We start from the raw sequence: 144179 nt of genomic DNA, 5'->3' as shown, positions 1-144179 counted from the left end.
GCTGCTGTGCTGTTTAAGGTTTGGTGGGTCAGACAATAACAAGCTCATGATAGGGAACTCCGGTCTCATGGTAACTTGATGGCCCGTGGTTAAGCTCTCAGCCTCTACTAAGACCCAGTAGCAGTGAAGTAGGAAGATGCTGGATTCCTCTAGATTCTTGGTTATGTTGCAAAAAGAATGTAAGTCCATCCCAGTTTAATTAGGCCAGTAAAAAGATTTTATTGAGAAATGAGAGACATGGACGCAGGCTACCTCCAGACAAAGAGGGGTGCCTGGGGTAGGGGTGGGGGGTTGCCTTCATTAAAGCTGCTCATACTCCTCCCCTTTCCTAATCTTGGGGGGGGCCCAGCTGTTTGCACTTCTATTTGGTTGCCTTACAATCCCTGCCTGTTAACTCTCAGGGGACCAGTGATGAGACATTTTGTTCAGAGTTATCCAGGACCAATGGGGAGGTCTGTCGGGAGTTATCTGGGTCTTCCTCTTAACCCTGGGGATTTCCAAATGGTTCCTCACGGCCAGGGTCTTGGTGGGGTCTTTCCAGCTTTGTTGTTTTGTTTTTTTTTTAAGATGTATTCATTTATTTCTCCCCACCCCCTGCTATCTGCTCTCTGTGTCCATTCATTGTGTATTCTTCTGTATCTGCTTTTATTCTCATTGGACGGCTCTGGGAACCAATCCTGGGACCTTCTGGAGTGGGAGAGAGGTGATCATTCTCTCATGCCACCTCAGCTCCCTGGTCTGCTGCATCTCTTATTGTCTCTCCTCTGAGTCTCTTTCTGTTGTATTATCTTGCTGTGCCAGCTCTCCACATGGGCCAGCACTCCTGTGTGGGGCAGCACTCCTGCATGGGGCCGTACTCCACACAGGCCAGCTCTCCACTCAGGCCAGCTTGCCACACGGGACAGCTTGCCTTCACCAGGAGGTCCCAGTTATCAAACCCTGGACCTCCTATATGGTAGATGGGAGTCCAAGCACTTGAGCCACATCTGCTTCCCTAGCTTTGTTTTTAGTAGCTGCTTTCCTTAGGGGGTTTCTGGGTGAGGTCTCAGAGCCATGTTCTCTACTGGGTCCCAGCTGTGACTTGTCTCACCTCTTTCCCTATACTAACCCGCCTCAGCAGGCCAAAAGCTGTTTCTCAAAAAGAGAGCAGTTATCTGCACAGGATGGCCGGGCTTTGCTCCAAAATCCTAAGGATTTGTGTTGTAATTCTCCTATAGGGGCCTGCCAAAGTCTCCAGATGGCTTCTCTATTTGCCACTGACACTTTTAGCACCACTGGATCATATGGCCCAAGTGGTAGTGCAGTTTGCACAGCAGCCTGGACCTGTCACAGAGCCTCCACTTGTTCTGGTTCCCACTCAAAACTAGCAGCTTTTCCAGTCACTTGGTAAATGGACTGGAGTAGCACACCCAAATGAGGAATGTGTTCGGGGACCCACTAGACCCACAGTGAGGCAGACCTGAGCTAAAACTCCATCATCACCTGACCTCCATAAGCCCTTACTCTGACTGGTGGACCATAGTGATGTTTTGTTTTGTTTTGTTTTGTTAAAGATTTATTTTATTTTATTTCTTCCCCGCCTCCCCACCCCAATTGTCTGTTCTCTGTGTCTATTTGCTGTGTGTTCTTCTTTGTCTGCTTCTGTTGTTATCAGCGGCACGGGAATCTGTGTTTTCTTTTTGTTGAGTCATCTTGTTGTGTCAGCTCTTTGTGTAGGCGGTGGCGCCATTCTTGGGCAGGCTGCACTTTCTTCCATGATGGGCGGCTTTCCTTACGGGGCGCACTCCTTGCGCGTGGGGCTCCCCTATGCTGGGGACACCCCTGTGTGGCACGGCACTCCTTGCGCGCATCAGCACTGCGCATGGGCCAGCTCCACACGGGTCAAGGAGACCCGGGGGTTTGAACTGTGGACCTCCCATGTGGTAGACGGACGCCCTACCCACCAGGCCAAGTCCACTTCCCCATCATGACGTTTTGAGTCCCCTGGAATTAAGGTCACTTTTTTTTTTTTCTTGGTTGCAAGCTTGGGTTTTTTGTTTTTTGGTTGGTTGGATTTGGGGGCTTTTGTTTGTTTGTTTGTTTGTTTTTGCTGTTCTTGAATAATTTTTTTAAAGATACATAGATCACAAAATATGTTACATTAAAAAATATGAGGTTCCCATATACCCCACACCACACCACACTCTTCCCACATCAACAACCTCCCTCATCATTGTAGCACATTCATTGCATTTGGTGAATACATTTTGGACCACTGCCACACCACATGGACTAAAGTTTACATTGTAGTTTATACTCTCCCCCAGTCCATTCAGTGGGCCATGGCAGGACATACAATGTCTAGCATCTGTCCCTGCAATATTACTCAGTACAACGCCAAGTCCTGAAAATGCTGCCACATCAGATCTCTTCTTCCCTCTCTCTGCCCTCAGCAAATACTATGGCCACTGTCTCCACATCAATGATACAATTTCTTCCATTGCTAGAGTCACAATAGTTCTAGAGTAGAAAACAGGAAGTTCACTCTAATTGTATTTTATTCCTCCTTCCTGTGGACCCTGGGATGGTGATGTCCACTCCATCTAAATTGAGAGGGGCTTAGATCCCACAGGCTGATGGATGCAATTCTCCTGCTTGCAGTTATCGGCACTCTTGGTTCCCTGGTGTGGTGGTTGTAAGGTCACTTTTGAGCCAGTGTCTAAAAAACCCCTAAATGTCTAATCCATTTCCTTTTCCCCAATGCACTGATACCCTGGTAAAAGGTCATAGGTTTCTTTGGGGAAAGCTGGCAGGAAGATAAATTTTTGACAATGTAACAGAATCCTTCCCCAAGGGGACCTGGGGACCTCATTCAAGGGTCTCTGAGTCTGTAAACTGTCTCAAGTCTGGGAATTAAGGGACTGTGATTCTCTGTTTCTGTAATTCAAGTAAGAATTTTGTTCACTCGACCTAGAACTCTTCTGCTTATACAGATCAAGTAGGAATTTAGTAGATTGCTTTACTTCTAGGTATCCCATGATCTATTAGCCAATGTCTAATAGCCAATTTCTCTTTTTTTTTTTTTGTCTTTATTTTTTTAATATTACATTCAAAAAATATGAGGTCCCCATATACCCCCCACTCCCCTTCCCCCACTCCTCCCCCCATGGCAACAATCTCCTCCATCATCATGAGACATTCATTGCATTTGGTGAATACATCTCTGAGCACTGCTGCACCTCATGGTCAATGGTCCACATCATAGCCCACACTCTCCCACGTTCCATCCAGTGGGCCATGGGAGGACATACAATGTCCAGTAACTGTCCCTGCAGCATCACCCAGGACAACTCCAAGTCCGAAAATGCCTCCACATCTCATCTTTTCCTCCCATTCCCCACACCCAGCAGCCACCATGGCCACTTTATCCACACCAATGCCACATTTTCTTCGATTACTAATCACAATAGTTCATGAATAGAATATCAGTAAGTCCACTCTAATCCATATTCTATTCCTCCATCCTGTGGACCTTGAAATGGTTGTGTCCACTCCACATCTATATCAAGAGGGGGCTTAGATTCCACATGGATGCTGGATGCAATCCTCCTGCTTTCAGTTGTAAGCACTCTTGGCTCCATGGTGTGGTGGTTGACCTTCTTCAACTCCATGTTAGCTGAGTGGGGTAAGTCCAATAAACCAGAGTGTAGGAGCTGAAGTCTGTTGAGGCTCAGGTCCTGGCTCTAATAGCCAATTTCTATGTCTATGTCTATGCAGCTCAGACTTTTTTTTTTCCTTTAGGAGGTACCAGGGATTGAACCTGGGACCTTGTACATGAGAAGTAGGTACTCAGCCACTGAGTGCACATGGTCCCCAACTCAGACTCTTTTGATCCCTGCTTTGAGTCTGCCTTTCATTTTGGTAATCATATCCACCTTATCTTTGGCAATTAAGTGTTGCTACTTGGCTTCTGCCAGCCTGGAATCCAATCATCCCCACTGTGTTTAAGGATTCTAGTTCCATAACAGCAGTTCCCATGGTAATATCTGACCTTCAGAGAAGAGCAACCACAGAGCTCTTCAGGGAAGACAGAGTTAATCTCACAAATATATTCCTCACAGTCCTTGTTAAAGGTATGTCTTCTGGACATTCCTAGGATGGATGGGCAGGTCTTAAATGGTGAATCCATTCTAGCATCCCATTCTGTCTAAGTCTTTGGACCCCTGCACTTACAGTATACCAGGGTAAATCAGGTATCTTAACCTGATGGCATTGTAGGCCATCTCTTGGTCCATGTTTCAGCTAGCCACCCAGACAAACTCTTAGAGCCCTTTCTAACCCATCAAGCAAAAGCACTGAATCCAGAATCTCTGGTTAGTGGACCCATAACAATAAATTCAGCCTGATCCAACTTTATATTCCTTCTACCATTATCCTATTTTAAAGATTCTCTTTCTCAAGAATTACTGCCAGTGCCAAGCTGTATTAGTCAGGGTTCTCTGGAGAAGCAGAACTGACAGGAGATATCTGTGAACAGTATGAGACTTTATAAATTGTCTCACATGACCATGGGGATGCACAAGTCCAAATGCCTTAGGACAAACTGCAAACCTGGGGCTCCAGTGAAGGTCCTTGTTGAGTTCCCTAGGAGACTCTGGCTGTCTGAAATAGAGATCAGAATTATCTCCCTGAATGCTAAAATCACTTCCCCTTTTAAGGCCCTCAACTGATTGGACAAAATGTCCCTCATTGCTGATGACAATTCTCAGTTGTCATCCATCCATCTATGCAATCAACTCACTGATGATTAAAGTCCATGAAATGCTCCAGTATTACAATTAGCCCAGTGCTTGCTTTACTAAATAATTGGGCACAATTACTTGGCCAGGTTGAAACATTGGCCTAACCATTACAGTGTTCTTTTGCATCTGACTCATTTCACTTAAGAATAATATAAATGTTTTCAAGATTCATCCATTTCATAGCCTGTATCAGAATTTCATTGCTTTTTATGACAAATATTCCATTGTACGGATATACCATATTTTGTTTATCCATTCATCTGTTGATGGACATATAGGTTACTTCCACTTTGATTATTGTGATTAAGGTTACTATAATCAATAATGTACATGTATCTGTTCAAGTGCCTGTTTCTAATTCTTTTGCCTATATACCTAGGAGTGAGATTGCCAAATTGTGACCAAGGGTTAAGAAGTAACAAATAATTATGATTACTAAACCATTCTGTAGATGCCTTTATATTATAAAATAGCAAAAGTTTAATATCTGAAGTTACTGAAGCTAGCTGGAGAGATCTCACCTCCATTTATGGTTACTCTGGACTTAACTTCACTCTTTTTTTTTTTAAGATTTATTTATTAATTGCTCCCTGCCCTCCCTACCCCGTCTGCTCTCTGTGTCCATTCACTGTGTGTTCTTCTGTGTCTGCTTGTATTCTCATTAGGTGGCTCCCAGAACTGATCCTGGGATCTTCCAGAGAGGGAGAGAGGCAATCACTCTCTTGTACCACCTCAGCTCCCTGTTCTGCTATGTCTTCTTATTTTGTCTCCTCTGTGTCTCTCATTGCGTCATCTTGCTGCTCCAGATCTCTGTGTTGGCTGGCACTCCTGCACAGGATGGCATTCCTGTGTGGGTCAGCATTCTGCGTGGGCCAGCTCACTACACGGGCCAGCTTGTCTTCACCAGGAGGCCCTGGGTATTGAACCCTGGACCTCCTATATGGTAGACAGGAGCCCAGTTGCTTGAATCACATCTGTTTCCCTTAACCTCACTCTTGTATAGCTTATCTTTGTGAAGGTAAGTCTAGATTAACCTTACCCTTGTTTATAGATTAGGCTCGCCTTTGTGTATACTTACTATTTGATAATTCTAGATTGAGCTCACACTGTGTATGATAATTTTAGATTGAATTCACCTTTGTGTATACTTACTATTGGGATGGTAACTACTCCACCCATCTCTGTTTAATATCCATATGAAAAATCTTGTAACTGACCTTTTTTTAAAATTTCTTCCCCCTCCCTGCTCCCTGCTGTCTGCTCTCTGTGTCTCTTTGCTGTGTGTTCTTCTGTGTCTATTGTATTCTCATTAGGTGCCTCCAGGAACCCATCCTGGGATCTTCCAGCATGGGAGAGAAGCAAAGAGACACAGAGAGCAGACTGTGAGAAGCTATCATTCTCTTGAGTCACCTCAGCTCCCTAGTTCGTTGCTTCTCGTATTGTCTCTCTGTGTCTCTTTTTGATGCATCATCTTGCTGCATCAGCTCTCTCTGTGGGTGGCACCACTCCTGGGCAGGCTGCACTCCTGCACAGGGCGGCACTCCTTGCGCATGGCAGCACTCCATGTGGGCCAGCTCGCCCCATGGGCCATGAGGTCCTGGGTATCAGACCCTGGACCTCTTATATGGTAAGCGAAAGCTCTATCCATTGAGCCAAATCCGCTTCCCTGACCTTTGTTCTGTATAACCCTATTCCAAATCCTTGTGACTGATCCTAGTTTGCTGAGGCAAGTTAGTACTGGGTAATGGAGAAGATGACCCCCAACATGGCTGACAGACAACATAGTCAGCAAACAACATGGCTGCAAGACCTCACTGGGACCTTTAGTTTAACCTTGAGGTCCCAGTTTCTCTTTCAGGACCTCCACTTGGCCCTGGATATTCCAAAAAAGGCCTCATCATTGGCCCCCACCATAGGTGGGGTAACCAATAACCCCTGAGGCCCCTCCCCTTATCATTAGCAAGGGGGTGGAATAATTAACATTTTAAAAGGTAATCACAAGAAGCAGAGCCCATTCTCTCCCTAGAGGATCCCTGCACCAAATCTCAGTGCATATTTACATCTTTCTCTCCCATTTCTTAGCAAGCTCTGTTCTTTCCCCCATTTCAGAAATAAATCCTTTTTACTGGCCTAACTAAACTGGCATGTTCATAAATTCTTTTATGCATCATAGCCAAGAACCTAGAGGAATCCAATGCTTCTCCATCTTCACTACTGTAGCCCAGTCTGTCTGCCTCAGCCCTTTAATGTTTTTTAATGAAGGAACCTGTGTCCAGCTCCATCCCAATTATTCATTAGTGCCCCAATATTATAAAATATTAGAATTTCTGCCAATCAAAAGGGCAGATTTGGGCCAGGAGGCCACCATGCTCCATTGCTTGCACAACAAATAAAACTCTGTCTTTGGAAATCCTGTGTTTCAGTGAGGCAGGTTAGTTTCAGGAAAGGGAAAATGAGACCTGGCAGTAAGCATGGCCATAGACACACGACCATGAAACCTCAGGGCAAACTCCCTGAGGGAAAGACCACTGCCAAGAAGGCTGCCGGAAGGACCCTGCGAGATCCTGGCCATGAGGACCCCATTTGGAATGAGACTGGGACGAGATCCTGTTAGGGGTCAAGGGAAAGTTCCAGATACCCTTAAAAGGTCTCATCATTGCCCCCTGAGAACTGAAGGGTGGAGCAACCAATTAGAACAGCAAACAGCTTTTATTCAAGGGGATAGGTGAAAGTCTTAAAAGGCGTAACCTGGGGCCCCCACATGGGCATCTCTCATTCTGCAGCATATCAACATTCCATGAATCAGATCACGTACTTTTCTCGTTTGCTTGCTTCTTAATAAACTCTTTACTCACTTGCCTATCCTATGCCTTGTCCTTAAATTCTTTTATGCAGCATAGCCAAGAACATAGAAGCCCAGAACCTGGAGCCATCTGGTAACATTAAGAATTGGCTTGAAAGATGCATTGGGGGGAAACGGACTTTGGCCCAGTGGTTAGGGCGTCCGTCTACCACATGGGAGGCCCACGGTTCAAGGCCCGGGCCTCCTTCACCCATGTGGAGCTGGCCCATGCACAGTGCTGATGCGCGCAAGGAGTGCCGCGTCACGCAAGGGTGTCCCCCGCTTAGGGGAGCCCCACGCGCAAGGAGTGCACCCATGAGGAAAGCCGCCCAGCGCGAAGGAGGGAGCAGCCTGCCGAGGAATGGCGCCGCCCACACTTCCCGTGCCGCTCAGTGGACAAAGAAACAAGAAACAAGACGCAGCAAAAAGACACGGAAAACAGACAACCGGGGGAGGGGAGGGGAATTAAAATAAAAAAAAATAAAAAATAAAAAATAAAAAAAGATGCATTGGGAGAAAAGGACCCACTTTTGCTCTGTACCAAGGTCATATGGTAATACTATGCTTAACTTTTTGAGAAACCACCAAACCGTTCCATAGAGGCTCTACCATTTTACATTCCCATCAACAATATACAAGGTTCCAATTTTTCCACGTCTTCTCCAGTGCTTATTTCCTGTTCTTTTAAAAAGTCACCCTAGTGAGTATGAAGTCATATTTCAATGTGGTTTTGATTTGCATTCCTGACATCTGTTTTTAAAAAGCTTTTCATTTTTTCTCCTTCATACACTTCATGCTCAAGTCAATCAAGAAGCTCATTCAGTTCACTCCCAAAACACATCTGTGGTGGACCTAGGTAAGTACCTGACACAGTTGCTAGGGGATGCAAATCTGGCCAAACTTCTTTGCAATGATGAGTGAGAACAGACTAATGCTGAATCCGAAAGGGGTGGGAAAACCAGTGACTTCCTCACAGAGAGTGACTGGAACACCCAAAGCCAGAGACTGGTAACTCACAGCACTTCCATATAGACACCCAGGGAGAAGCCTCAGCATATGGACAAACATTTGATCCACAATAAGTCACTGGAGGCTCAGTGTTACTAACCTTTCCTTTTCTTTCCTTTTTCACTATTTTTAAGAGGATAATCGTTTATGGGCAAAAGGGAAAAAGAGAAAAGAGTGAGATAAAGAAAGAGAGACACACCCCACTGAGAGGCCTGACAACAAACAAGCAGGGGCAGCATGAGAAATTTCTTTCCAACCAAAAGAATACACACACACAAACATACACATACATTGAATGAGTATTTGTTTCCATCAAACATGTATTTCTCAATTGTGTTATGAAGAAATTGAAAGCAGGATGTAAAATAGAGGTTTTTTAAAAGATATATTTTATTCATTTATTTCTCCACACCCCTTCATTGTTTGTACTCTCTGCCTGTTCATCTTCCTTTTAGGAGGTACCAGGAACTGAACCCGGGGTCTCCCATGTGGGAGGGAGATGCTTATATTGCTTGAGCCACTCCTCCTCCCTAAAATAGAGTTTAAGATTCACATTTCATTTTCAGTTTGAGGAACTCACTGGGCCTGTGAAACTGTGAGATGTACTACTTCTCTATGCTTATTCATGTCTCCATTTACATTTCTGATTTTTATTGCATACATATTTTCCTTATGAATATCATAATTTTAATATGGCAAAATATCAATGTTTAGTTCTCCCTCAAGTATCAATCGTTTATCCTAATTATTGAAAAACAATCTTTATCAGAAAAAAATTATTATTTTTGCTTATTGGCTGAGAAAATCTGATTTTCAAGTGAAAAATGAATTATAGGATGAAAATAGGTATTTGGAAAAATAGAGTTATCTAGTCTAGATTGAGTAACATATCTTCTACTACCTTAATGCTAAGAGAGGTATGAAATATGCAATGATATTACACTAAATATTCTCTAAGAAAATATTTCCTACTCAGAAAGAATTTTGAAAAAGGCATTTTGAATCACTTTAATTTGCCATTTTTGCAGCTCAAAAGCAACTAAATATTCACAATTTCATAAGGTTCAGTCTAATACAAGAGACCTGAGAAAAGTATCATTACCTTTCTTCTTAGTTATGATAAAAATTTTACTACAGTGGTACACTTAAAATGGGTGAATTTTATGGTATGTAAATTATATCTCAATAAAACTTAAAAATACCTACTGAAGTTACTTAATAATATTATTATTATTATTGAAACACTAATCTATAATTTACAGGTGGGATATTTTACTAAGTTTCAATGAAGCTAAATTATTTATCTAACTTATCCAGAGAAAAGGGAGAAAACCAGATCACACATGAAAATGCCAGACTTTGTTCTATTTGGCTCAATCCCCTAGTTCATGAGACTTGGTTATAAAAGGGCTAAATTTATTCCCAGTGCCTGTAGTTCTTCAAGATGGGAAGATAATTAAGTCAAGGCCCCAGAAACTAAAGTCCACAGTCTCAACTGCCTCTCTCATTACAGGGTGTTAACCATTAACTTGAGCGCGCAAACAAGGACTTTGTCTTTCTCTCTGATGATTTCCTTTTCTACTACCGCACACCAACCTCCCCACCCCACCTCCTCCAGACAGGCTGTGTTATCAAACAATAGCCTCTCTTGGGAAGTTCAACTCAACCCAAACAGTCCATACTTGGGAAAAAGAAAAAAATGGGATCAGCAGCAACATTATGGAAAAATGTTTGCACATTGTTTAGCATGCTGTGGCCATGGGAGCTGTGTGCACTAGATTGCACTCCTGGTTGCAGATGCATCTGCTAAACTGACAGGAGGTCTTCTACACAGGTGCTTCTCAAAGTTGAATGCCCACCTCAGTCCCCCTGGAGATCTGGTTAAAATGCAGATTCTGATTCTTTAGGTCTAGCCTGGGTTCTGAGTGTCTGCCTGTCTAACATGATCCCAGGAAATGCTAATGTTGCTAGTCCGGGGGCCACACTAGAGCAGCACTGTTCAATATAAATATAAGTTAAAAATTCAAACCATGTAAATAATTTTAAACAGAAAAAATAAACAGGTGAAGTTCATTTCAATAATGTTTTCTTTAACCCAATACATTCAAATGTTATTTCAACTCACAATCTAATATAATCTTGTCATTATAGCTGTGTAACAAATTACTTCAAGAATTCATAGCTAAAATAATAACAGTAAACTAAAATTAAAATACAAAAAAACCCCATAGAAACAAATTAATTTTTATTTTTTCAAGGAGGTTCTGGGGATTGAACCTGAGACCTCATACAAGCAAAGCAGGCGTTCAACCACTGAGCTACACCCTCTCCATGGAAAAAACATTTTTTTAATTTAAAAAAATACTGGCTAAATAGGAATGTAAGACAGTTCAGTGGCTCCTCAAAATGTTAAATATAAAATTACCATATGACCCGGCAATTCCACTTCTAAGTATATACCCAAAGAAATTGTAAAAAGGGACTCAAACAGGGATGTGTGCACCAATGATCATAGCAGCATTATTTACAATAGCTAAAAGGTAGAAACAACCCAAGTGTCCATCAACAGAAAAATGGATAAACAAAGTGAGATATATACATGCAATGGAATATTATTCAGTGGTAAAAAGGAACGAGGTACTGATGTATGCTACAACATGGATGAACCTTGAAAACATTATGCTAAGTGAAATAAACCAGACACAAAAATATATGTTATATGATTCCACATATATGCAGTAGATGTAATAAGCAAATTCATAGAGATAGGAACTAGATTAGAGGTTAGCTGAGAAGTTATTGCCTAATAGGTACACAGTTTCTGTTTGGGGTAAGGAAAAATCTATGTAGTGGATGGTGATAATGGTAGCACAACACGTGAATGTAATTAATGTTACTGAAGTCTACACCTAAAATGGTTATAATGACAAATTTTATACTAGATATATTTTAACTCAATATTTTTATTAATTGAAAAAAGACTTAGTCCAAAAAATGTTAATGAGGTGCTTTACTTTTTTTTTCCAGATTAAGTCTTGGAAATTTGGTGTGTATTTTAGCCTTACAACATATCTCAATTCCAGTTGCCCATGTGACAAGCCCTGAATAGCCCCATGAGGCCGCAGCTACCATACAGGACAGCCCAACTCTAGGGACCTCCTCAGGTGGTTTTCTAATGGCTAACCAGACACATCATAAGCAGCCGACCGTAAAGGGAATTATTCTCCTCATTCTATTCTATTTCTCCAACTGAAAGGTCTGCTAAGAGGTCATGGAAACTCATACAGGCTTAATAAGTAATGTCAAGTATTTTGAGGGTCTAGTGTTAGAAATATGGAGGGCATGATCCCAAGAGGGGAAGGAAGGTATTTGCAGTTGGGCATCTTCTAGTACAGAATGTAGCAAGCATATCTGCAAGTGAGGGTGGCAAAGTCTGGTGGGCAACATGTGGGCAAGGAAGAGTCCCTAGTGCTCCCCTGCTCCTTCCTGGTCTCTGACTATGCCTCACCCTCCTTCCCTGACTGATTGCTGCTTAGATCTGTGGACTGAACATAGTACCAAAATATGAAGTCAAAGTGGGAAAGAAAAAATTAAAGAAACGGGGAAATGGGGAAACGGACTTTGGCCCAGTGGTTAGGGCGTCCGTCTACCATATGGGAGGTCCGCGGTTCAAACCCCGGGCCTCCTCGACCCGTGTGGAGCTGGCCATGCGCAGTGCTGATGCGCGCAAGGAGTGCCGTGCCACGCAGGGTGTCCCCCGCGTGGGGAAGCCCCACGCGCAAGGAGTGCGCCCGTGAGGAAAGCCGCCCAGCGTGAAAAGAAAGTGCAGCCTGCCCAGGAATGGCGCCGCCCACACTTCCTGTGCCATGCCGCTGACGACAACAGAAGCGGACAAAGAAACAAAAGCAGACAAAGAAACAAGACGCAACAAATAGACACCAAGAACAGACAACCAGGGGAGGGGGGGAAATTAAAATAAATAAATAAATCTAAAAAAAAAAAAAAAAAAAAAAAGAAACGGGGAAATGATGAGGAAAAAAAGGAAAATGAGAGAAAGGAGATAAAAGAATCCCAGGAAAAGAAAAATCCTTCTAGACACTTAACCACTATGTAATATACTTTCGCATTTCCTCACCTCCCCCTGGGTTCCCAGGCTCTACACAAGAAGATTAATCTTTGGGACTTGTCTTAGTTTGCTAAACGCTGCCCCAGCATTACACCTGAAATGTGTTGACATCTGTATTAGTCAGGGTTCTCTAGGGAAACAGAATCAACAAGAAATATCTGTCAATAGTAAGAGATTTTATCAGAATCTCTCAAGTGACCATGGGGATGCACAAGTCCAGGTTCTGCAGGCAGGCTGCAACCAGGGGCTCCAATGAAAGTCCAGTGAAGGTCCTTGACGAGTTCTGGGAGACATTGGCTATCCAAAGACGTGCTGGGAAATTCTCACTAGTGCTGGAATCACCTCAGCAATCACTCACTGCTGATGGCAATCTCCCTGATTGATGCCATTGTAATCAGCTATCTATGATTTACCACTGCCATAAAGTCAATCATGACAAAAGTCCATAAATGCCCTTGTATTACAATTAGCCCAGTGCTTGCTTGACCAAACAACTGAGCACAATTACCAGGCCAAGTTAACACATTAGCCTAACCATCACAGTCCACCCCTTGTCAACTCAGCAACCACACACATTACCTTAAGCCATACTTAGTCTCTAAGTAAAAACAATAGCAGACATGCATCTATATATGTTTCTCCTAACAATGTTCAACTCTCCTGCATACAACCAGAAACATATTAATTCCTTGCAGAATAGGGTGCAAGTTCTTGGGTAATATTCACTTTTAAACTTGACATCCTCAAATATTATGACATGAAACCAATACAACTTGTTATATGATAAGAGAAAAGGTTGGGGAAGAAGATAAAGAAATTAGTTTTGTGTACATATACAATTATAATCCTAATGAAACATGGAAGAAAGATTCATGACCATTATAGTCCTCATTTCTGTAACTGGTCACATGGTCAAAGTTCATATTTATCACTACCTTCTTCCACTACCCATTCCATGTCTCCATTACACTCAGCAAGCACTTCAGCTGGCCATGGTTCTTTACCTGGTGGGGTGACCCAAACTTTCATTCCTGAAGATTCTGGGCCATTGTTAGTCCTGCTTGGATTGGGTTGTTGCAATTTTCCATTGACTTTAATAGGACATGGTAGTACTAGGAGATGCCCTAAAGAATCTCCTGTATTCCAGGCAAACTCTTCTTTACCCCCATTATGTAGATGCAGTCCTATTTCACTTGATAGTCAGGATCAACCCCAGCCAGTACAGTAATTCCCTTCTTTGCCTATTGATTCAGGGGTAAGAGGGGCCCAAAGTGGCCAGGTGGCAGTTTTAATTTCCAGTTCAATGGAGTCATTGTTGTCTTCCCTGGTGGCAGCACTCCTCCTTTCAGGACTAAAAGCTGTAGACCAACAGAGTTTGAGGTTGCAGGGACAGGAAGCAAAAATTTTCCTACTGGGTCATTAGGGGTAATAGTGAATGGTGCTATTCCCATTTCCACCCCTTGATTCCTGAACCCATGAACCCTAGTTATGGGAGAAACAGCACCATAGAGTGGATGCTAATTTAGAGCAGACACAGCCTCCTGGAGAACATTGCCCCAGCCCTGCAAGGTATTGCCACCTAGTTGGAACTGTAATTGAGTCTTTAAGAGGCCATTCCATCATTCTATCAATTCAGCTGCTTCAGGGTGATGGGGAACATGGCAATACCAGTGAATTCCATGGGCATGTGCCCATTCCTGCACATCATTTGCTGTGAAATGGGTTCCTTGATCCGAAGCAATGCTGCATGGAATGCCATGGTGGTAGATAAGACATTCAGTAAGTCCATGAATGGTAGTTTTGGGAGAAGTATTGTGTGTAGGAAATACAAACCCAAATCCAGAGTATGTGTCTATTCCAGTTAAAACAAATCACTGCCCCTTCCATGGTGAAAATGGTCCAATGTAGTCAACCTGCCACCAGGTAGCAGGCTGGTCACCTCAAGCGGTAGTGCCACATCTGGGGCTGACTGTGGGTCTCTGCTGCTGGCAGATTAGGCACTCAGCAGTGCCTGTAGCCAAGTCAGCCTTGGTGAGGGGAAGTCCATATTGCTGAGCCCATGCATAACCTCCATCCCTACCTCTGTGACCACTTTGTTCATGAACCCATTGGATAATGACAGGAGTCACTGGGGAAAGAGGCTGAGCATTAGCCACAGAGTGGGTCATCTTATCTACTTGGTTATTAAAATCTTCCTCTGCTTAAGTCACCCTCTGGTAAGCATTCATGTGGGACACAAATACCTTCATGTTTTTGGTCACTCAAAAAGTTCTATCCACATACCTCTTCCCCAGACCTCTTTGTCACCAATTTTCCAAGCATGTTCCTTCCAATTCCCTGACCATCCAGTCAAACCATTGGCAACAGCCCATGAATCAGTGTACAAACGCACCTCTGACCATGTGTACAAACGCACCTCTGACCATTTCTTCTTCCAAGCAAAATGAACAACCAGGTGCACTGCTCAAAGTTCTGCCCACTGGGAGGATTTGTCCTCATCAGTATCCTTCAGGGATGTCCTAGAAAGGGGCTGTAGTGCTGCAGGTGTCCACTTTCAATTGCTACCAGCATATCATTCAGAACCATCTGTAAACCAGGCCTGAGTTTTCTCATCCTCAGTCAACTGATCGTAAGGGACTCCCCAAGAGGCCAAAGCTGTGGGCTGGGAAAGAGAAGGTAACACAGCAGGGGTGGTGATGATGGGCATTTGGTCTACTTCCTCATGTAACTTACTTGTGCCTTCAGGACCTGCTTGAGTATATGTCGTATATACCACTTCCACTTGATTATGGAGTGCTGCTGTGCACACCCAACTTTATGGTTGGGTCAGACAATATCCTGCTCATTATAGGCAACTCAGGCCTCAAAGTAACTTGATGGCCCATGGTTAAGTGTTCAGTCTCTACTAAGGCCCAGTAGCATTCAAAAGCTGTTTCTCAAAAGGAGAGCAGTTATCTGCACAGGATGGCAGGGTTTTGCTCCAAAATCCTAAGGGTCTGCATTGTGATTCTCCTATACAGGCCTGCAAAAGACTCCAGACAGCTTCTCTATTTGCCACTGACACTTCTAGCACCACTGGATCTGCTGGATCATATGGCCCAAGGGGTAGTGCAGCTTGCACAGCAGCTTGGACCTGTCACACAGCCTCCTCTTATTCTGGTCCCCACTCAAAACTAGCAGCTTTTTTGGTTACTTGATAAATGGTCCAGAGTAGCACACCCAAATGAGGAATGTATTGTCTCCAAAATCTGAAGAGACCAGCTAAACATTGTGCCTCTTTTTTTATTGTGGGAGGGGTGAGATGCAACAGCTTATCCTTCACTTTAGAAAGGCTATCTTGACATGCCCCACACCACTTGACACTTAGAAATTTCACTGAGGTGGAAGGACCCTGAATTTTAGTTGGATTTATCTCCCATTCTCTTTCATGCAAATGCCTTACTAACAAGTCTAGAGTCTTTGTTACTTCTTGCTCACTAGGTCCTATCAACATGATATCATCAATATAATGGACCAGTGTGATGTCCGGGAGGGAGAGATGATCAAGATCCCTGCGGATAATATTATGACGTAGGACTGGAGAGTTGAAATACCCCCCTGAGGCAGGACAGTGAAGGTATAATACTGGCCTTGACAGCTGAAAGAAAACTGTTTCTGGTGGTCCTTAACAATAGCAATTGAGAAAAAAGCATTTGCTAAATCAACAGCTGCATACCAGGTACCAAGGGGGATGCTGATTTGCTCAAGCAATGATAACACATCTCAGACAGCAGCTGCAATTGGAGTCACCACCTGGTAAAGTTTATGATAACCTACTGTCATCCGCCAAGATCCATCTTTTCTGTACAGGTCAAATAGGAGAGTTGAAAGGGGATGTGGTGGGAATCACCACCCCTGCATCCTTCAAATCCTTGATGGTGGCACTAATTTCTGCAATCCCTCCAGGAATGTGGTATCGCTTTTGGTTTACTATTTTGCTAGGTAGGGGCAGTTCTAGTGGCTTCCACTTGGCCTTTCCAACCATGATAGCCCTCACTCCACAAGTCAGGGATCCAATGTGAGGATTCTGCCAGTTACTGAGTATGTCTATTCCAATCATGCATTCTGGAACTAGGGAAATAACCACAGAATGTGGTCCCCAGACCCACTGCACCAACTGTGAGATGGACCTGAGCTAAAACTCCATTAATCACCTGAAATCCACAAGTCCTTACTCTGACTGGTGGACCACAGTGATGTTTTGAGTCTCCTGGAATTAATGTCACTTCTGAGCCAGTGTCTAATAATCCCCCAAATGTCTGATCATTTCCTTTTCCCCAATGCAGTTACTCTGGAAAATGCCGCAGATCTCCTTAGGGAAAGGTGAGAGGAAGATTAACAGTATGTTTTTGGCAGTTTAACAGGATCCTTTCCCAAGGGGACCTGGCCTTCTCCTCATTAAAGGGACTCTGGTCTGTAAAATGTCTCAAGTCTGGGAATTGATTAAGGGGCCATGATTCTCTGTGTCTATAATTTGAATTAGGATTTTTTCACTTGACCTAGAACTCTTCTGTTCATACAGATCCAGAAGAAATTTAGTAGACTGCCCATCTATTTCACTTCTAAGTACCCCATGATGTATTAACCAACACTATAACTCTATGTGACTTAGACTATTTTGAGTGCTTTTTGAATCTGCCTTTCATTGTGGTAGCCACACCTACATTGTCTTTGGCAATTCACTACCAGTACTTGACTTTTACCGGTCCGAGTTCCAATCATCCCCATAATGTTTAAGGATTCTTATTCCATTACAGCCCTCTCTACAGTAATGACTGGACTACAGAAGAGAACAACCACAAAGCTCTTCAGGGAAGACAGAGTTAGTCTTACACATTTATTTATTTAGTCCTGGTTAAAGGTGTGTCCTCTGGACATTCCTGGGGTGAGTGGGCAGGTCTGAAATGGTAGAACCATTCTAGCATTCCAATCTCTCTAAGCCTTTGAATTCCCTCTTCTACTGTATACCAAGACAAATCATGCATCTCAACCTCAGACATGCTAGGCCATCTTTTGCTCCATGTTTCAGTCAGCCACCCAAACAGTTAGGCCCTTTCTAACCCTTCAAGCTACAGTGTTGAATCCAGAATTTCTGCTTAGTGGGCCCATATCAATACATTCAGTCTGATCCAACTTTATATTCCTTCCACCATTATCCCATACCCAGAGGATCCATTCTGACACATGTTCCCCTGATTTCTGTTCACTTAAGTTAGAAAACTCATGCAGTTCTTTCAGAGTATACCTTCCTTCCTCATGGGTCACACTTCGTATTTCACCTTTGGGGGCCTATTGTGATTTTAGTCTAGTAATAGGTCTCAAAGACCAGAGAGGTGGAGGGGGTGGGTAAGGAGAAGGATTAGAAATGTTTAGTAAACTACTGACCTCAGGGCATTCCCTTGCATTTTCTTCCGGTAAGACAGGATTAATCTCTTCGGGCAGGGGTTGGAAGGCAGTTTCCTCAGGGCAGACGGGCAGCTCTGCAGTGCATGCTGGAGTTTGGCTGGTACCTGCCTCTGGGCTGGGAGCAGGTCCAGACTCCCTGGGGCAGGCCAGAGGCTGGGTGATACAAGGTTGGCAAGGCGTGGTCTCCACGGGACAGGCCATCGCAGGCTTATCGGGTCTCAGCAGAATTTAGGGTTCCAATGTCCCCACCAATTTTATCATCATCCCACATTTCTCCATCCCAGTTCTCTGGGTTTCACTCTTTTCCAATCAATGTCTTCACTTTAACTGCAGAAACCCTGCAGGGTTGAGATTTTAGTTTCCTTTGTAACTCCCCTACTTGTACAATGAAAGTTTGAGTTTGGTTTTCAGATATTTCAAACCTGTGGCTACAGGAGACAAGATTTTCTTTTAGAGCACACATAGAAATGTTTCCATCATTCCTGCAGTGTTTCAGTTTCAGATTTGAAGACTTTAACTCATCTCTTTCTTTTGCAACAGTATCCAGAGTATCTAGGAGGAGACCGCCAACATCATTATATCTTTTTTTTAAAAAAAGATTTATTTATTTATTCCTCCCTCTCCCACATGCCCCACCGTTGTCTGCTCTCTGTGTCCATTCACTGTGTGTTCTTCTGTGTATGCTTGTATTCTCATTAGTCGACTCCAGTAACTGATCCTGGGATCTTCTGGAGGGGAGAGAGGTGATCATTCTCTTGTGCCACTCAACTCCCTGTTCTGCTATGTCTCTTATTGTCTCTCCTCCGTGTCTCTTTTTGTTGTGTCTTCTTACTGCATCAGCCGGCACTCCCGCGCTGAGCAGCACTCCCTCGCCAGGCGGCAGTCCCACATGGACCAGCACTTCACATGGCCCAGCTCACTGCGCAAGCCAGCTTGCCTTCATCAGGTGGAGGGAGTCCCTGGGTATAGAACCCTGGACCTCCTGTATGATAGACAGGAGCCCAGCCACTTGAGCCACATCCATTGCCCTCATTATACTTTTTGACTCCACAAAACTCTGTTAAGATGTTAAAAACCCTCTCACCCAGACCCTTGCTTCTTTTTTTTTTTTTTTAATTTATGTTTTTCTTCTCCTCCCCCTCCACCACCCTGCTGTTTTTGCTGTCTGTGCCCATTCACTGTGTGATCTTCTGTATCTATTTCTCTTTTTGCCCTCTCTTCTCATCTTTCTCCTCTAGGATTCACCGGGATTCGATCCTGGCGACCTCTGGTGTGGAGAGAGGTTCCCTGTCAATTGCGCCACCTCAGTTCCTGGTCTCTGCAGTGCTTCACCTTGACTCTCCCCTTTGACTCTCTTTTGTTGTATCATCTTGCTGCGTGACTCACTTGTGTGGGCACTGGCTCACCACATGGGCACTGGCTTACCACGTGGGCACTCATGCCGGCACTCAGCTCACCATGCAGGCACTTGGCTCGCCATGTGGGCACTCAGCTCACCCCACAGACACCCACATGGGCATTCAGCTCACCATGCAGGCACTTGGTTCACCATGTAGACATGCTTTCTCTTCTTCTTTTTTCACCAGGAAGTCCCAGGATTGAACCCAGCTTCTCCCATATGGTAGGCAGAGACCTTATCACTTGAGCCATATCTGCTTTCCCATTACTTCTTATAAGTATGGAATTAAGAAAACCCAGTGATGATATTTTGCGTATCTTGATTGCCAACTCATGCCATGGACTGTTAGCAGTCTCTTCATTGTTGGAAAGAGAGTCATTAGTACCCTTGAGGCCAATTAGAGTAGAAAATCAGTTGCAAGACTTCCAGAACCATCCCATGTTTAAGACTCTGTTCCTCAAGAACCACTCCTGGTACCAAGCTGTATTAGTCAGGGTTTTTAGGGAATCACTCCCCTTTTAAGGCATTCAACTAATTGGATAAAGAGTCACTCATTGCTGATGGCAATCTCCCTGAATGATGTAATTATAACTAGCTATCTATGATTTACCACTGCAGTAAAGTCAATGGTGACTAAAGTCCATAAATGACCCTGTATTACAGTTAGCCCAGAGCTTGCTTGATCAAACACTAGGCACAATTACCTGGCCGAGTTGACACAATAGCCTAACCATCACAGCATTTACAATAGGAACTTATTAGGTTAAACTCTTACAGTTCTGCAAAAACATCCAAATCAAGGCATCATCAGAGATGCTGTCTCACCAAAGATTGGCTGTGGGTGACCAGGCACACGGCAGGGCATCCTGGCAGCTCTGCTCTGGACTAGCAGGCAAACGGCTAGTCTCGCCCCTCTCCTCCAGGCCTCTTGCCCTCTCGGAGTTTCTCTGTCTCTGCTCCCTTTCTCCTTGTGTCTGTTTTCAGTTCTCAGTTTATAAAGGACTCTAGCAAGAGGATCAAGACCCACCCTGGATCTCACAAGCCAATCAAAGGCCCTCTACTGAAGACATCCAATCAAAAGAGTCCCACACAGACATGACACCCGGGGATGAGCCTCCCTGGCAACGAGGGACCACTATCAAATACCAACTGATGATGCAACTGGAAAAGGACCTTATATGGAAGGTTCAATGCGGATCAACAGAATATCCATGTCTACATAAAACAACATGACTTTAAAATGCTGTTTGACCTAAAGTAAGGGGGAAATGGAAAGGAGAAATGAGTTTATATGGCTACGAGTTTCTAAAAAAGAGTCTGGAGGCTGGCAGAAGGATTGCCCTCATGCACAACTGAGCAGAGTCAGAGAGACAGATAAAGCAGATACAACCCCCAGATATTGGTTCCTATGAAGGCTAAAGAGACCCATGAGAGTTATGGTCCTGGCCGATGGGGTTTACTACCAGGGCAGATGGCCCCTCTCTGGAAATGGTGTTTATGTGTGATGAATCTGGACTCAGATGGGATCTCCCTTCATAAGACTTTCATACTAATCTGCTGGAGGTGCAGTTAACGTTGGGGTTTAAGATATAGTTAGGGGATTTGAATCTCTGGACTGATAATGTGATAGCCAGGTCCTGAGCCTCAACAGACTCCAGCACCTACAATCTGATTTATTGGACTTACCACACTCAGCTAAGATGGAGTTGAAGAAGGACAATCACCACACCATGGAGCCTAGAGTGATTACAACTGAAAATGGGAGGATGGCAGCCAGCATCCATGTGGAATCTGAGCCTCCTCTCGACATAGAGGTGCAATGGACACAACCAATCCAATGTCCACATAGAAGAGGTGGCATTGGATTGGGAAAAGTGGACATGGTGGACGATGGGTATGGGGAAGGACAGGAAGAGATGAGAGGTGGGGGCGTATTTGGGACGTGGAGCTGCCCTGGATGGCGCCTCGGGGGTGATCACCGGACATCGTGGATCCTCACAGGGCCCACTGGATGGAATGGAGGAGAGTATGGGCCATGATGTGGACCATTGTCTATGAGGTGCAGAGGTGCCCAAAGATGTACTTACCAAATCCAATGGATGTGTCATGATGATGGGAACGAGTGTTGTTGGGGGGGGAGAGGGGGGGTGGGGGGGTGGGGTTGAATGGGACCTCACACATATATTTTTAATGTAATATTATTACAAAGTCAATAAATAAAAAAAAAAAAAAAAAGAGTCCCACACATACAGGAATGTGTTAACTTCAAGAACATGATCTTAAAAGAAAGAAAAAAAGGAAAAAAAAGAAGAACATGATCTTTTTTGGGTCCACAAGAAGCTTCAAACTGTCACAGGGACATAGTCTCTAGCCATAGCCTAGAGACAGGAAGAGACTTGAAGCACAAGAATCTAGCCACATAAAACCAGCATGAGACGATCCCTCCAGACTACTCTACAGCATTTACTTACAGAAATCATAAAACTGTACAGCTACAGCGCCATTAGTTCATCTTCCCATCAAAGCAGGAATTCCTTCTGAAGCATTCCTAGAAAGATGAAAATCAGTCTTTCCTTGAAAACTTCCAGAAAGAAGTTTTCTGGAAACTACCCCCAATAAGGCATCTTTTTTCTTTTTTTTAATTTTTTTAAAATTTTTTTTAGGAGGTACTGGGATTGAACCTGGGACTCATACATGCAAAGCAAGCGCTGCTCAACCCCTGAGCTACACCCACTCCCCTTTTTCCAATTTTAAAAGAAATATTATTGGGAAATGGACTTGGCTCAACCGATCGAGTGTCCATCTACCATATGGAGGGTCCAGGGTTTGATCCCCAGGGCCTCCTGACCCATGTGGTAAGCTGGCCCATGTGCAGTGCTGCCGTGTGCAAGGAGTGCCGTGCCATGCAGGGGTACCCCTGCATAGGGGTGTCCATGCGCAAGGAATGCACCCCACAAGGAGGGCTGCCCCACGTGAAAAAAGCACAGCCCACCCAGGAGTGGTCCTGCAGACACGGAGAGCTAACGCAGCAAGATGATGTAACAAAAAGAGATGCAGTTTCCCAGTGCTGCCAGATAATGCAAGTGGACCCAGAAGAACACACAGCGAATGGACACAGAGAGCAGACAGACGGGGTGGGGGGGGGAGGGATTAGGAGAGAAATAAATAAAACAAAAAATTAAAAAATAGAAGAAATATTTTTTTCTAGCAAGTTGAAATTTATCTCCATTCAATGTTTAACCACTAATCCAAGTCCTATTTTCCTGAACTACAAGAAATACAGGCCATTCCTATTCTTTAATTAATTGGAAACAGCTACTCTGGCATGCTTGTCCTAGATCTCTTCCTGTTCAAATCTGCCAGCACTTTTACATCAATGTGAAAACCAATGTATATAGAATTATAATTGTCCAGAAAGAGTATTACTTAAATAAATTATATAACATGCATACATTAGATTATTATGCATTTAAAAATGATGATAGAGATATAGATTTATTGACACTGAGATTTTCACCGCATGCTAGAAAACCACATGTATAGTAGGATTCCAGTTTTTAAAACTCATAAGCATAAAATCAAAAAGGAAGTAAAAAATAAAATTAATAAGTATAGATATACAGAGAGAAAATTCTAGAATACATACGAAAATGCAACAGAGGTGATCTATGGGTGAATGCGTTATAGGTATTTTTGTCTTTTTGCTGAACTGCATTTTTTAATTCTTCTATAAGAAAATGGGGTGATGGTATAAAACAGTTAAATAATATTTTATACAAATAAATATAATTTACAGCCAAAGTCCATGGTGGGCAAGGACCATTGACAAATCATTCATACATTACTTATTCATTCATTCATTTTATTCAATGAATGGGCACCCTATATGCCAGATACTGTTCTAGGTGCTAGGACAGAGCAGTTAACAATACAGAAAAAGTCCCTACTCTTCTGGAATATGCTTACATTACAGTAAGGAGATAGATATTAAAAAAATAAATTATATAATATTTTAATAGTGTCAAGTGGTAAGGAGAAAATATAAAGTAGGGAATGGAGTAGCAAGTGTTAGAGAAGGTGGAAATTTTAGATTAGATTATCAGGGAAAGCTTCACTAAGAAGGAATACCTTTGAATAAAGCCATAATTAGACAGGGAAACAAGCCAAAACTAGATATGTGAAGGAGTGTTCCAAGTCTCAGAGGATAATTACAAAAGCCCTGAGGCAGGAGCACATCACACCTTCAAGAAAAACCAAAGAGCCTAGCAGAGTTGAAGTGGAGTGAGTGAGCTGAGGGAGAAAACAAGGTCAGAGAGGAAACAGGAGCCAGGTCAATAGGGACTTGCCACACTGGGAAGCCAATGCAAGTTCTGGGCTAAGGATTCACTTGATTGAACTTCTGCTTGAACAGCATCACTCTGAATGCTGCATTGAGAGTAGACTGGAGTGGGCAATAGCAAAGGTAGGGTAGCCAGGTAGAAACTGAAATAATACAAGCAAGAGAGAACTTGGCTCAGACCAGTACGGTAACGAGTGGCGGTGGTGAGAAGTGAACGTAATGTTTTTTGAGGATAGAGTCAACAAGATTTCCTTATGAACTAGATGTGGGGTGTGAATTGCAGAAAAGAGTAAAAGAGACATCAAGGGTTCAGCTCGAACACCTGGAAAGATGTCATCACTTTAACTGAGATGGGGAAGCCTGTGGAAAATTCAGGTAAGGGTGTTGGATATCAGGAGTTCAGCCTTAAACATTAAATTTGAAAACCTCTAAGACAACCAAGTGGAGATGTCAAGAAGACAGATATTTGTGTCAGATATGTGTGTCTGGAGGTAAGAGGAAAGATACCAGATAGTGATATAAATCAGAAGTTGCCAAACAGATGGTATCGGAAGCCATGAGACGAGAGGAGATCACTAGACAGCACAGAGAAGAGCTGAAAGGTTTGAGTCCTGGACACTCAATCTTATAAGATCAGGTTGAAAATGAAAATCCAGAAATAGAGACTGAGAAGAAGCCGGTGAGGTAAGAGGGAAAAAAAAACAAGAGAATCCAGTATCCTAAAAAAAGGAGAGCTCTTTTTCGTGGCTTCTTGGAGGTGATAATCTGTGTCAGCATGAAGCTGAACATCTCCTTCCCAGACATTGGCTGCCAGAAGCTCTTTGAAGTGGATGATGAATGCAAACTTCATACCTTTTATGAAAACCCTATGGCCACAGAAGTTGCTGCTGACGCTCAGGGAGAAGAGAGGAAGGGTTATATTGCCCGAATCAGCAGTGGAAATGACAAACAGGAAATTGGGTGTCTTGACCCATGACCGTGTCCACCTCTAACTGAGTAAGGGGCATTCAGTTATAGACCAAGGAGGACTGGAGAAAGAAAGTGTCACTGGGCACCCCAAAGAGCTAGCAGAATCTGCAAACTTTTCAATCTCTCTGAAGACGTCCACCAGTACATTGTGAGAAAATCCCTGAACAAAGAAGTAAGAAACCCAGGAGCAAAGCACCCAAGTTTCAAGTCTTGTTAGTCCCCAAGTCCTGCAACATAAATGTCAGCATATTGCCTTGAAGAAACAGTGTACCAAGAAAAGTAAGGAAAAGGCTGCAGAAGATGCTAAAGGCCAAGAGAATGAAGGAGGCCAAAGAAAAACGCCAGGAACAGATTGCCAAAGGACAGAGGCTGTCCTCTCTGAGAGCTTCTACCTCAAAGTTTGAGTCCAGTCAAAAATAAGACTTTCTAAGAGTAACAAATAAATAAGAATTAAATCTTAAAAAAATAAATAAGGAGAAAAAAGAGTTTTGAGATGGAGGGAATGGTTAAGTGTCTCAAGCGTGGTAGGCTAAATAAAGTGAGGACTAAGAGCTGATCTTTGTCTTTAGAAACTCAGAGGTGTAGGTGACCTTAACTAGAGCAGTTCTGGTGGAGCAGTGGGGGAGAGGGACAGAGAGAGCCTCAAAGGTGTGGGTTCAAGACAAAACGGGAGGGGGAAGTGGATTTGGCTCAACTGATAGAGCGTTTACCTACCATATGGGAGGTCCAGGGTTAAAACCCAGGGCTACCTGACCAGTGTTGTGAGCCGCTCCTGCGGGCAAGGAGTGTCATGCCACACAAGGGTGTCCCCTGCATAGGGGAGCCCCATGTGCAAGGAGTGCGCCCTGCAAGGAGAGTCGCCCCATGTGAAAAAAACGCAGCCTGCCCAGGAGCGGTGCCGCACACACAGAGAGGAGCTGATGCAGCAAGATGAGGCGGCAAAGAGACAGATTCCTGGTGCCACTGACAAGAATGCAAGTGGACACAGAAGAACGCAGAGCGAATGGACACAGAGAGCAGACAACGGGGGAAAGGGAGAGAAATAAATTTGAAAAATAAGTAAATAAATAAATAAAGACAGAATGGGAGGAACTCCTCAAGAGTGAGGCCTGAACAAAAATAAGGGTGGAGTGTAACCACGGACCAAAGCAGATTTATTGTTATTGTAGTTATTTTGTGTTAATAGAGTAACTTGTAACATTGATATAAAAAATAAAAAGAATGAGGGAGGAATGATCAGTGATCAATTTAGGTAGGAAATGAGCATGTACATTAGTAAACTCTGGAAATCAGTGGAAATAATTTCAGTGCAATGATGAATCAGGAAACTAAACTGAAGAGTGGTTTGAAGACAAAAAGAAGAAAATAATAGCAACAACTAGGAGAGGTTTACCTGTGAAGGGGAGGAGTGGACTAGGGGAGGAGTGGACTAGGACAGCAGCTGTCATGTATAGTAAAGTACATAAAACTGATAGAAGGACATGTGGAAATAAGCAAGAACTTTCAACTAATTTATTTGTAAAATAAAGGAGATTTACGAATAATTGGGGGAAGCCGGCTTGGTTCAATGGATAGGGCATACACCTACTACATGGGAGGTCCATGGTTCAAAAGTCAGGCCTTCTTGACCCGTGTGGAGCTGGCCCATGCACAGTGCTGATGCGCGTAAGGAGTGCCCTGCCATGCAGGGGTGTCCCCCGCATAGGGGAGCCCCACGCACAAGGAGTGCACCCCATAAGGAGAGCCGCCCAGGGTGAAAGAAAATGCAGCCTGCCCGAGAATGGCGCCACACACAGGGAGAGCTGACACAACAAGATGACACAACCTGGTACCACTGATAAGGATAGAAGCAGTCACCAGAAGAACACACAGTGAATGAACACAGAGAGCAGACAACTGGGGGTGCAAGGGAGGGGAGAGAAAAAAAAAGAATAATTGGGGGCTGATTGGGGAAATCCAATTGAGAAGTTGAATATGCATGAAGACAGACTGATTGTACAAGATTCCAGAGAAATCAGGAGAGGAATTTACTTTATACAGGAAGGGAGAAGACCTTCTAACTTGTCAATGGTGAAAGAAATTTTTACTACTGTAATAGAAGAGAAGCACAATGGGTGGAAAAGTGCAAGTTCAGGAAGTCTGCATCCTTGCCACTAAAAGAAGAGCATTCTAGTCTAATGGTTCTATATTCCATAAAATAGGACAAACATATAATTTTTCATTCAAACTGGAGTACTCTAGGGGATGAAAATAGATGCTTATTAATGATTAAGCTGATTTGGGGAACTCTATTTTCTGCAATGATTATTTTATAAACCTACAATTTCTCTAAAAAATTTAAACTGGGCAATTTTGGCAAACTGGAAAAAAAGAGAGAATGGAAGAGAAATTGTAGATGGGAAATACAATTATTTAAGGAGCCTTGCTCTAAAAAGAAGAAGAAAAATTGTATAGTACTCTAGAAGGGAAAAATGGGATCAAGAGAGGATTCCTTTTTTTCTTCTTCAAGAAGTGAAATATATCAGAATGCTTATATGCAAATGGAAATCACCAGTAGATAAGGAAAACTTTATTATAGAGGAGACAAAGGAGAATCACTGGAGCAGTGTCTGGGTAAATAAAAGGGTATGGGACCCAAGCATAAGTGGAGGGATTGAGCCTTGCTAGGAGCACATCAATGGTAACAAGATGAGAAGACATCACAAGATGGCAAAGTGATATGCTCCAGGATTCCATACCCCCAGAGAAGTTTTAAACAACAAGTAAAATCTGGCAGAACTATCTTTCTCAGAGCTGAAAAACAGTTAAAATGTTGTAGTATCTGGCAAGTGCTAAATCAAGGAAAAGGCAACTAAAACCAGCTGGAAAGCCTCCTGGTGGCTTTGCTGACTCTTCCCCCACCCCTTCCCTGGTTCGGTGCAGAGCTGGCCTGCTATCCCAGTGTGGGTCCTGGTCCCAGTTACAGAGGGAGCAGAGTAGACCTCGTGCACATACTACGGTGAATGTTTGTGACAGTCTGTCTGGTGGCAGCCTGAAGGACTGTACCAGGACATTCATTGCAATCTTGCTGTCCCAGAACTTGCCCTACTTGTAGCCAGCTAGAATGCTGGGCAGCTAGAACACTGTAGAAGAACAATCAAACCAAAAATGCATGGGGCAAAAAATTTCTGTCTGTGGGAACTTACAATGTAGCACCCAGATCCAGGAGGAAAACATTATTTCCTAGTGGAAAAAATTTTCAAATCCACGTAAAGAGGGAAATCCAAGAACAAAATACATAATCACAAAAGATCAGAGAGGCTCAGGGCTTTTCTTTAAACTCATTATTAGGCTTGCACAAGCCAATCTACAAAGAATAGGAAAGGTGTTTTATTTTCTTTTTTTTTTAAGATTTATTTTTATTTAATTCCCTCCCCTCCCCTGGTTGTCTGTTTCCTTGTGTCTTTTTGCTGCGTCTTGTTTCTTTGTCCGCTTCTGGTGTCGTCAGCGGCACAGGAAGTGTGGGTGGCGCCATTCCTGGGTAGGCTGCACTTTCTTTCACGCTGGGCGCCTCTCCTTACGGGGCGCACTCCTTGCACGTGGGGCTCCCCTACGCAGGGGACACCCCTGTGTGGCCCGGCACTCCTTGCGTGCATCAGCACTGTGCATGGGCCAAGCTCCACACGGGTTAAGGAGACCCAGGGTTTGAACTGCGGACCTCCCATGTGGTAGACGGACGCCCTAACCACTGGGCCAAAGTCCGTTTCCCCTGTTTTATTTTCTTAGTCTCTCTCTCTGTTCTCTCTGTCACTCGCGCTCTGTCTCTGTCTCTCTGTCTCTGTCTCTGTCTCTCTCTCTCTCTCATCTTTCTGGTAGCTCCTGGTATTCACGGAAATTTCTGACATAACACTAGCTGGGTACAGCTTTAAGGAACAGATGCCTCAGTGATTAAATTCAAGAGATAACATATTATAATGTCAAAACATTCGCAGTAGTGCAACAAAAGATTACAAGACATGCAAAGAAACAGGAAATGATGGCCCATGCAAAGGAGCAAGAGAAGCATTAGAAACCTTCAATTAGGAGGAACCAACCTTGGACACTAGCAGACAAAGATTTTTTAAAACTGCCCTAAATATGCTCAAAAAACTAAAGGAAAACAAAGATCTACAGGAAATAAGGAAAATGATAGATGAGCATAGAATATCAATAAGAGAGACAGGAATCATATAAAGGGGACCGAACTGAGCTGAAGACCACAGTAATAGAAAGTTAAAAATTATTTAGAGGGGTTCAACAGAAGATTGGAGCCGGCAGAAGAAACAAATCAGTGAGTCTTCAAAAGACTGTTTGAACCATTCTGCCAATTCAGCTGCTTCACGATGATGGAGAATATGGTAAGACCAGTAAATTCCATGACCATGGCCCATTCCCACACTTCATTTGCTGTGAAGTAGCTCCTTGATCAGAAGCAATGCTGTGTGGAATACCAACACAGAGGATAAGGCGTTCTTTAAGTCCATGGATGGTGGTTTTGCAGAAGCATTACATTCAGGAAGGAAAATCTGTAATCAGAATATGTGTCTATTCCACTAAGAACAAAACTCTGCCCCTTCCATGATGAAGAAGTCCCAATATAATTAACCTGTCACCAGGTAGCAGGTTGATCACCTCAGGGTATGGTGTCAAATTAGGGCCTGAGTATTGGTCTCTGCTGTTGGCAGATGGGCACTCAGAGGTGCCTGTAGCCAGGTTGGCCTAGTTGAGTAGAAGTCCAAGTTGCTGAGCCCATGCATACCTCCATCTCTACCCCCATGGCCACTTTTTTATGAGCTCATTGGGTAATGACAGAGGTGGCTAGAAAAGAGACAAAATCATATCCGTAGAATAGGTTATCCTATCTATTTTAACTATTAAAATTCTCCTCTGCTGAAGTTACCCTATGATGAGCATTCATATGGGACACAAATATCTTCTATTTTTTGCCCATCAGAAATGTCCTATCCAGGGAAGCAGATTTGGCCAATAGACAGAGCAACTGCATACCACATGGAAGTTCCAAGGTTAATTTTGGGGCCTGTCTGACCCATGTGATGAAGCTGGCCCATGCTCAGTGCTGATGTGTGCGAGGAGTGCCATGTCATACAGGGGTATCCACCATGTAGGGGAGCCCCACATGCAAGGATTGCACCCCATAAGGAGAGCTGCCCCCAGGCAAAAAAAGTACAGCCTGCTCAGGAGTGAGGCCACACACAAGGAGAGCTGACACAGCAAGATGATGCAACAAAAAGAGACACAGATTCCCAGTGCCACTGATAAGAATACAAGTGGGACACAGAAGAACACACAGCGAATGGACACAGAGAGCAGACAACTGGGCGGGGGGGGGGGGGAGGGGGGGAGAGGAAGGAAGAAGAAAATAAATGAAAAATAAATCTTTAAAAAAATAGAAATGTCTATCCATATACCTCTCCCCTAGACCTTCTTTGTCACCAATTTCTAAATGATGCTCTTCCAAGTCCCTGATCATTCAGCCAAACCATTGGTCACAGCCCACGTGTCAGTATACCAATGCACCCTCTAACCATTTCTCCTTCTAGGTAAAATGAACATCCAGGCACACTGCTTGAAGTTCCCTTTACCACTGTCCTTCAGAGATGTCCCAGAAAAGGGCTGTCTACTTTCGGGTAGGTACCTGCATATTATGCAGAACTCTTGCTAAACCAGGACCTAGTTTTCTCTTCCTTGGTCAACTGGTCATAGGGAAGTCCCTAAGAGGTTATAGTTGTGGGTTGGGAGAAAGACAGTACTGTGGCAGGAGTTGGGGCCATGGACATTTGGGCTGCTTCCTCACATAACTTACTTATGCCTTCAGGGCCTGCTCAAGCTCAGTCTCATATAAAACCATTTCCATTTGATGATGGAGTGCTGCTGTGCACACCCAACTTTATGATATGGTAAACAGGCAATACCCAGTTCATGAAAGCCAACTCAGGTTTTGTTTTAGTTTTCTAGGGGGCTTAAAGCAGATACCATGAAATGGGATGACTTAACAGGTGGTGGACTTTATTAGCTTACAGTTTTCAGACTAAAGAAAAATATCCAAAGTCTGACTACAAGTAATCCTTAAGTCCTATGGCACATGGCATATGGTAGCCATGTGCACATAGTAGCGTCTACTGATCTCTCCCTTCTCTCTCAGATTTCATTGCTTTCAACTTCTTGCTTTCATGGCTTTCTCTCTCTTTTGTCTAAATTTTATTCTCTTATTATGGACTTCAATAAGAGGGGTAAAGACCCACAGCTGGGCCACACTTTAACTGAAGTAACCTCATCAAAAGGCCCTACTTAAAATAGATTTATACACACAGGAATGGATTAGCTTTAAGAACATGATTTTCTGGGGTACATATAATTCAAAATCACCACACAATCTCATTATAACTTGGTGGCCAATGATTAAGTGTTCAATTTCTATGAAGGTCATTAGTAGGCCAAAAGCTATTTCTCAAAAGGAGAATAGTTGGAAGTGGATATGGCTCAAGTGATTGGGCTCCCACCTACCACATGGGAGGCCTCATGGTTCCATTCCCAGTGTCTCCTAAAGAAGACCGCGAGCTGGCACAGAGGGCAGGCGCAGCAAGCTGACACAAGATAATGCAAAAAGAGGACACAAGAGGAAAAACACAACGAGAGACACAAAAAAACAAGGAGCAGAGGTTCCAGTGCCTCTTAAAGAGGACGAGCAGGACAGAGAGCTGGCATGACAGGCAGGTGTGGTAAGCTGATGCCGACAAGATGACATAACAAGAGACACAAGATGAAAAACATAACGAGAAACACATCAAAGCAGGAAATGGATGTGGCTTAAGTGATTAGGTGCCTTCCTCCAACATTGGAGGTCCTGGGTTTGGCTTCTGGTGCCCTTAAAGAAACAAAGAAGATAAACAGACATAAGCAAGTGCAGACAACAAGGGAGTTGGGAGAGCTAAATAAATAATAAATAAACCTTAAAAAACAAACAAAAACAAAAAACTTTCTCTCTTTCTCAAAAATAAAAAGGGAAATAGTTATCTGCAGAGGATGGCAGGGCTTTGCTCCAAACTCCCTAGGGTCTGTACTGTGATTCTCCTATAGGGGCCTGCCAAAGGCTTCAGACAGCATCACTATTTGCCACTGACAAATAGTGTCAATCCATATGCCTCTTACACTGTCTAAGCACCATTGGATCTGCTGGATCATGTCGCCCAAGTGGTAGAGCAACTTGCATGGCAGCCTGGACCTGTCACAGAGTCTCTTCTTGTTCTGGGTCCCCACTCAAAACTAGCAGCTTTTCAGGGCCGACTCAGTAAATGGGCTGAAGTAGCACACCGAAATGAGGATATATGTTATGTCCCGAAATCCAAAGAGGCCACCTAGGCAGGGTTTCTTTTTTTTGGTTGTAGGAGGTGGCCAGATGTAACAGCTTATCATTTATCTTAGAAGGACATATCTTTACATGTCCCATATCATCTCAGGTAGTGGACCACAGTGATGTTTTGGGTCTCCTAGAAATGTCACTAAGGTGGAAGCCTTGTGAATTTTTGTTAGATTATCTCCCACCCTATGAGGTGCAAATGCCTTAAAAATAAGTCTAAAGTTTTTGCTACTTCTTGCCTCACTGGGTTCAATCATCGTAATGTCATCAATATAATGGACCAGTGTGAAGTCTTGTGGAAGGGAAAGGTGATCAAGGTCCCTGTGGACTAGACTATGACATAAGATTGGAGAATTGATATATCCCTGAGGTAGGACAGTGAAAGTGTATTGCTGGCCTTGTCAGCTGAAAGCAAACTGTTTCTAATGTTCCTTATTGACAAGTATCAGGAAAAAAGTAGGTAAGTGGATGTGGCTCCAGCAATTGGGCTTCTGACTATCATATGGGAGGTCCAGGATTTGATTTCTGGGGCCTCCGGGTGAAGGCAAACTGGCCCTCAGAGCAAGCTGGCCTGAGTGGAGAGTTCGCCCAAGTGGAGAGCTGGTGCAGCAAGATAATGCAACAAAAGAAACACAGAGAGACAATAAGAAACACAGCCCAGACCAGGGAGCTGAGGTGGCACAGGAGACTGAGCACCTCTCTCCCACTCCAGAAGGGTCCCCAGGATCATTTGGGAGAAGACAAGCAGACACAGAAGAATACATTGAGAACAGACAATGAGGGGGGGGTGGAGTGATAAATAAATAAGTAAATCTTTAAAAAAAATTATTTGCCAGAACAATAGTTGCATACAAAGATAACAGGGGATATGTTGATTTGCTCAAGCAATGATAACACATCTGTAACAGCAGTTGCAATTGGAGTCATTACTTGGTTAAGTTTATGAATAATCCACTGTCATCCTCTAAGATTCATTTGTTTCTGCATAGGTCAAAGAGGAGAGATGTAGTGGGACTCACCACCCCTATATTCTTCAAGTTCTTGATGGTGGCACTAATCTTTGCAGTCCCTCCAGGAATGTGGTATTACTTGGATTTGCTATTTTGCTGGGTAGGACCAGTTCTAGTGATTTCTGCTTCACCTTTCCAACCATAAAAACCCTCACTCCACAAATCAGGAAACCAATATGGAGATTCTGCCAGTTGCTGGTTGTGTCTATTCCAATTATGCATTCCAGAACTGGGAAAATAACTACAGAATAGGTTTGGGGACACACTAGACCTACAATGAGATGTACCTCAGCTAAAATTCCATTGATCTTCTGACCCCCCATAAGCCCCTCCTCTCAGTAGTGGACCTCAGTCATGTTTTAGGGTATCCTAGAACTAATGTCAGTTCGGAGTGTGTGTCTAGTAACCCCCCCAAATGTCTGATCATTTCTCTTTCCCCAAAGCACAGTCACCTGGTCATAGGTGCCTTTAGGGAAGACTGGGAGGAAGATTAACAGTATAAATGTCTGGCATTGTAGCAAGGTCCTTCCCCAAGGGGACCCTGGCCTTCTTCTCATTTAAGGGGTCTGAAGCAGGTTGGGATAATTTTATGAATCCAAAAAAAGAGAAAGATAATGTTTGTAACTTATCTATTCCTCTGAGCATGATACCCTATTTGATTATATTAAATTCCTTGAGGGGACCTTGATTAGATTACCTGTTAAGATTTCTTTGAGGGCTTTTTGATTCAACCACATTAGTGTTGTGGATCTGATGTAAATGGATGCTCACAGGGACAGACACGCAGGAATAGGAAGAGAGATCTTTGTCATTTTTCATCCTGCCATGTGACAGAAAGGAGAAAGCTCAAAGAGCTGAAGCCCCAGGGAGAGATGAACTATTTTGCCTGATAGTTTATAGCTGAGATTTGGAAGAAAGCAGAACATCTGAGACTGATACAGGAGGACTGAAAAAAAGAAGCCCTGTGCCTTTTTGAGGACTTCACTTAAGCACAAAGCCTCAAGAGCCCAACGAGCCTCAAGAGGAAGAGGAAGCCCAGAGGGGAAGGCAGAGACCCGCCAGGGATCGGCGACCATCTTGCTACAACATTTGGAAACTGACTTTGGTGAGAAATCATCCCTGAGTTGGACTTTTTGGCAGCCTTGTAACTCAAATAAATACGCTTTATAAAAGCCAACAGATTTCTGGTAGTTTTGCATCGGCAGCCCTTTGGCTGACTAATGCAGGGTACTAGGTGTGTAAACTGTCTCAAGTCTGGGAAGTGATTGAGGGACAGTGAATCTCTGTTAGATGTGATTCAAGTTAAACTCTTGTTAAACTTGACCTGCAACTCTTCTGCTTATACAGATCAGGTAAGAACTTAGCAGACTGCCCACCTATTTTACTTCTAGGGACCCAATAATCTACCAGCCAGTGCAATATGTCTCTACAAGTTAGATTATTCTGATTGTTGCCTTTGAATTTGCTCTCCATTTTATTGGTTTGTCTATGGTGAATAACTGCTGCCAGCTTGACTCCTACCAACTGGGATCCCATGTGTTTAAGAATCCAAGCTCAGTGGCAGCAGTTCCCTCAGTAATATCTGGCCTAAAGGAAATAGAGTGACTACAGAGCTCTTCAGGGATGATGGAGTTAGTCTCACAAATCCATTCCTCAAAATCTCGGTGAAAAGTGTGTCCCTGTGGACATTCCTGTGGGGTGGGTGAGCAGGTCTTACATTATTGTCAGATTTTCTCTAGGTTCTTGGCTAAGCTACAAGAAATGAATTTCAAGAGCAAGCCAGTTCAGTTGGCCAGTAATTTAATAAGGAATGGAGAGAAGAGAAATGGGAGAGAAATAATAGATTAAGGGTCCCAAGTAGAGGGGAAGGGGGCTGCAAAGTCAATAAAGAGATCTGATTTACAGACTACAGTTCCCCATTACAGATTACAAGTGCCCAGGTTTACTTGCATGCTGACCCAGGCAGGAAAAAGAAGGCAAGAACAGGGCAGGTTTTGGCTTTTGCTCTTGCCTTTTAAACCATTAATTATTCCGCCCCTTTGATAATGATAGGGGAGGAGTCCCAGCTGTTTGCGGTTTTGATTGATTACCTTACCCATCAATCCCTCAGGAGGACCACAATGATAAGGCCCCTGGAGATTATCTAGGCTCCTCCTGGCTTCCACGAGGAAATCTTGTCCTGAATGGGGGTTCTCACAGGCTCTTCCAGCAGCCGTCTTTTTAAAAAGATTTATTTATTTACATACACACACACACACCCATTGTCTCTCTCTCTGTCCATTTGCTGTGCGTTCTTGTGTCTGCTTGTCTTCTCTTTAGACAGCACCAGGAACCAACCCCAGGACCCTCTGGAGTAGAGGAGGGTGCTCAATCTCCTGTGCCACCTCAATTCTCTGGTCTGCTGTGTTTCTTATTGTCTCTCCTCTGTGTCTTTTCGTTGCATCATCTCTGCAGCACCAGATCTCTGCTCGGCCCAGTTTGCTAAGGGGGCAGCACTTCCCATGCGGGCCAGCAGTCCCCTCAGGCCAGCTTGCTTCACCAGGAAGCCCTGGGAATCAAACCCTGGGCCATCCATATGGTAGACAGGAGCCACATCTGCTTCCCCAGCATCCATCTTGTGGGGTATTTACAGCCACACTGGCTTCCTGCCAGGTGGAAGGAATTGATTCCCGAATTTACTAGCTTGTCTGAATATGATAAATCTATTCTAACATTCCAATTTTTCTAAGCCTTTGGATTCCTTCATCCACATTATACAGTTGTAGAATTTGAGAGAGGTTCAATTATTTGTGTATAGAGAGGCCAGGACTCAGGAATGATTTTGAGAAGGAAAAATGGTTTATTGATGGCCGGCAGGACTCGGGAGCTTTCTGTTTGAATCCGGAGCCCCGAACAAGATTTTTGAATCCCTTTTATACAGAGAGGAAAGGCCAAATGGTCCCTTTGTTTCAGTTCTCAATAGGCTTCAATTAGCATATATATCTTCCACATCTTAGGTAAGCTTTTAGCATGGACTTCAGACATTCTAGGTAAGCTTTTAGCATATTTAGTTTGCATTTCCCCTAAATACTTAAAGTTTATAGACCTTGCATTGTTAAACTGTTTCCTGGGACTGGAGTCCTTGCCATTGTTACCAAGGGCAGGACTGCAGCCTCTTACCATCACACCCACAAGTCAGAGAGCTTACGTTATCTCTGAAGAGACAAAGAGCCTCCCACCCATAGCCCACATCATTTCCCCCCTTTGCCAAAGTTTAACTTGTTAAGCTTTGGCATAATTATTGTTAGAGCTATGAGGTAGAAGGCTGTTTGTTGTTTTGATTGATTATTTATCAATCTTTAGTGTAGCATCCAGGACTGTTTTTAGAAGTTTAGAACTTTTCATTCTGGACAGCAAAATCTTGGGGCAGGGGCCTCCTGCAGTCATTCTGCGGCCACCGGCACTCACATGGATTTCCAGTCAGGTTCCAGATCCATCTATTAATTTTATTTTACCCTTGAAGAGTTTACACCTTTAATTTAAAAGGGGTGCTGAAGGGAGACGATCTCTTTTCTGTAACTGCTTCCTGCTGGCCATGGGCTGTGTCATTGCCTAATAAGGTATAAAACTCTTAATTTATTTTAACTGGAGGAAGAAGGATCTGGCATTCTGTACGAAGTTGGATGAAGTTTTCATATGGTTAATAAAATGTTCACTCTGAAAGAAATAAACGTAATTAAAAATTTGGAATACCCGTTTTTAAAAGAGGACATTGGATTACAGAGGTAGACAAGGTTAGGTGCCTATAAAAATGGCACTCCTTAAAAGCTGGTGGGAACAGCCTATATATTCTTTTTTTAAGTTATTCATCTTTAGAGAGAAATTGCAACAGACACTTGGCTTTGTCTGAAGACACATTCCAAGCTGTTCAATGATTGGCACTCATTCGCTCTGTCAGATGCTCCTGGTCAACTGGCACTCCTTGGGCAACTGGCTTCATTCAGGATTAGAACACTAAGTTGGAAATTCTTTTCCACTGTGGGAGTGATCAGAACTACAGAATAAAGGTTTTTTATACCTTGGTTTTAAATGTACAATTTCTAGCAATTTTGACTTGTTCAATAGGTGACTCACCATCAGCAAGCAAGCCTCACCTTTGCTACAAAGCAGAGTACAGTAGAATATAGTAAGTTGACTGAGACTGGCTGAGACTGCCACCTTATTCTATAGACATGTTTATTAACTGTTTAGAAAATGATTTTACTAGGAATTTAACATGTTTAATATACTTCTGCACTTGATCCAAAATAGAAAAGATAACGTTATAATTATTAGGCATATATTTAGTACAGGATAAAAGTACAACACTTAATATTAACTAATGTATTACTTAATGCATAAGGATTCAGAGTTGCAATTATTAGTTTTGAGTTTCAGGTTTGTAATACTTTACATGTTATCTCTCCATGAGAGCAGGCCATAATGCCAATTGTGTTTAAGTTTCACTTACAGTATCCTGGTATCATGGCTCCACTTAGCATGTTCTTCAACGCAGTGAGCAAGTTGCAGCATCCTTGGATCTTAGAGAGTTTTTCCAATATTCTACTAGCCTGGTGCATGGTGCTCTCTGGCACTATGGAACAGTGCCAGTCTGGAGGCGATATCCATTGTACACTTGGCTGTACTGAGTCATTATTGGCTGCTGCAGGAGCCTGAAACTGCAACGTAGTTCCCATCGACTTCAGAAGCAGAACCAGAGGCTGATATAGCAAATAGTTTTAATTGAGGGGTCAGTGACCAGCCTAGCCAGTAACTCACATGGAGAGGCAAAATGCAATGTATACAAGGCCTGGTTTGAATGCACAAGAGTTTGATAATGTTAAAGTTTATTCCTTGTTTTTATATATATACTTTAAACAATTTAATGCAACATATCATATATTAAATGACTGTTTACTTACACAATTTTACCATGAAGATAACAGTAGGTACTTTACTTTAGTAATAGAGGAGGAAAAAAAATTATTTTTCATTGTTGAAATGAAAACAGAATATTTCCAATAGAATCAAGATAACTTTTTATTACCATTTACTTAAATGTGTACTTTGCAGTGGCCTTCAGACAGGTTTTATTATCACGAAGTTATTTCTGCTACTAATACCAATCTAAGTTTTTTAGTTAACAATGACTTCCAGAACTAGAACTATTTAAGCATTTTCAGTTTGGAAGATGTCTTACAAACTCTTTATAATTGACTATAACCACATTGACTAGCCACCTCATGTTTAAATAAACTTACTAAATTACAATTACCAATGAAAGAAATTTACTCTATTTATTTAAGAGAGCATATCTACAATCTTTTTCCTTTAGACTAATTTCACCAATGTGAACTTACAATTTTCATTACTCTAAAGATTTTGTACATATAATGTTAATTTAGTTTATAAATTAACTATGGGAGATTACACTCAAGTTAAATAAAATTGAAACCATAATAGTTTATGCAAGGAATGTTCTCTTTTTCCCTTACAGGAAGCTAAAAACTTCTTTTCTTTGTTTAAGTTATGAAAATTAATAATTTAAAAGCATACTGACTACCAGGTTTTAAAACACATTGCACAATTACTTAATTTGTTTAATTATAACCCAGGAAAGATCTTTCCATAGTTTTTATGGACTTTACTTACTGAAATTTGTCAAGAGAGCCACTAATTACCTTCATTTTATGGCTGAAAAAATGTTTAAACTGGGAAATTACAGGGCAAACTGATTCTTAATTCCCCAGCCTAATAGATAAGTTTAATCTGCCACATCTAGTCTTGCCCTCAAAGCTCTTGCAAAGAGGAGGCCCTTTCCAAATAGTTCCTATAATTAGATTTCTATGACTTTTTTATCCTGCTTAGTTTAATTTGGGCTTTAAGAATATTTATTTACACATATAACTGCATGTTTAATTAACAATTTGAATAGAGCTCTTTTAAGAATTTTCATTTGTTAATTTGATATTATTATCCTGATGTATGAAATGACATACACTGAGCAAATGGGCAGACACAAAGAGTTAGACACAGAAACAAAACTCATTGATATTACTTGTAATTTGCATTATTTTATATACTGTTTAGCTTAATTTGGGGTCCCAAAATATATATTACTTATAACTGCATATTTAACCTCAACAATTTGAGCAAATACGCAGACATGAATAGTTTGACACAAAAACATAACTTTAGTTACTTTAAACTTCTAATTCTTACAAGTGTGACTGCAAAACATTTCAAAGACTCCTGAAAATTTTCTTAATTTGCACTATGATTGTGCAGTTTCATACTATGACTATGCAGTTTTACACAAGAATTTTCTTTCTTAATTAATGGATTGTAACCAAAATGTTCCCAATGCTTTAGCACAATTTTTTTGTTTCAGAACTTTATATTTTACTTTGAATGTAGCAGAATTTCGGATAAGCAACAAGATTAATTTTATATATATTTATTGAGGCTATTTGAAGCCTCAGGGAGACAGACTGGTTTCTCTCATGAATTGCCACTCTTAGGAACACTGACTGTCAAGGCAGGAGACTTCTCCCCCTCCACCCTCCTTTTGATTTTGGAGATAATAGAACTCCAGTGGTCATTTAACCTTAGTCCATCAGGCAGCAATTTATTTAGTTTACACTTGAATTCATGAGAGAAAGGGTTACTAATACCAGGACAGGAGACAGTGATGTCCCAGCTCTTCTCAATTATGAAATAACCATAGGCAAAGGCAAGGGGCGAGGTTAGGCTCGAAGTAACCATAAACAAAAGAAAGGTTAGTTTAGAATTTATACTTAAATAATAGTTTCAGGCTAAATTCACTCAGCTATAATTTCAGTTATTATCTTTTCACTGTTTTATAATATAAATGCATTTATAAATGATTTTAACTCTTAGTTACAGTTTTTATTAATTTTTTAAGAACCTGTTAATTTTATAACACCTTTAAATACCTTTCATTCGACTTATAATATATTAAATGAATTTAACCATTAATTTTTTCTTTAAAGTAAAAGAATAAATCTCTTGCAGTTAGTTTGAAATAAAAAGCTACTTTTCAGGATTTGATTTCTAGAACATTATGTTCTTTTAAAAGAGGTAAGACTCTTCTTCAAACACTGAGGAAGTGATGAGGTTAAAGCACAAGAAGCTATTTTGATAAAACAGATTTTCTTTGTATATTGATCTTACTCAATTTTAATCATAAAAATTTTCCTTCCACAAACTTTCTACACTTTCAGTATTCATTCAGGTTTTGTCCCACACTCTATTCTTTCCAATAATCAATCATTTTATCTTAGGACAAAATCATCTTCTGTTTCCTTAACAATAAAAACACATTCCATATATCCTACATACTAAGTTACCAGGCAAACTTCTTACAACATATAATTGCCATTAACATTAAACAAGCTTGTTAAAATAATGAACTTTTCTTCACTTTAAATACTTAGTAGCATGTAATACTAGAAACAGTTTCTTTGGAAGCAAGTTGGCAGGGGAGGCGGCGGCGGAATAAGTTTGTTATAAAATTACTTTTTATTATTATTATTATCAATTCAGTTTTTGTTTAATAAAATTAAATACCTTAATTTAAACAATGCTTTGTAAAACTTTTATAATTATTTATACCCTTAAGACAAATTTTACCTTCACAGAACACATTCTCTTACTTAAAGTTACTACAATACCTTCTAAGAACCTGGGCAGAATGCAAACGTATTTTGGCTTTGACACCCTACGGAGGGAACTTTACTGCATTTATTCTGATTCTGCTTTTCACCCCCTTCACTTCCTCCCCTTCCAGGCAGTCAGGTGCACAACAATCAAACAGGAATGCGGCTTATGAATAGAAGGTGTGGACTCACTGGAAAGGGGCAAGCAGCTCCCCCCTTTCCAGCTTTCAGCCAAAATGGGCAGACAGAACCTACTCAAACTTGGCAACTCTCCCAGGGACTCAGCCACCCTGACTGGGACATCCCCAACAAACTTGGGTGCGTGGCGCAGACACAGATGGCCTCCAAGCCTTGGCAAAGGGCCAGACCAGAGACAAGAGAGCAGAGCACGCACAAACATCTAGACTCCGCAAACATCCAGACTCCTCAGTTTTGCCCCATAATCATTTCACCCCCTTGCCAATGGCAAGGAAGGGCTTCAGCTCAGCTGTAATTCTACTTTACATAAGGACACAACTCCAACACTAGCATTGAGCTGACACAGACAGAAGCACAAAGGTCACTAATCTGACCCACAAGTTTATATATATATTTTCAGCATGGCTGCCCCCACAGCCATCACAAACCTTAGAACACTTAACATTTGGTATGAAGCGAATTCATTCACAATTTAGCACCATAATAAAAGATTTCAGCTAGACTTTTTCCACTGTTTAAACTTTACACCCAGACCAAGCTCCACCAGAAAAGCCGATCCATTTTCTTGTCTTTTTTTTTTTTTAATCTAGACCAATTTCCCGGACGTTAGGACTTGAACCTATAAACATCCCTTTTTATTAAAATCAAGCCTCCACTCCTTTAGTGGATATAAGACTAGTACCAGATTCTAACATGCAGTTAAACAAACCCAAAACACCAGGGCTTTTTCCCGGTTTTTCTCCAGGACATTAGGACTTGAGCCTATAAACAGCCCTTCCTATTAAAATCAAGACTCTACTCCTTTAGTGGATGTGAGACCAGTACCAGATTCTAACATGCAGTTAGACAAACCTAAAACACCAGGGCTTTTCCCCTTTTCCCAGGCCTAGAGAGAACGGCTTCCCCCCAATTTTCTGGGGCTACTAGGGTTCTCTCGGGAGGTGATCAGCCTCCCTTTCCTAGCAATTAAAGCTTTCCAGACTTTGCTCACCTGGGGAGTCTTACCTTCTTCCATGTTTGGAGTTCTTTTTCGTTCCCAGAATCTTTCTTTTCAGACCTTCCATTGCCCTTGATTTTTGTCAGGAAGATTCTGGTGGAGCCCACATCTTTTCTGGATTAAATTTAATCCAGGGGCACCCAGATTTGGGGTTCACCCGAGTCCTCCCGGCTTCCTCAGGGATTTGGAAGGGGCAGCAAAACGCTACCATCTCTGGCCTTCATTTGTTATCCCTTCATGGTCGCCAAAAATGTTGTAGAATTTGAGAGAGGTTCAATTATTTGCGTATGGAGAGGCCAGGACTCAGGAATGATTTTGAGAAGGAAAAATGGTTTATTGATGGCCAGCAGGACTCGGGAGCTTTCTGTTTGAATCCGGAGCCTGGAACAAGATTTTTGAATCCCTTTTATACAGAGAGGAAAAGCCAAATGGTCCCTTTGTTTCAGTTCTCAATAGGCTTCAATTAGCATATATATCTTCCACATCTTAGGTAAGCTTTTAGCATGGACTTCAGACATTCTAGGTAAGCTTTTAGCATATTTAGTTTGCATTTCCCCTAAATACTTAAAGTTTATAGACCTTGCATTGTTAAACTGTTTCCTGGGACTGGAGTCCTTGCCATTGTTACCAAGGGCAGGACTGCAACCTCTTACCGTCACACCCACTAGTCAGAGAGCTTACGTTATCTCTGAAGAGACAAAGAGCCTCCCACCCATAGCCCACCTCAATACCAGGTAGGTCCTGCATTAAACTTCAGGCAATGTAGGCCAGCTTTTAGTCCATGCTCAGTTAACCACCCAAACAAACTATTAGAGTGTTTTCTAACCACTCGAGCTATAACACTGAATCCCAAATCTCTGCTTGGTGGACTCGTATCAACATAATCAGCCTGATCCAACTTTATGTTCCTTCCAATTATCCATACCTTTAATACCCATTCCCACATATATCCTCAATTTCTATCTATATAAATTGGAAAAATCATGCAGTTCTTTTGCAGTATAGAGCACCATCTCATAGGTCACACTTTGTACCTCACCTTTTGGGGCCTGTTGGGATTTAGGTCTAGTTATAAGTCTGGAAGAAAAGAGTGGAGGTAGGGGTGGGTCATGAGAGGAATTAGCATTGTCTTAACAACCAACTACCTCAGGGCATTCCATTACAGTTTCATCTGGTGAAAGAGTTAATCTCTTCAGGAGGCGTGAGGGCTCTTTCCTCAGGAGAAGCAGTTACAGGTTTGTCAGGAACAAGAGGGTTAATCTCTTCAAATGGAGGCTGATTCCTCAGGGCAGACTGGAGGTTGGGCAAGAAGTCTATTATAGGTTTATGAGGCAAAGAAGACTCAGGAGAACTTAAGGGTCTCAATGTCTCCATTATCAGCCCAAACTGGCCCCCAACCCCCCATCCCCAGCCCAATTTTCAGGATACCATTCCTTCCCAATCAACACATGAGATGCTTGAGCTGGGAATTTAAAGCCCTAAGCTTGCCCTTTTCTTTTTTTTTTTTTTTTAATCTTTTTTTTTTTAAGATACATAGATCACACAAAATGTTACTACCCTTTTCTTTAACAGTCATTTCCAGTATGTTCAGGAACAACCAGCCATCACTATACTAAACTCCACAAAACTCTGTTATCAAATACACTGTCACCCAGAAGCCCTTGCATTTTCTAAGCATTTGAGTCACTGTATCCAATGGTGATGTTTTATGTATCTCTATTGCAAATTCATACCTTGACATATCAGAACCCTCTTGATCACTGGTCATAGAGTCATTAGTGCTTTTTCAGATAATCAGTTAGAAAACCACTTCCCCAAACTCCAGAACCAACTCAGAAATCTCATCTTTAAGATTTTGTTTCTCAAGAACCACTCTAGGGAAGCGGATCTGGCTCAACCGATAGAGTGTCCACCTACCACATGGGAGGTCCAGGGTTCAAACCCAGGGCCTCCTGACCCGTGTGGTGAGCTGGCCCATGCGCAGTGCTGATGAGTGCAAGGAGTGCCATGCCACGCAGGGGTGTCCCCCATGTAGGGGAGCCCCACGCGCAAGGAGTGCACCCCGTATGGAGAGCCGCCCTGCACAAAAAAAGTACAGCCTGCCCAGGAGTGGTGCTGCACACACGGAGAGCTGACGCAACAAAAAGAGACACAGATTCCCAGGGCCACTAACAAGAATACAAGCAGACACAGAAGAACACACAGCGAATGGACCCATCGAGCAGACAATTTGGGGGGGGGGCTGGGGGAAGGAGAGAGAAAGAAATAAAATAAATAAATCTTAAAAAAAAAAAAAAGAACCACTCTAGGTACCAAAATCAGTATTAGTCAGGGTTCTCCAGAGAAACAGAACAGGCAGGACTATGCATATATGTAAATACTAGGAGACTTATTATAGGAATTGGCTTATGCAACCATGAGGGTCGTTAAGTCCAAATTCCACAGGGCATTGAATTCCCCAGAGAAGCTGGCTGGTTGAAACAGAGATAGAAATTCATCTTTCTGGCTGCTGAAATCATCAGTTCTCTCTTTAAATGTTTCAAGTGATTGGATGACACTTCTCTCATTGATGGAGGCAATCTCCTTTGTTGATTATAGCAATAATCAGCCACAGATGCAATCAACTGATTTAAATCCAAAACATGCCCTCACAGTAAAAATCAGGCCCGTGCTTGCTTGATCAAACAACCGGACACCATAACCTAGCCAAGTTGACAAATTAACCACCACATACAGCATGAAATGTCTATAAAACAAGAAGCCAAAAGAAGAGTTAGGGGATGTAGGAGCTTGGATAATAACAGAACAGATAATTAGTCCTTGAATAATTGATGAACTTAAGCGCCAAGGATATTATTACAACAAGCATTCTTAATGGTACTAAAACTAATCCAAACATTTTCCCAATGCCAATCAGTGACTGGATTATAAATTTTCTCCAAAAGAAACACTGTACAGAAATGATGAGCGAGTTGATATTCCAATAAATAGGAATGGCTAATAGAGAAGGTACCTTTAAGGTTCAGTGTGGAAACTTATTCCCTAATCTAATTTGCTCCATAGCATGTTTGTACTTTTCTGATTTTTCTACACTTTTGGAAGAGAATAGGGGAAAAGGCAAGGACAGATGTAACATGTCCACTGGTAATTGCCCTGTGTGAAGCAAGATTGACAGATTCAGTTGGTAAGGAAACAATAAGCCCTTGTTAGATTCAGGTAATCTATTACTTATATAGATTGCAAAAAGAAAGATGAACACAGGTGCCAGCTCCCTGCGTCCTTTGTCCCACAGCAAAACACCAAAACAAAAGGAACCAAATGACTGCAACATAGATGTGAGGTCCCTCAGTTGCTGAGTGGCCGGTGCCAGGCTGCAACTAAGCAGCTTTCTAGCCTTCAGCTACTCTTTATGAGGACAAGGCCTCAGGTCTCATCAGAAGCTGGAAAGCAGTGAGAATGTATCTCCTGACAGCCTCTCAGGAAGATCCCAGGGAGGTGGGCAGGAATGGCCCTGTAGCAGCTCCTCACAAGAACTGCACATTCCAAGAGGCTCAAAGGGCATTCTGCTGAGACAGATGAGCTACGGATAAGCCTGGCCTCTGTGGAGACTTAAGTACAAGGTCACAGCGTACCATGCTGGGGCCGTTCCCCTACACAACGGTGAACTTAAGGAGTAGGTCTCTTTGGAAAGATTATGATAGAGAGGGAGAAATGACATGCAGAAGTCAGTAAAAATAGCCAAAAGGGCTCTGATTAGGAAATGGAGTCACTGATTTGTAGAGTATTGACCCACAGGAGTGGGAATTCACCTAGACAAAGAATTTGACGCGAAGCCCATTAGATACAACGGAACAGAACATATGGGTCAGAAACACTAATTTAGATCAACACAACTACAAACGGAAAGGTTTAAGACTTTCAGAACAAAAAAATTTAAAAACCAACAAACTGGGAAGCAGACTTGGTCCCGTGGTTAGGGCGTTCGTCTACCACATGGGAGGTCCAAGGTTCAAACCCCGGGCCTCCTTGACCCGTGTGGAGCCGGCCCATGCGCAGTGCTGATACACGCAAGGAGTGCCCTGCCACGCAGGGGTGTCCCCCGCGTAGGGGAGCCCCATACGCAAGGAGTGCACCGGGTAAGGAGAGCCGCCCAGCGCGAAAGAAAGTGCAGGCTGCCCAGGAATGGCGCCGCACACACGGAGAGCTGACACAAGATGATGCAACAAAGAGACACAGATTCCCATGCCGCTGACAACAACAGAAGTGGACAAAGAAAAACATTCAGCAAATAGACATAGAGAACAGACAAACTACAAACGGGGGAGGGGGGGAGAGAGAAATAAAAATAAATAAAAAAAAAACCCAACCAAGTACACACTCCTAAAAATTTACTAGTTATGTGAATGAATGTTGAAGAGACTTGTTGTAGCCTGATGCTTCCTGATTACTATGCTTAACTGACCTGTTTGGAATTTAGATTTTACTAATCTAACCTCCAAGACTGTAGAAAGCTAGAAGTTGGTGGGAAGGGATGGGAGCCAGGGGAATGATTTTTTTAAAAAGTGGGTCCAAAACAATTGTTGCTTAGCAGTTGACACTTCAAAGGAAAGAGACTATTTTAAAAATTAAAGTTGGTAGAATCAGAATTTTAGATTTGGAAGGAATCTTAGAGATCATGTAATCTGGTGATTTTAAAATATTTTTAATTTTTTCTCCAGCACTCATCGTTCAAACAAAAGTCCATGGGGACAGTGAGGGCTGGGGAAGGGGCAGGGGAGCCTGGGGCCTGAGAGGTCATTCTACCCCACTATATTTCTTTTTTTTTTTTTGAAGATTTATTTTTATTTATTTAATTCCCCTCCCCTCCCCCGGTTGTCTGTTTTCTGTGTCTTTTTGCTGCAACTTGTTTCTTTGTCCGCTTCTGTTGTCAGCGGCAAGGGAAGTGTGGGCGGCGCCAGTCCTCGGCAGGCTGCTCCCTCCCTCGCGCTGGGCGGCTCTCCTTCTGGGTGCACTCCTTGCGCGTGGGGCTCCCCTACGCGGGGACACCCTTGCGTGGCACGGCACTCCTTGCGGTGCATCAGCACTGCGCATGGGCCAGCTTCACATGGGTCAAGGAGGCCCGGGGCTTGAACCGTGGGCCTCCCATGTGGTAGACAGACGCCCTAACCACTGGGCCAAAGTCGGTTTCCCCCCACTATATTTCTAACCCCACCTATTACTCTTGGGGGCCTTAAGGTAGATTCACAGTGCAAAGTTTAGAAATCAATAGTCTAATTCCCTGAGTTACAGAGGAGGAAACTAAGGCCCCCAAAATGAGGTTATTTTCTCTTTTAACTACTTTAGAGAACAGCTTGGACTCCTGAGCATTTCCTCAAAGTTCAGGGCTGTCTGTAGTAGGCTACTCATTCTTAAATTGCTACTCTAGTTTTGGTTTACCAGTATGACACCAACCAGTCAGAAATCATGCCAAAGCAAAACAGAGACTTCTAGAATTCTACTGCATTTATACTAGAATTATGCATTTAAAATCACTTTTTTCTCCAGCCATAGTAGTTCAATGGTAATCAACAATAGCTTCCATCCATTTTTAGTATAATTTATTAATTTTAGTAATTTATTTTTAAACATTAGATTTTAAAATTTTAAATATTGATTTTAATGTTTCTTCATATTTTCTAGCAATTTTTTTTGTTTTTTTTAGGAGGTACTGGAAGTTGAACCTGCAGACACTTAACTACTGAGCTATACCCGCTCCACTTGTAGTAATGTTTGTATTTATTCCTAGACCCAAAACACTCTCCTAAGGAGAGCTGCTCCAATTTGGTAATTTATGTCAATAAGAAAATATGACTAATTAATATAAATCAGATTTACTGCCAACTTTTTAGGAATAATATATTTTTTTTTCAAGTAGCCTCTTAAACAGGAAAATAAATAAAACAAGTGATAGTGGGATATGTAGCTCAGTTGAGCTCCTGCATCAAAAAAAAAAAAGTGATAGTGTATTAATACAAGTATAACCCCAACCTACATATTATTTTCAGAGAGAAATATTGTAGGTGACAGCCACAAACAAAAACATGTCAGGGGAAGCGCATGTGGCTCAACTGATAGTGTCTGCCTACCATATGGGAGGTTCCAGGGTTCGATACCCAGGGCCTCCTGTACCGTGTGGTGAGCTGGCCCACACGCAAGGAGTGGACCCCACAAGGAGAGCCACCCCGCATGAAAAAAAGTGCAGCCCACCCAGGAGTGATGCCGGACACATGGAGAGCTGACACAGCAAGATGACGCAATAAAAAAAGAGACACATTTCCTAGTGTCGCTGAGGGTGCAAGCAGACACAAAAGAACACACAGCAAATAGAGAGAGAGAGCAGACAATGGGGGTGGGGGGGAAGGAAGGGGAGAGAAATAAATAAAATAAATCTTAATAAAAAACATGTTAGGAAGATGTGGCTCAAGCAGTTGGACACCTGCCTCCCACATGGGGGTCCTGGGTTTGGTTCCCGGAGCCTCCTAAAGAAGACTGCAGACACAGCGAGCAGACAGACAAGGGAGCCATCCTGGGTGGATAGGTGGGGTAATAAATAAATAAATCTTTAAAAAAAAAGTTATACTTTAATACAAAAATTCGAATACAATTTGCCACTGTTATTCTATCAGTATCCAAATATTAAAAAAGACACTGGATGCACATTCTTAATGATGCATATTCTCCTTTAAGGGGAGATGTGAGATGGATAACTGAAATGCTGACAATCTAGGATAAATTATCACAAATGAGTGTCATAGACAAGATCACCAATTTTGAGTATCAAGATATACCTGAAGGGTCTTTGTCCCCCTCACCCCAGGAAATAAGATATACTATTGGGCTTCTGCTATCATAATAATGATCAAAACTTTACCCAAGTTCTGCTACATGCATTAGGCCACCATCCCAAACAATAAGGATTACAAAAAGACTTGCCTTTATCCTAATGTGGTTTGATCTTTTTGAGGAGGCACAGAACAATGATAAATCAAACTCCAGGTAGCATATGAACTGCATTAGATTAGTGCTCTAGGCAATGAATGCTGACAGGGGAATATGATTAAGGATTTTTCAGGGAAGGAAAGTATTCTTGAGTGTAGGGTGACTTGAAAGTAGGCTTGAAAGGAGGTAATTCTTAGATAAGCAAAGGGAGGTTTGTTCTAGTATGCACACGTCCAGACAAAAATATGGGAGCATGCACAAAAGCACGGTGTGTGGACACGTTTGGTTGGAATAGAGGGGCTGTGAAGGGAAGATGATGATCACATAAAGGAAAAGTGGTTGGAAATGGTTAAAGAGAGACATTATAGCAGGGGTTCTTAACCTTTTGTTCCAGGGACCCTTTGCCAGTCAGGTGAAAACCACAGACACTTTACTAAGTCCACACTATACTGCATATTATTTAATAAATATATCACACCTGCTCCAACACATCCCCACAAGAATGTTCTTTTGAATTTCAATTCAAGTGCATGGACCCCTTGTTAAGAACCCCTGCATTGTAGGGAACCTTAAAAATTAAACTACATTTGAACCTTCCTATGTGGGAGTGGAAGGAGATAGTGTATGAAGGAGGTTCAGATCAGAAATCATAAAATATTTTTGCCCAATTTTGGAGTGTTTTGGGAAAACCAACCTGGCATGAGTGTGTACAAAGGACTGATTTGAGGGAGGAGAGATTTGAGGCAGGGATAATAGTCTGCTCTTACTAGTTTACTCGCCAAGTGATAAAAACCTGGATTAGCGAAGATTGAGGATTAGGTATGATTACACAAGTGAGAAGTCAAAATGATGGAAGATACTACTGTGAGCAAGTGGGAGGATGATGGATATAGTAGGTCTTTGTATTTGTTGAGTGAATGAATGAATGAGTGAACAAATGAGCAAACAAACAAGGGGAAATGTGCAGAGTGAGAACTGATTTAAAAAAGGGGGGGGGGGACAGTAAATTTGTAGTAATGGCAGAATTTGGAGGTAAAGGTCATTGAGAAGCAGTAGGAGATCTGAGACTAAAATGTCTGAGAGCAATCAGACCTGTAGAAACAGATTTGGAGATATTTCCCAGGGGCATCAACCTTTAATGAAGAAAGAATGGACTTTTGATTAAATGAAATAGAAATTGGCTTGTAAGACCTCCATTATTGCACATAACAATTTCAGATGCAAATTCTAGTTGGCTACCATATCAAAGTTCACTTTGGGCATCATTTAATTACAAAAACTAATCACTACTAGTCTAAACATTTACAATGGAGTTAATAATTAGAATACAGGTCGCCAGAAAATGGAAGGAGGGTAGAGAATGGAAAACTGAGGGTTAATCTGTACAGACTTGGTAAAAAGGTTATAAATCTTTGGAAATGAATAGAAAATGTTAGGTGTTTGTAACTAAGAGAGTTATTGTATGGTTATGACTGGTTGAAAGGGAAAGTCTAAGGTCATGTATATTACTAGAAGGAAAGCTAAAAACTGTAATATTGGGCTGTATATGGTGGTAAAACCTCATGTAAAACAAATATGCATGATGTTGCATATGTAAGACTGTTTTTTACAAAATATAAATGCAAATATACGAGAGAGAAGGAAACAGAAAAACAGTTATGTATGGCAGGGGAAGCATAGAGAGATTGAAAGGTGATGAGTTTTGTTTTTTGTTTATTATTATTATTATTGGGTAATGAAAGGGCTCTAAGAATGCAAAAATATGTGATTACACTGAATACCATTGACTGTACATTTTGGATGGATTTATGCTTTATTGATATGTATCAATAAAATTGATTTGTTAAAAACAAACAAACAAGATGGTATCTCCCTAGAGTTCTTGATAAAATACTAGACATTTAAAAAAATGTTTACTATATCCAAATAAGAAAGGAAAAAAATGCCTACCCTGGATTAGCAGCTTTCATCAATATGCAGGTGAAAGAAATTATACTAAAAACAAGGCTACTTCACAGCAAGATTTATTAATACATCCAAAAGAAAAAAAGAAAAATCATTTTGTCACACTATATACAGATAATACATACAGTGTTTTATACACATATTACATCAATTTTTACACAAGAAAAATATACATAAAAATGTAAACTTTTGTATACAAAAACCCTTAAACAAATTAAACAAAGACCAGATAACAAAAGGAGACCAATCCATTATTATTTCATCAAATTTTTAAAACAGTAATACAGTACATTCATTGAGATATATATGGAAAATGTGAGTCATCTCTTCTTCTTTAAAGGGAAATTACAAACTAAAAGGCTGTCATCTCTTAAAATGTGGTCTCCCTCAGCAATACTGAACTGGATGCCATAGCTGTGCCATTCCACCAGAACTGGAGGTTCCTACCAAAATCTGCCCATCTCCTCATTTTGCTCCTACAGTCTGTACAGAAAACAAGTAGTTCCTAGCATTTGTGCATACAACTAAGCTTCCAGCCATTATTACACAAATACAGAGGAGAAAAATCTCAGTTTGTAAGTTCCCTTTAAGCAGCTTTTTTTCCCCATAAATATTTTTAATGTATGGCCTGTTAAAAATACTTGTGTGCCAAGGTGAATGAGGACACTAAAAAGAAAGGATTTGAAAACTGCTAGTCCTTGCTACCATGCAGTTACTTTGTTACAAGAAATTTTAAAACTGCAGCCTGTCATTTACTGGTTTCAAATAAGATACCTCACCTTTGATTTCCCACTGCAACTTGGTTTCAACTTACACTTCTGTACTCTAGTTAGTACCATACAAGTGCCAAGAGGTTTTTGGTTAAAGGCCGTGTCTGATATCAAGTTCCAGCTAAAATGCTCTGTAAAATCAAATCTCAACCTCTCTGTTCTTCAAAGGTCCTCTTACTCTACTGTTTCATTTCTAAGAACTTACAATTTAGGATTGTCCATCTAGCTTCCTCTCTCTGTAAAGTTTTGAGATGTAATCTGCTGCCAACTCTTCACAAAGATTTAAGCTTTTTCTTAATATTCTTGCAATCAGTATGTCAAATGGATATACCAATGAAAAATACCTGACATTATGGGGAATAAGAATTAAACCTATGTCAAGTACATGCAGACTCAGAGTTCTTAAAAAAAAAAAAAAAGTTTGGTGAAGACCTTTAGCTAAATAAATGCAAAAAGCGTAAGACAGCTTCATGAGGGATCTGTCTTCTCTCAAAGATGAATTTTGGGCAAGGCAGAATAACAATTAGCTGATATATTTCCCTGCAGCAAGAGAGGCTAGTTAACTTTCCCGAGTCAAAATGATCTCAATGATCATTATTTTTTAAAGAAAGGAAGAGGCAAATTGGTGAACTAAGTTGATCTTGAAGATGGTAGATGATATACACTAATGTAAATATTAGGATCACTTTATAACTGAAATAAACAGGCTAGTTTATGGTATATCTCCATTTCAAAGAGAGGGAAAATGCACAAGATTCTTAAAATACCCTCCAGCTCTTTTACTCTTATGGGACAGATGACATTTTTTAAAATGACAGTCTCCCTTTCAGTTAAAAAACACAACAATACATAGAAAAGGAAGATAAATAAATAATGTGTGGATGTCTTTAGATGAGACTTTTAAAATGTTCTTTAAATAATTTTTGATAATGTATTTAAAATCATTACATACAACTGCCATTGCAGTGACAATATTCCAGTAGGGGTAGCATTTTGCTAAATGTAAAAGATTGCCATTTAAAACTCATACATATACATGTGTATATACAGTATATGAACATTATTTATATACATATATATCTAGAGAGCAACATTTCATTGCCGTGGAATATCTATATATCCACTCCCACAATATATACTAGAGACATACTGTGTGAGCATATACGAAAGTATATGTACACATGCTCCAACATGTATATATACACTTTTGTCTGTGTGTGCATAAGAGCTTTAAAGGCACAATATATAGGGATGCACGTTTTCTAGAGAGCTGCAGCAAAGTTAAAAACAGAATGTTACAATTGTGAGAAAAGTGAAAAGAAAATATAGAATATTCATTACATAAGAATTCATTAAAATAGTTTCATTATGAATAAAACGACTTAGTTACAGAATTCAAGAGGCTTACATGTGACTTCATAGTCTTTCCATTAAAATGAAAATGGTAACTTTATGAATAAACCACAAAATAAACAAAAATTTTTAAATGACAATAAACGAGGGAATAAACCTAGCACTAATATCAGTCATAAAATCATAATTATTATTATTTTTAATCTAAGGAAAATGTCCCCAAATTATCTAGGTAGAACTTTCAAATTAGTTTTGTTGGAATGTTGGCTTTTTGTTATTTTTTTTTAAATGCCCAATTCTCAAATTTAGTATTAAAAATATTACCAAAACGTACATCATCTAGGAAATTTCAGGGATAAAGGTCTTAACAACTGAGCTGTTAAAGAAAGAACATGCTTCAGCTAAATGTGTCTGGCTAGAAAGAACATAATGAAGGAGAAAGAAGACAAGGAAGTGAAATTTTTAAATGATGAGACTGATCAGTAGAAGGTAGTGAAGATGAGAAAGAATATTGGAATTGGCAAGTAAGATTAGTTCTGACAGGTATCCACTTACAATAACCATAAACAAGACTATATTCCAAGAATTCCATCTTAGTATGCTCTAATGAAGTGCTCTAGATTATCACCTTCTCTGGCTTACAGAAAAATCTAGAATTTTCCATAGACATATAATCTTGTTTAATAAAGGCTGTTTACCTATTATACACACACAACTTTTTAGGGAAATATATGTATATAGCTTTATCTATACACACACATATACATACGTGTATATATAGATTTATACAAATGTATAAATAAACATAATACTTTTCAGTCTTTCCATTGACAAGGCAAGTTCACATTCAGCAAAGTGCCACCACATCCCATATACACATCTCTGTACAGATATACACAAAAGGGTCTATTTTCACCCTTCAATCAGGGGGGAATTTATTCTAGCAAATCCCATTAACCAGCAACTGAAGGGAGAAATGGCACCAATACAAACTCCCTTCTTTCATTTGCATGCATATGTACAGGAAATATGCAGATTTTTTTTTAATCCACAAGACAAGAGTGAATGAAACTGGGAGATGCTGCAAAAACACAACTGTAAAAAAGAACAACATATAAAGCTTTCCTAGGTCTTGACTATATTTAAGATGAAGCAAATGAGGTTTCAAAGAAAACTACAAATTCATGTGTATTATCAGAAGTTTTTGACATATTTCAAAGTACATAATTTTTTTTATACTAAAAAGAAATGTGATTGGAGCACTGAATAACAACTCTAGTTTTGACTATTTTAGAACACTGAATGCATCAGTAATGAATGTATAGAAAAATGATAAAACTCGAAATATAGGAATGTATTTTCAAAAATCAGTATGATTCAGGTAAAAGTCAAGGATAGCACAATTATTCTTATAGCCACAATTTGGGGGAGGAACACTAAAACTTCATAAATAATAATAGTACAACTGAGTGATTTTTTTAAAAACATTTTTGGAAAAAACTGAAATCACCCACTTTGAAATATGCACAGTGAAATGATTCCACCGATTTTTAAAACAAAGCAGTCCCTTCAAAAAATGTCATTCTTTATAAAATTAAAAGCCTATTATTTTTCTTAAATTCACCAAGAAAAGATGATCAACAATATTTTCTAACTCATAGTATGAAGAAATCTATTAACATAAAAGAAGTTCAACAGATCTCTGGTCCCACCACCCCAACAGATAAAAACAGCTCATGTCTGTTTCTCTTTCTCTCTCTGTCTCTCATATTTTCACACTCAAAAGTTAGAGACTGATCTTAGAACCTGCTGTTTCTCGTGCCATTCTAAAAACATAGCATAATATAAGTTAATCAAAGGTTAAAATGAAATTTACATGATATCAGAGCTAGCCTTTTAATATAACATAATGAAGAATTTGGTGTATTTATACAACAGAGACAATGAGAAAGTAACTCCAATACTCTCAACTAAATAAATCATATTTCTATTATACATTCTGTTACCTTTCTCTATTTTTTACCTAAACACACATTCAGATCTCTCACACACGTGCCCCCAATGTATATTTTTGCATGTGTGTAAAAACACAGACATATACATGCACACAAGTAATTTAATTCTATTTTTAAGTCACAGTGGGAATTCCTTAGTGAGGGATAAAAAGTTCCTGAATAAGACACTGAGGACATCTAGATTTATTATTTTCTCTCTATTTTACTTCTCAACTTACAGAATAAACTGTAAATTAAAGAATAAATCCATAGGAAATAAAGAGGTCTTAAAAACTTAGTTTCAAATTCCAGCTACAGTAGTTGGAGTTTTACTTGATCTATTTCTATTTACCCTGTAACTAAGCTTCTAGCCATCTTAAGTGTAAACCACAGATCATTTACCAAAGAACATGATGCTCAACAGTTCTATGAGTAGTAATAAATGGTCTAAAGGTGTTCTACATTTTGAGGCCCCCAGGATACCATTTTATTTTATATATCTGCAAGGTAGCAAAGGATAGCTATACACCTTGACACGGCAGAGATCCAGTGTAAAAAGGTGCTTCACTAGTTTTTGTCCAAAGGAAAAAAAAAAAGCTCATATATAGTTTTTTAAGCTATTAAACACATAGGCAACATAATTCATTATACTCAATACAGCTTTAGTATAAAACTTATAATTTATGAGGTGATGTTAATAGCATAAATTAATATACCTTTTCTCTTAAAATCTACAATAAGTATTCTGAAAGCTCATTGGGGAAGGAAATTTTTAAATAAAAGTTTTAAAGCTGTGCATGATGGGAAAGGATTCTGTATGCTGAAGCTGAGATTAGAGCCTGAAGGAGACAGAAAAAAAAGTCCTAGGCAAGACACTGTGGACTATGACACCAAATATTTTCTCTTTCTTGCGCTCTCTTCAATGATGAGTTACCTTTAGTTTCTTTTAAAACTATTTTCTTTTTTAAAAACTGCCCTAATTTCCACAAGGAATCCCTGAGACATACTCAATACTATACATTGAAAAGAACTATCACTGTTGAGAGGAACTAATTTGATCCTTCCAAACAGATGAAGATAATGTCAACAAATATCAAACTTTCCATCATTTCAGCACTAATCCATTGGAACCAACTGTACCTTAATGATGCAGGTTGGAGTCATTTCAGAGCAAATCAGTCTATTCCCCAAGTAAAAGCAATGGTGTGGCATTTAGCTGCATTGGAGCCTTCTGCACTGCATGTTGAAAATTTTTCCAGGGGGAACTTTGGGTGCATAGAGCTTACTTCAGTGGTCCCCAGCTTTAAAAAAAAAAAAAGAAAGAAAGAAAGAAAAGAAAAGAAACAAACAAACAAAAAAAAAAAAAAAACAAGTGAAAGAAGAGGATTCTATTACTCTTAGGTCCGGATCAGTATAGATCATGTGTGTGTATGTGCATACTCAGTAAGCAGGAAGAAGGAAGAAGGAAAGCTGTGCTGCCCTACAACACTTACTAAGAGTTAGATAGGTTTTTAATCTTACAAGATTGTTTTTCGGTCTAAATTTTAGATCATCAAAAATTTTGCCATTCAACCTAGCCAAACGTTTCCAATATTAAGCAACCCAGAGTAAAAAAAGACACCAAATCTGCACTCTCACTCTCCCTGAATTGCCACAGTTCTTTTATTAGCTCTGTATCACAGTGTGGAGAGAAGAAAACTAACAAATAGGAGATGGAGTGAAAAAAGTTTTTTGCAATTTTGAAATAAGGCTCCCTAAGTTTGACCCACAATTTTAGCATTAATGATGCTGGTTATAAAAAGAGACATAACTTAACTATTCATCTATGTTTTATTATCTTTCCTAACTGATTATGGGAAAATGCTTAACAGATATCCAAATAAGTTCTTCACTGGTATCTCATTACAAATTTCTGGAAAGATAGCACTTAAAAATGTTACTTTAATCTATTAAACATGGATTTTAGTTCCTTCCAAAAATCATTGAACTGTTTTACTTTTCTATAGAAGGAGAGTCAAAGTTCAATTATTTCTAATATGGTAAGAGAAAAAATCTACTTCTCATATATCTCCCAAGAAATATTTTTGCTCCAGAAACAAAGTCCTTGGAGAACAATACAGGTGTTGGTGATAGAACAGACACAAAACAAATGAAGATTGTTCAGTATGCGCACATTTTCTTTCAAGGAATCCTTTAAATTGCCTCATCAAACTGAAGAGTTCTGTTGACCATTTAGAAAAGCACTATATTAGAATATTCTGTATACCAGATTAAGAATTTTTAATAGAATTTTTAAAGACCACTAAAGAGAAAGAGCATGGAGAAACTTAAAAGGTAGGCACCTAAACTATTGAAATGAATCTCAAATAGACCGAAGGATTAGTGTTATTAAAATCACCACCTTTTTGGAATACCATTCCACAACAACCTTTTGCTTCACATAAACCTTCCTGACCACATCTACCAACAGTCACCACCACTCACATTATGCTCAAAGGTGTAGGGAGGATTGCAGGCCATGATATTTACGTACATATACTAATTTAAAAAAAACAACAAAACCAAATGGTACAAGTCAATAGAAATAGAAATTGTTTTACTTTATAAGAAGAAAATTGCTCAGATACCATTTCCTTCCTCATCAAAAATCTGTCTTTGCCTCTGTGGGTCCTGATCATGGAATTGAAAATGAACTCTGATCAGGAAGAGTTTTAGTATTAGTCACAAAAAAAATGACTATTTTTAACTTTTAGTTGAGAAATTGAGCTTTTCTTTATCTAGCCAGCTATTTAAGAAATAAATCTTATAAATAATTATTTGGAGAAGATAAAGTCTTAGCTTTCTTTAGCCTTAAGCCACTGAAGAGAATAACACCAATTGTAACAAAAAGAAAAAGGAAAAAAAAAAAACAATTGTTATCTCCATACTTACTACTTGTTTCTCTTAAATTATAATCTTCTCACAGAGGGACATGCCAATATTGCTTGCAACATGAAATTGCTCAGGAAGTCACTTATAAAGCAGTTATATCACACATGGTAGGTAGGTTACTGGAGAAAATAATCCTTCAGCAGATAAACTACATAATGATAATTAGAAAATCTTTGCATTGCATAGTCTGTCACTTGGTGGGTTAAGTGTAATTGCTATTAACTACTGTGAATTGCTTATTATTACATAACCTACCCTGATGTGCAAATTGCTATGCCATTTTTATAGAGAAAAAAAACAATGTCTCAAGTACTTTAAAATAACGTTAACAATTACGTAGAGAGTGAAGGAGAGAAAACATCTTTTCTTCATATGCTACAGATCACAGCCAATGAATATCATACATTAGAATGGAATTCAGATTAATAGAGCACAGAATGTATCCATTCATTGCAACAACTTTGTAAATTAAATCACATTAATGGAACTAACTGGCCTTTATAAATGGTCCCAAAGAACTGCAGAAACAGCGAATCTTTTTTGCCACTCTTTCTTAAGTGTTTAACACTTGAACAAAAGCTAATTTCCACATTAGTAGGACCATATTGCTTAGATAAGATTTGTTTCTGATTCCAGTATTGCCTTATGATAGCACAAGCTGCTATTTTAAAAGATGTTAAATTTTATATTTCTGGAATAAAAGACACTTCATTCCTCTCTTTACATATTAATAGCAAAACTACCTACAACTAATAGAATAGATTGTTCCATTAGATAGAAGAAAAGCATACAGATATATCTGGATTTATAGATGTTCTTTTCTCTTCAAAAAGGGACTCAACAAATGGCAAGAGCAAAGCAAATTGCAAGCTTGGATATTCCTTTTAAAGTAGATGAAATGAGAGGAAGTTTGTTTTTCTAATTCCTCAACCCTACACTACTATCTTCTAGGGGTGATCTTTTCTCAGTTATCATTGTGGGCATCTAAATAAATATGAATTTCCTCAAAGTTTTTGGTGTGAAGCTGTAACTGGCAACATTCCTGATCATTTCATGCCTTCTTACTAGAAAGCAGAGAAGGGCTTTTAAATGCACTGTAAAATAGAAAACAGCAAACAACAAAATGTGCAACTTACTGCAAACTCAGTCTTGATAAATGAATTTTAAGCAGCTAACGAGGGACAATAGCCAGACAAGTTCAAATCTACTACTTATGACTTTCCCTTTGCTGTCAAAGAAGGGCTGATAAGGAAGTCAATGTGCTGCTCTGCACAGTTAGTGTACAGTGGAGACTAAACCGAATCGCTGGGGATGGACAGTTGTCTAGTAATGATTATAATGGGATCTGAAAATAGTTTAGCAAGTTGAATGACACTTCTGAGCAGAGGTAACTGCTCATAATCTTTCCATTACAGTACATTAAAATAAAAAAGCTAACTACCATAAGATTCACAGGTGAGGAGTAGTCAAATTATCTGTTCTCACCATTCTGAATAGAAATTTATGGTGATAAGAAATATAACTTTGCTTTGTGACATCATTTATTATTTAGAAATTTCTCAATCTGCAAAAAAGACAAAGCTATTAAAAATAAATTTTCCAATTTTCATGATTAAAAAAACCTAAATATATTACAAACATATTTTTTGGCCCACAAAAAAAAAAACTTCAATAAATACAAAATAGGGCATATAATGATTTCATATAGTCATGTGATATTCCCCATCCATAATCTCAGGCACAAAGTATCTGCATAATGCCTGCTGATCACCAACATTCCTTTAAAAAGCAAAATAAGAAAAGCTTTCAAAAGAAGGGAGTGGTTAGAACTAGCATGGCATAAGATGAATATTTATAGGGAGTAGGAAAATACAACCAAATCATTACCTATTAGAAAGGAATTAAACTTAAACATTCCCTGACAAATGAATTACTGCACCATATCATTAGCAGATACAGTTTCCCTACTCATCTTTTAAAATATACATGTGAAATTTAGACTAGACTCAGGTATAAATAGCTGATGATATCTCAGGGACAGTGAAACTTCTCAGCAAAAAGGACAGTACAGATGCCTTTAAAATCTAGTTCCACCCTTCTCTGGGGAAAAACAAAAGCAAAAACAGGCAAGAAACCTCACATATTCATTTCATAGGTATCAACTTACTAAACCTCCTAAAATGACTGACTTTTAATCTTAAAATCCAGGTACTTTTAAGAAATTCCCAAAACTATTTCCAAATTTACTTAAACCTAAGTACTTAAATTATTTTAAAAGTACCAAAGGGTGGGTAAAATTTATGTCTAATTTCCATATTCTGCTTTGAAAAAAAAACAAAAAAAAATGTGTATCCTTCAGATATTACACATCACTTCACAACTGGTACATTGATTCTACAAGTGTCTTCCACATATTACAAATCTTAGCAAAGAATCACTACTGTAAACATGAAGAATTCAAAAGCAAATGATGGATCAAGGAGTTCACAGATCCTGTCTTTCCAAATCTATCTCATCTATTCTGCTTTTCACATCAAAATATTTTCTTTAATTACATCTTGCAAATATATTATTCCACGAGAGGGATTTAGAAAGAAATGCATGTCTGAAAAGGCAACATGACCACCGGTCCTCAGCATCTCGGCAGCCTTGCAGTTTCTCCAGGTAAGCTTTTTATGACATCTCCATGTCACTGACATGAATTCAGCTTTTTGGGTTCCACTTCTCCTTGGGCTAACTTTTAGCAGAAAAGGGTTGTGGTACTCACGCAACTAGGTCACCACCCTCTCTACTTAGGAAACTTGAGTTAACTCAATGGGAAGGGATGATCAACCTCATTAAGGCTGTGAGATGTAGAAGAAAATAGGAGCCTTAAATCCTCTAGCGAAAAACAAACAATGGGACAGCTGCTTCCTGTCCTGCACAAAAACACAGGCGTGGGTGCACACATACACATGGGCAGTCAAAAGACTACCTTTCTTCTTTTTAGTCGAACGAGATCACAATAGGAATGGAATCCTGGCCTCACTATGGTGTTTAGTAGTTGGTGCTAAGTCAAAGCCTTGATCTGCCTCTATACACCATTTGCTATCTTTCTTACACAGGAACTCAATAGGATCATTCTACCTCGAACCACCTATTTAAAAGCCTGGCAATCAAATGGAAAAGCATTGATCTGAATACTAGGAAATAGTAAAGGGCACTGGTAATCTGAGGTATCTTCCACTTCTAGGACTCACTGCTAAAAATCAATTCTATCCAGTCACTGTGCTGTAGCACTAAGGAAACCACTGGGATACAGTGAACCTGCCAGGAGGGAATGAGCACCAGTGCAAAGGAGCACATGTGAGCACTGAAGCAAGGTCCACTGCAGGGAACTTGTTTAACTGGAAAAGAGGGTTCCCCCCTAATCCCCTTCTGTTAGTTTTTAAATCTCCTTTAGGAAAAGGGGCAAGGGGTGTTAAAGAGGAAACAAAGATAGAAAACACAGGGTTCCCCACCTGCCTGCACACACAGACACACTCAGTTAGGGGAGGTAAAGGGAGAAGATGCATTATTGGTACTTGTAGCTGTGGCACCTGTTACTGTGAAGCCTGTCGGAGGGGCTATGGAGCTGTGGCTGGGCTGCAGGTCCTTAGGAATGCCACTGTGAGAACTCAGCTGGTGGCCAAAGGCTGCGCTGAACTGAGGGAGCTGCTGCTTGGGAGAGGTGGAGGCCATTAGTTCAGCAGAAGGCCCCATGCCACTGAAGCTGGTCTGCGGTAACCCCGGAAGCACACTGGAGCTGCTGGGAGTCACGGTGGCGAAGGCAGGCTGTGTGGTCTCTGAGTTCGAGGTGGTGGGTGGCGTGGATAAGGAAGTGGAAAGAAGATGTCCATCTGCGCCAAGAATGTTGCTAAATGGAGAAGGATCTCCAAGGTTGACAGGGAGATTACCCCAGTGAGTTCTGGGGTTTACCACTCCTCCAAGTGGCACCTCAAGTTGAGTTGGGAGCAAGTGCTGCGCCATGATGGGCATCTCTGCCGAAAAAGTAGCTGCCATATTATCACCAGAGTAAGATGTTGTGTGGGGAGAGGTGATATGGTCACTGTAGGGAGACGGCACGTGCTCACTATCATAATGGCTTCCTTGGGGTGAGGAGTGTGAATGATCACTGCTGTATTGCTGTCGTGAGGTGATTAGGTCATCTGCCTTGCTCAGCAGCTGGGCAGGATGTGGCCTCTGGGAGGCATGGCTGCCATCGTGAAGTCCATGAAACTGTCCTGGGAAGGCTCTCTCCCCAAGTGCACTCTGGCTGATCAGAGTGGCAGAAGTAAGGCCAACATTGGCTGGGGTAGAGAACTGCCCCTGGATCTGCCCTGCCAGGGGTGTAGGTGGGTTAGACAAGGTAGCAGAACGGAGTAGGTTCTCGTCCAGCTCTAGACTAGAAAAATTATCATGTACTATACGCCCATTTAATAGCTCCCCTAGGTCCGTGTTTACTTCTCGGCTCAAGGACTGAATTCCTGAAGCTCCAGTACCTGTGGAGAACACCCCTATTCCTCTATCTGACAACTCCTGGACTGGCACACCATCTGACTGAGTAAGTACCCCAATGGTACTCAGGCACTCAAGAGAAGTTACAGCCTGCAAGGCCCGTTCAAGTTCCTCGGCCTCTTCGGTAGTCGGGAGGAGATCTCCATTCTTTCCTGAGTAAACAGAAGCCATCAAGAATCAGTACAACTTCTATCTAACCTATATCACAAAAGTCGTACTTTTGAGTTATTTTAAGATTATTTTATTGAAAGAGAGACCTTGTTGAAAAGAGCAGTTTCAAGGGGAGCCTTGGAAGGAAAAAGTGAGCTCTTAATCTGCAGGATAAGTCTGGAATGTCAAGTTGTTCTGGAACTTGAATCATAATCTTCAGTTTATTTTAAATACAGAAAACAATCTATCAAAATGTTAAATTCTTAGTAATTCTTGGGATTACCAATTTTAAACTCATGGTGACAATTAGATAAAGGTTTTTTAATCTAAAATTATATTAAAGTAATTAAGTTAGAGAATATATCAGGTTGATTCAGATTTGAGACAAAAGGTTGCACCTGGTTCTTCTATTCCTAGACCCTTCCAGCTGGAAGGGTAGCTGTGGAAAACCAGAACACAGACATCCATTCATGTATTTTAGCATGATATTAAGAACTCGGTTCATTTTGTGGGTTACCTCTCAAATGTTTTTGCTTTATTCTCTAATCCTCCCCTCTTATTATTCTTGACGTGTAACAAATTTTCATAAATTGGAAGCCCATGGATCTACTTTGATTTCATTTACAATATAAAAAAAATCTACTGTTAAGAACTTGTCGTTAACACAAAAGTAGACAGTTTTTTAACAGTAAATGAAACATTTCAAGAGTATATAAAAGATTTCTCTTAAAAGGATTTTTAATTGGGAAATTGGTAGGATTAAGCAAATTTTGCTTTGAAAAAAGTGCTCTTTTAATCGAAGTAGAGGGCAGAGTCTTAAAATGAGAAGAAGTTCTAAAGGTTTCAAAAAACTCATGTTTAAAAGTTCTTTGTTCAAAAAAATTAAAAAATAAAAAAATAAAAGTTCTTTGTTCAAAAATAAAGTAAAACTTCTCATTTTAAAGGAAAAAAGTTACAAACCTAGCTATCAAACTATAAATACCCAAAGCTCTTAATATCATTAGGCAAATGGCACATTCCTTACCTTTTAAAAAGGGTAAAAGAGGTTTAGCTGTATTATATTTTCTATTTACAATGAAAGACATTACATGTGAGGAGAAACACTTCAAACACACTGTAAAAACTATTTTCCTTCTTATAAACTCATTTTTAAAGTCAGTATCTTTGAATCAAAATACTGGGAAGCTGGTGTCTCAGTGGTTGAGCTTCTCAGAAACAAGATCCCAGGTTCAATCCCTGGCCCTATACCTCAAAAAAAATAATACAACATAAAAAATACTGACCATACCTTCAAAAAAATCAAAATCTTGTAAGTCATCAGGTAGCCGTGGTAGGACATCTGAAAAGTCCTCCTGGTTCAATTCCAAGTCATGTGGAATGTCAGTGATTTCATTGGCAATGTCATCCGGCAACTCATCAGCACTCAGCTCTGGCGTGGATGGGCTCCTAGGGAAGATGACACAGTCATCCCACTATTCCTCTATGGCTTTCACATCAACACAACCAAGACAAGCTCCTTAAATATTACAGAAAGCTAATGCCTTTTACATTAATTAACGCAGACATGGGAAACTTTGTAGTAGACTTTCAAATCTGGCTGAAATAATAATTTTAAAAAATGAAAATAAACCTAAAACTGATGCTCAGCTGAAAGAGAAGCTTTATTCATCTGGTAAAAAATGCTTATCCCTGCCAAAATCAATAACGCATCAGATTTCTGAAAGAATGTTTCTGTCAGAACACATGTGGGATCCCATATATATTTCTGTAACATTCTGTGTAATCTAAATACCTTTTGGGGGGTGGGGAGGTATATGGGGACCTCATATTTTTTTAATGTAACAGTAAAAATTAATTAATTAATTAATTAAAAAATAAATATCTTTTTAAAAACTAAAACATATATTAAAAAAGAAAACAAAACACATGTGGGGTTCCTATTAAAATAGGAAAATCTGAGAGTATACAATTAAGTTCTCAGTACCAGCACTTCTTTTCTTTAATCAAAAGCTTTATTCCAGAACTAACTCAGTCAGATATTTAGTAAAATTTGTACCCAAAACTATAAAAAGTCTAGACTGCTACATCAAGTGGCTTCTGCACCCTAGTTCCAACTCTAGGATGATAAAGGAAACTAGATACTCTGAGAACAATCAGAATATGATGTAAAAAGGCAAAGCCAACACGGGTGCTGTTGCTGACCGGATCTGGGTGGTCTCCACTGGCAGTGAGATGCTGGTGGGCATGCTGAGGTTCCCTTGGGGCACTGCAGGGGGAATGGGTTTTTGGGGTCGACGAGGTCCACGCCTTCGCTTCTTCTTGTGTTTTTTGGTAAGTGCAGGAGGCTTGGTTTTTTTCCTGGGTTTCCTCTGCTGCTGGTGCTGAACTTTACGGGAGCTATCTCCTCTCAAGAAATTATCCTTTGGAATGAATAAATGGGTATTTTAAAACTGAGATTATCTGGGGAAAACCTATCAAGTATCTGAATCATACTTACATCTTTTAAATATTCTCTATATGCCTAAAACATTCTGTATGCCTCAAAATATGTATAACAATAATTAAAAAGGGAACAAGTCATTTAATTCAACATATATTTATATATATTAAGTTCATCCCATATATAAAGACATTGTGATAGGTCCTGTAGAATTAAAAAAAAAAAAAAGTAAAATTTCATCTGTGCTTTAAAAAAATGAAAAGACAAGTATACATAAATACAGTACAGAGAAAATGGGGGCACCTCCTGTGGGCACACAGAAGGAAAATCAACTACTTTTAGTTTAGTGGAATTGAAGGATAAGTAGGATATTCAGGGGTTGGGTGCAAGAGGGAAGGTCATTCTAGGCTAAAAGGAAATGACATAAAGAAGAGAAAAGGAATAGCAAATAATTGGGATGTCTGGCACTTAGAGTTATAACAGGAGATGAAATAGAGGCAAGTGAATAGAGGCATAGGTGAAATCTGATGGTTATTTCAAAAGTTGATACAGGCTAAAGACCATAGGCATAGCAATGGAAAAGCAAGGACCTGTCATGATAGAATGCTCAAGATTTGACAGCTCCTTAGATATAGGGAGAATAAAAGGAAAATAAAATTGTAAAATGACTCCAAAGTTCCTAGTTTGGGTGATGGTTAGATGATGATATCATGAAAGAGAACACAGCAGAAGAAGATTCAGAAGAAAAATTAAGGAGTTCTACTTGACTCACATAGAGTTTTAGGTATGAAAATGTCTAGGAAGGCAGCAGAAAATTGTATTTGGTGTACAGGAATAAAAGAAAGGGATGGAGATGTTGGCTTGGAAATCAATTACATGGTAAAAGTCCTTCAAGTATTTATATGGGCCAAGAAGATAAGGTAAAGGGAGAAACAATGAGGATGAAGACTTGTAAAACTGCAGCAATGAAATGAGTAGGCAAAGGAAGAACCAGTGAAGAACATGTAAAGATGTACATTCAAAAGGCTTGCTCTCAAGAAAATGACAACTAGCTTTCTTCAGCTAATACTGTACTCTAAAATCCCCACCTTAAATTTCACCAATTCCAAGATGTATATTTTAATATCTCTACATTAGGTAAGCACCTTATATTATGGCATCTTACATTTGCTGACAGCCAGGTGATGACATCAGTTATACATGGGCTCACACTTAGTCACAGCTCTTTGTACTAGTTATTTGAACTGAGGTATGTGCACTGCTTGCACTACACATGTGGAGGGAGAACTTGGGTATACAGAAAGGCACACAGAGTTACAACGGATAACACTGATATTACTGAAGCAAATATTCATGATCAAGGAACTGACAACAATTCCATATATATATATGCGCAAACCAACAACCAAGCAAGAATAGAAAACACCTACAAAGCTATGTTATATTTCTGAAGCTTTGTTATAGCTTAAGTATGTGGAAAATATTGCCTTTCACATACCAAGTAATACAGCTAAAACCAGGAGTGATACATAAGATATAAATCTATATCTAAGTAAGTATAAAAGAACTAAATTTTGATAAGCATAAAACAATTCTAAATTATAAGAAAGTGCTTTATTATTGGGGGCAATTTTTCTTTTTTGGTGGTGTATAAAACAAAAGTGTTTTTGAAAATGGATGTCACCTTTGATTTGATGAATTGCAGAAGTAAGTCTTATAAATAAATACATATAAAGGTTGTAGATAATAGTATGTGAAGACTAACAACTATTGTCAGGATCAAACAAAATTCAAAACGAGGTTAAATTAAGGCACATATTCAGCAAATCTGAAAGAAGCTTAATTCTGGCCAAATACCTGAATCCAAAGGTACAAATACACACATTTATAAAGAAAAAGAGAAAGATATCAGCACAGACTCCTTTCTAGTGTCTATAGTTTTGTGGCTTAACATGTGAGGTCTACTTTTATTATATCCATTTTTAAAATTTTGCTTTTTGAAAATTAATTAATTTTTAAAATTATACCTATTTTTTTTAAAGATTTTTTATTTATTTCCCTCCCCTTCCCTGCCCCCCACAGTTGTCTGCTCTCTGTGTCCATTTGCTGTGTGTTCTTCTGTGTCCGCTTGTATTCTTGTCAGTGGCACCAGGAATCTGTGTCTCTTTTTGTTCAACAAATAGTGAATGAAGAACAACCACTACTGAACACTGGCAGGCACCTATTTCGGGCTTTTCCTCTAGGACAACTGCTGATCCTCAGCAAAAGAAAGTTAGAGAGCTTTGGCCCAATCCACAGCAAGTCCTACTTGGAAGACTCCAAATGGTCACCTGGCTCTGGTTTTAGGCCCATGCCTTTTTCTCCAAGCTTATGCCTGGGAGCCTTATGCTTGGTGACATACCAGGTACTCCATGCAAAACTGCCCCTTCATAGCCTTACTCTTCACAGCCTGTCACTTAGCACCTCCAGAGTGCTAGAGAGGATGTCAGGGGCAGATCATGAAGTGCCTCATAAGCCATGGTAAGAACCATGGATTTGATTTAGATGTAATGGGGATTAGACTGTAGATATAATTGATTAGAGGACTAAAATAGTCAGATGTACATTTTTTAAAAGGCCTGCTCTAAAGGCTATATAGTGTCTGATTCCATTTATAAGACATTCTGGAAAATGCAAAATTATAGGGACAGAAAACAGATAATGGGGGTGGGAACAGGTTAACTACAAAGGGGCAGCACAAGAGAATTTGGGAGGATGATGGAACTGTACTGTATCTTGATTTTGTGGTGGTTATGTAACCGTATTATTTGTCAAAACTCACAGAACTGTATACCAAAAAGAGAAAATTTTATCATATGTAAATTCAAAGAAAGTGGAACATTCACACATGCACATGTCACACACACAACCTACTCTGGCTGCCATGTGAACATTACACTGGGGGAAAAGGTGCATGTAGTAGGAACACCAGTTAGGATAGTACCGCAACAATCTAGGCAAAGATGATAGTAGTTTAGGCTAGGATGGTAGTGGTGGAGATGGTAAAACATGTTTAGATTCAAGATATTATATGAAAATAAAGCTAAGAGATTTGCAGACTGTTTCTGGCACCTTGTGACAGTGTCTCACCCTAGTAGGCTGAAAGGGTATGAGTTTTTAATATAGGCTCTTTTGTAAATGTTAACTTAGACCTGTGTCAGATTCTATAACTGCCTGCAGAGAGAAAAGCACTTTCAAACTTTCCTATTATATTTTGTATTTTAAGTATCTTTTAATAAAAAACTTTTTAAGTCATTAAAGCAGATCCTGAAGCACAGCATCCCTATTTACCTCATCTTATTAGAGGTATGATGGAATCGTAGAACTTTAAATCCAAAATACGCATTTGGGATGATATACTTCAGTAAATGATGTCTGTGCCTACATCCCCAAGGGTCTGTGCAATCATCAATGAAGATCCACAAAAGTGACCCATAAAACATATAGGAATCGTTCCTTAACCAGGATAAAGTGTGCAAAAACTAACACAAATGCCCATACTTTAAATGTTTTTAATTTTTTTTTTTTTTTTAATTTAAGGTACCAGGGCCGGGGAGTAAACCCAGGACCTTGTGTGTACGAAGCCAGTGCTACACTACTGAGCCACTTTGGCTCCCCTGTTTTTAAATTAAACTGGGAAAATAAATAATTTTTTAACATTTGTGTATGTAGTTCAGCATATAGATTTTTTTTCAAAACATGAAGTCCATAAAAGAAATCTAAAAAATAAAGGAAGTTCTTGGTGAAGAAGTTGGTCAACTATACATCATTAGTCAAGAGTTACACATGTAGCTAGTGAAAATGCCAGGATAATAACCTTAAACTGTTAAATCCTGGTTCAACGCCTATTCGGTCACACTGATGCACACCTGAAAACTATTAAATGCTTAAAGAGGGCAAGAAGTATCTTATTCAACTTTTTAGGACTATTTAGCAAAATATCTTGCAGGTAGCAGAAGAAATAAGTATCTGATGGCTGAAAACAATAAAAATGTATTGATTTAAAAAGATTATATAATCCATATATTTCACTAATTCAGACTTATCTCTCCTCCAGATTATTCTTAATTAATTAGGGCCTGTGATGCTAGCATTAATTAAAGCAATAATTTACATCAATAGGATATAGAAAGCTTCTGGCTGAAATTTCATCAAATACCTAAGGCATTTGCAGAACATTTTGTAAGAAAACAAAAACCTAAAGGAATGGGGGGAAAGAAAGAGCCCTGGGCAATCTGCTATGTATTCAAAAATTTATCTTAATGGGAAGAGAGGAGTGGAATAGAGAAAGACACTGAACAAATGATCATATCTAAGTAACTACTAAATAACTTCTATAAAAAGCAGTTTGTTTTTTTTTAATGAGGGTCTGATATTAATTCAGTGGGTCATGACCAGAATCTTTTTTTCTTTTTTTTTAAGTGAAACTGAACAGACCAGAAAGCATCAGTGTACATTACAGACAGTAAAGGTACAGCTTGTTTCATAAAACTTTTGTTCCCATGATATATATACACATATATTTTGTACTGAGTTGCAAAGTATTTCTTACTTTGGATAGATATCAAAAGTTTAAAAGCTGCTGCTGTGGAACTCACCATTTTTTTGGCATGTTCTTCACACAGAGGAGTCTGGTGTGTAATGTCAAAAACTGGCACAGAGCACTGTTGTCCATCTGCAAACTTGGCTGTGCAACTTGTGAAGAGCTGCTGAGAGCGGTTCAAAAGGATATCTGGTTTTGTTAAGTTAGGAATAAAATACTCTGAAACTTTGTTTAAGCTTTCAATCTCCACAAAAAATTCACTATTTCCTTACTTATGTTAAATAAGTGTAAATTTTTTTATTGATAAAAGCTAAAGCTCCTAACTTTATGGCAAAATGATAGTAGTTGAATTTATCAACATTATTTATCAAGAGAGATACTTCTGAAGGAGTCTATTTTGCTAATGGGCTCCTAATATAAGTCTCCTTTATGACCATGCAGAATAAAACTCTGTTACTTGAAGAAGCAGAATTATTATAGTGGTTTAAAAGAAAAAAAATCTTTCCAAAAGGAAAATTCCCTGTATATTATGCTCATCAAGAATAAAAATTGAATGATAAAATTATAAAAAAATGCATCTGTCCAAATATTAATTTTCAATCCATACTTCTAATCCCAATTCAAAACTCATAAAAATTACTTTAAAATCAAAACTTAAAACTTTTTAAAACCATTTTCTCTGTATGAACTTTTTCACAGTTCTTTCCAGACATAGCAAAGGTTTCAATGAGACTGAAAGGTAAGAGCAACTAAGTACTACAAGCACTATCAAATGTGGACTAACAAGTTTCTATTATCAACATTTTTAAGCATTTATACTTTTAGCCACTAACTACATTTCCACAGATTTAATTTACATTATATTTTTTTCTTACTTTATATTATTAAGGAAGTACTTTTCTCTTTTTCATGCTTCTACAGTTAAGGCTATTTATAAAGCCTTTACTGTATAGAAAGTGCTGCTGAGAAAGCTGTGAAAACACAACTCTGGGAAAAAAAAGGAGGGCAAAAATTTCAGACAGATAATGAAGAAAAATAAGTTACTGCTACCATATAAATTTAAAAACATCCTATCCAGTTTTAAATGTTCAATGAAAGAATATAAGATTTCATCAGTAGTCTTAAGCCACCTAATATAGGTTTTCTCAAGGATATTCGTCTTAAGATATGTACTTTCTTAGTCGGTGATGTTTGTTAGCTATCACTTTCATTTATTTGAAGGCAGCGCTGTACGCATTACAAACAGAAATTAATCCTACAGCAAATGGCACACTGTAAAACTGTATAACTTTCCCAGAAGAATAAAAACAGTTTTTGGATAATGTGATTTGATTTTTCCATCAATGAGTGCAGTAACTGCCTCTTATATGCTACATGGAATTATTGTGGGACCAAAGCTTTGTTAACAAATTTGATTTGACAGCTACTGAAACAAACTGCTAAGTGCTCATTTTGATCTGATTCTTAAACAAAGCATTATAATGACATAAGCACAAAAAACTATCCAGAGAACTTAATAAAAATTAAAAGTTAAAAATGATCAATTTGAAGCATTAAATAAATTCAAGTCATTCACTTGACTTTTATGAATGAACTATGTGTAGCCCCAAATCAGTTGTTACTTTTTCAGGGCACAGGCAATTGTGTTAAGAGGATACGTTGGAAACAATGTCTGGTGAATGGAAGGGCTTTGTTAGTACACTGTTCCCCCTTCACAGTTCCACTACATGCTGCTGGTTCCACCTCCCTCAACTTGGTCCGGCTTATGCTAAGGAAGTAAAAAAACAAAATTAATTTTTAAAAAAGCTTTAAGAATCCAAGGCAAATTTTCAACATTGTCACCGTTTCGTTACATCCACATTTTAACTATATATAATACATATATTCATTACTTAAAATACAAATATGAGTTAAAGAAATTAGGTGCAACAATTATCTGTTCTTTATTTCCCTGATCAACTGACAAAGCAAATTATTACATCAGAATAGATTTCAATTATGTTTATTTCCATTTTTTTCTTTTAAGTAACATTTTGGTCCCGTTTACTTCCCAAAGAGGCAGTAGAGAAAAGTAATGAAGAACAAGAGACTTGAACAGATCCGATTTTGAATCTCAGCTCTACATCTTACTAGCTGTGTGACCTTGGGCAAGTTATTTAGCCTCACTTAACCTCAATTTCCTCACTGTAAAGTGGAGATAAGTGTACCTTTAGCTGACAGGGTTGTTTTGAGTACCCAAAGACATCGTCCAGTTAAAATACTTATCATACATAGTAAAGAACATAGTAAACAGTCAATGGTTCCTATTTACTAACCACTGTTATTATTATCATCATTATGATTTATCTCATGCTGCTAAACAGTAAACCTGCAAAAAAAACTTGACCTAATATATGGGGAAGGAGGTACTGATATGCAGATATAATAACTGATTCACTCTCATCCTCCAAAATGTACTCGTTTTGGGCATTTTTTAAAACTCTATTATAGGAATAATTCCATATTCCATTATTTAAATGCTATCTCCATCATATACACAACATTTAAATATATCTTATTTTTAAATTTTATTCACATGGTTAAAAAAAAAAATTAAAGAATGAAAAGCTAGGCAGTGAAAAATCGCACCTTTGTCCCCTGATTTCTTCTCTACAATAACTATTCATTTTATTAGTTTGTGTATCTTTCCACAGTTTTCTTTATACAAGTATAAAAAATGCAAATATATAATATTTAAATTCTTAGAAGTAAAAAAAATTCTTACCAATGTGACATAGAGCATCACAAGTTACTAGGCATTTAAACATATCTGCATTTGGAAAAAGAATCTACTTAATGCACTGAGTCAAAAGTCAGGTATCAAAAAAGTTTTTTTGAGTTGTTTTGTTTTTAGTACCTTTCTAAGGGCTTCTATGGAATGATTCACACTAAGAAAGGTCGAAATTACATATGAATGTATATAAAATCTAAATAAAACAATACTTCCATTACAATGATTATTTTAATATAAACAGTAAACACAAAAAGCAACCAGAGTTGCCACAAAACTTGCTTTAATTAAGAATTCTACAATATTTGTCAAGATCTCAAGAGTAGGGAAGCGGGTCCTTATGGAACTAAAAAGTTTTCTTTTTAACAGTTTTGTATATTGTTCCTAAAAAAAGTGTTTACATTATTAATTTAGCATTTGTAAAAAAGATAGGCAATTTCAAATAAATAAAGCTTTACCATTTGGGCAACAAAGTCCAAATTCTCTTGGAGAAGATTTAAATAGAAGATAGCTCTCTATACTAAAGGGATAATTTTCATTGTTTGTTTCACCGTCTAAGAAGCCTAGTGTGCAATTATTCCCTCATTTTATTAATTCTAAATATCCAAAGAAGCCTGTTTCATTTTATTAAAATTGCAAACATTCCAACTCACCAATCTGCCTCTTAACCTCAAATTAGAATTTCAGTATTCCTATGGATAAATAAGGTTAAAAATGCCTGACATGATGTTAGACAGACTTTTTTAAAAAAGATTTATTATTTTTTAATTTCTCTCCCTTTCCCCAGGCCCCATTGTCTGCTCTCTGTGTCCATTTGCTGTGTGTTCTTTGTGTCCGCTTGCATTCTTGTTAGTGGCACCGGGAATCTCTGTCTCTTTTTGTTGCGTCTTCTTGCTGCGTCAGCTCTCTGTGTATGCAGCGCCACTCCTGGGCAGGCTGTGCTTTTTCATTCGGGGTGGTTCTCCTTATGGGACATACTCCTTGCGTGTGGGGCTCCCCTAAGCCAGGGACACCCCTGCGTGGCATGGCACTCCTTGCGCATGGCAGCACTGCGCGTGGGCCAGCTCATCACATGGGTCAGGAGACCCTGGGTTTGAACCCTGGACCTCCCATATGGTAGGTGGATGCTCTTATCTGTTGAGCCAAATCTACTTCCCTAGAAAGACTTTTTATTGAAGTATCCCAAACAAAACATGGGGAGAATTACTAAAACTTTATATATTATGTATAAGATAGATTTGTATATATGTGAACATATTTAACAGCACTGAAATATACATATGAATGTAGTTAAAAAGGGAAATGTTAGGTTGTATATATGGGACTAGAATAAAATATTTTTTAAAAAATCCATGGAACTGCACAACAAACAGTGAACCCAAAGTTAAACTGTGAACTACAATTAATAGTACAATTATAAAAATGTTCTTCCATCAATTATAATAAACTTACCACACCAAGATGTTAATAATAGGGTGGTACATGGGAATCCTATATTTTATTCATGATTATTCTGTAAACCCACAACTTCTCTAACAATTTTTTAAAAGTTAACAGTAAGAAAAAAATTACTATGGGTTTCCCTTTTGTATGCTGTAACATATCATACAAACAATGAAGTTTTGGGAAGCGGACTTGGCCCAATGGTTAGGGCATCCGTCTACCGCATGGGAGGTTCGCGGTTCAAACCCCCCGCCTCCTTGACCTGTGTGGAGCTGGCCCATGCGCAGTGCTGATGCGTGCAAGGAGTGCCACACCACGCAGGGGTGTCCCCTGAGTAAGGGAGCCCCACGCACAAGGAGTATGCTCCATAAGGAGAGCCGTCCAGCGCGAAAGAAAGTGCAGCCTGCCCAGGAATGGCGCCGCACACACGGAGAGCTGACACAAGATGACGCAACAAAAAAGAAACACAGATTCCTGTGCCGCTGACAACAACAGAAGCGGACAAAGCAGAAGATGCAGCAAATAGACACAGAGAACAGACAACCAGGGCCGGGGTGGGGAGGGGAGAGATATAAGTAAATAAATCTTTAAAAAGAAAAAACAAAAAAACCAATGAAGTTTCCACACAAACAACATATGAAGGATACAACACACAAATAATACTAGTCACAGGAGAATTTCTAGCTATACAGTACTTAAATTTGTGTTTACATACTTAAAGCTATTTCAGTGGCTTGTTCCACTGAAATAAGAATGCCTTAACATTAATCCACTTGTATCTAAACTACATTTTAAGGGATACATATTAAAAGGTGGCCATTAAAGATTTAATTTCGAAAATATTTACTGGTGTTTTTTTAAATGTTTTTGTGGAACTAGGGTTTTGATTTAACCTGTGTCGAAGTGAAGTCTTTAAACAAATCAGGAACAGACCTTCACTGTTCTTTTCATTCATTCAACACTGGAGATTTAAGAACAAAATTGAGACTGTTCCTACCTTCATAGAAATTACTGTCTAGTATGGGAGACAGACAGTAATATAAGTATAAAATTCTAAAATGAACCAGAGTATAGAGTACTATAAACATATATAACAGGAAGACCCAACATAGTCAAGGGATTCAGGGGATGTTTCTCTGTGAAAGATGTATGTAAGCTGAGACCTAAAGGATGTTCTAGAACAGACACTGCCTTTCCCAAAGAGGACTGGAGCTTGGAGCAAGGGAAGATCCAGAGGCTGCAGCCATTCTGAACAATATATTAGACATGCAAGCATTTTTTAAACAACTTTAAATATGCCAAGAAGTAGGAAACTCTTAAAGGCATAGTATTTTTATAAGATTCACAACCGAAAATTAGGATACTTAGCGAACATACTGAAAAACTAAATATACAAAACTAAATTAAAAAAAAAAATTGTAGCCATGTATGAAAAATAATAGTACAAAGTAAAATGATATTTTAGTTATTTAATTTTAACACTTCTCCCCCAAGTGACTCATGATCATTATAGAAAAATCAGAATATACAGCCTAAGAATTTTTTCTTAACTTTATCAATAATCCCAACATCTAGAGATAACTACCACTAATATTTTGATATACAAAACTGGTAACATTTTTTCCCTAGTCTCATATAATTAGGATTGTCCTCTGAAAAAATAACAAATAAAAAAGTAAGTTCAATAAAGAACCAAGCCTTTTAAATTCAAAAATTATTTCCTAAGTTAAGAAAACTCCAGGAAAATTTCGTTTTAATTTACTATCAGTTTATGGCAGTATTATCTTTCCATCTGTGCAGAACTTTATCTAAGCAGCAAAACCAAAATACAATGCTTAAACTTTCAGGATTAGATTCTTATCTCCCATTGTTCAACTCTCCTCTCAAAAAATACAGAAAACAATCTGAGGCAAGTTCCTCAGGAATAGGTGCCTCTGTATGGCCCTCACCTGGTTCGACTGCATGCAGCTTTCCGCAGTTCTTGTATTAACTGACCAGTACATTCCGGTTCTCTACTGGCCGCCTGCAGCAGGGCTCTCCTAAATGTATGCCGGCATTTCTTTTGACGGGATTCTGCCCGCTCCAGGCGGCAGAGGTGCTTATATTTCTGCTGAAAGTAAGTGCAAAGTTGGGTCACCCTTGAGCTCCTACTCTCCAAATCATCGTCATCAGACCTGGAGAGAGCAGGGAGAAATGAAAACCTGATTACACTCTAGGCTCATTTTAGAAAAGGGATAAAAGGATGAGGAAGGGTGGCTGACTGCACAGGTTCAAAACTTCTGTGGGCTGTGAACATGTACTTAACAAAATTAGAGTAAGGAAACTCCAAATGAGCTGAAAATAAGTATGACAGACAATAAGCCAGGCAGTGGAGACAACCCAATGCTTATGAAACTTAACCTTCTTAGCATGCCACAATTAATGCATCAGTGCCTTCCAAATTTTAAGTGACTAAGGACTCTTGGGGGGAAAAAGAATTTATCTTTATTTACTAAAAAGTCTGAGTAAACGGCATGGTAGTTATGAGAAAACATTTAGCATATCTTCACAGAATACAAGTCATACCAGAAAGAGTGCCATGAATTCTAACAGTGTATTACCAACAGCTGTCCTTTTAGATGTACTGGTTTTTAACTACTCTTTCATTGCTAAGCACTTAAGAATTGTGATTGTGGGGATCACAATCATTCTACTGTAAAATGATTTTTTTTTTTTTTTAACTACAGGATATCCTAGACAGCATTTCATAGATCAGTGATTTCACATAGAAATTTTTCTCTCAGATACAAATATCTAGTGATTGGTGGTCCTTGCTGGAGTGTTGTATTGAAAGGATGCTGAGGGGACACCCAGGCTCAACAAGAAAGAATGCTGTCATTAGATAGCAATACCTACCACCAGGAGATTAAAAAGGTCACTTTTCTATGGAACAAATGCGATCTCACTTTCTACTGTTCAGAATAATGCACACTAGACTGAAAAACTGACCTGTCTTACTTTCTCTTCTATCACAACTACCACATATTTGACACTACCAACTATATATCATCTTATAAACTTCTGTAAATCATTGGTTGGTTTCTCTTCTCAAACAGCCCATAATAGGCTACTCTGTAAACCTCTATTTAATATTTCTCCTAAGAATAATGTTCTCCTCAGTATAGTTGCTACTACAGATATGTAAATAGAAGGATCTTACCTCAATCTTTTCTTTTAGTCAACATTCAACATTTATGTGTGTCTACAATTATACTAGGCATTATGCAGGGAGACAAAATGTTGGAGTTTGCAGTGCAATTTCACGGATCCAAAAAGTTAGACAATTCAAAAGAGGATAGCATCAGTAACTAAAACTGTGGGATAGTAGACCAATGATACAAAAATCAGGCCACAAATTAGAAAATCCTATGAACTTTAAAAAAAAGATACAGGTGAAATCACAATATAAATACAAATATTATTTAAGTGCTACTAATGACCCTAGAGATAGTTTGATATTGTTTATGAATTCCAAAGATAGATACTGGATTATGTTTATAAACTGGTTTGTTCCTCTGGGCATATTAGATTATATTGGAGGTTTTACTTTTACTTGATTAAATAATGATTAAGGCTTTGATTGGGCCACGTCAGTAGGCATTGGGTCCCAATGGGCAGGAACTCACAGAGAACCTACACTGTAGAGAAGGGAGTTGAGAGTTTCAATCCTGGAGCCTGGGAAGTAAACATTCAGAGAAGTAGATATGTGAGGAAGGAGAGAAGGCTCCATTAGATCCAGCAAAGGATCTGGGAAGAGAGACGAGCTGTTCACCTCAGAGTCTATAGCTGACCTTATGCAAAGAACAAAGCAGCTGAGCCCAGAGAAGAACCAGTCCCGGAAGAGAGAGATGAGATTTATCCCAGCCTATAGCTGATATCGGAAGAAGCTGGGACCATGGAACCACGAGAGGAAGAGGAAGGCTGGACCCCTGCAGACACAAGCAGCCATCTTGCTCCAACACGTGGCAACAGACTTTGGTGAGGAAGTAACATGTGCTTTATGGCTTGGTAACTGTAAACTTCTACCCCAAATAAATACCCTTTATAAAATCCAACAGATTTCTGTTATTTTGCATCAGTGCTCCATTGGCTCACTAATAAAGATCCCAAAAATAGAGCAGTACATTCCAAAGCTGATTTTTTAAAATTCCAGGATTTTCTGTAGTCTCAAAGCATGGCATGTGTGACATTTTGAATACTGTGAATCCCAAAAAGCAAAAGATTTTTTAAAACTAATCCATTCCTTTGAGTGTGAGGCCCATCTGACTGGGTTACATCAGTGAGGCATGATTCATGTTGAGTCCCTGCCCCCTCTAGCTGGGTCTGATATAAACGAACTCACTCAGACAGAGGGAAAAAGGGGAGCTGGTATATTTGATTCTGCAATGTGAGTGGAAAGATTGCTTAAGCACAAAGCCCCCAAGAGGCTGGGCCCATGGAGCAGTTTAAGAGAAGATGAACCTTACTGCTGACAGTTTACAGCTAAAATCTAGAATAAAGTAGAGCAGCTGAGCCTGAGAGAAGACGCCAGGAGGAAGGCAGAGACCAGGCAGAGATCACCTTCCATCTTGTTGCCAACAAGTGGCAGCTCACTTTGGTGAGAAAGCACCTCTTATGGTGCCTTGAGTTGGATTTTTCATGGCCTTGGAACTGTAAGCTTTTACCCTAAATAAATCTCTATTATAAAAGCCAGCAGATTTCTGGTACTTTCCATCAGTAGCCTTTTGGCAAACTAAAATAACATGAAATTCTCCAAATAAAATTCATTTTATTTTATTATAACAGCAGCAGCAAATAGGTAATACCTCTGACAAAATTACAGAAATCAAAGAGGCACAAGTATTGAGGAAATGAGTTTAATTTTAGAAATGCTATATTTAGGGTCTTGACATTATCTGATGAGAAATTTCCTGTACATAGTTCAAGCTGAGAAGAGAGATCAGACATGAGAAAAAGATTTGGGAATCATCCACACGGAGAAAATAGTTTAAACGAACAAACTAAAAGAGTGAAAACACCTATGGCAATATGGCAGATTAGATATTTCATGGGATTTTTCTACCGTAAAGCAAATACATACTGGATAAAATATACTTATGGATGCACTGTTGGTCTTAAAGAAAATAGAGGAAATTTCTTCCCCAAACTGCTCAAATTTTTAAAAAAAATTTTTTTTAAAGAAAAAAGAGTGATTCTGAACAGAAACTAAAGTAGGAAGTGATGAACAAATGGAAGACATGCATGTGCTCAGGGTACATGCTGATAGGAGCATGAACACAGGACCTAAAGCCATAGCCTAACAACAAGATGAGGATAAGTACAGGACTTCACAATCCAGGATTACCATGCAAATGAGAAGGTAAGCCATTGTATGAGATACGGAAAAAATAAATGTCAGATTTAGTTTACAAGGAACCCAAATATTGGAATTATCAGATACAGAATATAACATTATCTACATTATCTATGAAATGCATGTTCAAGGGATGGATTAGCAAAGACAAGAAAGCAACAAAAAGCGGACAGGAGTGATCAGGTAGACACGAAAAGGAAATAAATGGAATCCGTATAAATAAAAAATATTTTAAACCAAAACTCTGTGAATATTTTACCCAAAGAAAAAGAAACAAGACAAGTACGTTCGTTCTCACTTTATATTTAACATTATATTGAAGATCCTAGCCAGTGCAAGAAGCACAGAAAAAGCAAAAAAAGGCATGAAGACTGGAAGGGAGGAAGTGAAACGGTCTTTATTCACAAATTACATAATTGTTTGAAAAAAAAATCATAAGGGATTTGTTTATACTCATACACACACACATGCAAACTATAATAAACACATTGATCAAAATTGCAATATATATGATCTAGATTGAAGGTCATCTCCCAGGAGAGGCTACAACCATGCCCCAGGAGTCAAAAGAGTAGAACAGCATTCATTATGTAATCATCATCATCATAATAAAACTAATATATCTCTCTAAATAAAAAAAAAGATTGAAGGTCATATAACAACAAATTTTACTCATACATTTAAGGAGCAAATGATTGGAAATTAAAATTGTATTTAAAATTCAGTTTGAATGGTTATCAAAAACAAAAAATACTTCAGGATAAATTTAATAAAATACGTAGAAGACCTGCATACCAAAAATTAAGCACTATTCCATATTCACAGATTATAAGACTTACTATTATTAAAATGTCAAATTCTCCACTTATTAATGCATAATAAGAATAAAAATCCCAACAGGCTAATTTGCAGAAAATGGCAAACTGATTTCTGTGGAAATATAATACATACAGCCTAGTCAAAATAATGTTGAAAAGGAACCAAATTCTAGGATATACATCACCAAATTTCAAGAGTTATCATAAAATCACACTAATTAAAAGAGTGAGGAATTGCCTAAAATATTATAAAATTGACAGGTACCAAATTGAATTTAGAAAAGGTTCACACTTATATGGTCAATTAATTTTTGACAAAGGCACAAAAGAAATTCAATGGAAAATTAAAAATATTTTCAAAAAAACGACACACTATAAGAACAGTGAAATCTGTGTTTTATTTTGTCCTATTCCCCACACCTGTGTCATCCCGTCGCCATGTGTCATCGTTGTTGTCGTTCCCCACACCCACCCCCACCACTGCTACTAGCCTTCAAATGCAACAGCCAGTAACCACAGTAAAAACCAGATACCTAGAAATCAATGGATGGAGAAAATTAGGCAGAAGTTCTTTCAGAATCATCAGGGAACTGTCATTTTTTAACCTATCTGGTAGTTTCATGGAAGACAAGTCATAGGCTGTCTTTATCTGACCTGACTTGGAATTCCCTAGTGTGAACAGCCTTTTCCATGGGCGGCATTTATTGAAAGCAATCAGAGGCAACTGTTGAACATCAAAGCTGTCAAAGATTGGTGAATAATAGCTGGGATAAACCACAGGCATACCAAAAACCTGGAAAGGAAAAGGTGGGGAATGAGATACCTATAGAAAGCTTTCTAAACAATGGCATATTACTGGGAATCTAGAGGTCCATGCATATATGAATGGCTATGTGCATGCTCAGGAAAGACCAGAGAAGGTTCTGAGGTCTCACCTCTGGCTAATCTTCAAGCTCTGTTCAAAAGGCAAGTGAAGGCTGAGGCAAACTTGTAAATTGCTTAGCACGTAGTGTTGAAGAGCTGCCCCCAAAACACAAGAGTCCTTCGGCAAAGACTGAGAAAATTTGTGTTTCTAGGCATTTAAGGAAATCTCTGTCTAATCATTCTATGACTGCTGTGCTAATCAGACAGAGAGACTTCAAGGCCACATATACAAAAAGAATAAAGACTTTATAGAATTAATTCAGAAAAGTCACTAAACAACCAAATAACAATACCAACAAACTCTGGAGAAGGGGCAAAATTCGATTTCAAGAGTCAAATAGGGAAGTGGATTTGGCCCAACGGATAGGGCGTCTGCCTACCACATGGGAGGTCCAAGGTTCAAACCCAGGGCCTCCTGACCCATGTGATGAGCTAGCCCACACGCAGTGCTGATGTACACAACGAGTGCCGTGCCACACAGGGGTGCCCCCCATGTAGAGAGTCCCACACACAAGGAGTGCACCCTGTAAGGAGAGCAGCACAGCGTGAAAAAAAAGTGTGGCCTGCCCAGGAATGGCACTATACACAAGGAGAGCTGACACAACAAGAAGACACAACAAGGGAAACGGACTTGGCCCAGTGGTTAGGGTGTCCATCTACCACATGGAGGTCCGCGGTTCAAACTCCGGGCCTCCTTGACCCGTGTGGAGCTGGCCCATGCGCAGTGCTAATGCGCACAAGGAGTGCCGTGCCACGCAGGGGTTTCCCCCGCGTAGGGGAGCCCCATGCACAAGGAGTACACCTGTAAGGGGAGCCGCCCAGCGCGAAAGAAAGTGCAGCCTGCCCAGGAATGGTGCCGCCCACACTTCCTGTGCTGCTGACGACAACAGAAGCGGACAAAAAAACAAGACGCAGCAAATAGACACAGAGAACAGACAATGGCGGGGGGCATTAAATAAATAAATAAATCTTTTTTTTTAAAAAAAAAGAAGACACAACAAAATGACATACAGAATCTGGGTGCCATTGACAAGACTACAAGCGGACACAGAAGAACACACAGCAAATGGACACAGAGAGTAGACAACTGGGGAGGGGGCAGGGAAAGAGAGAGAGAAAAAAAAAGAGTCAATATATTATATCATTTAAAATTTTCAGTTTTCAACAAAAAATTATCAGACATACAAAGGAACAAGAAAGTATGGCCCATACATAGAAAATGAAGCAATCGACAGGAACTTTGCCCATACATAGAAAATGAAGCAATCAATAAGAACTTTGCTTGAGAATGCCCAGATGTTGGACTTATTAGACAAAGAATTTTAACTATATATTTCAAATATGTTTGAAAAACTGAAGGAAACTATATATATATGAAACTTTATAGTTCTTTTTTAAAGGAACTATAAAGGAATTTTATGTCACCAAATAGAATAAACAAATAAAATTATGTATACTAAAAAATAACAAATAGAAATTCTAGTGTTGCAAAGCACAATAACTGAAAAGAACCATTCCCTAGAAAGGCTCAACAGAAGATCTGAGAAGGCAAAAGAAAGAAAACTTTAAGATAGGTAAATAGAGATTATCCAGTCTGAGAAACAGAAAGAACAAAAGAATAAAAAAATTGAACAGTGACTGAAAACAAATAAACAAAAATCCCTTTAAAACTGAACAGAGCCTCATACACATGTAGGACATCATGAAGCATATCAATATATGCATAAACGCAGTCCCAGAAGGAAAGCAGAGAATGGCACAGCAAGAATATTTGAATAAATAATGGCATAACTTCATAAATTTGATGAATAACACTAACATCCAAAACTTCAATGAAAATCCAGATAGAATAAACTCAAAGATCTACACCTAGACACACTCTAATCAAACTGTCAAAAAGAAAAGACAGAGAATCACGAAACAGCAAAAGCAAAGCAACCCAACCGGTACAAAGGATTTTTAATAAGATTAACACCTAATTTCTCATAAAAACTACAGAGGTCAGCAGGCAAAGGGATGGCATATTCAAATTGCTGAAAGAGAAAGACTATTGACCAAGAATTTTATATCCAGCAAAACTGTCCTGCCACAATAAAGGAGAAATTAAGACATTCTCTGATAAACAATAACTTAGGGACTGTGTCACTATCACATGTGCTCTATAAGAAAAACTTATGGGACTTCAGGCTGAAGTGACAGAACACTACATAGTAAAAGAAATAAAAAGTAATAGTAATGGTAACTACATGAGCAAACATAAAAGACAATATAAATATATTTTTATTTCTAATTCTTTTTTCCCTTTTCTAACTTAAAAGTAAACTATGTAACACAAAAATTATGAATCTGTGTTTTTAAAAAAATATAATTTCTATGGCCATAGAACAAAGGAGAAGGGGTGTGGAACTAGACAATAGTAAAGTTTTTGTATGCACTGAAATTAAATTGGTATTAATCTGAACTAGATTATTATAAATTAAGATGTTCAATTGCAATCACAGGGCAACCACAAAGAAAATAACACAAAAAAAATCGTCAAAGAAATGGTGAGGGGATTAAAATGGGAACAATGGAAAACATTTAACACAAAAAAAAAGCAGTAATAACAGAACAGAAGAACAAAAGCGAAAACAATATAGAAATATTAAAAACAAATAGCAAAATGTCAGAATCATATCTTATCTACAGTTACATCAAATGACAATGAGTTAAACACTCCAATTAAAAGCAGAGACTGGCAGAATAGACAAAAAGCTAATCCAACTATACACTGTTTAGAAAAGACACACTTTAGAGTCAAAGACACATATAGGTTGAAAGTAAAAGGATGGAAAACTATACATCGTCCAAACAACAACTGTGAAAGAGCTCTAGTGGTTATACAACATCAGACAAGACAGACTTTAAACCAAAAATGGCACCAGAGATAAAGAGGACTTGGTGGCTTGGAGTTCTGTACTCCAGAAAAGATAATCTTAATCCATTCCTGTAAGTGTGAACCCATTGTAAATAGGACCATACAATAAAGTTACTACAGCTAAGGTGTGGAGCAATAGAATCAGGATGGTTCTTAATCCTATCACTGGAGCCCTCATAGAGAAGGCCACAGAAAGAGAAGCCTCAGAGAGAAGATGGAAGTGGGAAGGTAATGGAACCCAGAAGAGAAAGGAGAAGATCCCATTATATGCATTGCTATGTGTCCTGGTTTGTCTTTTTTGCCTCCAGAAAATTATGTTCTTAAGCTAACCTATTAAGAAACCTTAATCAGGGAAACGGACTTTGGCCCAGTGGTTAGGGCGTCTGTCTACCATATGGGAGGCCCGCGGTTCAAACCCCGGGCCTCCTCGACCCGTGTGGAGCTGGCCATGCGCAGTGCTGATGTGCGCAAGGAGTGCCGTGCCACGCAAGGGTGTCCCCCGCGTGGGGAAGCCCCCATGCGCAAGGAGTGCACCCATGAGGAAAGCCGCCCAGCGTGAAAAAGAAAGTGCAGCCTGCCCAGGAATGGCGCTGCCCACACTTCCCGTGCCGCTGACGACAACAGAAGCGGACAAAGAAACAAAAGCAGACAAAGAAACAAGACGCAACAAATAGACACCAAGAACAGACAACCAGGGGAGGGGTGGAAATTAAATAAATAAATAAATCTTTAAAAAAAAAAAAAAAAAAAAAGAAACCTTAATCAGATTACTTTGACTTGACTATGTCAGTGAGGTGTGACACAGGTTGGGTCTCTGCCCTCTTCCTGGGTCTTATATAAAGGGAGAATACACAGAAAGACAAAGAAAAAGGAAGCTACCATTTTGACCCTGCCATGTGACAGAAGACTCAAGAATGGCTAGGAGCCAAAGCTGATGCATGAAGCTCCCACGAGGCTGTGCCCACAGAGCAGCTCAAGGCTGAAGAGATGAGCCATCTGCCTGACCACCCACAGCTGGGCTCTGGGAGATACTGAGTACTAAGGGGAAGGCAGACACCTAAGCAGAAACTGGCTGCCACCTTGCCTTGCCACATGGCAAGACGGCAGGATCACCAATAGCTTACTGTGGTGAGAAAGCATCTCTGATGATGCCTATATTTGGACATTTTCATAACCTTGGAACTGTAAGCTTTTACCTTAATAAATTTCCCATTAGGAAAGTCCCATTTCTGGTACTTTGCATTGGCAGTCCTGTGGAAAACAGGAAGACACATGTGACAGAAAAACCAAGGACCAAGGATCACTGGCACCAGGTCCCAGAATGTCAGTCATCAGCAGAGAAAACAACCTGGCTGATGCCTCCTGGCCTCAAAATCTTGAGCCAATAAATTTCCATTTTTAAGCCAATCCATTTTGTATTTGATGTAGCAATCAGGAAACTATTACAGTGGGCATAATATAAGCATCAATCAGGAAGGTATAATAATTAAAAACATAAAATTCCTAGAAGGAAACACAAGGAAGTTTTTCAGGACCTTGTGTTGGGTAATGGATTTTTGGACATTACAACAAAGCAGGTGCAACAAAATAATGGATAAATGGGACCTCATGAAAATTAAAAACTTTTGTACATCAAAGGACATCATAAACGTAAAAAGACAAGTTACAGAATGGGAGAAAATATTTGGCCACATATCCCATAAGGATTTAATATCTATTAAATCTTATAAAGAAATCCTGTAACTCAGCAACAAAAAGACAAACAACCCAATTAAAATATGGGCAAAGGACTTGAATAGACATTCCTCTAAAGATGACATACAAATGGCAAATAAGCACATGAAAAGATACTCAACATTATTAGCCACTGGAAAATGCAAATCAAAACCACAACAAACTACCTTTCAAACCCACTAGAATGTCTACAACTAAAAACAAGGGAAAATTACAAGTGTTGGAGGATGTGGAGAAATAGGAACACTCATTCATTGTTCATAAATGTAAAATGGTGCAGCCACTGTGGAAAACAGTTTGGCAGTTCCTCAGAAAGTTAAGTATAGAATTATCATATAACCCAGCAATCCCACTTCTAGGTGTATATCTGAAAACAACAACAACAACAACGAATGCAGGACTCAAACAGATATTTGCACACCAACGTTCCTAGTGGCATTATTCACAATTGCCAAAAGATGGAGCAACCTAAATGTCCATCAACAGATGAATGGATACATAAAATGTGGTAAATACATACAATGGAATATTATTCAGCTATAAAGAGGAGGAATGCAGTTCTGATACATGTGAATGACAACATGGATAAACCTTGAAGACATCATGTTCAGTGAAATAAGCCAGACATGAAAGGACAAATATTGTATAATATCTCTCATATGAAATAATTAGAATAAGCAAATTCATAGAGTCAGAAACTAGAATACAAGGTTACCAAAGGCTGGGTGGGGTAGAGAATGGGGAGTTAATGCTTAAATTGTACAAAGCTTCTATATAGGGTGGTGTTAGTTTCCTAGGCTGCTTAAAGCAAATGCCATGAAACAGTTTGACTTAAATAATGGGAATTTATTCACTCATGGTTTTGAGGCTGGGGAAATGTCCAAATCAAGGCAATGCTTTCTTCCTGAAGACCAGATGCCAGTGAACGTTGGCCTCTCTGTCACGTGGAAAGGCACACTGGTGGCTATCTGCTGGTCTTTCCCTTCTCTTCTGGGTTTTCTTGACTTTAGCTTCTTATTTCCATGGCTTTCTCTCTCTCTCAGTATTCATCTAGTTTATAAGGGGCTCCAGTAATAGGATTAAGACCCATCCTAAGTAAGGTGGGCCATACCTTAAGTATTAATACTTAAACAAAATATGCTACTTACAATGGGTTCACACCTACAGGAATGGATTAACCTTAAAAACATGTTTTCCTGGGGTACATACAGTTTCAAACCACCATAGGGGTGATGGAAAAGTTTTAGTGATAGATGTTGGTTATGGTAGCATAACATTGTGAACATAATTAACGACACTCAATTATATATATGAATATGGTTAATAGGAGGGATTTTAAATTGCATATATATTACTAGAATAAAAATTTTTTAAAAAACCAAAACTATAGGACTACAACACAATCACTGAACCCTAGTGTAAACTATGGAATACAGTTAACAGTACAATTATAATATTCTTTCATCAGTTGTAACGAATGTACCACACATTGTAATGTGAGGTGTTAATAATGGGGGGAGGGTTGGGCATATGGGAACTCTGTATTTTCTGTATGATTTTTCTGAAATCTACATTGCTAACAAAAATAAATAAATTGGGGGGAGGGGAACCCTACATGAACTTAACAACACAGCACCGAATACACAGTGCAAAACCAAAGGACTGGGAAGCTGCTGTGGCTCAATCGATTGGGCTCCCGTCTACCACATAGGGGGCCCTGGGTTTGCATCCCGTGGCCTCCTTGTGAAGGCAGGCTCTCCTGCACATTGCAGAGAGCCACTGACCCGCAAGCACTGCAGAGGGCCGACTCAGCAAGGTGACGCAACAAAAAGGTAAAGACGAGCAAAAAAAAAAAAAAAAACCGCAGAAGAATGCACAGCGAATAGACAGCAGACAGAAAGCAAGCTGCAAGGGGGGGAGAGAAATAAAATAAAATACACAGAAGAATGCACAGACGCACAGTGAATGGACACAGAAAGCAGACAGCAAGCAAAAAGCCGCAAGGCGAGGGAGACTAAAAAAAACAAACAACAAAAAAAAAACCCAAAAAAACCAAAGGACTAAAGGGTGAAAAGAGACAACTCAACAAAAATAGTTGCAGAATTCAATACCTAATTTCAGTGATGGATAGAACTAGGGAAAGCTCAAAAAAAGAAAGAGAGGACCTTAACACTATAAACTAACTAAACCAAATAGACACTTATAAAACAATCCACCCAACAATAGCACGATACAACACTTCTTAAGTGTACATGGAACTTTTTCTAGAATAGACCATATGTTAGGTCATAATATAAGTAGCAGTAAATTTACAGGGACTGAAATCATAAAAAGTAAGTTCTTCAACCACAATGGAATGAAATTAGAAATCAACATTGAGGGAAGCGGATGTGTCTCAACAGATAGAGCGTCCACCTACCATATGGGAGGTCCAAGAGGTCAATACCCAGGGCCTCCTGGCTCTTATGGTGAGCTGGCCCACGCTCAGTGCTGCTGTGTGCAAGGTATACTGGCCCACGCAGAGATGCTCCCACAAAGGGTGCCCCCCCACACAAGGAGTGGTCCCTGTACAAGGAAAGCCGCCCCACGCGAAACCGCAGCCTGCCCAGTAGTAGTGCCGCACACACAGAGAGCTGATGCAGCAAGATGATGCAACAAAAAGAGACACAGATCCCCAGTGCTGCCTGATAAGAATACAAGCAGACACAGAAGAACACACAGCAAATGGACACAGAGAGCAGACAACGGGGTGGGGGGGGGGGGGGGAGAAGTAAATAAATATTAAAAAAAAACATTGAAAGAAAATCTGTGAAATTCATATGTGGAAATTAACAACACAGTCCAAATAATCAATAGCTCAAAATATAAATCACAAGAGAAATTAAGACTCATTGAGACTAATGAAAATGAAAACAACATCCACAAACTATGGACTATAGTTAATAGGACAAGGATAAGAATGTTCTTTCATGAATTATAACAAATGTACTACTACAAGGTGCTAATAATAGGGTGGCATGTGGAAAAAAAAATACACCTAATGTAATCTATGGAGATAGATAGTAGTACTATGTAGTTTTTTAAAAGCTTTATTTTCAGAGAAGTTTTAGAACTTTTATAGAAAAGTTACATTGAAAGTATAGGGGATTCCTATATACCTACCCTCTCCCCCTCCCACATTTTTGCCTATTAATACTATCTTATATTAATGTGGTACATTTGTTACAACTGATGAACTAATATTATTAATAAAGCATTGCTACTAGCCAAGGTCTATAGTTTACATTATGGTTTACACTTTGCACTGTACAGTTTTACAGGTTTTGACAAAATGTATAACAGCCTGTACCTGTCATTGCAATATCATGCAGAATAATTCCAATGCCCTAAAAATGCCCTATGTTGGGAAGCGGCTGTGGTTCAATCATATGAGCTCTCATCTACCATATGGGAGGCCCTCGGTTTGCCCGCACTCCACAGAGCGCCACCTGGCCCACAGATGCCACAGAGAGCTGACCCAGCAAGGTGACGCAACAAAAAAGAAGGGAGACAAGAGAGAACACAGAAGAGCCTGCAGTGAATGGACAGAGAGAGCAGAGAGCAAGCAAGCCACAAGGGGGGAGGGGAAATAAAAATACAGACACAGAAGAAGGTACAGCGAATGGACACAGAGAGCAGACAGCACACAAAAAACCGCAAGGGTGGGGGCGGATTAAAAAAAAACCCTATGTTCCACCTATTCTTCCCTCCCCCTCCCTTAGAACCTCTGGTAACTACTATCTTTATATCAATTTTGCAAGTTTTTTTGTTACTACAATAATAAGTCTATGTTGGTCTGTGGTTGTATTTCTTCCTTATGTCATCCACTGAAGGACAAATGGATTGCTTCCAACTTTTGGCAATTATAAATAATGTCATGATGAATACTGGTGTGCAAATAGCTGTTGATGTCCCTGCTTTCAATTCTTCTGGGACTGAAACTTCTGGAATCGATTCTTCTGGGATCCCACTTTGTAATAGTAGGATTACTAGTCCGTATGGCAATTCTAAACTTAGCTTCCTGAAAAACCGCCAAACTGTTCCACAGTGGCTGCAAATTTCCACCAGCAGTGAATGAGTGTTCCCATTCCCTCACATCCATTCCAACACTTGCAGTTTTCTGTTTGTTTTTTTAATTAGCAGCCAGTCTAGTATGTATAAAATGGTATCTCGTAGTTTTGATTTGCATTTCCCTAATAGCTAGTGATGTTGAGCATATATTCATATTTTTTTAGCCATTTGTATTTCTTCTTTGGGAAAGTGTCAAACGGGCCAATCTCTCACCCATTTTTAAAATGGATTATTTGTCTTTTTATTATTGATATGCAAAATTTCTTCATATATGCTGGGTATTAGACCAGAAAAGTGGCTCCCAAATACTTTCTCCTATTGAGTAGGGTACTTTTTCACTTTTTCAAAAGTGAAAGTGAAAGCTATACCAATATCAGACAAAATAGACTTTAAATGCAAAACTGTTGTAAGAGACAAAGAAGGACACTATATATTAATAAAGGGGATAATCTACCAAGAAGAAAGAACAATTATAAATATGTACCTAATCAGGGTGCCCCAAAATACATGAGGCAAGCACTGGCAAAAATAAGGGGAGAAACAAGATACTTCTACAGTCACAGTGGGGGACTTCAACATACCATTATTACCATTAGAACATCTCAACAGAGGGTCAATTAAGAAACAAAGACCTTGAATAACACGTTAAAGGAAATAGACCTGATAGACATATACAGAACATTACACTCAAAAACAGTAGAATATACATTCTTGCTGAGTGTTCATGAACCATTTTCCAGGATAGAGCACATGCTAGGTCACAGAACAAGTTTCAATGAATTTAGAAAGACTGAAATTATACAAAGCAATTTCTGTAACTACAATGAATGAAGCTAGAAATTAGTAAGGGCCAGAGAACCAGAATAGGCACAAATATATGGAAGTTAAACAACACCCTCTTTTTCTTAATCAGTGGGTCAAGAAAAAAGCTGTAAGAGAAATTAGTTACCACCTCAAAAGAGAGTAAAATGAAAATAAGAACACAACATATCAAAACTTACGGAATGCAGCTATAGGACTGCTGAGGGGGAAATTTATAGCCCTAAATGCCTATATTAAGAAGAGCCAAAATCAAAGTAGTACTATTTTAATAATTTTTCACCAACTGTAACAAATGTAACTACTGTTTAAAAAAAATCAGTACGATTTCAAAAAAATGCTATCATCAATTATAACAAATGTTCCACAACAACACAAAGTTTTGGTGGCAGGGTGGTATACAGGAATCTTTTATTAAATGCATGATTGGTTCTGTAAACCCACAATTTCTCTAGTAAAAAAAATTAAGTATATTTATAGATGTAATCATCTAGATTATGAAAGACTACAAAGCAATAACATAACCATAATAAACTAAAGAAAGAAGAGAAAACTAAACAGTCCCCACCCGTAACCCACAGAAAAAGCAGAAGGAAGGAAATAATAAAGACAGGAGCAGAAATAAATGGGAAAAAAAGAGAACAGAATAAGTATAAATAGAGAAAAATTGATGACACTGGAAGCTCGTTATGATAACCCTTTAAACTAGACTGACAAAGGAAAAAAGAAGACTCAAACGATCAAAATCAAGAATGAAAGAAGGGACATTACACTCTACAGAAATAAAAAGGTTTATAAGAGAATACTATGACCAACTGTACGCCAACAAATCAGTAATAGAGATTTTTTTTGTTGGCTAGAACTGGCTAAGTTTCTAGAAAGACACAAACTTCTATAACTAACTCCAAAAGAAACACAAAATATGAATAAACCTTTAATAAGTAAAGGAATTGAATAGACCTATAATAAATAAAGGAACTGAGAAAACTTTCTACACAGTAAAACAAATCCAGGACCAGAAGTAGTCATGGTGGATTATACAAAACTTTTTTTTTTTGGAAGATACCAGGGATTGGACCCAAGACCTTATCTATGGGAAGTAGGCACTCAACTACTGAGCTACATCTGCTTCCCAAAGAGAGTTTTTCATTTGTTTGTTTCTTTTTAGGGATCAAACCCAGGACCTAGTATATGGGAAGCAGTTGCTCAATCACTTAAGTTACATCTGCTCCCCAATATGAAAGTTTTTTTAAAAGATTTATTCTCCCCCCCTCCCTCCACGGTAGTCCACTCTCTGTGTTCAGTCACTGTGATTTCTTCTGTGTCTGCTTGTCTTCTCTTTAGGTGACACTGGCAACTGATCCTGGGACCTTCTGGAGAGGGAGAGAGGTGCTCAATCTCTTGTGCCACCTCAGCTCCCTGGTCTGCTGTCTCTTATTGTCTCTCCTCTGTGTCTCTTTTTGTTGTGTCATCTTGCTGCACCAGCTCTCCACCTGGGCCAGCTCACCACGTGGGACAGCTCACCTTCACCAGAAGGCCCTGGGAATCAAACCCTGGACCTCCCATACGATGGGAGCCCAAATGCTTGAGCCATATCCACTTCCCCCCAAATTTTAAAGATAATACCAAACCTTTAAAAAATAAATAAATAAATAAGAGGGAACACTTCCCAAATCATTTTATTTTATTTTTTAAAGATTTATTTTTTATTTATTTCTACCCCCCGCCAGTTGTCTGCTCTCTGTGTCCATTCGCTGTATGTTCTTCTGTGACTGCTTTTATCCTTATCAGCGGCACCGGGAATCTGTGTCTCTTTTTCATAATCTTGCTGTGTCAGCTCTCTGTGTGTGTGGCGCCATTCCTGGGCAGGCTGCACTTTCTTTCACCCTGGGCAGCTCTCCTTATGGGGCACTCCTTGCACGTGGGGCTCCCCTACATGGGGGAGACCCCTGCATGGCATGGTACTCCTTGAGCGCATTAGCACTGAGCGTGGGCCAGCTCCACATGGATCAAGGAGGCCTGGGGTTTGAAACTTGGACCTCCCATGTGGTAGGCAGATGCCCTATCCTTTGGGCCAAGTCTGCTTCCCCCAACTCATTTTATAAAGCCAGTATTATCATGATACCAAAACCTGACAAAGATATCACAACAAAAGAATACAGACTGATATTCCCTATGAATATAGATACAAGAATCTTCAACAAATTACTGGCAAACTGAATCCAGAAGCAAATAAAAAAAGGGTTATGAATTCAGCATTTTAATAAATATTTCACATGCAGCACATAGATATAGAGGAGTATGAATTACTGAAGTTGGTAGATAAATGCATGCTTGAGTCATGGCTCTATCATTGTAGATATGTGATGTCCATAAGTCACATTTTCCCCAAGAATCTCTTCATTAAAGCAAACACAATAGTGCTTGTTACATACGATGAATAGAGAAAACTTTCAAATTCCTATTACAGTTGTTGGCATAAAATATTTTTACTATGATTATGCCTTTCCTACAATAGTTAGTTCCATTTACCTTTTGGTACACTTAATTTTTAAATACATTTTAAATTTCTCAAATGTGAGGACAGTATTTTATTCACCTTCAATTGCTTCCTCACATGGTAAGCACAAAAAAAAGATCTGTTGAATATAAAAAGAAATCTTTTTATTCAAAAATCCTTAACATTAAAAAAAAATTAAGTAAATATATTGGTGGTCAACTACCAATAAAATAGACATTCTTGGAAAAGACATAAGAGCTTAATAAATGATAAATACATGGTAATATGTTTACAAAAGAGATCACACTGACTGAATTATAAACATACTTTGTGATAAAGCTGTGAAGGTAGGTTTAGGCATATTGTGGATCAATTTAAAAAGTTACCGATTATTGACTTAGTTAATAATAAGAATAATAAAGAAAATGAAAATAATAAGGATACTCCAATATTTTATAATAAATACATAAGTTAGAATTAATTTTTTTATTTAAAAAGTTAAGTGGATTTCTGTCAATGACAGTATGGCAGGCTGCACTAATCTTCCCCCAAAAAACAAGTAAAAGGCTACATTAAAGAAACAAGACAAAACAGAAACATAAAACAAAACCCAAACAAGGGGGCTTCCAGGAAGATGCGAGGATTAAAGAGACACAGACTCACCTCTCTCCTAGAAAAATAGTTGGAGGACAGGAAGAAACTGTTCGGACAATTGTTCCAGGGCTTAGGACACCAGGAAAAAGAGAGGCAAAGAACACTCATCTGAGTGAAAGCTTCAACTGCAGCCACTGGTACCCACTCTCCAGTCTCGCAGCAGACAGACAGCATTGAGTTCTCTGGCCCCTGGCCAGCAGCTACAGGGAGGTTGCAGGGGTTTGCCTCCCCAGGAAAGGGGATAGAGTGGGACATAGCCTTTGGACAAATGAATTTTTGGCCAACAAATCTGGTCTGCTGTGTCCCACAAATCACAGTCTTCCAGGCTGGGTCAGGCCCTGCCATTGTTTGCCCTGGGAGCCTCAAGAGTACTGAAGAGACCCTACCTTCTCAAACACCCTCCCTACTGACCTAGACTGGTTGTTGACAATGTACAGGGGAGTGGAATTTATTTTCTCCCAGGAGGGGGCAAGGGAAGAGAGCAGCCTCAGAGAAAGTTTGATTTTCCAGGCTTGGTTCTGAACATTCCACCCTGAGGGAGAATTCTCCATCACACTTTATCCCTACCACCCACCCAGTAGGAGTTAACAGTGAACACATTCCCACTAGGGTGTGACAGAGAGGTCAGCGGAAGAGCGCATCTGCTGGCAGAGCAAGAAAGTCCATGTAAAAACTTACAAAAGTAAATAAATAAAAGAGGCTTTTTCGAGCCTCCACAGCCTCCTTCTCAAAGGAAATTGGTCTGTAACACATTACTGAGTCCATGGCCCTGATTTTAGCAACTATAAAGGGACAATCCTAAAGACCTATAACAACTTGAATCAAGAATCGAGGAATAGCAGTAACACAAAGCCATGCATCACTAAATCCCTATGCAAGAGAGAAAAAATGAGTATCAGAGCAAATTCACCACCATAATCAGATGCCTAGACATCAGCAAAAATTACAAGTCATACTAAGAAAAAGGAAGAAACCAAAGATGTTTATACAAACTTCCTAAATCAAATAAATCAAGGAGCTGAAAGACTATATGGCTAAAGAGATAAAGGACATCAGGTAGACACTGGGCAAGCACAAAGATGAATCTGAAAACTTGAAAGGAAAAAATTGAGCAGGGGCTCAGGGAGTTGAATGACAGCACAAAGTACAACAACATACATGCCATGGGAGTTCGAGAAGGAGAAGAGAAAAGAGTTAGAAAGAGTATTTGAGGAAATAATGGCTGAAAATTTCCCAACTCTCATGAAAGACATGAATTTACATGTCCAAGAAGTACTGTATACTCCAATCAGAATAAATCCAAACAGACCTACTCCAAGACATTTACTACTCAGATTGTCAAATGCTAATGATAAAGAAAAAATTCTGAAAGCAGAAAGGGAAAAGCAAACCATCACATCCAAGGTATGTACAGTAAAGACTTAGTGCAACTTTCTCATCAGAAACCATGGAGGTGAGAAGACAGTGGTATGATGTAATTAAGATGCTGAAAGAGAAAAACTGCCAGCCAAGAATTCCTTATCTGGCAAAACTGTCCTTCAAATATGAAGGTGAGTTTAAAATATATACAAATAAAAACAGAAACTAAGAGAGTTCTTAAACAAGAATCCGGCTCTGCAGGAAGCACTAAAGAGAGTTCTGCTGGACAAAAGGAAAAGAAAGGAGAGACTTGGAAGACAGTGTAGAAGTAAAGATAATAAAGATAACCAAAAGGGTAAAAGGACAGATGAAAATAAGCTATGACATATGAAAGTCAAATAACTGGTAGAAGTAATACATTTACAGTAATAACACTGAATGTGAATATGCATTAAACTCCCCAATCAAAAGATACAGGCTGACAGAATGAATAAAAAAACATGAGCCATCCAATGCAGTCTACAAGAGCAGCACCTTAGACCCAGAGATACAACTAGGCTGAAAGTGAAAGGCTAGAAAAAGATATTTCACACAAATAGCAACCAAAAATGAGTAGGGGTAGCTATACTAGTATCATACAAAATAGATTTTAAATGCAAAAAAATTATGAGATACAGAAGGCCTTTATATATTATTAAAAGGAACAATCCACAAGGAAGGAGTAACAGTCATAAATATCTATGTACCTAACAGAGTGCCCAAAATACATGAAGCAGGGAGCAAATTTGGCTCAACTGATACAGTGTCTGCCTACCATATGGAAGGTCAGGGTTCAAACCGAGGGCCTCCTGACCCATGTGATGAGCTGGCCCACGTGCAGTGCTGATGCACGCAAGGAGTGCCGTGCCATGCAGGGGTGTCCCCTGTGTAGGGGAGCCCCACATGCAAGGAGCCGCCCCATGTTAAAAAAGTGCAGCCCACCCAGGAGTGGTGCTGCACACACGGAGAGGTGACATAGCAAGATGACGCAACAGAAGAGAGAGACAGTTTCCTGGTGTCGCCTGATAATGCAAGAGTATGCAGAAGAACACACAGTAAATGGACACAGAGAGCAGACAATGGGGGGGATGGGGAGAGAAATAAAATAAATCTTAAAAAAAAAACCTCCCAACAGTACATTTTCAGGACATGGGGATTGTCCTGCATGATACTGCAATGTCAGATACAGACCATTATACATTTTGTCATAACCTATAAAATTGTGCAGGACAGAGTATAACTATAGTTCACAGTAAGTAGCAATGCTTTAATATGTGTTCATCAAATGTACCATACTTATGGAAGATTTTGTTAATGTGGGAAAGGGTGGGAGGGGGTGAGGGTAGGGCATATGGGAATCCCCTATATTTTTTATGTAACATTTATGTAATCTAAAGTGTCTTTAAAAATTAAAAAAATCTCCCAACAAAGAAAAGTCCAGGACCAGATGGCTTCACAGGTGAATTCTCCCAAGCATTTCTAGAAGAATTAACACAATCCTGTTTTAAATTCTTCCCAAAAATTGAAGAGGAGGTAGGTAAAATTACTCAACACATTTTAAGAAGCCAACATCACCCTAATACCAAAGCCGGATAAAGATGATTAAAGAAAAGTACAGACCAATCTCTCTAATGAACATAGATGTAAAAATTTTCAATAAAATATTTGCAAATAGATTCAACAGTATATTAAAAGAATCATACACCACAATCAAGTGGGTTTTATTTCTGGTATGAAAGCAAGATTCAAAACAAGAAAATCAATTAGAATAATACTCCACATTAAAAAATTGAAAAAAAGCACAGTATCATCTTTAAAGACACGAAAAAGGCATTCAACAAAATTCAGCATTCTTTTTTGAAAGAACACTTTGAAAGATTGGTATAGAAAGAAAATTCCTCAACACAGTAAACAGCGTATATTAAAATCCCACAGCCAATATTGTACTCAATGAAGAGAAGCTGAACGCTTTCCCTCTAAGATCAGGAACTAGACAAGGATGCCCATTATCACCACTGTTATTTAACACTATGCTAGAAGCTCTAGCTAGAGCACTTAGACAAGGAAAAGATATAAAAGGCATCCAGATTGGAAAGGAGGAAGTAAAGCTCTTACTATTCACAGATGACATGATTTTATATTTAAAAAATTCCAAAATATCTGCGACAAAGCTATTAGAGCTAATAAATGAGTTCAGCAAAGTAGCAGGATACAAGTTCAACATGCAAAAACCAGTGGTACTTATATACACTAGTAATGAACAATCTGAGGAGGAAATCTAGAAAAAATTTTAGTTACAATGGCAACAAAAAGACTCAAATACCTAGGAATTAATTTAATCAGAGATGTAAGGAACCATACTCAGAAAAGTACAAAACACTGCTAACAGAAATCAAAGAAGACTAAACAAATGGAAGGATATTCGGTGTTTACAGATTGGAAAACTACATGTGAAAATATCAATCCTACCCAAATTGAGTTATAGATTCATCAATGCAATCCCAATCAAAATTCTAACAGCCTGGGAAGCAAATGTGGCTCAAGTGATTGGGCTTCCGGAGCCTACCATATGGGAGGACCAAGGTTCAATCTCTTGGGTCTACTGGTAAAAAAAAAAAAGAGAGAAAGTGTGCCTGCGCAGCAAGCCAAGTGCCCATGCAAGTGAGTGCCCATGCGGTGAGCCAGTGCCCGCACAAGTGAGTCACGCAAGACGATGACGCAACAAAAGAGAGTCAAAGAGGAGAGTCGAGGTGACGCACAGCAGAGACCAGGAACTGAGGTGGTGCAGCTGACAGGAAACCTCTCTCCACAGCAGAGGTCCCCTGGATCGAATAACAGTCAATCCTTGAGGAGAAAAATGAGAAGAGGAGACAAAAAGAGAAATAGATACAGAAGATCACACAGCGAATGTACACAGTCAGCAAAAAACAGCAGGGTGGGGGGATGGGGAGGGGAAAAAAGAAAAAAAAAATTCTAACAGCCTACTTTACAGAAGTAGCAAAGTCAATTACCAAATTTATCTTGAAGGTAAATGGGACCCAAATAGCCAAAAACATCCTGAAAAAGAAGAACTAAGTAGGACTCACACTCCTGACCTTGAAATGTATTACAAAGCTACAGTGGTCAAAACAGCACAGTGTGTGCATAAAGACAGACACATTGATCAGTTGACTAGAATTGAGAATCCAGAAATAAACCCTCACCTACATGGTCAACTGGTTTTCAACAAACCTACCAAAACCATGTTACCAGGACAATATAGTATCTTCAACCAATGGTGCTGGGAAAACTGGGTATCTATAACCAAAGAAGAGGACCCCTATCTCACTCCCTATATAAGAATCAACTAAAAATGGATCAAAGACTTAATATAAAAGCCAGGACATAAAACTCCTAGAAGATAATGTATGAAAATATCTTCACAGCCTTGTGGTAGGCAAAAGATTTGAACAGGTATTTTTCCAAAGAAGAAATACAAATGGTGAAAAATACGTATGAAAAAATGTTCAATATCACTAGCTGTGGCAGTTTGGTATTTTTTATCAATTCCAAAAATAGATATTGGATTGTGTTTGTGAACTGGTCTGTTCCTCTGGGAGTATTAGACTTTATTAGATTCAGAGGTTTCACTTTTACTTTATTAAATCAAGATTAGGGCTTTTATTTAACCACATCATTAGGGTGAGTTGGTTTGAGACACCCCCCCCCTTTGTGGGTTATAAAAAATGGATGCTCAAAGAAAGGGAAGGAAACACAAAGAGAAGGAGAACAAAGAGTTTAGTTCTGAATGCTGGAGACTTGGGGAGATAACCGAGTCATTCACCTGATAGTTTGTAGCTGAAGAAACCAGTGCCCTGAACAGCTGAGAAAACCAAGAAAGAAACAAGCCCGGGAAGAGAGATGAGCCTTATGCTAGCCTACAACTGAGATCGGAAGAAGCTGGAACCATGGAGCCTAAGGAGGAAGAGAAAGGGTGAATCCTCACAGAGACCCCAGCCATCTTGCTCCAATGTGTGGCAAGAGACTTTGGTGAGGGAAGTAACTTACTCTTTACAGCCTTGTGACTGTACGCTTCTACCCCAAATAAATACCCTTTATAAAAGCCAAAAGAAATTCTGGTATTTTGCATCAGTACCCCTTTGGCTGACTACTACACTAGCTATTAGGGAAATGCAAATCAAGACTACAGTGAGATATTATTTCACACCTATTGAGAGAACAGAAAACTACAATTGGAGAGATAGGAAAGGTTAGTCACTATAGAATGTAGAATGGTGCTGCCACTATGGAAAGTTATTTGGCGGTTCCTAAGAAAGTTAAATATACATCTGCCATGTGACCCAGCAATACCACTACTAGGTATATGCCCAGAACTGAGAGCAGTTATGACAGGAACAGACATTTGCACACTGATATTCATAATTGCCAAGAATGGAGATAGCTCAGGTGGTCATCAGCTGATGAATGGATAAACAAATTGTGGTATACACATACAATGGAATATTATTCAGCTGTAAAAAGAAATGAAGTCTTGAAGCTTATGACAATTTGGATGATCCTAGAGGACATTATATTTAGTGAAGTAAGCCAGACACAAAAGGACAAATATATTATGATTTCACTATTATGTACTAAATATAATTAGTAAACTCACTGAGTTAATAATTAGAATATAGGTGACCAGAAAATAAAATGAGGTTAGACAATGGAAAGCTGAGGTTTAATCTGGGCAGAATTGGTAATTTTTAAAAATGAATAGAAATGGTGAATGCACACCATAGTGTTTGTAATTGTGTTTGTAATTAGCAGCATTAATATATGGTTATGACAATGGGAAAAGGAAAGCCTAAGGTCTTCTGCATCACTAGACGGAAAGCTAAAAAACAAAACATAGGCCTGTAGAGCATAGCAAACTCTCATGTGAAAAATGAGAATCGTTAATAGTACATATATAAGAATGTTTTTCTCTGAAACAGAACAAATGTACATTAATGTTATAAGATATTACTATCAGGGTGATATTTGGGCAAAAATACAACCAAAGCAAACTATGGACAGTAGTGTATAGTAATATATTAATAATCTTTCATCAATAGAAAAAAAAAGGAAATATCCTAAGTGAAATAAAATAAAGGGTACTATATATTGTTTGACTCCATCTATACAAAATATAAATATAAATAAATTAAAAGACAGAAATAGATTAGAAGGTATATATGGCAGGGGAAGGACAGAGGGATTAAGAGGTGACAGTTTAGGGGTAGAGTCTTCTTGTTTGCTTTTTATTATTATTTTGGAGTAATGAAAACACTCATATTGATTCAAGTGATGAATGCACAACTCAGTGATTATACCAAATGCCACTGATTGTACATTTTGGATGGACTGTATGGTTTATGAATACATTTCAATAAAATTGACTTAAAAACAAACAAACTTTCAGAAACAAAACAAACAAGCATTAAATGCAACCATGAACACATGAAAAAATCCAGGAATATGGAGGACAGAAAACTAACTGAAGATGGTAACCTAACAAGATAAGCTAAGCACTAAAGTTCAACATAATGTAAATGCTATGAAGGCAGGAATTTGTGCATTTGTTCATGCTGCGTTCACTACTTCATATACTTAATAACTAAAACAATGCTTGGCACATAAAAGGAACTCAAGAAATATATACTGAACTAAACAAAGTTTGCTTTCTCCTTTAGGGCATTTTCTAAACCTGACTAACTTAAGCTTCAATTTTTATAGTCTTCTAAGAATCCAAGGACAGGAGGCAAAGTTTCCGGACCCACTAAAGTGGCAATATCCAACAGGACACTCCTCAACCCATAAAGCTAGTATTCCAAAGGAATATAATCACAAAGAAAGGCTGAACTAGAAATAAAGCCACACCACCCATCCTGTCCAAAAAGAGAAAGCTGTAGTGCCTCAAACATTTGAATGGAACAGGGGTGGGATGAGGTGGGGGATGGAATCTTCCCTAAGAATGGTAACCACAAAGCAGCCCTCAAGTCAGTGTGAAGTCAAATTCACACTATCCTGGAGGGCAAAAACATCTTCAAGGTGAGAAATTAGTTTAAAAGTGCTTTACATAAGCAAATATTAAGTCCTCTCTAGGGGAACTCACTTTCTTTCCGCTATCAAAAAATTCTGATAACTTTAACACAAAAAAAGAACTTAAATTTTTAAAAGTATTCATAAAACACCAAAGGAAACATGGCACCAGAAGTAAACGCTGGCAGAAACAAAACATAGCTCATTTAAGATATTGGAGCTATCAACATAGAATATAAAATGACTATGTTTAAGATGTTTCAAGGTGGGAAACGGACTTTGGCCCAGCGGTTAGGGCGTCCGTCTACCATATGGGAGGTCCGCGGTTCAAACCCCGGGCCTCCTTGACCCGTGTGGAGCTGGCCATGCGCAGCGCTGATGCGCGCAAGGAGTGCCGTGCCACGCAAGGGTGTCCCCCGCGTGGGGGAGCCCCCACGCGCAAGGAGTGCGCCCGTGAGGAGAGCCGCCCAGCGTGAAAAGAAAGTGCAGCCTGCCCAGGAATGGCGCCGCCCACACTTCCTGTGCCGCTGACAACAGAAGCGGACAAAGAAACAAAAGCTGACAAAGAAACAAGACGCAACAAATAGACACCAAGAACAGACAACCAAGGGAGGGGGGGAAATTAAATAAATAAATAAATCTTAAAAAAAAAAAAAAAAAAGATGTTTCAAGGGAAGCAGATATGGCTCAAGTGATTGGGCTCCTGTCTACTATATAGGAGGTCTAGGGTTTGATTTCTGGGGCCTCCTGGTGAAGGCAAGCTGGCCCGTGTGGAGTGCTGACCTGAGCAGAGAGCTGGCGCAGCAAAATGATGCAACAAAAAGAGACCAGAGGAGAGACAATAAGAGCCACAGCAGACCAGGGAACTGAGGTGGCACAAGAGATTAAGCACCTCTCTCCCACACCAGAAGGTCCCAGGATTGGTTCCCAGTGCTGCCTAAAGAGAAGACAAGCAGACACAGAAGAACATACAGCAAATGGACACAGAAAGCAGAGAGCAAGCACAAAAACAACAGGGGTTGAGGGGGTGGGATAAATAAATCTTAAAAAGAAAAACAACTCAATTTTTAAAAAAAAACATGTTTCAGGAAATAAAAGAAAGGCTTAAAAATATGAATAAATAGCACTGATGTGAAAAAAAAAAACAAAGAGACATTCTGGAAATGAAAAATATAACTAAAGGGCAAAATTTAATGTTCAGATCAAACAGATTACACAGACAAGGAAATAATCCAGAATACATTACAAAGAGACAAAAAAAGAAAAAATACGAAAGAGAAGGATAATACAGGAAAATGGTATCTCATATATCTAACTGGCTTTTCAGAAAGAAAAACTTTAGGAGACAGGCAATATTTCAGGATATCAAAATGCATTATTAAAAAATGTACTATAACTTCTGCTTATAGTCGTGAATGAAAAATAGGAACCAGATTTACACTGCCACCTTAAACAGCTAAAAAACTGGACAAAATATATGAAACATTTTCCAGATATTGGACAATAGAGAGTGTGGGACAACAATCCATGAGACAAAGGAATCCAACAAGGGAAGCCCTACAATTGTCTAGCTTACTTGCAGGAGACAGTTCCGAGGCCACAGTGTAGGGAAGGGAAATACAGAACTCTGAGGTCTCCCTGAGTTGAGGAGACGGAGTTGAGATTTCAGGGAGGCCCAGTGGGTTAGGATTAGCAGGGCAGAGTACTGGGGAGGACGGAGGTGCTGAGACAAGCACACACACAGGAGACCTCTGAAGACCTGGAGTGCATGTGTGTATAGAAACTACCTGAGGCCAGGAAAGAACTACTGGAAAAGAGTTGTCCAAACAATCCCTGCACCTCACACAGGGCCAGAATTAGTTTGTGTTCCCACCACCCAGATTGGAAAAATCTGCAGTACACCAGGCATTGGACAGAGTATACAGAAGGGTTTAACTCAGCTGTGGGGTAAAATTAGCTCTAAACTAAAGGCGGCTGTGGTAACACTTAACAGAGTTTAAAATAAGTCTCAAGAGGTTCAAATTGTTTCTAAGTAGCATAACTGCATCCCAGAACAAAGCTCAATTATATTTAAAAGAACACAAAAATATTCAGGATGAATTAGGTGAAATTAATAATATCTGGCCTCTAAAAAAAATCATCAGGCATGGTAAGAAGTAGAAAAATGCATATGAAATATGTACAAAATAAATTCCAGATAGACTGGGTAAAACAATGTTTCTAGAAGATATATGGTGAATAGATTTATGATCCTGGGGTAGGTAATGATTTCTTAAACTGCATACAAATACAGCATAAAGGAAAAGGCTGCTAGTTGTACTTCATTAAAATTAAGACTCTCTTTCCAACTAAAGACACCATTAGGAACATGAAAAGGCAAGTAGTTACTAGCAGTTATTATAGTTACTTAATAATACATTAAAGATACTGGCATTTCTGTTATTGAGAAACACAGTAAAAGCCTGAGAGATCTTTGGTGTGTGCTTCTACAACTACATTAACGAACCAAGAAACAGCTGCTGAAAAAAAGCCAACTTCTTCTCAAAATTTCCTTAAGTATAATACTGATTTAACAAGATTGCTAATGAAAAGTTTCTTTAGAGAGGAACTGGCAATGAGACCGCTGAGCTGTCAGATATTCTTCCCAAAGTTTCAATGAATTCACTGAGGAATTTTAAATGGCAAACCTTCTTTTCAGAAATTTCAAATGGCAAAATCTTCTTTTGAGGACATTAATGGATGTGGTTAGGTCCAGTTATCTACAGCTTTCTATCTTCTATGAAATTTAAGCACAACAAAATCTAATAAATGACAAGTAGCTACAATGAGAAACTGGAATAAAGATGTCATACAGGTTTTATTGTTGTTGTTTTTTTACAGGTATTTTCAAATGCAGGATAGAAGCTCCTGCGAGAGAGCAGCAGAATGACAGATACAGATGTGGAGAATCTCAGTGTCAAAACGGAAGAGTAGAGTGTTCCATGCTTAAAGCATTAGAGCTCAGTATGAACATGTTGAGTGAATAAATGAATAAGTGAATGGAGATAGAAGAATATAGGGCTAAAGATTAAAGTTATAGCTGGGCAAGAAAAAAGGATCACTACTTGTAAAGAGAAGAAAAACAGACTAGTCTAAAAAGGAAAAGGAGGACTAAGAAAGCAGAGTATCAAGGTAGCCAAAGAGGAAACAAATTAGCAAAAGTGGCCAAGAAAGTAAAATGCTATAAAGATGAAGAAAAATGAGAATGGTCACAAGTCTAAAACAGTAAAATAAGTATTCTGATAACTCTGCACGAACAGAAAGCAGAAATGGAGTACACTTTACTGTCAGTCAACAGCAAAATACTCCCAATACTAATGTCGAGGTTATCTTGAGAATTAAATTAGGAATCACAACTACCATTTATTAAGCATTTTCCATGTACAAGGTAATTTTCTGGACATTTACTTATGTTAACTCATTCACAGCAATTTTTTAAATTAACCCGAAATATCTCAAATTAAGCTCTATGAATAACCAAAACCCTTAGGAGACATGACTGATACTATCTGTAACCAAGAAAGCTCAAGATCAACCAACTGTTGTACTCTATCTATGCTAATAGTAAGGAAACAACAGACTTGAATGACATTTATAAAAATGAACCTCACAGGGAGAGAAATATATAGTATTCTCCAATACTATCTAGGGGATATATATATATATTATTTGAGAAGTTACAGATTTACAGGAAAATCATACAGAAAATACAGAGTTCCCACATCCCACCCTATCATTAACACATTGCATTAATGTGGTACATTTGTTACAATTGATGAAAGAACATTTTTATCATTGTTCTATAACTATAGTCCATGATTTACATTAGAGCTCACTATTTGTGTTAAACAATCCTATAGGGTTCTTCCCCCATGTAGTTTTGCTCAATGACCACTTGTTCTCCTTGATAATTATATTTCTCACTATAAATAAACATTTTGGGTTATATATTCATCTCCAGGGAATCAATTCCCTAAGTGCAATCACATCTGGGTATGCTTACAAATCACATTTTTAAGCTTATACATTAAAAAACCAAACCCTGGAATATATGTTCATACAAAGATACTATGAACCTCTAAGGGACTGCTAAGGCAGATAACTGGTCTCCCCTCTACTTTGCTAAACACCTATTCTAACTACAATACCTTTTTATTTTTTCAAATATTTATTTATTTATTTCTCCCACTTCCACCCCACCCACCTCATTGCCGGCTTTCTGTGTCCATTTGCTATGCGTTCATCTATGTCTGCTTGTCTTCTCTTTAGGAGGCACTGGGAACCGATCTTGGGATCTTTTGGAGTGGGAAAGACGTGCTCAATCTCTTGTTCCTCAGCTCAGCTCCCTGGTCTGCTGCATCTCTTACTGTCTCTCCTTTGTATCTCTTGTTATGTCATCTTGCTGCACCAGCTCTCCACTCGGACCAGCTTGCCACATGGGCCAGCTCTTCACTCAGGTTAGCCTGCTGTGTGGGCCAGCTTGCCTTCACCAGGAGTCCCTGGGAATAGAACCCTGGACCTCCCATATGGTAAACAGGAGACCAAGCACTTGAGCCACTATAATACTTTTAAATAATTAGCTGAGTCTGTGAGTCTTTGGGTCTCGTAGACAGGGATCCATCTTAGTACTGTCACACCGTACCAAGTGAATCCCTGAAATGACATAGTATGCCCAAAAGAGAATTAGCTTTATTGCTATCTTTCAAAGGGCTATGCATGAATCTCCTACAGACCACAAACACTTTCTTTCCCAAGACATCTTTGGAAAAAGACTGAAGAGGACTATAAGTACACCCAAACAAATTTTAGATTGGTTACAAATAACCCCTGATGAGGTTACCTTGAAACACATATGTTAGGATATTACAAATATTCAATACATTAGAAATATTAGGGAAGTGGATGTCGCTCAAGCGATTGGGCTTCCATCTATCATACGGGAACACCCAGGTTCAATCCCTGGGGCCTCCTGGTAAAAGCATGCTAGGTACACGCAGCAAGCCAGGCCTGTGCAGTGAGCAATGTAGCAAGATGATGATGCAGCAAAACGAGAGACACAGGGGAGAGTCAAGACAAGATGTGACAGAAACCAGGAACTAAGGCGGTGCAAGTGACAGGTACCTCTTCCCCACATTGGAGATCCCCACGATTGAATCTCAGTGAAGCCGAGAGGAGAAAAAAAAAACAAGACAAAAAAAACAGACACAAATGATCACACAGCGAATGGACACAGACAGTAAAGACAGTGGGGGATGGGGAGTGGAAAGAAGGAGGGAGGGAGGAAGGGAGGAAGATAGATTAATGACTGAAACACACAAACTACCACAGTGACTCAAGAAGAAATGGAAAATCTCAACAGACCAATAATAAAATATAGAATCAGTAATCAAAAACCTCCCTACAAAGAAAACCCCAGGACCAGATGACTCCACTGGTGAATTTTACCAAACACTTCAAGAAGAATAGACAACAGCAATCCTGCTCAAAATCTTCCAAAAAGTCAAAGATGAGGGAACACTTCTTAACTCATTTTATGAGACCAACATGACCCTAATACCAAAGCCAGATAAAGATAAATCAGGAAAAGAAAACTGCAAACCAATATCCCTTATGAATAAAGAAGCAAAAATCCTCAGCACAATACTAGCAAACCAAATTGAACAGCACATTAAAGAATTATCCACCACAACTGTAGCAGTTTGATATAATTGATGAATTCTAAAGGAAATACTGGATTATGTTTGTAATCTGATCTGTACCTGGGTATGACTGAGTTATCATTAGGGCGTGGAGTCCCCACCCAGTACCCACCCCTTGGTGGATGGAGACTCACAGATAAAAGGCATGGCAAAGGACAGAGTTGGAGCTTCTGATGCTGGGATTTTCTGATGTTAGAGTTTGATGCTGAAGATCCGGGAAGTCAGCACCCAGAGGAAAGAGAAGCCAGCACCAGGAAGGAAGGAACCTTGAATCCAGAATAAAGGAAGCCCAGAAACATAGGAACCCAGGAAGACTGAACCCTCACAGACGTCAGCAGCCATCTTGCTCCAAATAGACTTTGGTGAGGGAAGTAACTTATGCTTTATGGCCTGGAATCTGTAAGCAACTACCCCAAACAAATACCCTTTATGAAAACCAACCAGTTTCTGGTATTTTGCATCAATACCCTTTTGACTGACTAATACAACAATCAAGTGAGGTTTATCCTAGACATGTGAGTGAGGTTCAACCTTAGAAAATCAACGAATGTAAGAAACTACATTAATAGAATGAAGGGGAAAAAAAATGAACATTTCAATTGATGCAAAAAAGGCATGTAACAAAGTCCAGCACTCCTTCATAAAAACACTTTGAAAACTAAGAAAAGAAGGAAACTTCCTCAACATAATAAAGGGCATACATGAAAAATCCATAGCTAACATAATGATAAATGTTAAATGTTAAATGATAAATGATAAAATGTTAAAACATAATGATTTAACACAATGATAAAAGACTGAAAGCTTTCCCTCTAAGATCAGGAACAAGAATGCTCACTGTCACCACTGTTATTCAACATTGTATCAGAAGTTCTAGCCATTACAATTAGACAAGAAAAATAAATAAAATGCATCCAAATTGGAAAGAAAGGAGTAAAACATTCACTATTTGCAGATAAAATGATCCCAAATATAAAAAATCCTGAAAAATAAACAACAGGGAATGGATGTGGCTCAAGTAGTTGAGCACACACCTCCACATGGGAAATCCAGGTTCAGTTACCAGTGCCTCCTAAAGAAGATAAACAAACAAGCAGACAATGAGCAAAAACAATGAGCAGCAGACAACCCGAAAAAACAATGAGCAGAAAACAAGCCAAGAAAAACCACCCAACAACCAGCAAGACAATGAGCAAAAGCAAGCAGATAACAAGCAAAAAAACAAAACGAGCAGGGAGTGGGGCTCACACAGGAGGTCCTGGGTTCATTTCCTGGTACCTTCTAAAGAAAAAACAGATGCAAAAAAAAAAAAGAGCAGACAATGGCAAAAACAATACACAAATGAGCACAAACAAGGAGCAAAACCAACAGGCAAAAACAACAAGCAAAGAGATGAGGGAGCCATCTTGTGGGGGGAGAATTTCTTGAAAAATTAAAAAAAAATCAACAACAAAGCTCCTTGAGCTATTAAAACAAATTCAGAGTGGGAAGCGGACTTGGCCCAATGGATAGGGCATCCACCTACCACATGGGAGGTCCGCAGTTCAAACCCTGGGACTCCTTGACCTGTGTGGAGCTGGCCCATGCACAGTGCTGATGTGTGCAAGGAGTGCCGTGCCATGAAGGGGTGTTCCCTGCTCAGGGGTGTCCCCTATGTAGGGGAGCCCCACGTGCAAGGAGTGCGCCCTGTAAGGAGAGCCACCCAGCGCGAAAATAAGTGCAGCCTGCTCAGGAATGGCACCGCACAAATGGAGAACTGACGCAGTAAGATGATGCAACAAAAAGAAAAAGATTCCCATGCCGCTGACAACAACAGAAGTGGACAAAGAAGAACACACAGCAAATGGACACAGAGAACAGACAACTGGGGGGGGGGAGTAGGGGAGAGATAAATAAAATAAATCTTTAAAAAAAAACAAATTCAGAGTGACAGGGTACAAAATCAACACTATAAAACATTGCTAAAAGAAATAAAAGGAAACCTAAATAAATGAAAGGGTATTCCATGTTCATGGATTGGAAGACTAAATATTGTTAAGATGTCAATTCTTGGAAGCGGATGTGGCTCAAGCAATTGGGCTTCTGTATACCATATAGAAGTCCACAGTTTGATGCCCAGGGCCTCCTGGTGAAGGCATGCTGGCCCATGTGACGAGCTAGCTCACATGGAGTGCTGGCCTGCACAGAGTACTGTCCTGCACAGGAGTGCTGCCCTGTGCAGGTCCATGGGCACTGGCCCATGCAGACAGCTGGCACAGCAAGATGACACAACAGAAAGACACACAGAGAAGAGACAATGGTTTCTTAGACTTTATACCAAAAGCATGAGCAACAACAAAAAACACAGACAGATGCAATTCATCAAAATTGAAAACTTTTGTTCATCATAGAACTTCATCATGGAAGGAAAAGACAACTTACTGAAAGAGAGAAAATATTTGGAAACCACATATCTGATAAGAGTTTAATATCCAGAATGTCTAAAGAAATCCTACAACGCAACAACAAAAACACAAACAACCAAATTTAAAAATGGGCAAAAGACTTGAGTACACATTGCTACAAAGATGATATTCAAATGGCCAAAAGGAACAATAAAAATGGCTCAACATCATTAGCCATTAGGGAAGTGCAAATTAAAACTACAATGAGATATCATTTCATATCCACTAAAATGGCTACTATTAAAAATAAGCAGAAAATAAAAAGTTGTGAAGATAATGTGGAAAAATGAGAAAATTCATTCATTGTTGGTAGGGATGTAAAAGGATGTAGCTGCTGTGGAGAACAGTCTGGTGGTTCCTCAGAAAGTTAAGTATAGAATTACAATATGGCCTGGCAATCCCACTTCTGAGTTTTACCTAAAAGAACTGAAAGCAGGGACTTAAACAGATATTTGCATACTGATGTTCACAGCGGCATTAGTCACAATTGCCAAAAGACAGAAGCAACCCAAAGGTCCATCAAGCAATAAATGGATAAACAAAATATGGTACATACATACTTAGAATATTATTCAGTCTTAAAAAGAAACAAAGTTCTGATACATGAGACAACATAGATGAACCCTGAAGACATCATTTTGAATGAAATAAGTAAGACACACAGGACAAATATTACCTGATCTCATTGATTCAAAATAATTAGAACAGGAACAGGGGCTGGAGGGTGGGTAGGGAATGGGGAGTTAATACTTAATTGGTATAGTTTCTCTTAGGGGTAATGGAAAAGTTTTGGTAATGGATGGTGATGATGGTAGCACAACATTGTATTAATAAATATAATTAATAGGACTGAATTATATATTTGAATGTGGTTAAAAGGAGAAGTTTTAGTTTGTATATATGTTACTAGAATAAAAATAAAACAAACCTAAGACTGTACACTACAGTGAATCCAAATGTAAACTATGGACTGCAGTTAATATTACAATAATATTCTTTAATCAATTTTAATAAAGATACCACACTAATGTAAAACATTAGTAATAGAGAAAACTTTGGTTGCAAGGATGATTTATGGGAACTCAATATTTTCTACATTAAAAAAAATTGTTTCCTCAAACAATAAAGTTGATTTCTTCCTAAGTGAAATCTATTCTATCTCCTTTACAATAAAACTAGATTCAATAAAATAATTATTTGCACATGTCAGGAAAAATCAATCTACTGGAGTGGTAATTTAAGAATATAAACAAAAGGAAGGCTTACATGTGTCTTTCATATCTGAGGGTTTCTCGGATGGACCATGCAACCTGGTATGGTGAGGCCTGCTCGGAGTCCTCTATTTCCTCTCCACTCTCTTCAGACCAATCCAACCCTGGGAGAGACAAGGGGATACTGGAAGTCAGAAAAATTTTACTTTTATTTAAAATGTAAATAAAAATTCTCAGAAATAAAAAACCTAACACCTAAAACAAGTGCTATAATAATGCAAATAAATGCTTCCTGAGGAGTCTCAGTTCTGTTTTTACATAGTTATCAATAATGAATGTGTAACATACACTCGGGTTTTACAAAGATGACACTGTAACAGAAAGGTTATATTCCAAAGATGTCAGACAATTCATTAATGGGGTACACAGGCAAAGAGACAGAATTCGGGTTTCAAAAATTTAAGTATCAAAACATCACACACTAAATAATGTCAGAGAGGGAAACGGACTTTGGCCCAGTGGTTAGGGCGTCCGTCTACCATATGGGAGGTCCGCGGTTCAAACCCCGGGCCTCCTTGACCCGTGTGGAGTGGGCCATGCGCAGTGCTGATGCGCGCAAGGAGTGCCGTGCCACGCAAGGGTGTCCCTGCGTGGGGGAGCCCCACGTGCAAGGAGTGCGCCCGTGAGGAAAGCCGCCCAGCGTGAAAAGAAAGAGCAGCCTGCCCAGGAATGGCGCCGCCCACACTTCCCGTGCTGCTGACGACAACAGAAGCGGACAAAGAAACAAGACGCAGCAAATAGACACCAAGAACAGACAACCAGGGGAGGGGGAGAAATTAAATAAATAAATAAATCTTTAAAAAAAAAAATACTGTCAGAGAAACATAAAACTTACTCAAATGGGTTAGAAAAGCCCAACTATGATCGGGGAAGAAAAAGGTTGAGTGGTCCCAGTCAAGTTACTCTATACTTAAATACAGAGAGGGCTCCAGTATCCTAGAATAAACTGTCAAAGGCAGCCTGATCCATCCTCTCAACAACTCTGGAGTAAAGGGGTCCATCTGCTAGGCAGGTACATTCCCTGGCTCCTGCCCTCAATGGGAAGAGGGAAGAGTAGGGATGGCAGTTTTATTACTAACGCAGTTGGGGTTGGGGATTTCTTTCAATGCGTTTAAACAACAGCTGTTGCATTTGTTTGCTCCATTTTGTAAAATAAGGTTAGAGGGAAAAGTAGAGAAATATAGTATTAATTAATCAATCACTGATTTTGCTAAAGGCTATATTGATATTTTTCATATAGTTTTATATTAACTACAGAATATAATTATGTATTAATGATTATTTTATTAAACATCATAATTTTTAAAGATTGGATAATTTTTAGTTCCCCCAAATGAAGGTTTTGTTTTACGCTTTTAAAAGTTTCATATCTTGACAAGATCTTGATAAATACTGATGTTGCATAGACTAAAGTATAGTAGTATATGGGAACTACAGAACTTTAATACTCATACTGCTGTGAAACTAATTTATCAGACACTTTGGTAACTAGTATTTTATTTGTGTTCCCGCACAAATGGCTCCCTTGTCTGTTTGCTTGTTGCTTTTTTTCCTGTTTGACCCACATCTGCTCCCTGCTTATTTTGGGGTTTTTTTTGCTCTTTTTTTCCCCTTCATTAACCGAACCCTGGACACCCCCCCCCAATGTGGGAGGCAGGTGCTCAACTGCTTGATCCACATCTGCTCCCTGCTTGTTTTGGGTTTTTTTTTTGGTCTGCTCACTGTTTTGTTCAATGTCTGCTTGTTTTCACTTGCTGTCTGCTGTTTGTTTGCCTTCTTTAGGAGGTACCGGGACCCGAACTTGGGACTTCCCATGTGAGAAGCAGGCACTCAACTGCTTAAGCCACATCAGCTCCTTTTATTTGTTTTATTTGTTGGAAATCTCAAATAACAAAAGGACTTCACAGACATCTATCATAGTTTAAAGGCGTTTATATGTGACAAAAAGGAAAATTAAGCAAAGGTTAATCGAAACACAAATTATAAATGCTTAAAATTAAATAACACAGGAAGCCAGTGTGGCTCAATTGATTGGGCTCCCATCTACCATATGGGAGGCCCAGGGTTCATGTCCCAGGGCCTCCTTGTGAAGGCAGGCTGGCCTGCGCCTGTGGGGAGTTGATGGGCTGCGCCAGTGGAGAGCTGGCACAGCAAGATGACACAACAAAGGGAGAAAAGCAGACACAGAAGAATACGCAGCGAATGGATACGGAGAGCAGGCAGCAAACAAGCCCCAGGGGTGGGGGGGATAAATGAATAAGTCTTAGAAAAAAATTGAATAACACATTGCCAATGGCATAAAGAAATCTCAAAGTGAGTTTCAAAATGATTATCTAAAATGTCAGGTCACCTTAAGAAGGAAGTAATTTTCTTTCAACTAAAATAAATCAGTACTTTGTTAAAACAACAAAACAGCAATGAGTGATCACAATGGCATCAACTTCAGTTAAAAGATGAGGTCCTTCAAACACAAAAGTGGTAATTCAGATATCTATTAAAAATAGAACATGAGTTAGCTTTTATTTGTTTCTGTAGAAGTAATGTTAATTTCTATTAAGGTACCTATACCTTCTCTAAAATAAAACAAGATCTACTTAATGAGAAGTAAGATGGAAGTGTTTCCCTTGTTGTGAAATTAACCGTCCAATGAAGCAAACCTTTGATCTTAGCTTTATTATCACTAGTTTTAATGTAACTAACAACCAATCCAGACAGGACTGTAAAAGTTAACCGCATGAATCGAATTTTTCTTTAGGTACTCTTTGCTGACAAATGCAGACTATGCTTGATTACAATAGCTGCATTACAATTTTTGCTTACTCCAAAATAATCTTTGTTTTGAAATTTTGGGTCCCTAAAAGCTTTAATGTTAAAGAAAGACAATACTTTTTATGTAAGTCATTTTCTGTTCAGAAACGATATGAGAAAATCAGTTTAAATCTAAAAATTAATAGCCTCCTATATTTAGCTATCTTCCTGATCTCAAGACAGTATAAAATTCAGTTTCAAAAGCTAAATGAATATCATCATCCAGAAATAAATGAAAGTATAAATAAAAATTCAGTAAATAATACAGGTAGCAAGTTAATAGGGGAAAGGATGGGATTAATCAATACATAATTTTGGAAAAAGAGGCAACCATTTTGGAAAAAAATAAAGTTACAGCTGTGCCTCAAAACAAACCCCTAGGGGAGCGGATGTAGCTTAAGAGATTGAGCACCTGCTTCCCAAGGTTTCAATCCCTGTTATCTCCTAAAAAGCAACAACAACAAAAAAACCCTAAATGGGCTCCAAATGACTAAAATGTAAATAATAAAATTTTAAAAGACCAGAAGAAAATATAGGCGAATATACTTATATATGCTTGGGGTAGAAAAGTCCCATACAAGGGAGGGCAAGGACTTAAAATGAAAAAATCATAAAGAAATAGAATATATAAAAATTTTGAGATTTAAAAGCAAATAAAAAATTGGAGGGGAGAGGGGCTTGCAACAAATATGTTAAATATGTATAAAAGACTTTACCAATCAATAAAAAAGAGTAAAGCTTTAATAAAAATGGATAAAAGCAACAAAAAGGCAAAATAAATAAGAAAAATGTCCAAAAAGTATATATTCAACTACATTATTAATTCAAAATAGTGGTTATCGAAGTATATTTTGCAGATCCACAGGTTTCCCCCAAACCCTTTCAGGAGGGCTCCTAAGTTCAACACTATTGTCAAAATAATACTAAGACTTTAATTGTCTTTTTAATGTGTTGACAGCTTACCGATGGTATAAAAACAACAGTGGGTAAAACTGCTGGCACCTTAGCATGAATCAAGGCAGTGACACCAAACTGTACTAAAAGTCACTGTATTTATTCTTCACCACGATTTGCAGTTAAAAGGGAAAAAAAGAAAGTTTTACTCAAGAATGTCCTTGAAGAAGCAGTTGTTTATTAAAGATCGTTTATCTTATTAAAACTCGACCCTTGAGTACATATCTTTCTAATATTCTCTGTGATTAAACGGGAAGTATACATAAAGCACTTCTGTGCATAGGAAGAAAGTATCCTAGAGAATGTCTTGAGGGAAAACCCTTGCACAATTGTTTCAACTGAGAGTTAAACCAGATGCTGTTTTTCATTAACACCATTTTTATTTGAGTGACTGACAAACTATGGTTATTAAGACTTAGATATTTGGCACTCATTTTCTCCAATGAACTCAGTAAGACCATCACTTCAAGGAAAACCATTGACAGTAATTGTTGTTGACCAATGTTAAAATTCAAACTTTCACTCGAAAACTCAATTTTTGAAAAACTTGTAGTCCCCACTAAGGGCCTGAGAAATCTCTGTTAACTTTTTCTGACGAGACTGGGTAATATTAACAAATGTGATTTTTAAATTTTGTATCATGAAATGTGTAAACATTTGGAATAGCTACATAAGTCAGTGAGCCAATACTTTCCAAATGACCAACATGTGATAGTACAGAACCATGGATAAGTAAAAGAGCCATTCAAAGTGCAAAGAAGTCCAATGGATTTTAATGTACCAGAGTATGAAATGTTCATTGATACGGTTTCAGACTCTACAATCCAACTAATCTTTAAGAAACTACCATTTGTTGAATTTTGGTATAGAAGCAAAGAAAAATATCCACAATTACGTGAAAAAGGCTATTAAAATACTGCTCCCTTTTCCAACACGTGTGAACCCATATTCTCATTTACTTCAAGTAAAACCACATACCACAACATACGATATATCACAAGAGAATGATTGCAGAAGCAGGTATAAGAATCAAACTGTCTTCTAGGAATCCCAGATATCAGGTCCACAAAAAGAAATATAAAACAATGCCAGTCTTCTCACTATACGTTTTTGTTTTGGGTTTTTCTTTGTAAAAAGAACATGTTAACATATGAGATTGAATGCAGCAGGTATAAGAATCAAGCTGTCTTCTAGGAATCCTAGATAGAAGATTTGCAAAATGAAATATGAAACAATGCAAGTCTTCTCACTATATATGCTTTATTTTGGAAACGTAATTATTTTTTGTAAAAAGAGCATATTAAAATGTAGCAAGTTTATTTTTCTTATTTTAAAATGAATTAGTATTTTAAAAATTTCTCAGTTAACTTCTACTCCAGAAAATATTAAGAGAAGCAACTCACATACTCAAAGTTCTATAGTGTCCTCAATAATTTTTAAGAGTATAATGGGATTCTGAGAACAAAAATTTGAGAAACACTGATCTAAGATATGCAAACTAAAGCAAAGTTTGTATCAAAATTGGTAAAGGCAAAAAATAATAATGCCCAGGGTTGCTAAAGGTAGAGAAACTGCCATTCATATACAGTGCTGAAAGAAGGTCCTGAAGATAAATTTAGCAACACATATCAAAAACCTTAAAAAAAAAAAAAAAAAAAAAAAAGATGCAAAAGCTTAAAGAATTAGCAATTCCTCTTTTAGGAATCTAATAGAAGGAAAAAAATCAAAGACGTAATTAAAGACAGAAATCCTCTTGCTGCAATATTTTACAATGATACAAACTGGAAATGACTTAAACTGGAGATAGAATTCAGGCATAACAAATTTTGTTGTATATGAAAAATTACCAACTTGAAAATGACATTATGAAAAATGTTAAAACATGTTACAAAACAGTATGTATACCAGGAATCCAATTTTATACATCTGCAAGCTGTCATACATGCTTTAAGAATAGATGAAACAATATAAAAGTGTATGAGAAAAATTACTACTCCCAACTCCTTAAAAACACATCCTGTTCTATTCCATCCCTCTGCCTAGCCAAGGTTAAAGGCTGGTAGAGTATACCCTTTACACTTTTATCTATCCATACACACACACACACACATACTTTTTTTTTTTAAGTTTTTCTTCTTTTTACAAAAATGGGATAATATAATACCTCTTGATTTTTTTTCTACCTGTTAATATAACTCGGGTAGTTCCAGGTCAATAGACATAGATTTTGTCCATTCTTTTTAAAAACTGCATAATATTTCATAAAACATACATGTACCATAATTTAGTCAAGGTTTCTTATTGGATAGGCAGATGTTTGCCTATTTTTAACATTGCAAGCAATGATGCAATAAACATCTTTGCACACTTATCCTTCCATTCTGATATTTTTTCATCCATAAGATGAAGTATGAAAGTAAGTTTGCTGGCTGTACATATATTTTTAATAAATAGATACTGGCAGATTACTCACCAGCAATGTATGAGACTCCATATCCTCACCAACAATGGATGTAATTTTTGCTAATCTGATCATTGTTATTTTAATTGCCATTTTCCCACCTGCTATGGAGGTTGAGGTTTTCACTAGTTTATTGACCATTCGTATTACTTCTTCTTCTATTCAAATAGTTTACTCATTTTTCTATTGCTCTAATAGGTCATACAAATAACTTTTCCTAAAGTTATAATCATAACTAATATTACATTTGTGAATAAATCCCAAATGAGTTAAGGATTTAAATAATCAAAACAATACAAGAGGGAAGCAGATATAGCTCAAGCAATTGGGCTCCCATCTACCATAAAGGAGGTCCAGGGTTCAATACCCAGGGTCTCCTAGTGAAGGCAAGCTGGCCCATGTGGCGCATGCAGAGCGCTGCCCCATGCAAGAGCGCTGCCCCACGCAGGAGTGCTGGGCCACGTGGAAAGCTGACGCAACAAAAAGAGACAGAGGAGAGACAATAAGAGATGCAGCAGATCAGGGAGTTGAGGTGGTACAAGAGAATGTTCGCCTTTCTCCTACTCCAGAAGGTCCCAGGATCAGTTCCGGAGCTGCCTAATGAGAATAAAAGCAGACACAGAAGAACACACAGCAAATGGACACAGAGAGCAGACAATGGAGAGAGAGGAGAGAAATAAATAAATGTATCTTAAAAAAAAAACAAAAACATGAGACAAAACAAACAATTTAATAGAAAATATAGACTATTTGTATAAATTTGGGGTGGAGGAAATTTTTCTCAAGAAAGATAGAATGGTAAGGGAAAGACAGACATTTGACTACATGAAAATGTAAAAGTTTTTCTGTATTTTCTCACTTTTTAATCATGAATAGATAATACTTTGGGAATTAAAAAAATAAAAATGAAATTGCTGGGAGCAGATGTAACTCAAGTGGTTGAGTGCCTGCTTCCCATGTAGTAGGTCCTGGGTTCAATCCCCGGCACCTCCTAAAAACAAAAGAAAGGAAAAAACAACAATAAAAAGATAAATAATCCAATTTAAAAATGGGCAAAAAACTTGAATAGACATTTGTCCAAAGAAGAAATACAAATGGCAAAAAAACAAATTAAAAAAATTATTCAACATCGCTAATGAGTAGGGAAATACAAATCAAAACTACAAGGAAATATCATTTCACACCTGTCAGAATAGCCACTATTAAAAAGACAGACAACTACAAGTGCTGGAGAGGATGTAGAGAGATAGGAACACTTATTCACTTATTCAACTGAATAAGGAACACTTGTTCAACTAACTGTTGGTGGGAATGCAGAACAGTACAGCCACTATGGAGGACTGTTTGGGAGTTCCTAAAGAAGCTGAATATAGATTTGCCACCTGACCCGGCAATACCACTACTGGGTACAAACCTAGAAGAAGAACAGTGACATAAATAGACATCTGCACATCTATGTTCATAGCAGCACTATTCATGATTGCCAAAAGTTAGAAACAACCCAGGTATTCATCAACTGATGAATGGATAAACAAACCTGGTGTATTCACATGATGGAATATTATGCAGCTGTAAGAAGTGAAGTTGTAAGCATATGACAACATGGATGAACCTGGAGGACATTATGTTGCGTGAAGCAAGCCAGACAAAAAGACAAATACTGTATGACTGGTTTACTATGAACTTAATATATTGTGTAACATATTGTATGATACCATTTATATAAAATGTAAATACAGATCAATTTATAAAGATGAAATTTTATTAGTGGTTATATAGGGCTAGGGAAGACATGCTAAGTAATGTGAAGTTTTTCTTTTTGAAGTAATTCTAAAATTTTTTGTGATGATGAATGCACAACATTGTGATTATACTAAAAGCCATTGATTACTCATTTTAGATAGACCATAGGGTATGTAAATATATCCCAACAGAACTGCTTAATAAATAAATAAATGCGCAGGGATAGCCAGAAATAACAGCTATGTACAGCAGGAGAAACAGAGATTGAGAGGTGAAGAATATTCTTATTTGTCTGGTTTTTGTTTATTATATTATATTTTTATGGAAAAATGAAAATGTTCTAATAGTGGTTGAAGTGATAAATGCACAATTATGTGATTATACCAAATACCATTGATTGTACACTTTGGATGAATTGTATGCTTTATTAATATGGATCAATAAAATTGATTTGTTTAAAAAAAAAAAACAACTCTCATTGAGTAGATACAGCTCAGTGGTTGAGCACCCGCTTCCCATGTACAAGGTCCTAGGTTCGATCCCCAGTACCTCCTCAAAAAAAGGGGGGGGAGGGAAGCAGATGTGGCTCACCTGATAGAGTGTCCGCCTACCATATAGGAGGTCCAGGGTTCGAACCCAAGGCCTCCTGATCCGTGTGGTGAGCTGGCCCATGCACAAGGAGTGCCATGCCACGCCACGCCATGCAGAGGCACCCCCTGCGTAGCTGAGCCCCATGCATAAGGAACGCACTCTGCAAGGAGAGCTGTCCTGTGCAAAAAAAAGCACAGCTGCCTAGAAGTGGTGCCACACACGGAGAGCTGACGCAGCAAGATGATGCAACAAAAAGAGACACAGATTCCCAGTGCCACTGAGAATGCAAGCAAACACAGAAGAACACACAGAGAATGGACACGAGAGAGAAGATAACGGGGGGCGGGGAACAGGGAGGGAAAATAAATAAAATAATAAATCTTCAAAAAAAAGGGAGGGGAGTAGATATAGCTCAAGTGGTTGAGCAACTGCTTCCCATATATGAGGTCCTGGGTTCCATCCCTATTACCTCCTAAAAACAAAAAAACAAATCACAAACAAATGAAAAGACCAACTCCGGGGAGCTGATGTAGCTCAGTGGTTGAGTGCTAGCTTCCCATATATGAAGTCCTGGGTTCAATTCCCAACCCAGTACCTCAAAAAATAAAAAAAGAAAGAAAAAAAGGTTGTTTTTTCTTTTAGCTATCAGTAGACATTAACAATCCTATCATATTCCAAAGTCCTAGATAAACCATTAAGTGAGCTCCCTTAGATACACAGGAACTGAGCTCAGAGAGGCACACAACCAAACACAACTACCTTTTAGTATGACCACTATTAACAATAACAGAAGCTATGACTGGAATAATAAATTCCCAATTCCTACTTTTATACTCTATTCACCAAGTCTTATCTCCTCCAGGAACGTGTTTACTTTAAGATGGTCTACTCAACAACAGAATTTTTTTTACATAACTTTGTACGTGTATTCTTCTACCCCTATCACATATATGGTAGTTAGGGAAGTAAAGCCTCACACAACAGCACATCTTGTTATACCACACATAGACAATATGCAAAATAGATAACTTACCTAAATGGGGAAACAGATCAGTGTCCAACTGATGTTTCTGGGTGCACAGTTTCACCAGTCTCTGCAGTCGGCTTATACAAGAGAAGTGTGGAGAGAAGGCTGCAGCTTTCATAAGGACCCTGTTGGTCCTGGGTGGGTCTACAGCAGGAGCCCTACTGGATGGCAGGAGGGGCAGAGGCCTCTTGTGAGGCAACTGCCTTGCTTGTGCTATAGTGTGTGTGGTGGGTGCCACTCCCTGCATTGGTAGGCTGGTGTTCTGAGGTTGAGGTGACTTGCAGACTAAACCCTGCGGTGGCCCTGGAGGTTTTAAAGAAGTGGATAAAGGTGGCAGGTGGGAGTGCTGCTGCAGAGGCTGCTGCTGTGAAGGTGCAGGAGGGGGACTAAAGTGCTCTTGTCGAACTTTTAAAATCTCTGTCTCTCTCTGGCGCTGCCGATTTTGGGCCAACTTACTCTGCAACTTCTTTCTCACAGTTGCCCCTTTCTTTAGGTCATCGTCTTCCTCGTTGAAAGCAAATGGGTCTTCCAACTCAGTGTCCAAGTAGTGGAGAGGGACTCTTGCCCCTGGTGGAGAGAGGGACATTCCATCCAGTCCATTGGGCATCTTCAAGGCCAGCGTGGGCACCGTCAGGCTAAAGGCCATGGTATCCATCGGGTGCCTGACCTTCACCTCATCTATAGGATCATTCTTTTTCTTCCTCTCTTTTTTCGGGATAAAGCCAAGTACCTGCAAGTGGCTGTTGCAGTACCTTTAAACATACACACACATATGAGAAAATGTTCATGATGAATATTAAGAAAAGAATACAAAAGGATATACATAAAATGTTAATCCTAATATGTTTTTTAAAAAGGATGATTATAGTAACTCTGTATTCATGGATTTGATATATACAATTTCTTCCACTACCCTCAAATAATTCTCAAAGTCTATGCCATTTTGCTGAGGCAAATATGTGAATTGTACATGCCGAGAGGCTGGCAGGCAAAAGCAAGTTATAAAGCTAGTAGTGGCCTTAGTTAACTGCCCAGGTATTGCTTCTCACAAGGCTTTCTTATCTTCTATTCATAATACACAAAGTAACCCATCAAGAATCTGAAGGATCACTTAAAATTTCCTTCTGGAGAAAATTATATATTCCAATGCCATTTAAGTATTTGGAGATGCACAAAGATCTTATGACATAATCCTTAAGAATGTCAAGTGCCTACTACATGTTATGTTTGTAAATTAAGTGTTATTTTTAAAATACTATGAAAAGATGTGGTCCTTCTAGACAATGAGAAAGTAGAATAACAGTATGCCAACAAACTACACTGAAAACTTTTAGAACAATAAACTTTAAAACAGTAGAAAAGTATGTTTTCTAAACTTGTATTCCTTATACAGTTTCACAGTAAGTTAACAAGTATGCCATGAAAACAGTATTCTATGGTTAAATAAGTTTGGAAAAAGATAGCTTAAACAAAACTAAATAATGGTTTGTTGTTTGTTTCTGTTGAGTGACTTTTCTCAAAGCATTTTGCAAGATAATGTGCATCATGAAGCTCTAAGACGAAGACTTACACATCTGGCAGTGTTTCCCAAACTTATTTTAAAACGGAACCTATTTTCATTGCAGTACATCTGTGATATCTCCAAAGAACACAGTTTGGGAAAAGAGGCAATAGTCAGACTATTTAATGTCAATCCTCAAATCCACTGGACTACTTCAAAAATATTTTATTAATAACTGTTAAAAATACAGATTCAGAAAGTGGGAAATTTTACGTGGTATATATGTTACCACAATAAAAATTAAAAAACAAAAAGCCCTAGACTGTACAATACAAAAAATGAACCCTAATGTCAACTATAGGTTTTAGTTAGTAATATAATTATAATAATATTGGTTCATCAATTTTAACAAATGTACCACACTAACATAAAATGGTAATAATAAGGAAAACTTGTCTGTGTGGAGTGGAGGGGGTGGGGTTGGGAACTCTATTTCCTGCATGATTTTTCTGTAAACCTACAATTGCTCTAAAAATTAAAAAAATACAGACACCAAATAATCAGGACTTATATATGTACCTATTAAAATCTGTTGGTTTATCTTAAAAATAAATCTATCAAGGGCACTTTTATTTTAAATAGGCCTATGAAGAAAAAGCTCTATGGCCAGTAAAGACAAGAGCTAGGTCCCATATATACCATAGAACAGATACATAAAGTTGTGGCCAGGGTATCAGGGATAACCGCACTAACCAAGAAGCTTCCAAGACAAGAAAAACATTTTAATAAAGAGTAAATGTTTTTAGTTGCTGTTCTCAACTCCTTTTTAAAAATAAAATTAAAATAAAAAAGGATTAGTTTTTTAGTGGTGAAAAGGAAGGAAGGGTATATTTTTACTTAAAAATCAGACTTCTCAGTAGTGCTCAGAGATGTATTTACCAAGCGCAATGGATGTCCCATGTTGGAGGAGGTTGTTGTTATGGGAGGAGTGGGGTGAGGGGGGTGGGGGAGTATATGGGGACCCCATATTTTTTTAATGTAACATTAAAAAATAAATAAATAAAAACAGAGAAATTAAAAAAAAAAAAATCAAGCTTCTCTGTTCATTTACACTCCGGCAGCATCAAAGGGTAAATATGACATAACAATCAGAGGCTAATGTGCATAAACAACACTTCTTCAACACCCACCTTTAACCCTTACTAATCCAGCCTCTGTGGTCAGCACTATCACAACAAATAGTATGATCTCAAAAAAAAGCCCTGCCTTTCTAAGAAAGAAGTTTTCATATCTAGAATTAGGACAACTTACTTAGCTGTGAACAGTTATACAAATATAGGTATGGGGGTACCCATTAGGGATATGAAAATGTTCTAAAATTAGATTGAAGTGATAGTTGCATAACTGTGGATATGCTAAAAAATACTGAATTGTACATTTTAAATGGGCAAACTGCATGGCATGTGAATTATATCTTAATAAAGCTATTACAAAAATACATATAAATGTATAGGAAGCAAAATTTCTTGGCAAACACATGCTGCTAATATATATATATATAAAAACTAGAGCAAACTTAAATTTAAAATATTATATAAAATAACAAATTTAATATAACCACTTATCTCTGAGAAACCAAGGCTACAGTAATGAGCTTAAGCTTCCTATTGCATAAGTATATTAGAAAATAGACTTTACTTTTTAATTATATTAGTACTTCCATAAGCATAACACTATACAATTTCAAGAAAACCCAAAAAACCCTGTAAGTTAGCATTTATAATACACAACAGATAAGTCAGCTAAAAGCTGACTACCACCCAGATAATTCTGATTATCAGTCCTTGGGATTTTGCTTTACAAATCGATATATAAAGTCATTTTAAATCCCCCCAGAGAGTAAGTGCATTAACAGTAATAAAAACTTATTTTTAAATAGCATTTTATTTAGCACAGTTACAATAATTTACATTTATATGCAGGTTTGACATTGATTCAACCTGAATTTCTTCAGTTATATTACTTTCTTGAGGTCCACTATCTAATTTCAAACAACTATACCAACAACAAAAACATTATTGATGTCTCTTGTATTCATATGGCCTTGGACCAAGTTTGAAAAAATAAAATATGTAACTTAGTGCCTATTAGACAAAGTTTCTCCTGATATATCAAGAAAAAGTCCTTTCCTTTATCAGGTTCTTTAAAAGAGGAAACTACTTCAAAGATAAAGGTGAAAACAGATGCTTCAGTGGATTAACATTTTGGAGAAACTCAGAGGCACTTTAGTTCTTGCTTTTAGCTATTAAGACCATACTACTATAGCTTCAGCTCAAATGAAAAGAAAAAAAAATCCAAGATTGATAACTTCAACTATGATAAACTGACTTTAAGATAAAATTATACAGATGTGTTTACAATGGAGCTTGAAGAAAAATTAATCTAAATTCATCTACTCTTCAAGTTAAAAAGGAGGAGAGGGGGTAAGAAATTATCTTATTTAGTCCACTAAAACAAAATTGGAGAGATATGTTTAGCTTAATATATAGGTCCCTTTCTTACTTGGGATTAAAATTTTATTCCTTGCCTCACTAAGCAGCTGTTTCTAACTTTCACACATTGTAATTTGAAGCCCTAAGTGTTGATTAGAAATTCTAAAAGAGTACTCCCAAATCACCACATTATCCTATACTCATTTGGGTGGGATCTCTATCTATACAAATTATTTATTTCACACTTTACATGTAAAAAGTGCTCATGATGACCAATAAAACACATGATTCTTTTCCAAGCTATTTATTTATGCAGGTGTCATTTGCTACATATAGGTACATGGATGTAGGCTGTGTATTTTTAAGACAGAAGTTAAAGGTTCAAATTTCCTACCTGAAGATAACAAATATCTGAAACTTTGAGGAAACAAGCATTTGTCTCTCTGTAATGTTTTAAAATAACATGATTTCGAGAGAGAAGTAGAAAAGAGACACGAAAAAGACATCACATGTGAAAGACAGTGCAACCTTTCCTCAAAATATTAAAGGTGAATAAACAACCATCATAAGACTCCTTTAAAAATACCTCATTTTTTTTTAAATTGAGGAAAGCATAAATTCCCAATTCAAGTGATACCTTTAATGTGAAAATACAGTTTCTGTGATAGAGAGAAGTAGTTCCATATATATACAGAACTCTTTTTAACCAAAACAGGCATGATTATAAAACAATGCCAAATACCAGTGCTTAAAAGTCTTGATAGGAAGTAAATCTTCAGAATGACAAATCAAGTATTCATTTTTTTTCTTTTTCAATAAATACATATGTTCACTACCTTTTAAGAACAGATTTAAAAATCCTGAAAATATTACCATTAGTTAAGCACCTAAGTAGTTCCCATAATTTCCCTTATTTTGGCTGATGATAAATATAAGTAGAGTAGTCAGGAACTACCTTTATAAGGACACAAACCAAACAAATAAGTACCAAAACTTCAAGTAGCAGTTTTATGGGGAAATTTTTAAAAATAATTCTATAAAGTCAATATAAAGAAGTAAACACTTAAACATACTTTCAAATAATTCTGCAAATTTCTAACACTATTTTTTTAAATTGGTCATTCTCATCTTTCTTTAGAAGTATTCCAGAGTTTACTTCAGATTCCCCCTAGAATGAAGTATTTACATTCACCTTACAAAAAAAAAGTTTAAAAAAGAAAAATTCTAAGCCTACTAATTAAATCAAGCATTTATTCCCGCCATTAGCTCTTACCTGCGATCCTCTGATTTGGGGATGGGGTTGGTGCAGCGTTGGCTGTTATACTTGGCCACATATTCACATTGCTTGAAGGGGGCAGTCTTGTCCTCCAGAACGTGTCTGATACAGAAAGCGTAGCCGTTGAGTCGCCGCTGCTTGCACAGTTTGGGGCTATATGAGCACAAGGGCTTATTGTCAACCTCAGAGAAGTGTATATGTTTCCCTTCATACATCACGTGACTCTATTCCTTGTGAACATCAGCTAAAAGGCCATCGCAAAAAAAGAAACCCAATGATAAATCAGAGAGTATAAGGCAGATTTAGGTTGAGAATTTCAGTAAGGGACTTTTGGGCCCACATTCATACCTGATTTTAAATCTTCTGCACCATAGCAATGTTAAGAGAACCCCAGGGATACCACAGTTTGGAATGCTGCAGAATCAAGATGAAGAAGATTGTCTACAAAAATATCAAAAGGCCCAGTTAACAAACTGAAATAAGAAAATCTAGCTTACTCTGGGAGTAAAATGCTACAATATCACCTTTCCTAATTTAATGGATTCTTTATTATAATCCAACATCCCAATAAATTCAAAAAAGAAATTAAGAGGGATTATAAAATATTAAGTTATCTTATCCAGGGGAATTGAACTAAACAACTTTTACTCTGGCTAAGTTTTGTAAATACCACAAAGCAGTAGAGTTCTTCCACCAAATATTGTCATAAGATGGTAGGTCTTTTTTCTTCATTACTGGCAGTGGCATGTTTTACATATTTTCAGAACCCAAATCCCTTTACAATGCCAATGGAATGGACAGAACTAAAACTTCCCTCAGAAATTCGATATTTTTTTGATATGTTGGGAAAATATTTGGCAATTCATAAGAAATATATCTATGAAACACACATGAGAACAAATCCTTGTTTTTAAAAAATATGCTTTTTTCCTTCTAATATTCCCCCCACTTTTCCCATCCAAACTAAACACTTCTTGAGTCCAGACTAGTCACACAACCACACTCAAATCATTTAGTTCAGTGAGACGCACCACATGGTATCCACAATCACAAAAAATAAGATGGCAATCATGGCTTATGAATCTTTGGAATTTTAATAAGAAAATGGAAGGAAGAAATTACACAATACTACCACTACACAATGTCCAACAGTAGCATTTATATTTTATTACACCATGTAGTCTACAATGAAATCGAATCTAATGGTTTGTGAAGCCAGGATCATAGTGAGCTGATGTGGTCTAACACCCTTCTCTACACTCCTAAGGTCTCCAGACAGTTGGTAGAACAGCTTCAATACAGCTAGAGAAAAACTCAAGAAATAACCTCTCCTTTAAGAAACTGGATATGGCATTTCTTATAACAGTGACTGACAGGATACATGACTGCTTGCAGAGTCAGCAGACATGGTTGTTCAAGTCCCAAATCTGCCATTTACTGTGGTACCTTGAACAAATTATTTAACCTCTCTGAACCTGTTTCCTCATCTGTAAAACAGGGATAATAACAGTAGCTATGTTATCACCAAGTTGCTCTAAGGATTAAATGTTATAAAGCATGCAATACACTAAGTATTGTGCCTAGTATGTGGTAAGCACTGGACAAATGGAAGTGTTACTATTCATAAATTTTAATTATTACTACTACTACGTCCACCTGCTATTAATAAAGGTAGAGGATTTGCATTCCCCTTATAAAACATTTCACTTAACTCTGGGGGGGTGTCGGAAACCCACCTGAAATATTAGCATAAATAAAATAAGAGCTTTTCTTTTTCACCTTATTAGGATGCAAGGAAGAAAAGTTTGACTAAAAATTTAGTAAAACTGGCTGAGTCTGGATGTTCAGGACAGGGAATACTTCAAGGCAAACCCACGGTGTTTTCCATTTTTACACTTTCTTTGCCATTTTCATCTACCTGGCAAACATAAAAATCTTCCACCAACAAGTTCAAGTAAATCTATATAAATTTCAGGAAAAAATACCCTGGATGAAAGTAAGTGTAAAAGGACACATTCACTTTTTAAAGATATATTCTAGGTATATAATCCTATCATCTGTCAAAATTGATCATTTCTCCTTTCCAATTTTTATACATCTTACTATTTTTTTCCTAATTGACTTAACTGATGAAAAAATGTTAAACATTAATGGCCATACTCTTCATCCTAACTTTAAATGATAATGTTTCTAGTCAACACTAGGTATAACGCTGATTTCTACCTTAAGACACATTTCCTGTGATGTTAAGGAAGTATCAAGTGACTTCTATTTTATTACAAGCTTTTTGTTTGTTTTTAACTCAGAATTGAAGGTTAATTTTACCAAATTCTTTTTCAGTATCTAGGGAAATGAGTATTTTTTTGCTTTTGGTCTTTTAAAAATAGGGTGTTTAGGGGAGGGAAAATGGCTCAAGAGATTGAGCACCTGCTTCCCATATGGGAGGTCCTAGGTTCAGTTCCTGGTGCCTTCTAAAAAAAAAAAAAAAAACAACAATAAGCAAAAACAAAAGAAAAAACCAACTCAGGGGAAGCTGATGTGCCTCAAGTGAGTGAGCTCCCACCTACCATATGGGAGGTCCCAGATTTGGTTCCTGGTGCCTCCTAAAGAAGAGCAAGACAGCAAGTTGGTACTACAGGCAGGTACAGTGAGCTGATGCAGCAAGATGATGCAACAAGGAGAGGATGCAACAAAGAGGAAAGACAATGAGAGATACAACACAGCAGGGGACTGAGGTGGCTCAAGCAACTGAGTGAGTCTTTCCCACATAGGAGGTCCCAGGTTCTGTTCACAGTGCCTCTTAAAGAAAAGACAGACAGTGCATAAATAAGGGTGGGGGTAGTAAATCTTTTTAAAAATCACAAATAATTCAGAGGAGCCAATGTGGCTCAGTGATTGAGCACCAGCTTACCGCATATAAGTCCTGGGTTCAAAGAAAAAAAAGAAAAGAAAAAGGACATTTAGCATTTCCTGATACAGAATTCTTCAAGATGAACGCAACTGGGTCATGGTTTATTTCTTTTAATATGCTGCTGGAATCACACTTGCTAATACTTATGATTTTTATATTTTGAGACTAGTCTAGAGTTTTCTTTCTGTGCTTTGTCAGAATTTGGTATCAGTATGTTTAAAATATAATTTAGAAAATGTTTCTCTTTTCTGATGATTTTGAACAATTTAAAAAAACACTAGTTTCATGTCCCTTAGAAGGTTGCCTGGATGTACCACTTTCTGGCCCAATACCTCAGGTTTCCAAATTTATCTGCATAGAATTTAGTAGAGTGACCTCTTATATTTAACTGCCTAAATATCTGTGATTCTCATATTCTACATATGTTAATAAACATATGTGATATTTGTGCTTCTTCTCTTTGTTCATGATTAAGTTCTGTAGTGACTGCAGGCTAGTAAGATAGGAAATTAAAAGATGGATCTGGAACCTGACAGAGAGTCCATGTGGACATGAGTAACACAGAAGATGGCTGGGAAGACCTCCACCCCCAGGATTCTGCTATCCAGAACAAAGACTTCTTCTGGATGCAAAGAAAAGCCCTGGATGTTCCCTAGGGACTTTGTCACTGGGTCCTAAGGGATTGATGGGTGGGATAATCAGTCAAAACGGCACACAGCTGGAACCCCTCCCCTGCCATTAGCAAAGGGGTGGAATAATCAACAGTTTATAAAGCAAACGCATGGCCTGACCACTGCACTCTCGCCCTGCTCTCTTGCCTGTGGACCCATTCCTGCCCTCTGCACACCACCCTCGCCATTTTTCCTCTGCCATGTGGCCACACAAGTGAACCTGGGAATTTATAATCTATAATGGGGAATTGTAGCTTGTAAACCCACCCTTTTTATTCCTTTTCACCCCTTCCTCTCTACTTGGGACCCCTGCTCTGTTATTTTCTCCCATTTCTCTTCCCTCCCTCCTGAATAAATTACTGACCTAACTCATCCAGCATGCTCTTGAAATTCATTTCTGCAGCATAGCCAAGAACCTAGATAAAATCTGGTAACAGTAGGGTTTTACCAGTACCCACTTAAAAAAAACCTCTAGGATTTATTTTTCTGTTTCCTAATTCATCAACTTCTGCTTGTATCTTTGCTAATACCTTCTTACTTTCAGTTTATTTTGTTATTCATTGTTTCCAGGGTATGTTGTTTGATATACTGTATAGCATGCTATTAATGTTCCTATATCTTTACATATTTTGTCCACTTATTTTATCCAGGGCTGGAAGAAATGAATCAAAATCCCCTACTATAATCTGATTTCTGTGTTTCTCTTTATATTTATTACAGTTTTTCTTTTTTATAAACTTTAGTGCTCTATTATTTGGTATGTGAGATTTACAGTCACTAGACTGTCATTCTATCAGTAAACAATGTACCGCAAATGATGCTTTTTATTTTGGATTCAACTTTTGTTGACATGAAATCAGTTTTCAGCTTGAATTTGCCAGTTAGGTCTTTGTTAGTCCTTTCACCCTCAACTTTTCTGAGGCACTACCTTTTAGATCAGGGTCTGGCAAATTATAGACAAATTCAGCCCAGTGCTATTTTTTATAAATAAAGTTTTATTGGAACACTGCCACACTCATTCGTTCACACATTGTGCTGTAACAGTAGAGCTGAGTATCTGCGACAGAGACCATATGACCATAGTCTAAAATATTTACTAAAATATTAGGTGCCCATTTGTTTTAAATGTATCTTCAGTTGAGTTTGAATTTTTGCTGGAAACTGAGTGCCATTCTTTTTCTTTTATTAGAGAAGTTGTTTGTAGGGTTATAGAAAAATTATGCAGAAAGTACAGAGTTCTCACATGTCCTTTTCTTAATGAGTTTAACCTGTTTCTATTTTATATTTATTGACATGACAGATATTTCATCTTAGTTCTATTAATTTTTTGCATTGCTTTTTGCTCTTAACTCAAACTTTTTATTATGTATTTCACTGCATAGTCTGTTTTCTTGAAGATTTACAGTCTGTGAGAAAACATTTCTCTACTACACACTAAGACTCTTACTGTACTTATTAGTGTTAATCATTACTTATGAACCCATGTTATGAACAATGAGAAATATTCCCATATTTGTAACTACCTAACCACTTCCAACTTCCAATATATTTTCCTCACGTTATTAGTTCAACATTGTCATGGTTTATAACATTTTAACCTTAGTTCTACACTTAAATTTATTCGCTGCTAATCACTAATGCTTTTAACTTAATTTTTCATTCATTTCTTGATTGAATGCTTTATAACAGTCTTTATATTAGCCACTTAGGGCTGACCTATGGGAACTAAGCCATGGTTTTTCTGTTTGGAAATACATGTCAACTGATATTATATTTAAGCTACAGTTTGCCTGGCTATAAATTCCTAGTTCATCCCTCTTTTGTATACTAACTACAGATATTGTATCATGTCCTCTAGAACTGATATGTACATATATGTATATCTTCTTATTTTTATTCTTTCTATTTCAGATTTCTCAAATTTCTCAACTTTGCCTCCATTATCCTCAGCTATAGTGTATATTTCAAAAGTGACCTTCATTTCGATTGGGGCTATGTTTTCTCTTTCAAAATGTGCTCATTCTGTCAGCTCACTATCTCCTTCTTTTGTCTTATTTATTTCTTGAGCTTTTGTATTTCAAAAATGCTCAAGAGCTTTGCATTTCAAGAGCATTTGCATCTCAAAAAAGCTCAAAGAAATGTTTCAGAGGGGACAAGTCCTTCTGCCCTCCTCCCTCCGACTACAGAGAACTACTAGTTCATAATTTCACCTGCTCTGGTTTCTAAAAATATTTACCACCAGCACACTTACAGGGGCCCATATGGCACAGATCTGAAGGGACAGTAATTTAGGCTTTATTTCTTTTCAGCTGAACCAAGATTAACAGCTGTAAGGCTGTTTGCAGCCAGTTTCTCTTCCACTCTCACTTTCTCACAAAAATAGCATGACCATGTAATTTGTCATTTAGCCTTACCTCTCCTGCCACTTGGGGAGGCTAATGAATATTCCCAACTTTGCCTCCACGTTTGGGGGTTATTGGTTTTGTCCCCGAGATGCGACATATACTTAAAAGAAATATGTTTCCCTCATTTTGCCTGAGTTATGTGGAGGAAATCATACCCTCTTGGGATCCTCCTTTTCCCTATTTTGATTTTCGCTGTACTTAATAACACTCATATACTCTGATTACAAAGTTATAATAGTTATCAAAGACTGCATTTCCTGTTTTCTCATTCTTTTTAGCTTGTTTGGAGTGGAGAGAAGACAGATGACAGTACTCTGTCACACAATGATGATTAAATAATTTAAAAATCATTAAATGTGTACTTCAGATAGTTTATACAATTACTTTTAATAGTCATATAGCAAAAGAAAGTTAGTGCACGTTAGAAGCTTTAAAATATTGAATATTCCAGAATATCTGATAAAGTAACATCAAAAAAACTTACTAAACTTTCAAATTCAAAGGAATCCTTGTATCTGCTACCAGAGGCTGGCACTTAGCACATAAAATTGCTTCATTTTAACCACTTTTCAGGAGACATCTTTTAAAAGTCTGTGTAGTAAAATACACCATAATAAAATAAAAATCATATATTTACTACCTTTTTTTTTTACAACAAACATATTACTTTGGTAATAATTCTCTATTTTTTTTTTTTACAGAATCAACACGCTATTAAAGAGGGTACCAAACAAATTCAATTCATATGCACTGTCAAATTCAGTTCATGTGCAGTGTCAAATTCATGTGATTCTAACTTTAATGTTAAGTTTTTATTAACTGCTTATGAAAAATCATCATTTTTGCAGTTGTGGAGGATATAATAGTAAGACAGAGTTTTGGCCCTCAAAATATTATAATCTATGAGATGAGACTCATTAACTCACAAAAAAGTAAGTGAATAACAGGAGACTTTACCCACAGCTCCGCACACACCAGGTTCCTCTGGTCTCATCAAGACTCTTAAGATCAGGGCACTACCTCTGCACAGAGCAAAGGACTTTTCCCCTTACTTCCCACTTAGTGCCCCCTCCACCGGCCAACCCAAAACTAATCATTCAAGTAATGTTGAGTTAGTTAGGTGCCCCTCTCAGGTACTCTGTTTGCCTCCCTATTTTGGTATTGATCATGTTCTATTATAATTGCCTATTTTATTGTTTTTCTTCCTAGACAATAATCTCCCAGAAGGGTGAACAATTATCTGTTCATCGTTATATCCCAGGGCCTGACACAGTGCACAGAAGTTAACAGGCACTCAATAACTACATGCCAAATGTATAGATTCAATGATAGTCATTCAATTCCAGATTGTATACCCAAAGGTTATAATACTCACCCACTGATTATTAAATAATTTAAAAATCATTAAATGTGTACTTAAGATAGTCTATACAATTTTTTCCAAGTCAGTCATACAGCAAAAGAACGTTAGTGCACTTTAGAAGTTTTAAAATATTAAATATTCCAGAACACTTGAGAAAGTAACATCAAATGTTTCATCAAACAGATGTCATATAATTTACTACCAATATTTACTTAGCAACTAATGTTCAAAAACGTAAGTGCATTAAAAGTCTGCCTACTCAACGTCCTTCTAACTCTAAAAATTCATTAACCTAGTCTACTACCCTTCTTTCAGCACTTGTCCACAATGTGCCAAAACTCTCACTAATCACCTCTACTCCCTATATGCCACTTAAAAAAAGTGTTCAATTTCAACATCTTATAAACTTCTCTTCAACTTTAATTTCTCCTATCAACTTGTGATTAGTTTTTCCTTCCCATTTATTCTAATTTTTAATGTTTTTCAAGTCTTTTTAAGATCCATCTTTATATCATTCTTTGCATCTTCCTTTTGAACAGTTAACTGTTCACCATTTTGAAATCCACCATTTAAAACCTCAATTTAATTTTTATACTTACACTTCTTTCTTCTAAATGAATACTAAGATCAAATCACTTTTCTAGAAACTGGAAACAAATATTCATCCAATCTTCTCTATATCAACAGTCTTTTTTTCTTTTTAAATAAAGAAGAAACCATGACAAAACAGAAAGGAAGATGTCAGGAAAAAAAACCCTACATTTAAAAAATTCTACACCTAGAGTTCTTTACCCCACCTTACCAAAGGGTAAGTTCACATCACCTTTGTTCTTTGACATTCATTGTAAGATATAAAGAAGAGGGGGATTATAAATAAATAAAAGACCACACAATCTTAATTAAACATCTCACAGACCTTAACATTTAAATACTATCACATTTTTCAATCCATAAAGAAAAAAACTATAATCTTTAGCTTTTAACACATGATAAATATCACTTGAAAAAGAAAAAACTTAGCCAGACTAAATAAATATTAGTAGCTCTAGTAGCTATGATCTTCACCTGTGGAAATAAGTTGCTTCTAATAAAAATGGATCTATGCTACTTTAAATGAGAGAATGTAAGCAATTAAGCACTCTAGAGCAGCAGCAGCATATGTATTTTTAATTAAAAAATAAAACAACTCATTTCCATAGCTTCCTTCTTCCTGCAAACACAGAGGAATAACACAAGCAGGGAAGAAAAGCTTTTTTTTCCCTCAATAAAGCAGTTTTACTGAGATATATTCACACATCATACAATCTATCCAAAGTTGGGAAGATAAGCTTTTAACAAAAGCAGCCTGACAGCCCTTTCAGCTTTCCAACAGCAACCATAAAACAAGTTGGCAAAAATATGAACATTATTCTCTTTGGGACTGCCACTGCATCACCTCCATATGGAATCTCATACATGTCATCACTGTTCTTTTAATTCTCATGTTTCAGGAGCATGTGCATCTCACTGCCATAGCATTTTCACTTAACTGTCATCTGTAATTTCATATTTCACCACCTTTATGTAGCCTAGACCTGTAATATACCATACAATTTTTAAACTAGCATGAATCTAAATTCTCAGAATGTTAATTTTCCAATATAATTTAATGCAAATGAAAAGACCATTTATTAGGTTGGTGCAAAAGTAATTGCAGTTTTGTATGTTGAAATTTGTTGTTTGATGTTGGCATATGTTCTTAAATAAATGTGGTATGTTATACATCAATTAATGTGCATTTCTTGCTTTATGCTTTTTTGCTAATGACTTATTACTTGCCATTTATTTTAGACTATGGAAATTATGTTAAACAAAAAGCAAATTCAAGCAATTTTCTTATTTGAGTTCAAAATGGATTGTGAAGCAGGGAAGACAACTCACAACATCAACAACACATTTGGCCCAGGAATGCTAATGAACGTATAGTGCAGTAGTGGTTCAAGAAGTTTTGCAGGGAAATGGATATGATTCAAGCGACTGACTGGGCTTCCGTCTACCATATGGCAGGACCCGGATTCAATCCATGGGACCCCCAAGTAAAAGCGTGGCTGAATGGTGAGTCAGGCCCACACAGTGAGCAACACAGCAAGATGATGACACAGGGGAGAGTCAAGACGAGATGCAACAGAAACTAGCAACTGAGATGGCACAAGTGACAGGGAACCTCTCTCCCACATTGGAGGACCCCAGGATCGAATCCCAGTGAAGCCCAGAAGAGAAGAAAAAAAGAAACAGACAGAAGATCATACACAAATGGGCACAGAAAGCAAAAAATAAACAACAAAAAACAAAACAACCCCAAAAAACGGTAGGGGGGAGGGAGAGAAAAAAAAGTTTTTCAAAGGAGATGAGAGCCTCAAAGATGAGGAGTATAGTGGCAGGCCATCAGAAGTTGACAATGACCAATTGAGAGCAATCACTGAGGCTAATCCTCTTACAACTAACTACACAAGAAGTTGCCAAAGAACTAAATGTCAACCATTCTATGGTCATTAGGCATTTGAAAGCAAACTGGAAAGGTGAAAAAGCACGACAAGTGGGTGCCTCATGAGTTGACCAAAAATTGTAAAAGTCATCATTCTGAAGTGTCTCTTCTCTTATTCTATGCAACAACAACAAACCACTTTTTGATAGAGGAAAAGTGAATTTTATACAATAATCACGGACCACCAGCTCGATGGTTGGACTGAGAAGAAGCTACAAAGCACTTCCCAAAGCCAAACTTGCACCAAAAAAAGGTCATGGTCACTGGTGGTCTGCTGCTAGTCTGATCCACTATAGCTTTCTGAATCCCCGCAAAGCCATTACATCTGAAAAGCATCTCAGCAAATCAATGATATGCACCGAAAACTGCAATGCCTGCAGGCAGCATGGTCAACAGAAAGGGCCCAATTTTTCTCCACAACAATGCCCAACTGCACGTCATACAACCAGTACTTCCAAAGTTGAATGAATTGGGCTACAAAGTTTTGCCTCATCCACCATATTCACCTGACCTCTCGCAAACCGACTACCACTTCTTCAAGCATCTTGACAACTTTTTGCAGGGAAAAAGTTTCCATAACCAGCAGGATGCAGGAAATCTTTTGCAAGAGTTCATCAAATCCCAAAGCACGAATTTTTACATGGATTTTTACAAGAATAAACAAATTTCTTTCTCATTGGCAAAAATGTGTTGATTGTAATGGTCCCTTATTAATGTAATGATTAATAAAGATGTGTTTGAGCCTAGTTATAATGATTTAAAATTCAGTCGGAAACCACAATTCCTTTTGCACCAACCTAATACTTATCCCAGAAGGAGTGGTACTGTTAAAAATCACATTTAGAGTCTCATAACTTAAGGTCTTAAAAATGTTTTTTCTCCATTTTAAGGCTTTTTGGAAATGAGTTTTAATTCAACTTCATGGAGCACAAAATGTAATAAGATACTAAACAGACAAGTAAAATTCATTAAAAATCAAAACTAACATTCCACATAGTGTGAAAAGTAGCATAATTAGTCTGAGGAATGATGGAAATCTATCAACTGATGTGACTCAAAGAGCAAGAATCAGTGAGAAAACAGCTTATCACTTCAAAATATAAGTAATATTATAATTAAGTTCAAACTGGAATACTTTAAAATGAATCAAATAATGCTTACTGAACTCTATAATATAGCATTCAAATATCACAGTATAAATAATTTTATATTATGAATTTAAATTAAAATAATTTAAATCGCCATTATACTAGTTCCTTACCTGATTTATTAGAAAGGTAAAGATAGTTTATGCAGTGGTAAAGAGCATCATTGGCTCTGCTGGTTATGGAGAGATGGGGCTCAAATCCGGTTTCTTCTAGTTACTGGTTGTATAGGACCTTGGGCAAATCATTCAGGTTTCAGTTTTCTCATCTGTAAAGGGAGAATTATAATAGTATGTACCTCACTGAGTCGTTTAGGAGAGTTAAACTAGGCATTTCATGAACTGTGCTTTAGCATGGTACTCAGCACATAGTAATCACTTAATGTTAACTTCTATTAGATTAAAAGCAGTAAGTAAGTAGCTCTATTAGTATTATCATTTAAGTCCTGAATCTGCAGGGCTAAAAGGTACTCTCCAGACACTAGTAGTTTTATGAATGGTACAGTCTAATCCTTCATTCAGACTCTCCCACTTCCTTGGAGTTAGGGTAACAAAATCCCCTAAGAACTGTTCTCTCATAATCCACATTAAAAATTGAGTATTAAAAATATTTTTTGACATTCTATAGATCATCTATATACTGATATTCTTGTGATGAAAAATACTAGCAGAATGAGCCGTGTTTTATCTGATTATGGCATTTATTAGCTCCAGTTAATAATCGTTTACAAAAAACATTTTCTGAGTTCCTAGCCATGTCACAGCCACTCTGTATTGTTACAGAAACACTATATTGCAGAACAAGAAGAAAGAAAAAAAACTAAGTTGTAACTATATTTCTCAAAGTTCTTTTGTTCTCCTAAGAATTTGAAACTAATGACCTCCTTGTTGCTCAAGTACATATACTTTTCCATCCTTATCTTACTTAAAGTCCAGGCAGCATTTGTCCCTGTTGACCACTTTCTCCTTCTTGAAAATCTCTCCTTTCTGGAAGCTCAGTGAGTGGCTTCCCTTTTCTGCCCCTACCCTTGTGTTCCTGTTTTTTAAAAAATCATATTTTATAGAGCTGCAAAATGAAATGCCTACAGGGACCACCACGGGGGCCGGGGGGGGGGGGGGGGGGGCGGGTAGGGGAAGGGGGCAAACTTTGATCCTTCAAAGGCAACTGACTCTAGACAGCTTTTGCAATTAAAAAATGACAAAATTTAAAAAGCAGGCCCAGGGTTTCTAGAACTTTCAATTTTTCAAAAGATTAAAAACCACAAAACCTAACTTTTTCATGTCAGTAATTCATTTGAACTTTTAAAAATACAAGATGTGTTACCTTGAACAAATTATTTTGTAAAACTTCTCCTTTATTTATTATAAAATAGTGTGATAAAGTCACATAAACGTGTAAAAAGTGTGAGCAAAACATTTCTACAGGCTTTTATTATAATTTCTTCTCTACTAATCTATTCTAAAACCAGAGATTATTAAGCCAGGTTTCAAACCAAATGTTCAAAATTGTGAATGTACTTATGTGCATTGCTTTGGAGAAGGGTTCATGAAGTTCATCAGATTGTAGAAGAGGTCCCTGACTCTTATCTACAAGTTTAGCAGCCTTCTCTGAGGATGATCCCCAAATCTACACTAAGCTCAGATCTCTCCCTTAAGAGCCAGAATACACTATTGAACATCTCCAGCTGGGCATCCCAAAGACCAAAATTGAACTCATCACCAACCCCCAAACACTTGCACACCCTTCCTCCTCCAAATCTGCTCCTACTGCTCTCCGCTGTATTTCAGCAGTCACTTAAACCAGAAACCTGGGAAACCATCTTCAACATTTCCTTCTAGTTCTCATCACCACATGTTCCCCTCTGGTCTGGTCTGTCAAACTAAGCAGAGAACTTTCCCTCCTAAATTTCCCTCCTCACCTACTACTTCTCTCCAAATCCACTGCTTAATTTATATAGTTCATGCCCTCTTCATCTCTTCTCTGCAGCTGCCTCACTGGTCAAATTCCAATCTAGTCCTCCTTTATTCTACTCTTTGTACAGCTCAAATCCTCTAAAACTCAAATAATTTATCCGGCCAAAGCCTTCAGTGACTTGTTATAAATTTAAAAGGTAAAGCTAAACCCCTTCACCTAGCATACAGAGGCCTTAAGACCAGGCCAGGTGTATCTCTCACTCCCCCTCACTATTTCTCTACTCTCCCAACTGCAGGGTCTTATAAAACCAAGATCTGGAAAAAATATAGAATATCTTTTGTCCCCAAGCATTTATTTATACTTGTAGGTATCCAGATATAAATGATCTCCTAGAAGGCCTTTCCCACTCTACCTATCCACTTAAAGGCAGAAACTTCTTCTAGAAAGTCAGCCTAAAAAGTATGCCTCTAGGCTAGAATAAAGAAACAGGTTACCTTCCTCCAGGCTAACCTATCCCTTATCATTCAATGCTGTAAATGTCAGTTTATTTTTTTTCCACAATAGACTACAAACTCCTGAAGGGCAGAGAATGAGTCAAAGGATTGCAAAGCCCAGAGCTTCCACAAAGCAGCTAATCTTCAAATGAATGAACTAGGGCTGGCTTCAGTAACCCCTACCACCACGCAGGTAAACATCATCTTCCCAAGATGAACCTAGCAAAGCCACAAACTACTGCTCGCATTCAAAGTGAGGCAAAATACAATGCACAGTCACCCCCCCCCCCCACCACACACACACTCACCCATGTTCTCTGCCCGACCTCCGTGAGCTTAAAGGGAGGAGTCAGGAGTAAAATCAACCCACCTCCTTCTTTGTACTTTACCACTCCTTTACACTTGCCAACTCAACTGAATTCAACAGCAGAAGCTGGGCTAACGTCAAGTTGCTGAAACTCTATAAATACATTGCTAATTTTTTACTGGCATACAAAAAAAATATTTGCCCCGTGACAGTAACTATATTATTCTATCTGTACTAAAATACTTATTAGTATTACTATACAATGAAGTAAAGAACTCACTGAAAATTCAAATGAATTAAAAATCCTTAGAGGAAAATATTATATAAAGGTTATGCACCAGGCAACATTCTAAAGGTTTTATATGCAATTCCTCATCTAATCTTCACAGCAGCCCTATGAAGTAGGTACTATTACCAAGCCCGTTCACAAATAAAGAAACTGAGACTTAATGAGATTAAGTAATTTGTCCAAGGTTGCACAGGTAGGATTCAAGGCCAGTTTGACACCAGAGCCCAAATTTTCAACCAATACAAAACTACATAACTGTTGTTACGATCAAGACCTGAAGTTTATGCAATATCCACACATGCTGGCACAAAATGAAAGAAAACACAATAAAATGTTAACAAGGATTATCGCTTGAAAGTAGGATGAAATGTTTTATTTTCCAAATATGCCCTAGGCGCATGTATTACTTTCAGTCAGAAAAAAATCAAATAAGGGAAGTGTTATTACATGGTGTTAATAGAAAGGTATGATGGACAGGACAACCGCACTTAGCCATTACATCAAAGAATTTTATTTCTACTTTAAAGGTAAATAAGCCAAAGATTAAGTAACCCTCCCAGGGGAAGAGCTGGGATCTGAACCCAGAGCCCAGTCCAAAAGTGTGTGTGTAGGGGGGGAGGCGTTAGATGTTTGAGACTACTGATCTGTGTCCAGATATATGTGACCTCTTATTATCTATAACCACTATTCCATGCCGGGATAGTAAGGGGTGCCTTAAGCCCTTGGGAAACATCTCAGGTGAGGATGAATCAGCATTTTATTTTTTTAATGACATGTTTTTTTGGGTGCTCTGACTTACAAATTCTTAAACACACTTAAACTAAAATGTTCATTTTTCTTTATTGCGAACAATAATTGGGATGCCGTATGCAAATCCTTATACTATCTTTCAGTGGAAAGAAAACCAAATTCTATTAAGAATAAATTAACCCATGGTTAGGGTAGGACATTAATATATATTTAGGACAGGGTGGAAAAAAGTATAAGATTTATGGAGTATGTATATGTACAGTTTTGGGAGCTTACGAATACAAAGTCAACAACATATCTTAAAATATTAAATTATGAAACAAAGACAATTTTTTTAAATTTTAAAATATTCTAAGAAAAGTCGACTCATAAAATGATTTTTCCTTCCAATATGGTTTAAAAACAGGACAAACTATAACAGAAGTAACAATTTTTGGCATACATTTCTATGAAAACATCCAAGTCAATAAGCAATTTGAATTAATCAATAAACAACCATTAAATGTAATTTGCATTTTCATATCAAATCCATACTTTCTCCAACATCAAGATTTTAAGTAAAATGCAAAATGCCTGGATACTTATCATTGTGGAAAAGCAATTTTATTTTAGGCAGACAAAAGAAAAGAAAGATACACTTTCTTTTCTTAGTAAGAATCACATAAGGAGTCTCAGAAGCCTAACAGAAGTCAACACTGACCAAGGCAAGGGTTATTCATTGTCCTGCAAGTGCCAGCTCTTCACTGTATAATAGTGCTCTGGGGGTCCAACTGTGAGAACGTGGAATACTCCACCAGCAAACTCCAGCCTCCACCAGGCTGGACACAGATATAACCACAACATACTGCTCTCGGTCCACCAAAAAGATGAGGGAAAAAACGAACAAAAGAAAGAGGAAAAAGAACCCCACAAAACAAACCCGCACTGGCGGGGAGGGAGGAGTAGGGGCAAGCCGTTAAACTTAACTTCAACACTAAAGAACCTCAAAGAGTTACCTTCAGGAAACATTCCATCTCTGAAAAGTGGAAAAATCTAGACTTGGAAATTTAGGTTTACATTTCTCTAAAAACTTCCACAACTCATGGCACCAAAATATAGCTAAAATTGAATCCGTTTAAACTGAAAAAAAAAAAAACACTACCAAACCACAGTGTGTCAGCTATGTTCACTTCCCAGAGGGCTCTTCCACAGACCCTTCTGAGTTGTGGTAATAAGTTCCCTTAAATTTTTCTATTTCTAAGGTCGAATATAAGGATGCCACATAAATCCAAATTATTATTATCAGAATAAATAAATTACTGCTCCTTAAACTTTAGACCTTGTTTCAGCAGCTGCCCTGCCCACCTCCTCTCCATCCGCCTCCTCCTCCTCCTAATTTTACTACTAGAAGCTTTCTGACACCCAGGGTCTCCTCCTTGGGTTCTGTTCGCGTACTTGTTTTGCCGGACAGTGATCAAATAAGAGGTGAAACTCCTACATCTGGGGTCTGCTCCTGAAATCCTGCCTGATCCTGCCCCTCTTACTGACAGTCTTCCCACTGTTCCCTACATCTTTCCCTTTGCCGGAGCGAGCTGTCTAGAAACGGGGACTTTAGACCCAAAGGAGTCCAGGATGAAAGGAGGGTGGGTACGAAATCTGCAAACAACACCCTCACTTTCTGGGGTAAGGGCTAAACTAAAAGACGATTAGGAAAGACTGCTCGGTAGAATCACCACCTGGATTTACCTCCTCCCTTCCCACCCCAAATAGCACAGTCCCTAACTAATATAGGTAAGAAAATTCCCTGGAAAACTTTTCCTAACAGAAAGGGAAGGCCCCCTCCCCGGCCTGGGGGGTCCTTGGGGGATAGGCTTGAGTTTGCAGCCCAGAAAGGGCTCGCCAGGAGTGGGGTGGGGCGCGGGCGAGGGGTGCAGGGGCCGGAGTACCTTCAGTGGACAGGAACTGGCAAAGAGTTTCAAAAAAGCCGAGTGCTCTCCCCAACACTCTCGGGGATCCTGGGCGCTAGGACTAGGGCTCGCCGAAGAGAGAGCAGCCCCCAATTCAGGTCCAAAAGGAAACTTTCCGGGCCGCGACTGCACCTGACTCTTCACCGCCCCTCCACCCCACCCCACGCCCGCCAGGCCGCCCGCCCCGCCCCGACCTGGCCACCAGGAGTGCGGAGGAAGGGAATAAATAAATTTAACTCTTTCTGAAATACGAGGGGCGTTTGCGAGAGACCCGGAGAGGTGCGACCATTCCCCACACCTAGGCCCTGACGCCCCTGTCCCGGCAGCCCGGGCCTGCCGCCCCGCCGGGGAGCCTCCGGCCAAGAGCCGGATTCGGCCCTACCGCGCCGCTGTCCGGCCAGGAGACCCCGGGGGACCCCAGAGGGCGCGGGGAGGCCCGCGGTACAGGGAGAGGGCGCGGCCACTGCAGGGCCCACGGGCCCGAGGCCTAGCCGGCGCCCCCCCTTCCGCCCCACACCCCCACCCGGCCCGTAGGCCGCAGCGGTAGCCCAGCTCAGGCTCTGGCTGGACCCTCGCCCGCCCGCCGTGGCGGCCCGCGGGCGCCCCCGAGATCTCCAGGCCCCCAACCCCCGCGGTCCCGGCGCCAGCCCCTCTCACCCTTTCATTCTCCGCCCGGGGCCTGGCGCGGGCCGGTAAATCCCCGGCCTCACGTAAGCGCGCTCGCCGCCCGCCCTGCCTGCGCGGCCCAGCCCGCCGCCCTACGGGAGCCCGAGGATGTGGGCCGGGCCTGGGGCCGCCCCTGCTTACCTTTCAGCTGCTTTTTTTTTTTTTTTTTTTTTTTTTCCTCCTTCCCCCCTTTCCCTCGCCTGGGCTGACAGATCAGAGTGAAAGGCGCTGGCAATGGACTAGGAAGCTCGGCTGCTGCTGCTACTGCTCCCCCCTGGGCTCCGGCGAGAGCCTTTCCCTGTCAAGCAAGAGGGGTGAGGTTCATATTTTTATTTTGGAAACTAAAAAGTGCTCCCAGGGTCGGTGATTATTAAGGGGAAATCCCTGAATATACTCTCCAGCCAAGAAGGCAGGGCTGCCGGGGCTGCACAAGAAGAGGCAGCAGCCTCCTACAGCACCACTACAGGCACTGCGAGGACATAACACCAGAGAGCAGCTCCTCTGCCCTCCGAAACGACAACTTTCCTACCATCTTGGAGGCAGAGGGAAGGGGGGCCAGGGGCAAAAGTGCACACGCTCCCGATAAAGTGCAAATTTGTACTTCTCATCTCTGGAGAAAAGTCCACACCGGCCGTCTACACCGGCTCCTTGGGAAGAAAGCAGGGAAGAAACTGGGGGTGCATAAGAAAGGGGGAAAATGTTTTTGCATCTTCTGGTGGAAGGAAATCGTTACGTGACAGGTTATTCGGTGATTATTGTTTTCTCTTTTATATTTAATTTCCATATTGACGTGGTGTTTTTGTTTTTTTTTTCAGAGTAATGATTTTCTCATTACAGGTCTCAAGTTCTGTGTCTGGTGTACAATTTATAAATTCATACTTTTAAGAGACTTAATGGTCACTTTACTGGTCTATTTATTTAAATTTTATATAAAATATTTATGTGTGCACACGTATAAATACGTAATACCTTCAAAACAAATTGCTGTAAGAAAATTGTGAAGGGATGCCTTTTGCCTCCTTTTCTCAAAGCAATGTAAA

The 144179-nt window shown here is 38.8% G+C and overlaps 1 protein-coding gene and 1 pseudogene across 8 annotated transcripts; one reads left to right on the top strand and one right to left on the bottom strand.

Annotated features, from left to right (window-relative positions):
• The first annotated feature begins 24715 nt into the window (after positions 1-24715).
• Positions 24716-25352, top strand: LOC111764962 (small ribosomal subunit protein eS6-like; annotated as a pseudogene).
• Positions 25353-51193: 25841 nt separating this feature from the next.
• Positions 51194-143696, bottom strand: INO80D (INO80 complex subunit D). 8 transcript variants are annotated; one of them, XM_058300303.2, is made up of 14 exons: positions 143281-143680; positions 136890-137041; positions 132226-132332; positions 126103-126195; positions 125752-125998; positions 120492-121237; positions 110897-111005; positions 76069-76293; positions 71565-71674; positions 69962-70095; positions 65087-65304; positions 64173-64330; positions 61777-62886; positions 51194-56568 (listed from the first exon to the last, which is right to left on the bottom strand). In XM_058300303.2, the coding sequence occupies exons 5-14, from the start codon at positions 125967-125969 to the stop codon at positions 56555-56557; spliced, it is 3042 nt and encodes a 1013-aa protein (XP_058156286.1). In that variant the 5' UTR covers positions 125970-125998; positions 126103-126195; positions 132226-132332; positions 136890-137041; positions 143281-143680; the 3' UTR covers positions 51194-56554. The 8 variants fall into 8 exon arrangements, with proteins under 8 accessions (XP_058156286.1, XP_004461972.1, XP_058156287.1 ...); XM_004461915.5 differs by lacking the exon at positions 132226-132332; XM_058300304.2 differs by lacking the exon at positions 132226-132332 and having other exon boundaries at positions 143131-143284.
• Positions 143697-144179: the final 483 nt, after the last annotated feature.

The sequence above is a fragment of the Dasypus novemcinctus genome, chromosome 7 (assembly GCF_030445035.2).
Source record: "Dasypus novemcinctus isolate mDasNov1 chromosome 7, mDasNov1.1.hap2, whole genome shotgun sequence".
Lineage (NCBI taxonomy): Eukaryota > Metazoa > Chordata > Mammalia > Cingulata > Dasypodidae > Dasypus > Dasypus novemcinctus.
Note: the sequence above shows the minus strand (reverse complement) of the source record. Positions and strands in the feature narration are given on the sequence as shown.

Coding starts and splice junctions, on each gene's coding strand:
- INO80D (XM_004461912.5), bottom strand. CDS start 125,969: ATGTATGAAGGGAAACATATACACTTCTCTGAGGTTGACAATAAGCCC. Junction 121,238..125,751: donor CCCAAATCAGAGGATCGCAG/GTAAGAGCTAAT, acceptor GTATGTTTAAAG/GTACTGCAACAGCCACTTGC. Junction 70,096..71,564: donor CACCAGACATTGTTTCCAAC/GTATCCTCTTAA, acceptor TAACAAAACCAG/ATATCCTTTTGAACCGCTCT.